At 42.4% G+C, this 144,179-nt stretch overlaps 1 protein-coding gene across 1 annotated transcript; it reads left to right on the forward strand.

Moving 5' to 3' along the window:
- Nucleotides 1–43,956: 43,956 nt before the first annotated feature.
- On the forward strand, nt 43,957–90,683 carry LOC134934612 (uncharacterized). The gene is made up of 15 exons (XM_063930009.1): nt 43,957–44,308; nt 50,532–50,608; nt 59,663–59,753; nt 72,345–72,392; nt 73,691–73,765; nt 74,320–74,391; nt 74,485–74,591; nt 75,204–75,330; nt 79,256–79,312; nt 81,146–81,220; nt 82,254–82,316; nt 83,155–83,178; nt 83,289–83,318; nt 84,836–84,922; nt 90,518–90,683. Exons 1-15 carry the CDS (start codon nt 43,957–43,959, stop codon nt 90,595–90,597), a joined length of 1,365 nt encoding a protein of 454 aa, XP_063786079.1. The 3' UTR covers nt 90,598–90,683.
- Nucleotides 90,684–144,179: the final 53,496 nt, after the last annotated feature.

Raw genomic sequence — 144,179 nt, forward strand, 5'->3', positions numbered from 1 at the left:
GATGTTACTTCAAAGCTGATTGGTTGCCATGGGCAACATCGCCACTCTTTCCACTGCTTCATACATCTCCCCCAATTTGCTTTATCATTTTTGCTATAATTCCTGCATCTCCTGTTGCCAAGTTCAAAACACTGTTGTTATTTTTTTTTAAATAAACAGAAAATATAACAATAGGGATAGAATATAAAATATATATTTTTTTCATAGTTGTGTTTTGATTATCAATCATTTCTCATCAGGAGATATGAAGCATAAACAGTGATTATGCTGTAAACCCAAAACCTTCACAACAAGGGCAAATTGTGTATTTCTGAAATGCAAAATCAAAATACTGTACTGTATGTACAATTGTGGCAACTTCAAATTGCATTTAAACATGCGTGGACAAAGAAAATGGCATCAGATACAGTAATACTCTAATGAGGCATGTATAACAATTAGAGATGAGCAGGCTCGGTTCCCAGAGAACTGAGCCCATTCTAACTTATGATATCCCAGGGGATCCAGGCAGGGACTTGGATCTCCTGGCCTGCCAAAACAAAGCAAAAAGTCTTCCCTTTTTTGAAAAAGCACCCAAGGGTGCGTAACGCGTTATAGGAACGATGCTGCCATCATTCAGAGAAGGACTATGCTTTTTAGGGAGCCAATACTATCACATTCTGACATTCTGTTTGGAGCTGCGGACGTCACGATTACCCGCATGCCTTAACCATCTATCTGGATCCGCCAGCTGGGTCTCTGCGGTGTGAGACATGGCCACCAGTGGGGCGGCAGGCATAGCATGGCTACAGGTGCACAGTTTGATACACACGACTGCAGCTCTATCCTTAGTATAGACCCGTAGCATTCGGAAACAGCGCGGGCAAATGAGATAACAACTACTTACTGCTGCAAACAATACACACCTGCGCCCGTATCACACACACTGGACTGGTAAGCACCATACTACCAATCACCTTTGTCACCCTCTCAGGTAGACAAGGGGATCATTTCTCAAATTTTTAAGGAACTGTATATGACAGTGGTTTCCAAACTTTTTTGAATCATGGTGCCCTAGAGTATCAGAATTTTTTTCACGGCACCCCTAGGCCAAAAGTTTCTTATTGAGAAATTTAGATAGAAATATTAAATTAGGTAAATTGTATTTATATGTCATCCTTAGGCTCAATTGTGTGCTGAGGGACAAGATTTGCTTCTATTTGTCCCCATATTGTATGACTGACAGCCACAAACAGGGGATGCGGTCAACATCCCGCCGGACGGAATCCCGGCGGTCGAAATACCGACGCCGGAATCCTGACCGACATAATCCCGACATATTCTCCCTCCGTGGGTGTCCATGACAACCATAGAGGGAGAATATAATAGTGTGCCGAGCGTAGCAAGGCACCGTGCCTGCAGCGTGGTGAGCGAAGCGAGCCCGCAAGAGGCTGCATTCTGCTCGCCACCCCTGTCGGGATTGCTTGGTCGGGATTCTGGCGTCTGTATTTCGACCGCCGGGATCCCGTCCAGTGGGATTACGTACTGATCCCACCAGCACTAGTTTTGCCTATTATATTGACCATAAATAATTTGAATTGGTCCTTGACCACCAATCCAAGGCACCCCTGCAAGTGTCCCGATGCACCCCAGGGAGCCACGGCACACAGTTTGGGAACCACTGGTATATGAGAATATGAAGGACGCATTATGGCATTGTCTAGGATAGAACTTCAAAGTCTTTTTTGAACCTTTTTATATCTTTTTATACAGTTACACATTTTTTATGTTTTTTGTACAAAGTGTTATGTGACTCAGTTGATAAATTCGTTACATTGGATGCCATATAATTATGTCTACATATACGTACAAGGGGAATGTTTTATTGAAAATATTTTTATTTTTGTCTATAGATATAGCTTACAAAATAAAATAACAATTTTAACTTCACATGTGTCTTCAGTCAGTACATGCACCTGGTAATTTGTTATAGCACAATTAGCCATCTTTTCCTAAAAAGTAATCTTACCACTGTAGGATCTCGTGGGTGTTGGATTTGAGAGCCAATTTCAAAGTCCCGTCCCTTTAAATTCAATGGGCTGACCGCTGATTGGCTGAGTGAGCCATTCCTATGCCTTTCATCCAATAAGTGCTTTTTTATAGACTTCAATGGACCCAATCATTCCCACTGATGTCTCGCAGCATGCTCCCAGCTGACTTTTTACCCCTGGGAAAGAACAAGCAATACCTCCCACAGAGTTCTGCAAGTTGGTTTGATTGATTATTGCTAATAACATTACTAATTTGCAAAACATTTTTGAACAGAAATAACTGCTCTGTGTTTGTGCCGCTGCTCTGTTGCTTAGTTTAGCCTTTGGCCTACAATGGTGAACAATATTGTGAGCTGTGAGGCGGTCAAAATTGAAGATAATAATACTGTAGGATCAAAAAAGGCCCAAATTATGTGATTTTAGCTGTTCGTATTTATACATATTTGAAAAAAAATAGAGATACAAAACCAAAACACGTGAGGGCAGTTTTGGCAAAACCAACACCAAAACACAAAGTTAATACAGATCCAAAACCAAAACACAGGGGTCGGCACACATCTCTAATAACAATATTATTTACTCATACCTAAATTTAAAATGCATCTTAGAAACATAGAATTTGATGGCTGAAAACCTCTTGGCCCATCTAGTCTGCCCATGTACACACATACACTTACATACTAGGGTTAATTCTTTTGTTTGGAGCCAAATAACCTTTCAGTGTAATTTTGGATTGTGGAAGGAAACTAGAGTACCAAGAGGAAACACACACAAGCATTGGGAAAATGTACAAACGCCACACAGATAGGGCCACAATGGGTATCGAACCCATGACCTCAGTGCTGTGAGGCAGTAATGCTAACCATTACACTATTCGTACTGCCAATTTCAAACCTGAGATCCATACAGATGGCAAAGTATAGAAAGCAGTAGTTTTCAAGACCTCATGGAAATTTGTTTTAAGCAGTGGGGTTTTTTCTATGAAAAAAGGCTACCAGTACTCACCTAATTTGTTTGAGGTTCTGTGGCAGGTATATGTCTCCACAGTCTGTAAAGTAGCTGGAATGGAGGAATCTGGTAATACAAGTTCAAAGCAAGAGGGTTAAAATTAGAGATGAGCGCCTGAAATTTTTCGGGTTTTGTGTTTTGGTTTTGGGTTCGGTTCCGCGGCCGTGTTTTGGGTTCGAACGCGTTTTGGCAAAACCTCACCGAATTATTTTTGTCGGATTCGGGTGTGTTTTGGATTCGGGTGTTTTTTTCCAAAAACACTAAAAAACAGCTTAAATCATAGAATTTGGGGGTCATTTTGATCCCAAAGTATTATTAACCTCAAAAACCATAATTTACACTCATTTTCAGTCTATTCTGAATACCTCACACCTCACAATATTATTTTTAGTCCTAAAATTTGCACCGAGGTCGCTGTGTGAGTAAGATAAGCGACCCTAGTGGCCGACACAAACACCGGGCCCATCTAGGAGTGGCACTGCAGTGTCACGCAGGATGTCCCTTCCAAAAAACCCTCCCCAAACAGCACATGACGCAAAGAAAAAAAGAGGCGCAATGAGGTAGCTGTGTGAGTAAGATTAGCGACCCTAGTGGCCGACACAAACACCGGGCCCATCTAGGAGTGGCACTGCAGTGTCACGCAGGATGGCCCTTCCAAAAAACCCTCCCCAAACAGCACATGACGCAAAGAAAAAAAGAGGCGCAATGAGGTAGCTGACTGTGTGAGTAAGATTAGCGACCCTAGTGGCCGACACAAACACCGGGCACATCTAGGAGTGGCACTGCAGTGTCACGCAGGATGTCCCTTCCAAAAAACCCTCCCCAAACAGCACATGACGCAAAGAAAAAAAGAGGCGCAATGAGGTAGCTGTGTGAGTAAGATTAGCGACCCTAGTGGCCGACACAAACACCGGGCCCATCTAGGAGTGGCACTGCAGTGTCACGCAGGATGTCCCTTCCAAAAAACCCTCCCCAATCAGCACATGATGCAAAGAAAAAGAAAAGAAAAAAGAGGTGCAAGATGGAATTATCCTTGGGCCCTCCCACCCACCCTTATGTTGTATAAACAAAACAGGACATGCACACTTTAACCAACCCATCATTTCAGTGACAGGGTCTGCCACACGACTGTGACTGATATGACGGGTTGGTTTGGACCCCCCCCAAAAAAGAAGCAATTAATCTCTCCTTGCACAAACTGGCTCTACAGAGGCAAGATGTCCACCTCATCTTCACCCTCCGATATATCACCGTGTACATCCCCCTCCTCACAGATTATCAATTCGTCCCCACTGGAATCCACCATCTCAGCTCCCTGTGTACTTTGTGGAGGCAATTGCTGCTGGTCAATGTCTCCACGGAGGAATTGATTATAATTCATTTTAATGAACATCATCTTCTCCACATTTTCTGGATGTAACCTCGTACGCCGATTGCTGACAAGGTGAGCGGCGGCACTGAACACTCTTTCGGAGTACACACTTGTGGGAGGGCAACTTAGGTAGAATAAAGCCAGTTTGTGCAAGGGCCTCCAAATTGCCTCTTTTTCCTGCCAGTATAAGTACGGACTGTGTGACGTGCCTACTTGGATGCGGTCACTCATATAATCCTCCACCATTCTATCAATGTTGAGAGAATCATATGCAGTGACAGTAGACGACATGTCCGTAATCGTTGTCAGGTCCTTCAGTCCGGACCAGATGTCAGCATCAGCAGTCGCTCCAGACTGCCCTGCATCACCGCCAGCGGGTGGGCTCGGAATTCTGAGCCTTTTCCTCGCACCCCCAGTTGCGGGAGAATGTGAAGGAGGAGATGTTGACAGGTCGCGTTCCGCTTGACTTGACAATTTTGTCACCAGCAGGTCTTTCAACCCCAGCAGACCTGTGTCTGCCGGAAAGAGAGATCCAAGGTAGGCTTTAAATCTAGGATCGAGCACGGTGGCCAAAATGTAGTGCTCTGATTTCAACAGATTGACCACCCGTGAATCCTTGTTAAGCGAATTAAGGGCTGCATCCACAAGTCCCACATGCCTAGCGGAATCGCTCCGTGTTAGCTCCTTCTTCAATGCCTCCAGCTTCTTCTGCAAAAGCCTGATGAGGGGAATGACCTGACTCAGGCTGGCAGTGTCTGAACTGACTTCACGTGTGGCAAGTTCAAAGGGCATCAGAACCTTGCACAACGTTGAAATCATTCTCCACTGCACTTGAGACAGGTGCATTCCATCTCCTATATCGTGCTCAATTGTATAGGCTTGAATGGCCTTTTGCTGCTCCTCCAACCTCTGAAGCATATAGAGGGTTGAATTCCACCTCGTTACCACTTCTTGCTTCAGATGATGGCAGGGCAGGTTCAGTAGTTTTTGGTGGTGCTCCAGTCTTCTGTACGTGGTGCCTGTACGCCGAAAGTGTCCCGCAATTTTTCTGGCCACCGACAGCATCTCTTGCACGCCCCTGTCGTTTTTTAAAAAATTCTGCACCACCAAATTCAAGGTATGTGCAAAACATGGGACGTGCTGGAATTTGCCCATATTTAATGCACACACAATATTGCTGGCGTTGTCCGATGCCACAAATCCACAGGAGAGTCCAATTGGGGTAAGCCATTCCGCGATGATCTTCCTCAGTTGCCGTAAGAGGTTTTCAGCTGTGTGCGTATTCTGGAAAGCGGTGATACAAAGCGTAGCCTGCCTAGGAAAGAGTTGGCGTTTGCGAGATGCTGCTACTGGTGCCGCCGCTGCTGTTCTTGCGGCGGGAGTCCATACATCTACCCAGTGGGCTGTCACAGTCATATAGTCCTGACCCTGCCCTGCTCCACTTGTCCACATGTCCGTGGTTAAGTGGACATTGGGTACAACTGCATTTTTTAGGACACTGGTGAGTCTTTTTCTGACGTCCGTGTACATTCTCGGTATCGCCTGCCTAGAGAAGTGGAACCTAGATGGTATTTGGTAACGGGGGCACACTGCCTCAATAAATTGTCTAGTTCCCTGTGAACTAACGGCGGATACCGGACGCACGTCTAACACCAACATAGTTGTCAAGGACTCAGTTATCCGCTTTGCAGTAGGATGACTGCTGTGATATTTCATCTTCCTCGCAAAGGACTGTTGAACAGTCAATTGCTTACTGGAAGTAGTACAAGTGGGCTTACGACTTCCCCTCTGTGATGACCATCGACTCCCAGCGGCAACAACAGCAGCGCCAGCAGCAGTAGGCGTTACACGCAAGGATGCATCGGAGGAATCCCAGGCAGGAGAGGACTCGTCAGACTTGCCAGTGACATGGCCTGCAGGACTATTGGCATTCCTGGGGAAGGAGGAAATTGACACTGAGGGAGTTGGTGGGGTGGTTTGCGTGAGCTTGGTTACAAGAGGAAGGGATTTACTGGTCAGTGGACTGCTTCCGCTGTCACCCAAAGTTTTTGAACTTGTCACTGACTTATTATGAATGCGCTGCAGGTGACGTATAAGGGAGGATGTTCCGAAGTGATTAACGTCCTTACCCCTACTTATTACAGCTTGACAAAGGGAACACACGGCTTGACACCTGTTGTCCGCATTTCTGGTGAAATACCTCCACACCGAAGAGCTGATTTTTTTGGTATTTTCACCTGGCATGTCAACGGCCATATTCCTCCCACGGACAACAGGTGTCTCCCCGGGTGCCTGACTTAAACAAACCACCTCACCATCAGGATCCTTCTGGTCAATTTCCTCCCCAGCGCCAGCAACACCCATATCCTCCTCATCCTGGTGTACTTCAACACTGACATCTTCAATCTGACTATCAGGAACTGGACTGCGGGTGCTCCTTCCAGCACTTGCAGGGGGCATGCAAATAGTGGAAGGCGCATGCTCTTCACGTCCAGTGTTGGGAAGGTCAGGCATCGCAACCGACACAATTGGACTCTCCTTGTGGATTTGGGATTTCAAAGAACGCACAGTTCTTTGCGGTGCTTTTGCCAGCTTGAGTCTTTTCAGTTTTCTAGCGAGAGGCTGAGTGCTTCCATCCTCATGTGAAGCTGAACCACTAGCCATGAACATAGGCCAGGGCCTCAGCCGTTCCTTGCCACTCCGTGTGGTAAATGGCATATTGGCAAGTTTACGCTTCTCCTCCGACAATTTTATTTTAGGTTTTGGAGTCCTTTTTTTTCTGATATTTGGTGTTTTGGATTTGACATGCTCTGTACTATGACATTGGGCATCGGCCTTGGCAGACGACGTTGCTGGCATTTCATCGTCTCGGCCATGACTAGTGGCAGCAGCTTCAGCACGAGGTGGAAGTGGATCTTGATCTTTCCCTAATTTTGGAACCTCAACTTTTTTGTTCTCCATATTTTATAGGCAGAACTAAAAGGCACCTCAGGTAAACAATGGAGATGGATGGATTGGATACTAGTATACAATTATGGACGGACTGCCACGGTTAGGTGGTATAAAAAAACCACGGTTAGGTGGTATATATTGTAATACAATTATGGATGGACGGACTGCCTGCCGAGTGCCGACACAGAGGTAGCCACAGCCGTGAACTACCGCACTGTACACTGGTTGATAAAGAGATAGTAGTATACTCGTAACAACTAGTATGACTGACTATGACGGTATAAAGAATGAAAAAAAAAACACGGTTAGGTGGTATATATTGTAATACAATTATGGATGGACGGACTGCCTGCCGAGTTCCGACACAGAGGTAGCCACAGCCGTGAACTACCGCACTGTACACTGGTTGATAAAGAGATAGTAGTATACTCGTAACAACTAGTATGACTGACTATGACGGTATAAAGAATGAAAAAAAAACCACGGTTAGGTGGTATATATTATAATACAATTATGGATGGACGGACTGCCTGCCGACTGCCGACACAGAGGTAGCCACAGCCGTGAACTACCGCACTGTACACTGGTTGATAAAGAGATAGTAGTATACTCGTAACAACTAGTATGACACTATGACGGTATAAAGAATGAAAAAAAAACCACGGTTAGGTGGTATATATTATAATACAATTATGGATGGACGGACTGCCTGCCGACTGCCGACACAGAGGTAGCCACAGCCGTGAACTACCGCACTGTACACTGGTTGATAAAGAGATAGTAGTATACTCGTAACAACTAGTATGACACTATGACGGTATAAAGAATGAAAAAAAAACCACGGTTAGGTGGTATATATTATAATACAATTATGGATGGACGGACTGCCTGCCGAGTGCCGACACAGAGGTAGCCACAGCCGTGAACTACCGCACTGTACACTGGTTGATAAAGAGATAGTAGTATACTCGTAACAACTAGTATGACTGACTATGACGGTATAAAGAATGAAAAAAAAACCACGGTTAGGTGGTATATATTATAATACAATTATGGATGGACGGACTGCCTGCCGACTGCCGACACAGAGGTAGCCACAGCCGTGAACTACCGCACTGTACACTGGTTGATAAAGAGATAGTAGTATACTCGTAACAACTAGTATGACACTATGACGGTATAAAGAATGAAAAAAAAACCACGGTTAGGTGGTATATATTATAATACAATTATGGATGGACGGACTGCCTGCCGACTGCCGACACAGAGGTAGCCACAGCCGTGAACTACCGCACTGTACACTGGTTGATAAAGAGATAGTAGTATACTCGTAACAACTAGTATGACACTATGACGGTATAAAGAATGAAAAAAAAACCACGGTTAGGTGGTATATATTATAATAATACAATTATGGATGGACGGACTGCCTGCCGACTGCCGACACAGAGGTAGCCACAGCCGTGAACTACCGCACTGTACACTGGTTGATAAAGAGATAGTAGTATACTCGTAACAACTAGTATGACTATGACGACGGTATAAAGAAAGAAAAAAAAATACCACGGTTAGGTGGTATATAATTATACAATTATGGATGGACGGACTGCCTGCCGAGTGCCGACTGCCGACACAGAGGTAGCCACAGCCGTGAACTACCGCACTGTACTGTGTCTGCTGCTAATATAGACTGGTTGATAAAGAGATAGTATACAACAATATACTACTATACTGGTGGTCAGGCACTGGTCACCACTAGTCACACTGGCAGTGGCACTCCTGCAGCAAAAGTGTGCACTGTTTAATTTTAAATTAATATAATATTATGTACTCCTGGCTCCTGCTATAACAACCTGCAGTGCTCCCCAGTCTCCCCCACAATTATTATAAGCTTTTATACATTGATGTGCAGCACACTGGGCTGAGCTGAGTGCACACAGACTGAGTCACACTGTGTGACTGCTGTGTATCGTTTTTTTCAGGCAGAGAACGGATATAGCAGAGAACGGATATATTAAATAAAAGTTAACTTAACAACAACTGCACTGGTCACTGTGGTAAACTCTGTCTGCACAATCTCTCTCTCTCTCTCTCTATTCTAATCTATTCTAATGGAGAGGACGCCAGCCACGTCCTCTCCCTATCAATCTCAATGCACGTGTGAAAATGGCGGCGACGCGCGGCTCCTTATATAGAATCCGAGTCTCGCGAGAATCCGACAGCGTCATGATGACGTTCGGGCGCGCTCGGGTTAACCGAGCAAGGCGGGAAGATCCGAGTCGCTCGGACCCGTGAAAAAAAAAGTGAAGTTCGTGCGGGTTCGGATTCAAAGAAACCGAACCCGCTCATCTCTAGTTAAAATACACCAGTGATGAAGTTAGAAGAACTTCCTGTTTTAGATGCTGGTACTTGGTAATAGCAATGATGTGCATGCATGCACCACATCTGAGATTATATAATCACACAAACGTGCATGATGAGCTATTTTTAAAAGGCTCCAATTTTTTTAACAACAGATAACACATTACAGTGTAAAATGTTTATCAGGAAGTAGGAGAGCTGAATAAACACATCCATTTACTAATATACTGTATGTAAGAAAGTTTTCCATTTTTTCTTATGAATTAACTGATGATGTGTGCTATAGAACATTATAGAACATTTTGCATCTAATTTACCAAACTATATGCCTCATTTAGACTTGTACACAAACCCAATGGATTTGGTCTTCAGAGATCTTCATAAGCAGCACTTGAATCTGTGATGCTGTCAGGAGGTATATTTTGCCTTCAGATGCCTCCTGCAGTACCAGAATATTTTCTCATCATTGCTGCATCCATAGACGCAGCAGCGATGAGAAAAGTGTCCATCTCTGAATCAGGCCCTATTTTACCAGAAGTCCACTGATTATTGTTGTTGTTCGAGATGATGGTTGATCACTAGGTCACTTTAAAAGATGAAGATCTTAATTTATAATTATTTGCTCTTGCACTGACCATGGCATTACTTTATAACATACTTTATTACATGAATATAAAAGTATAAAGTAGTAATACATAGGGGGTAATTCATATCTGATCGTAGATGTGCTAAATTTAGCACATCTACAATCTGTTTTTCTGACATGCTAGTCCGCCCTGCATGTCTGGACCTACCCCCACTCACAAGGGTACAAAAGCATCTCACAGTGGCGATGCTTTTACACCTGCTGAGTAGATCCCTGCCTGTGCAGCTCCTGCTCACTGGCATGCCACTACTCACCAGTTCCCGGGTCGCAGCGGCTACGTGTGACATCATGCAGCCGATGCGGCCCGCCCCTGCAATGGTCCGGACACACCTCCGTTGTCCGGACCTTGCCCCACCACCGGCATTCTAACGCTGCTGGCACGCCCGCGACCGCCTCTGCCTGTCAATCAGGCAGAGGCGATCGCAGCCCAGATATGCTGTTAGCATCTAACTGGGCAACCAGGGTGCACACGCGCAGTGCGGCCACTGCGCATGTGCACTCCTGCAGGGGCTTCAGACTGCAATCGCTGCCTCAGCAGCGATCCAGTCTGCATTAGGCCCTTGGATATAAAAGTGAGTTTAACATTATAAAATTAATAATAGGTATGGTATGATTAATGACTATAGGAATTATAAATAGTCTTCCATGTACTTTCATGTTAGACTAATGTCTTCACAAAACATCCCTCATTTCCTGACTGCAAAATCTGCAACAGAAGAGAGATAGTCTCAGGAGACTGTTTGGTAAACCATGAATGTCATAATTAGTCATTAGTGCACATTAAAGTAAATGGTTATTCTTTGATATACAGTAGGATCTTAGCATTGGGAAAAAAAAAAAAAAAAAAAAAAAATATATATATATATATATATATCAAACTCAGAAGGATCCCTGGCACTCCGGACTTACATACACCTTGCTCCGGTGCCCTCCCTGTGGCACAATGTCCATCAATATTTCCCTTTGAACGGGCGGCACTCAGAGACTTGCAAGTCTCTGAGTGCCGCCGTTCAAAGGGAAATATATATATATATATATATATATATATATATATATACTGTATAATTTATTCTTAAGTGCAACTGAGTGATATCATTTTAATTATACAGGTTGAGTATCCCATATCCAAATATTCCGAAATACGGAATATTCCGAAATACGGACTTTTTTGAGTGAGAGTGAGATAGTGAAACCTTTGTTTTTTGATGACTCAATGTACACAAACTTTGTTTAATACACAAAGTTATTAAAAATATTGTATTAAATGACCTTCAGTCTGTGTGTATAAGGTGTATATGAAACATAAATGAATTGTGTGAATGTACACACACTTTGTTTAATGTACAAAGTTATAAAAAATATTGGGTAAAATGACCTTCAGGCTGTGTGTATAAGGTGTATATGAAACATAAATGCATCCTGTGCTTAGATTTAGGCCCCATCACCATGATATCTCATGGTATGCAATTATTCCAAAATACGGAAAAATCCGATATACAAAATACCTCTGGTCCCAAGCATTTTGGATAAGGGATACTCAACCTGTAGTTATTTTCTATTTCACTGTTCCACCTCACTGTTACTGAGTTGTAGTCAGTGCATTAATTCAGTGAGTTCATTATTTTATATGTACACTATGGGTAATACGTTTTGTATACAATTTTTAATAACTTGAATTATATTTCAATCAAATCTATATAGTTAATTATGTCAAGGTTAAGTTTCTTCAAAAGATTTAAAAAGTAAAACAAATCTGGGGGTCATTTATGAAAAAGAAGACTTCCACAAATGTGTTTATGTACATATGTGTTTTAGGGATGCAGACAGTCATAATGTTTACACTACAATAATGACAGCTATGATGTCCATAAGGTTAAAATGTCAACAGGCAACATGTCAACATAGGGGAAAAATAGGGGAAGTATACCTACCAGAATGCTGGATGATCAGAGGTCTGACTCGGAAGTGAAGATCTCATGATGTCAGTAGCAGATAAGTGGTTACTGGGCCATCAGTAGTGGACAACCGCCAACTGTATGTTGACATTCTAACATATCGACATTTTATCAGTGTTTACTTGGTGAATGTTGACATGGTCATTGTCAACATTATGACCATGCCGACATTTTCATGACAATCAACATATAATACCACACCTGTTTTAATTTAGGAGTAATCTGCACATTCTTTGGTTATGTTCACGTTAGATGTAAACAGTGTCGGACTGGGGCATGTAGGGCTCACCGGGGGAATGCAGTGGTAGGGGCCCATGTTTAGGGGTGTGGTCAGTCTGCAGAGGGGGCGTGGCCTGCCACCTCATTGGTTTGACTAACCATTATAGAGTGCAACATCTGGGCCCCTTCATAAATATATACAGTAAATTCAGCTGCTGCATGCATGATAATGTACCAGATTAATAACAGCAATGCTCTGTAGAAAATACACCATAGTCCAGTATAAGGTAACATATGTATAATGTATAATTCACGTGCGCAGTCTGGAACCTGATCCTTTGAGCATGAGGTGGGGCCCCAGGCAGTAGGGCCCACCGGTGGTTTCCCCTGTACTCCTGTGGGCCAGTCCAAGCCTGGATGTAAAAGATTATTTCAGTTTTGGAAAAATGTTTTAGAAAAGTTCATACCTACTGGGACTGATTCAAAGGTGGATGTGTGAGGGGTGAGTTATTGATTTATGCAGAGTTGAATACCAATGATTGGTTCTATGAATTTATGTTTTTTTTTATTTGTCATACATTATTTTGTTCATCACTATACGTCTTTAACTATTAAACTATATTTCATTAATGAATACAAATCAATTACAATTCAGGCTGCTAATCAATTAGTCCCGATAATTTTTCTCCCAGAAAAAACAGGCAAATTTTGACTATGGTCACTATTGGGCTATTCAATTAAAGCCTATTTTTTGTCAGGATAAAAATGTTCCCTTTTCATGTGATAACACATGGGATCCGGGATAAGTATCCAGACCTATGTGTTATCGCCAGCTCTGAAGGCTGCTTATTGGGGCATTATAAGTGCCAGGTATTGGGGCTAATTTAATAGACCCAGCAAATTAATTAGCTGCAATAAATTACAGCAGCTTATTGAATATTCCTCTCAGTTGTCAAAATAAATTTGACCTTTAATTTTAAAGCCAACTCTTGCCAGTGTCTTCAGCTTTTGGTTACAGTATTAAGGTGTCTGATAGGGAGTTTGATACATACAATACATAATAACACTGGTTTACAATTTTATCTGATGAAGACCTAGGGAAGATCTAGCAGTAAACTGGAGAATAAACTAGTATCAATGAGTTGGAGAAGATCTTCTAACCTTCAAGGCAAACTAGTTTGCAAACACTATATATGAAGCCACCCACTATTGCTGGCTCATGTCCCTGTGGATTGTGGAAAGCCTGTCAATACATGATCAGGAAGAAATTAGTACCTTACTAATATGGTAACATACAATTCTTAAAATGAAAAACGTTGTTACATGCAAAACATGGATGCTACTTACTATAGTATTAAACAACACATTCAAAAACATGTTAGATCAATGAGAAATATAGAGTTTGACGGCAGATAAGAACCACTTAGCCCATCTAGTCTGCCCTTTTTTACCATATTTTTTTCTCAAACCTTATTTGATCCTTATTTCTTTTTAAGGATATCCTTATGTCTGTCCCATGCATGTTTAAATTGCTCTACTAACTCTGATGATTTATATTGGTATTCCGTCAATTCCAGGAGCCTTTCCCCCTGGAAATGACTTAATAGCTAATTCTGTTTCCTCTACTGTAAACAGAGCCTCCAGAGCTTCTCGTGCTTCTATTGATATGGGAGGTAACCCAATAGCATCTGTCAAAGTCAAAAATATCACATAGAGAAAACATACAAACTCCACACATTATGAGTCGCTATGCTTGCGAATACGCGCAGCGAGCACAGCAATATATGGTAACATAAGCACTCACACAGACATGCCACAAAGATATATTCAACACATACAGTATTTCATACCACACATAAATTAAACATATCAAGCACTAGACATCATAAGGTTTTAAATTATATAATGGAGTATAACGTCATGTATGTGTATTGTTGGAGCAGAGCAAGATGGGCATGTCGTGCTTGGTGTCAAAATGATTGGAGGAATGAGTGGATTGGTTTGGTGCCTGTGGTTGGATTGTAGCACATTGCAATGAGTAGTTATGATTAAATGTAGGAATATGAAGTCACTCTTATTGGAACAAAGAACATTCCATTTGAAGCATGTGTGGGCGGAAACCAGAGGCCAACCCTTTTGATGTCTTCTTCAAGGCTTGCATATGAACTGACCAATGACTCATCATGAATGAGAAAGTTCCCTCCCCTGGACCAATAACAGAAGACATGTACTCCCCCGACATACACAGTGTATAGCTGATTGCAGACTCACAACAAGTTCTGTTTTGCTGTGAGATGGAGCCTAGAGTGCATTGAGGGAGATAGTAATTGTATTTCTGGCTGTAATGGATTCGTTTGTATCTATCTGCTACCTGTGTAATTGTAACATTATGACTGAATGATATATACTGAACATGTGATATATTGTATACATATCCTTTTAATATCAAATATATACATCGATGAGCTTTGGAACTCATAAATGTGTGTGTGTACTTGTTTTCTCTTAAGGGATGTAGTGTTTGCAACGTACAGCGCACTTTTATCGTATATGGTAATAAGATGCGCCTTGCGTTTGCAGCATATATTAGCGCTGGCATTATAAATATTTATTAGAAATATATCGGACTCTTACACATCTACATACTCTGACAATTTGACTCTACTACAGGTCATTCTAGATTTATAGACATCCTGAAAGAATGTTGAAAAAACCTCCACTATTTCAGGGGTATTCGTAACCATCTCTCCTTTAACTGTATTCTTGTTATTATATTAGAATGCATATCAGCCTGTGCTAAATATGCCTAATCTATCAGATTTTAAGTAAATATAGTGGTAAGTGAACATTAACCGACCGTTTGCTCTATCATACAAGTGTTTTGTCCACACTATCTTGGATATCTCCAATCCATCTGCCAAGTATTTTATTTCAAGGACATTAGTCAGTGGCTGTTTTCCTTTATGCCATTTTTAATTCAGCCACCCTTTTTATCAGAGACTGCCTCATATATGCTTTGAGTGCATCTCAGACCAAGGCCATCAATGCCAAGCCTGTATTATCTTTAAGGAAATCCATCAGCAATTTTTCCAACTCTGACCCAGCGCCCATCTGTAACAACCATAAAGGATGACATTTCCAAAAAGATTGCCCCTTTCTATCACCATATCTACTTGCACTATAAGTGCAGAATGGTCCAATATTCCCCTCGTTTTATATTCCACAGTAGTTACCCTTGTTAATATATTTTTAGAAACCAAAGCTAAATATATTATTGAAAAGAAATAAAATCACTGTGAAACATGAATAGTATTTCATCCCACTTATAAAGGATCTATCCAACCTAAATCAGTCACAAATGTTGAAAATCCTCTATCACTTTGAGGTGGGTATGTTGCTGATTTCTGCCACCTATCTAGGAGTGGGTCCAATACATTATTGAAGTCACCTAGACAGATAACAGGTAATTCTGGTGATGTTGCTACAAATTCTACCATTCATTTTAATACCTCATAAGAGAAAAGTGGTGGTATATAAATTGCCAAAAGCATTAGCTGAATCAAATTAACAGTACAATTCAGAAAAACATATCTACCTCCTCGATCTATCTCAACTGTATTACATATGATGGGTAAAACATTTTTTAACACGTTCAGACACTCCCCTTGAAGATGCTGTATATGGTGCATGATATGCCCATCCAACCAGTGGCCTTTTTCAAAGAAAGAAGCTTACCACCAATCAATTGGGTTTCAGTAAGACAGACAATTTCTGCACTATATTGACAAATCTGTTTAAGAACTGGGGAGTGTTTTACTTTGTCATTTATACACCATATATTCCATGTCTAGATTTTAATCATTTAGAAGGGGAAAAAAACTAACAAAAAGTAAACAAACATGATAACCAAGTATATCCAGAAATATCAATTGCCCCAATCATCTCTACCACATCCTTTATAAATTTTCACATAAACTTAAACGACCATGACACGTCACACTGAGGACACTATCAATAACATATACACATCCCTTTATCCGCATCCCTGTATACCAATGCATTTGTGGCATACCTAATTCCCCCACATATAGAAAAAAACAACATATGAACTGTACTACATTGAAAGACATTTTAGAGGCAATAAATCATAATAGCCACCATAGCACAGTGGGCTCTCCAGCAAGTTTAAACATTTTTCAATCACTACAATTCCCATTTGCATCTCTAAAGCAACAGTGTATATAAATATCAGGCCTATATATGTACAACACTATTCATATTTCAGTCCTAATCACAGTGACGGACTGGAGCTCCATTGCGGCCTGGGCACTTGTGAACACACACGCACTTCATGAGGGATGCACCATCACGACGTATGGGGGCATGCCGTGAGTTATGGGGGTGTGGACTCCATGAATGCCCCCATTACCATGGTGATGCTTGCAGGGGGCGAGGGCGCGCCCTCATTTCCATGGAGACTGATGGTGGCGGCTGAACCAGAGAGCCGGAGACTGTGCCACACGCGGCCTTCCCAGCTCCCTGAGGGACCGGACTATCTCACCTGCCCATCGGCCCTTCTGGCATATGCCAGAAGTGCCAGATGGGCAGTCTGGCCCTGCCTACTCATATATTGCTACAGTGCATTAATTACTTGTTTCATCAAAGCCATATTTAAGATTTAATCATTCTACACAAAGCCATATATTTATTTAATCGGGACCTACTTTAAGAATTTTAATCTAGATTTTAATCTGGGGACATTTGTCTAGCGCCAGGACTGTCCATCCAGGTTGCTGCCTCCCTTGGTGTCAGGAAAACTGTTGTCTCTTCATATATCACCACCTTTAACTTGGATTGAAAAATCATTGAATATTATATATTTAATTCTCGTAGTCTCTTTTTTATTGGTAGAAACTTAACTCTGTCCTTTTGCACCTCTATCACAAAATCAGGAAAGACTGACACTTTTACCCCATTGCACTCTAATGGCCACTTGGGACAAGCCAATCTTATCAATATGTCCCGATCCTGGTAATTCAGCAATTTTACAATGAGGGTTCACGGTGGCGTACCCAGAGGTAATGGGCGAAAGGGTATTCGATGATCTCTTTCTACTGTAAATTGCTTTGAAAAGGAGTTGCCCTCAAATATATCACATAGCCATTTTCCCAGAAACTTTTCATGGTTATTACCTTTCTCCAGTTCAGGTAAGCCTACTAATCTCACATTATTACGATGCATTCACCTGTGCTTGTAATTGACCATAAGTGTCCTCTGATGAAGATACTCGCCCTTCCACCTCATTAACCCTTTCACATACTTTTTGCAAATCCTGACGTAGCAGAGAAATATCGGCTTGTATCATACCAATTTTCTCAGCTAAACATTATTCACTTGAATTTACTGCCTAAAGCACCTGTTGCAAAGTAACTTCTGGAGTAATAAAGATCCCAATTGCTTTAGATGGAGTAGTTTGTGTTAAATGGAGTAGTAGGTTATATTTGAAACACTTGTTTGAGAACGAGCCTACTTTTCTAACCGGGCAGAAGCTGCTGCTGCCTGCCCAGTTTCCATCATTGGGGGTCATTCCGAGTTGTTCGCTTGTTATTTTTTTTTTGCAACGGAGCGATTAGTCGCGAATGCGCATGCGCAATGTCCGCAGTGCGACTGCGCCAAGTAAATTTGTTATGCAGTTAGGAATTTTACTCACGGCTGTTTCTTCGTTCTGGTGATCGTAATGTGATTGACAGGAAGTGGGTGTTTCTGGGCGGAAACTGGCCGTTTTATGGGTGTGTGCGAAAAAACGCTACCGTTTCTGGGAAAAACGCGGGAGTGGCTGAAGAAACGGAGGAGTGTCTGGGCGAACGCTGGGTGTGTTTGTGATGTCAAACCAGGAACGACAAGCACTGAACTGATCGCAGATGCCGAGTAAGGTTGAAGCTACTCAGAAACTGCTAAGAGGTGTGTAATCGCAATTTTGAGAATCTTTCGTTCGCAATTTTACTATGCTAAGATTCACTCCCAGTAGGCGGCGGCTTAGCGTGTGCAAAGCTGCTAAAAGCAGCTTGCGAGCGAACAACTCGGAATGAGGGCCATTGTCTTTGCAGCAGTTTATACCGTCCCAAAAGACAAAAATCATAATAGGCTGGTGTTATTATATATTTTCAGCTCCTGAGTAAATTAAGAAAAAATATCTTGAAATTATAATTCTAGAGACTCCAACTTTTGGCAATTAGCCAGTGTCTCTGTTTTTATCAGGAACTCGATTTTATTACTACCCAGCACTTTGCTCTGACCATATCCTCTAGAAGTCATGGATAAAAAAATTCTGTAAAATTCACAGCCAAGTCTTGCCCATGTCCGTATTTTTAGGGCTTATTTCCCCACCTTGGACTGCCACTATTACCTGTCCACTCAGCCGAACAGGATTTTTTAGCTTGTGTCCCCTTTCGTCAGACACCTTCACTACCGCAGCAGCAGCATCAGGTCAGGGAGCCGCTGCTGGGAATTGTCATCCACAGCCACGCACAGCCAGGAATGCCCCAGGTGCAGGATTCACACCCACTGACCTCTGACAGCAGTATCCTCCACCATGTGTCTCCCCATATCCCAGTAAACTGGGAGCCAAGGCACTGCATCCATGTGCCTGGCATTCACAAGCCGGAAGCACAGGGTCTCTTACACCACTGCCGTCCAACTTCCAAATGTTATGGCGGAGAAGCAGTCTGCAACCACCCCAGCATCCGAGACCACCAGCCCGCTGCCAGAACTGCAACCACAGGTGGGTAGTCAGGATGTTTTAGCTGGTACCTGAGAGCCCTTGAGCAACATGCCACCTACTCCGGCCTGCCATGGCCATGCCCCTATCCTAATGGTTTCTTTTCCTGACGAATGTTTTTTTTTTTTTAAATAGCAGAATTACCACATACTGTACCTTAAAGGACCTGGCAACAATCCTCACCAAATATGATTGGTACATATGATCTTTTGAAAGTACTTCAACACTTACCCCATCCATCTGGACAAAGAGACCAGCATTCACTTGCATGCATAAGCATGTAGAAAAATGTATTCAAGAAACAGCAGGGACCATAATAACATGTTGAATTTCAAGAAGGGGGAAAGACCTGAGTACTTGTACAGGGACCTTATTCTGAATGAACAAAGATACGGTAGATTTACTCCATTGTTAACAAAACTGATCTTGAAGGTTTTTCCCAAGAGAGTAATGGAGTATAAAGGTTAAAAAAAAAAGAGAGAAAAAAAAGGTACTCTCTTGTTTGGGTCACTAATCCCCCACAAATAGAGGTAAAATACAAATGAAAACATAACTTTCAGTGGTAGAAGTTAAAAAATCATATTTGAAATAGAGATGAGCGGGTTCTGTTCTCTGTGAACCGAACCCTACTGAAAATCACGTCCCGAGCCCAGATCCGAGTCCGTCTCGAGACTTCCCGCCAGACTCGGAAACCAGAACGAGGCAAAACATCATCATCTTGCTGTCGGATGCTCGTGGGTTTTTGATTCCAAATAAGGAGCCGCACATCGCCGCCATTTTTTCACTCCACTCTTGGAGAGTGTAGCAAGAGGATGTGTCTCCGTCCTCAGTGTCTGTCTGTGTGGGAAAGTGGTTTGTCAACCTGCTCTGTCTTATGTGTGTCATTCCAGTCCTGTCTTGTGCTGCATCAGTCCAGTGGTGGTGTGTTGTGCTGCATCAGTTCAGTCACAGTGGTGGTGTTCTCTGCTGCTGTTATGAACCACAAGCAGTGGTTCATTCCTGTTTGCATTCTGTTTATTAATTTAATGTATTGTAGTTCTGTTTGCATGCCAGGATTTCCACAGTATTTGTTTAGAAGACTCTTGTTGGCCGCCGGTGGTGAGTCTGTGTAATTGCAGCCTGTTTCTATGTGTTTAGCCTCACCTGTCTGATAGTTGATCATTATGTGGTGAGTCTCTGTACTGCAATCTGGCTCTTGTCTGTGTTACTCTCACCTGCAGCTGTTTTGGTCATTATCTTGTGCCTAGCTTCCAGCCATCCTGATTGGGGCGTGTTCCCTTACTACAGCTAGCTCTGCAGTTCTGAGCTGGTGATAGACGTTTTGTTAAGATACCTGTATGTTCCTGATTAGTGTCTTGTCCAGTATTGCATCTATGTCCAGGCCCTGTCGGATACTGGAATCCTGTGTACTCAGCTCTGTCAGAGTCTGGAGCTTCTCGTGAGCTGCTTCCTGCCCTGGAGCGTTCCTGTCCTGGAATGCTGAGTTTTGTCTGCCTTTGATCCTGTAATCCTGAGTCCTGGTGTCCTGTGGCCTGTTGTTGGAATCCTTCCAGCTTTCCATTCCTGTGAGCCTTTGCCTGCGGCCTCGGGGTTCCCGTTCACCTGCCTGTATTAGCACCGGTGTTGTGTGTAGCGGCTTTGTCGCATCTTACGGCCTTGGCCGTAGATTCTTGTTATATTTTCTTTGGATTTTCTGCTGAGGGTTCTGCGTATGCTGTCATCAGCGGTACACAACAGTATTGTGTCGGCGTGTGGTTAGCATTTCCTTTGTTGTAGTTCGTCTTGGTGGCTGAGCCGCACATACTTTTGTTTGAGTTCTGTAGTTGCCCCTAACTCGGGTTTCTGTTTAGGTAGAGGTTCCCCTTGTTCTCGCCCCATCTCAGTTTACGCCTTGTCTCACACTAAGACCGGGGGGGCATCGGAGTTGGGCAGACATAATCTGCCCTTCAAATGCAGCTGCCATGGGCCCAAGCAAACATAGTCTCGCAGGCGTAGACTGACCACGCGTGTGGAACAACGGAGTCAGGAATCTGTAGGGGTTGCTGCTGAACTCCGTTCCCACTCCAGCATTACATTTCGGTACTTGGGGCTCATCCGCCCAGTTTCAGGAGTACCAAGTACAGTTAAAGTAACAGCTGCCATGTGTCCAGTGCTGCTGTATAAGTCCATTCCAGTGGTGCTGTGTTGTGCTGCATCAGTCCAGTCACAGTGGTGGTGTCCTCTGCTGCCATATGTCCAGTGCTGCTGTATAAGTCCAGTCCATTGCAGTGGTGCTGTGTTGTCCTGCATCAGTCTAGTGGTGGTGTCCCTGTGCTACTGTATAAGTCCAGTGGTACTGCCATATAAATTCAGTGATACTGCTATATATGTCCAGTGGTACTGCCGTATAAATCCAGTGATACTGCCGTATATGTTCATTGGTACTGCCGTATAAATCCAGTGATACTGCCGTATATGTTCAGTGGTATTGCCGTATAAATCCAGTGATACTGCCGTATATGTTCAGTGGTATTGCCGTATAAATCCAGTGATACTGCCGTATAATTTCAGTGATACTACCATATCAATCCAGTCCAGTGGTACTGTCATATAAGTCCAGTCCAGTGGTACTGTTGTATATGTCCAGTGATACTGGCCTATATGTCCAGTGGTACTGCCTTTATAAATCCAGTGATACTGCTGTATATGTTCAATGGTACTGCTGCATAAATCCAGTGGTTCTGCCACATAAATCCAGTCCAGTGGTACTGCCGTATATGTCCAGTGGTACTGCCATATAAATGCAGTAATATTGGCGTATATGTCCAGTGAAACTGCCGTATAAATCCAGTGATACTGCCATATAAATCCAGGAGAACTGCCATAAAATTCCAGTCCAGTGGTACTGCCGTATAAATCGAGTGATACTGCCGTATATGTCCAGTGATACTGCCGTATATGTCCAGTGGTACTGTCGTATATGTCCAGTGGTACTGCCATATAAATACAGTGATACTGCTGTATATGTCCAGTGGTACTGCCGTATAAATCCAGTGGTACTGCCGCATAAATCCAGTCCAGTGGTACTGCCATATATGGCCAGAAATACTGCTGTATATGTCCAGTGGTACTACTGTATAAATCCAGTGATACTGCCATATATGTCCAGTGGTACAGCCATATAAGTCCAGCGATACTGCCGTATATGTCCAGTGGTGCTGCCGTATAAAACCAGTTCAGTGGTACTGCCGTATATGTCCAGTGATACTGCTGTATATGTCCAGTGGAACTGCAGTATAAATCCAGTAATACTGTCATATATGTACATTGGTACTGCCGTATAAGTCCAGTGATACTGCCGTATCATTCCAGTGGTACTGCTGTTTAAATCCAGTCCAGTGGTACTGCCGTATAAATCCAGTCCAGTCATACTGCCATATTTAGGGGTCATACAGACCTGATTGCACGCTAGGTAATTTTGCTGTGCTGTGATCAGGTCAGAACTGTGCATGCATATGCAACGCAATGTGCAGGTGCATCGTACAAGTACAAAGCTGATCGTTGCCCAGCTGCTGCTGCTGCTGCTGTTGTTACTGCTGATAGTCGATCGTCATCCCAGAGGGGAAGTCGGAAGACCACTTTAACTACGTCAACTAAGCAAATCACTGTCCAACAGTCCTTTGCGAGAAAGATAGGAACATCCTCCCTTATACGTCACCTGCTGCGCATTCATAAGAAGTCAGTGTCAAGTTGTGAAACTTTGGGTAAGAGCGTAAGTAGTCCACTGACCGCTAAATCCCTTCTTCCTCCTGTACCCAGGCTCCTGCAATTCAGTAGTCCTGCAGGCCATGTCACTGTCAAGACTGAGGAGTCCTCTCCTAACCAGAATTCCTCCGTAGTATCCTTAAGTGGTACACCTGCTGTTGCTGTTGTTGCTGTTGGGGGTCGAATGTCATCTCAGAGGGGAAGTCGGAAGACCACTTGTACTACTTCCAGTAAGCAAATGACTGTCCAACAGTCCTTTGTGAGGAAGATGAAATATGACAGCAGTCATCCTTTTGCAAAGCGGATAACTGAGGCCTTGACAGCTATGTTGGTGTTAGACGTGCATCTGGTATCCACCATTAGTGCCACTCCTAGATGGGCCAGGTGTTTGTGCCGCACACTTATGTTGCTAATCTTAGTCATACTGTTACCTCATTCCACCTCTTTTACTTCTTTACATGATGTGTTGTTTGGGGACTATTTTTTTAAGTGCCATCCTGTTTGCCACTACAGTGCTACTCCTAGATGGGCCAGATGTTTGTGCCGCACACTTGTGTCATTTAGCTTAGTCATACAGCAACCTCATTGCACCTATTTTACTTCTTTGCATGATGTGCTGTTTGGTGCCTAGTTTTTTTAAGTGCCATCCTGTCTGCCACTGCAGTGCCACTCCTAGGTGGGCCAGGTGTTTGTGCCACACACTTGTGTTGCTTAGCTTAGCCATCCAGCAACCTTGGTGCACCTCTTTTTTTGCATCATGTGCTGTTTGGGGACTAGATTTTTAAGTGCCATCCTGTCTGCCACTGCAGTGCCACTCCTAGATGGGCCAGGTGTTTGTGCTGCACACTTGTGTTGCTTAGCTTAGTCATACAGCTACATCATTGTACCTCTTTTACTTCTTTGCATGATGTGCTGTTTGGGGACTAGTTTTTTTACATGCCATCCTGTCTGCCATTGCAGTTCTACTCCTAGATGGGCCAGGGGTTTGTGCTGCACACTTGTGTCCCTTAGCTTAGTCATTCAGCGACTTCGGTGCAACTTTTAGATCTAAAAACAATATTGTAAGGTGTGAAGCGTTCAGAATAGACTGGAAATGAGTGGAAATGAATGTTATTGAGGTTAATAATACCGTAGGATCAAAATTACCTGCAAATCTGTGATTTTAGCTATTTTTATTGTTTTTTTTCTCAAAAATCATCCAGATCCAAAATCAAAAGCAAAACCCGATAGGGTGGTTTTGGCAAAACCTATCCAGGTCCAAATCATGGCCCTCATTCCGAGTTGATCGGTCGCAAGGCGAATTTAGCAGAGTTACACACGCTAAGCCGCCGCCTACTGGGAGTGAATCTTAGCTTCTTAAAATTGCGACCGATGTATTCGCAATATTGCGATTACTAACTACTTAGCAGTTTCAGAGTAGCTTCAGACTTACTCTGCCTGTGCGATCAGTTCAGTGCTTGTCGTTCCTGGTTGACGTCACAAACACACCCAGCGTTCGCCCAGGCACTCCCACCGTTTCTCCGGCCACTCCTGCGTTTTTTCCGGAAACGGTAGCGTTTTCAGCCACACGCCCCTGAAACGCCGTGTTTCCGCCCAGTAACACCCATTTCCTGTCAATCACATTACGTTCGCCGGAGCGATGAAAAAGCCGTGAGTAAAATTACTTTCTACATAGCAAAGTTACTTGGCGCAGTCGCAGTGTGAACATTGCGCATGCGTACTAAGCGGATTTTCATTGCGATGCGATGAAAAATACCGAGCGAACAACTCGGAATGAGGGCCCATGAGCGGAGATCCAAAACCAAAACACGAAAAGTGCCCGCAAGCGCTGATTAGGTTTAGAGTGACAATGCTGTTTTATATGCAGGAATGAAAGCTATTAGCGAACAAAGTCCCGTGCTGTGTACGGACTTAGCGTACAAACGCCGCGCTGACGGTACAAAGTACACACAGCGCGTACACACCCAGAGATACACTGTAAACCCTTAACAGCTAAGCAATGCAATGATAATACACTTTAAACCTTAGCAGGGCAATGAAGACACGACACCAGATTATAATTAAACCGCTGGGTTCTGACACCACAGCGTATTATTGCTGAAAGGGGGTTACAATACAAACAATACAATACAATATACCGTATATACTCGAGTATAAGCCGAGTTTTTCAGCACATTTTTTGTGCTGAAAAAGCTCCCCCTCGCCTTATACTCGAGTGATGCTCCCGGGAGTCGTGTGCAGGAGCAGAGCGCAGGGAGCAGCCATTTGAGGAGGAGGAGGAGGGAGGGAGGGGGACTCGAGAGCCACAGCAGCGCACTGTAATTGGTGCATCCACCAGTGACGCTGCTGCAGCCATCCTTCTCCCTCTCCATGCTCGCTAATGCACCGCCGCGCCGCCCGCCTCCTCAGCCGCATGCCTCCTCAGCCACTGCATTCTGTCCCAAGGCCGGCCACCGCTGCCCGCACCGCCTGCCGCTGCCTGCACTCCCGTGCCCCGTCATTGATGGTGAGTAGAGACGGGCTACGGGCTGGAGCGCGGGTGTGTCGGTGGGGGGGGGTTGTCGCGGGGTAGTTGGGGGCTGGGCATATCTGGCACTATGAGGGCATACGGTATCTGGCACTGTGGGGGCATATGTAGCACTGTGGGGGCATATCTGGCAGTATGAGGGCATATGTGGCACTGTGGGGGATTATCTGGCAGTATGAGGGCATATGTGGCACTGTGGGGAATTATCTGGCAGTATGAGGGCATATGTGGCACTGTGGGGGATTATCTGGCAGTATGAGGGCATATGTGGCACTGTGGGGGATTATCTGGCAGTATGAGGGCATATGTGGCACTGTGGGGGATTATCTGACAGTATGAGGGCATATGTGGCACTGTGGGGGCATATCTGGCACTATGAAGGCATATCTGGCACTGTGGGGGATTATCTGGCAGTATGAGGGCATATCTGGCACTGTGGGGGCATATCTGGCACTGTGGGGGATTATCTGGCAGTATGAGGGCATATGTGGCACTGTGGGGGAATATGTGTATCTGGCAATGTGGGGACATATCTGGCACTATGAGAGCAAATATCTAGCACCATGGGGGCATATTTAGCACTGTGGGGGTATATCTGGCACTGGGGGGCATATCTGGCAGTATGAGGGCTGTGTACGGCTAGAGCTGCATTTCCCACTCTAGGCTTATACTCGAGTCAATACGTTTTCCCAGTTTTTTTGGGGAAAAGTAGGTGCCTCGGCTTATATTCGGGTCGACTTATACTCGAGTATATACGGTAATATAACAGAGTAAATGGCTACAGTCAATGTTACATACGTGAGTGGATTCGCCGCGCTACCCAGTCTGGTCCTCCGTCATCTGATAGATAACGATGTGAGCCTTGTGTCTGACCCGGCCTGCTGCAGGCTCTCTTTATTCACTTCATCCAAAACATAACACAATGGATATTGTAATCTCTTTGTTCATTGGACACAGGGATGGTCATTTACAGTACAGGAGAGGTCATAGGTCTGTTTGAATAGGTGGGCGATGTCTATTTTCACTGCTCTTGTGGGTGGTCTCCCCTGGATTCCCGCCGCATACATAATGTACAGTAAATACAGTTTATATCTATATTCTGATCCTGCACATAACTATCCGCAGGTACATGCGATCTTCCTCAAACCAACACAGGAATGTTTCCCTTAAAATACCCTACAGCTGGATACCAAACACCACCTTTTAACCTTGTTCTGTCCGCTCCTATCCTGTAAAGGTGAATCTCTTTGTTCTGTTACCATTTAAACTGCTGTTACTTTCTGGTGTGGTGCAGGGAGACTATGTGTACATTGTGCACTATTTGGATTAAATATGTAATGTATTTTGATAGCCTTCCATGCGCTCACAAACTCTACCGTAAATACTCATACCACACGCTAATGCGCAGGACCGCGGGAGCGACCATATGCAAATTGCGAATATGCGCACGCACAGCAGAGCAAGTACGCGCATGGAGGCCATCTGTGTGTAGTTTGTACATGATGTGTGTACTGCAATATTTTTCGACTTTGACAAGAGCTATTCAGAAACGGAACACACTGTTTTTGCAGAGCTCGGCTGCACATGCGTTCGCACTTCTGCTAATCTAAAATACACTCCCCAGTGGGGCATATTGTTTGCACGGCTGCTAAAACTGGCTAGCGAGCTATCAACTCGGAATGACCCCCATGATACACAACATAGGGGGTCATTCCGAGTTGATCGCTCGCTGGCTAGTTTTAGCAGCCGTGCAAACGCTATGCCGCCATCCACTGGGGAGTGTATTTTAGCTCAGCAGAATTGAGAACGCATGTGCAGCCGAGCTCTGCAAAAACAGTTTGTGCAGTTTCTGAGTAGCTCTGAACCTACTCAGCGCTTGCGATCACTTCAGCCTATTCGTGTCCGGATTTTATGTCATACACCCGCCCAGCAAACACACAGCCACGCCTGCATTTTTTCAGACACGCCTGCGTTTTTGCAAACACTCCCTGAAAATGGTCAGTTGACACACAGAAACGCTCCCTTCCTGTCAATCTTCTTGCGGCCACCAGTGCAACTGAAAACTTCGCTAGAACCTGTGCACAACCACAACAGGCTTTGTACCCGGACGTCGCGCGTGCGTATTGCGGAGCATACGCATGCGCAGAAATGCAGATTTTTTAGCCTGATCACTGCGCTGCTAACAACGGCAGCTAGCGATCAACTCGGAATGACCCCCATAGAGAACATGTTGCCATGCCTTCAGCAAATGTTTATTATACTGTGCATCTATCTTATATCTGTAATAAAAAGAAAGGTATATACCAGTGCTGGCTTACACAATAACACTTAAGGAAAGTTTGTGATGAAGTAAAGGATACAATTTATTACACTAAAACATCTTTAAAAACACATATAAATCTAAAAAAATTACCACACTGTTCTCAATGAGGTAGAATTGCTACTGTTTAAACTCCTATATCAGTATTAATCAAACCCTGACTAGGACCCTCTCCATATTATGTCCATATTAGGCCCCCATAAGCAGCTGTTGTTACCGGAAGTATGCAGTAATTCCCAATGATGAATATCACCGATATTCATAATTCACCAGTTTAAGCACCAAACATTTTCACTGTCACCTTTAATGATTTGTGGCCATATCTGAACCATCACAGCCACATATTCTATCTAATCTCACCCCAAGATTACCGGATTTTTTTATTGATTCTACTGGATGCTATCCGAGATCCAACACACATATGCACCTTCTTACCCCACATTCATTTGGAGATAAAGGTTATTTCTTATTCTTACATATGGAGTGCATTTCATGTTATTATACACTTTCACATGATTTAATGCAATTTGTTAGCATTTTTTGTTAATTCTATTTTATACCAGAATGCAATACCATTGTTTTCATTTCCATGATACATCAAAGTATATAAAATGCCTGTCTCTACAACCTACTTTACCAGTCTTATACAGTAAGCAACAATAAATAGTCATCTGTCTTTTGTTCCAATGTTGATTATTAGCAATTTTGATTATCATTCTGTCTTAATATTTCCTGGTTTTGATAATCACGTTCACATGCAGCCTCAGAGTCCACAGCAGCTTTCCACAATGCCGATAATTTGTACCACAAGCCCATTGTCAGCACTGATATATGGTTCTTATTTGCTGACACATGTTTCAAGCATCCGGTATTGCCTGCTACTTGTAAACCATTTTAAAACACCCACAATGCATGTACTCTTTTAGGAACGTGGGTGTGACCTTACGCATAATGCCCTCATAAGTTAGCCCTCATAAGATAGCTGTTCACAAATACTGCCCCCAGTAATATCTGTTTCACATAATGCCCCAGTATAGTGCCATTTACACATAATGCCCCAGTATAATGCCAGTTACACATTATGCCCCAGTATAGTGCTAGTTAAACATAATGCCCCAGTATAGTGCCAGTTACACATAATGCCCCAGTATAGTGCCAGCAGGGCACTCCCCACCACTGCAGGACAGGTCCCATCCAGACTACTGCACACCACTGGTCCAGGTCTTGTGTCTGCACCGCACCACAGCATAGGAGATCTCTCTCCAAAGCTGCCTCACAGCACCACCTGGAGCTGTCTCCTATGTACTGCATCATGGGAGATGTAGTTTTCTTACTTTGTACACTGTATACAGTGCACAGTGTGAGAAAACTACATCTCCCATGATGCAGTGCACGGCGGATGGCTCTACACTCTGCAGCTGCCTTGGCTGGACATAATGCTTCTCTAGGCCGTATAAGGCACGTGGGCTGGAGGTTCCCCACCCCTGTTGTAGACTATCCAGTAGAAAGGGACACATTTCACAGGCTGTGATGTGTCCATGCCTTAAAGGCAGAGGCGGAAGTACCAATGGTGCAGCAGGTGCATTGCACCAGGGCCCATGGGGACTAAGGGGCCCACTGCTACACAGACCAGCAATAAGTTATCCCCTGGTCCCCCGAGAGACCATTTTCTGAAATGTTGGATGAATGGCCCAGTGCATAGAACAGGGTGGACCCCACTGCCTGACGGACCTGTCCCTTATCTTAGGTAGGTAGGGATGACCTTGTGTGTGCCGGACTAATAGAGGAGTCCTGTCACCTATCAGCACTGATAATCACAGCCACATACTGCCTCTAAGTAACAAACAGCTGTAGATTTTTCTGAGTCACTGCTGTCTGTGGATTAAAGGCAGCTCACACCTGGTGTAACTGGCACTGTCAGAGTCTGCCTGAGTGCCAAATTGAAGAAAAAAGGGTGCTCCCTGTCACCCACTTCATTCCCCTATAACCCTCTGCCTTCCCCTGCATTTGGCTGTCACCCCCTGCCTACCCTTGCCTTCTGTTGTCACCCCCTGCCTCTCCCACTGTCATGTGGTATATTGTGAACTTGGATTGGAGTAGAGGAGGTGGGGTGTGGGGAAATGATAGTTTGCACCTGGGCTCACCACTCATAAGTTCCACCACTGCTCCAAGGTGAAACATGTTTCATGCTTCCAGGTGTTGCCAATGCTAATAGCACACTGGACCAACACAGGAGTGAATGTGAAACCATGTCTTTATTACTAAAGCTGGGCATTCACTATACAATTATCTGGCAGATCATCTGCCAGATCTGACTGGTTGGAATGAAAAATCTGGTAATGGATGAGAGCAAATGACAATCGACCATTTGCTCTCAAACACAGAAAAACTGCCAAAAACTGCTGTGCATACAAATTGTTTAAATCACGGATTTAACCAATTTGTCTGACCGACAGGTTTTGTCTGTTTTCCAGTGTTTGAGAGCAAGTGGTCTATTTTCGTTTGCTCTCATCCATTACCAGATTTTCACTCCAACCAGCCAGATCTGGCAGATGATCTGCCAAATAATTGTATAGTGTATGCCCAGCTTTACTCTCAGACACTTTAGTCTCTTTCAGAGTGCTACATTGGGCTCCCAATTTCATTTGATACCATGGGGTAAATTTACTAACATGAGAGTTCTATTTAAGATGAGATGTTGCCCATAGCAACCAATCAGATTCCATATATTATCTTCTAGAAGGTGCTAGACAAATGAGAAGTAGACTCTGATTGGTTGCTATGGGCAACATCCCATCTTAAATAGAACTCCCATGTTAGTAAATTTACCCCCATGTTTATACTTTGAGAGAAGTGCTATCTGCTCTACATTATGACCAACAGCCATCTCCTTGTCCACTCATCAATTATTCAAGGTCTCCACCAAATCCTTAGGCAGCAGAGGTAGGGGATTTTCTCTGGCACACTAGTTGTTTGTCCTAGATTCAAAAGATGTGCGCTGACCCCTGGGTTTTGGTTCTAATTCAGCATTGTGTTTTGATTTCATTTTTTGTTTTTGCCAAAGCCACCCTCAAGTGTTTTGGTTTTGAATCGGTTTTTGGTTTGGTTAAAAGAAGCAATTAAGAAATGATAATTATTGCTAAATATGAATAAATATCTATAAAACAGCCCAAATCATGTTATTTTTACAATTCAAAATCTGAAATTCAGATCTGAATTCTGAACCACAGAAAGATCTGCACTGGGACTTGGTTTGGATTGGATCCACAAAATTCAGGTGGATTTGGAGAACCAAACTAACTAGATTTAACACTATATATTTTGTAGCCTGAGAAGTGTGAGTTCTCAATTTATTTCCAGGTGATGTGCTACCTAAGAACATCACCACAATGTTCAGCTGCACATATTTCTGACTCTTAAAACTATCAAATAATATGTTTGGCATATTTAAATGTATTCTATATACAGTAAAATAAACAATATTTGCTAGACTCTCATATGTCAAACTGGCCATTGAGTATATAATGCAGAATTTACTGTATTTTGTTTAATATACACTGGTTTAATGAAAGCAAAATAAATTAAGCAATCACATTTTTTTCTCATTAACATTCCCCCCGTTGTGCAAGTAATATACAGCATTATTTTACATAATGATGAATTTACATATGGATGGCATTAACCTTCTGTCAGTTCATATTTTTATATTGAAAGGTGATTTCCTCTTATTATTCCATATGTGTTATTCATGTTGCATCCCTTGCACATCCTGCTACACTATAATCAGCAGCAGCCAGCGTCGATTACATAGTATAGGGAGAGAGCAGGTTACCATATATGAACATACAAGCAGAGATGTATGTACCATACAGTATGTGCTGGCTGTAGTTCCTGGGGATCTGAAGCACTGTGTATAGACCAGGCACCGTGCTGCACCCTAGACTCAGCATTCATCATAACATAATTTGCTAGGTTTCACTAGAGTCTGGGGGTGGGCTTAATGAGCGAGTAAAGCCGAATACTGCGTCCTGGGGCCAGTGGCGGCTGAGATAGACACAGCGCTGCCAATTCCCAGGTACTGTACATGCAGCCAGCACATATTTTCAGATGTGGAAGCCTGCTCCTTGCCCCTGTAATATGCAGTAGGTGCAAAAAGGTCAATAAGGAAGCTCACTCCTGCTATGGAGAAAGGGCATAGCTCCTGGCGCCCACTGTCCAGTGTTAACAGTGACATGTACCAGATAGCTGCGGAACCCAAAGTGTGATATAGTTGTATCATTAGGGGCCTATTCATCATGTTAATTATCCAGGGTCACCCACCCCTGATAATTAAGAATCCAACTAGCTGCTGCACATTAATAAATATGGAACAGAATGCAATATTGGCATTCTGAGAGACAGAGTATAAAGGATTTAATTAGGAACAATAAAGTACCATAATTACAGTGCCCACCAAACATCTCTAAACAGATGTCCCAGATGCAGCCACAAATAAAGTATTTAATTAGGAACTTTATAGTCCCATCCAACAGTACAGACCAAACATCGTAACAGCCCTGTCCCAGTATGTGTGAGATTTAGTTTTTATCCAATACTGTCCTGTCCTTAGGGTCATAAGTCAAATACAGTATTACAGTAATCATGTTCCAAGTCTTCTGGTGCATCAAAGTAAGCTGCCCTTATCTTTGTGCAATCGCTAACCTGCCTTGTCAGGGCCCTGGAGGTGTATGAGTGAGACAGCAACATCAAAGGCCTGATATAGGCAGTAACCATTATAACATCACAGCATGACCGCACACAGCCCATCAGATAGGCTAAGACTGGTTATTTCTGGTCTCAGGCCCCTGCTTTATTTTGCATGACTGACTTAAGGGAAATTAAAACTTTTGCAATCACATTAGAATATTACTTATTATTTTTATGTTATGGTTTCTCTATTAAACTTTGAATGTGAGGCGTTGATTGAACCCAATTTTCACGGTGGTTACAGTGTTTTGTAATGTTACTGTGTATCAGTGATCACCTCAAATAAAGAAAAAACACAGTTTATGGTACTGACCTCCCACAAAAGTATTGGGACACTTTTAATTAAACATTATGGTGGAAATGTAATAGGGTGTAAGAATCAGAAAGTGAAAAATTTTGTTAAAATTCTCCTGTTTCTTAAAGTGGCAATCATTTACATGGCAAAACCATGTTGATTTTGCCATGTAAATGCTCTCCCCATTTTTAAAAATAACAGAAGAATTTTACCAAAATCTCTCACTTTCTGATTCTAACACCCTAATACATTTCCCCCCCATATTGGCAATTAAACTCACCAGCACATTCTCTTCCCTCCTCATTAGGATCTGCAGACAACTATGGAAAGTGTTATCCAGTTGTCAAGTAGAACTTTGTAAAACAAAAGAAAAGCAAAAATAAATTACACAGGCCTGAAATGGAACAATTGTCTGAAAACAAATAGCTGATTTGTATGGTATTTTGGGTGCTATTTTCAAAAAACATAATAAAGATGTTCCCTCACATACTATTTTTCTGCAAAGTTACATTTTTGCCTTCAATATTTCCAGACTTAGAGGGTTATTCAGTACAGATTGCAGATTCTGCTAAAAAGCAGGATCTGCAATCCTTTCTTTCGTATGCTGGGGGCCGCCAATCACAGGGCAAGGCCTCCTAACATGCAGAATGGCCTGCCCAGCGGCTGTGGCCTCAATTTAATTGCAGTCGCAGCAACTATATACTACCCCTTGCAGGTGCAGCTAGGCTGCGTATACAGGCAGTCAGCCGCCATTTTTCTCATCAGAGTGGCTGTATGTGACATCATGCATCTGCCCCACAACTGCCACAAACCCTCCCCCGTACCGCCTCCGCACCGCCCACGCAATGATCCATTGCCACCCGCCCCACGAATGACTCTGCCTGTCAATATTAGATCACATTGGCTGATTGCGCAAGCGCTGCACGTTACCTAGGTGTGCGCATTAGGGATGTGACCATAATAACCCCCATACTGTATTAAGCTTTAAAACAAAAAAATTCTTATAATACTTTGAGGAAAAAAATTACTATTATTCGATTAAGTTTTGAAGAGGCAGCATTTTCAGAATGAAGATGAGTAATAGAGGGAGGGGTAAGGCTGGTAATGCACTGATTGTAGTAGGTGGCTCAAACAGGAGCAATGAGGTGAAATAAGGAAACAGATTAAAAGGAGGCCTGGGAAGATTCCAAAGAAGTTGTAAAAAAGATTATAGGGAACAAAAATAACCCTGACTTTAAGTGTATTGTGGAAGCCATGCTGATGAATTACATAGACTTGGGTTGCTTGATGAGTTTAACCACTTGTCTGGCATTATCACATTGTATGTGATCACACCAGCAAGTGCCTTATCTCATCTGGACACACACAATGCAACCAGTCAGATACATAGTGTGTGCAAATGCAGAAAGAAAAACCCAGCAGCTTTCACTATCAGATTGACCATCCAGTCCCTCTGCTTCGCAGTACTCTCCCCCAGTGGCTGCTGTGCCTCTGATCACTGCGGATTGGTCAGTCCAGCAGGACCCCCCAGTCATTAGCAGCCACTGAGAAAATGTAAATTAGCCCACCCTCAAGTGTGTACCTGGTGTCTGCTGCTGGGAAAATGAAAGTCACAATGGTTGCGATGTTCCTGATGTTCTGATGGTAATGATCCGATGTTCCGGTGTTTGAAAACCATTTTTTTTTATTTTTTTTTATAAAATCATTTTGGATAAGTGTAAATACATGTTCTTCACCTAATTCACTCATAAAATATAAAAACACCGACAATTTCTTAGGAGTTTTGGGGGAAAAATGTGTTATGTGGTTAAATGTGAACTTCCTGAATTCTCATTTAGGGGTATATTCAATTGAAGTCGAAAACTGGCGTCTGTCGAAAAGAGGGCAGTGTTCGACTTTTTAAGGTTGAATCCTGATTCGACCTATTCAATATATCCCTAAATTTTTCGACAAATCGATGAATTCAACTTGTCGCAAAGCACGTGGATCGGCGGAATAGCAGCCGATCCACGTGCTTGTGTTGAAAATGGGGCCAAAACAGACAGGTTTTGGCCCCCTTTTTGACCATCTCAGTCCGACATCAAAAGATGTCGGACTGAGATGCAGACCCGGAGGAGGAGAGGGGGAAGAGCCACAGGGAGATGGGGGGACACCCGGCGGGCATACAGGGGAGATCAACGCTACAGTAGCGCTGCAGCAGGATGTCACCCAGCTGCCCGACCTCACGGCAGCTTCCACCCGGCTCCAGCACGCTTGAGGTCGGGCGGCTGAGTGACATCCTGCTGCAGCGCCACTGTAGCGCTGATCTCCCCTGTATGCCCGCGGCTGTCCCCCGCTAGTCTCCCCGCGGCTCGCCCCCCCTTCTCCTCCTCTGCGTCCCATCCTAATTCGACTTGAAAAAGTCGAATTAAGATGAGATTGATTAGGGGTTGTCAGATCCATTCCGACAAATACATGTCAGAATGGATCCGACTTTAATTGAATATACCGCTTAGACTATTTACCTAAAAATCTTGGTGCTGTAAGCGAAGAGCATGGGGGAATATTTCATCAAGATATCAAGGAGATGGAATCAGTGTCATTCTGGATCATGAAGGGCTCGCCGAAAATATGCAGTAATAGGGCCCATGCTTATGGGTGTGGCCAGTCACCATAGAGGTTTGGCTAAACATTGTGTGCATTGTCTGGGTCCCTTGATAAATATATATAGTAAATACTGCTATACATGCATGATAATGTACCAGATTAGTAACAGCAATGCACTATGGATAATACACCATAGTCCTCTGCATTATAATGTAGCATATGTAGAATGTATAATTTAGAGATGAGCGGGTTCGGTTTTACTCGGATTTATTTGGATCTCAAAATGTAATCTTATTGGTTCATGGATGTCACATGTTTTGGATAGCCAATAAGAAAAATCTGGATAAAACCGAACTGGTGTTAATTCTGGCGTTACATCCAAACCCACTCATTGCTAGAATAATTAAAGTACACAGGGCCTAATTCAGCAAGGATGGCTACATTGCAGAACACAAATCTGCTGATTATTGGCAGAGTTCGAACGCATTGCAGGTGTGCGAAGACCAAATTGCGATCGCTCTGCAAAGTGAGGAGCAGTTTCAGTGGAGTCATCTTATGTGCCAGCATTCTGGTGAATACAGTCCCCATATTCCTAATTGTAATCCCTAAAGCTAACCCTCCAACTAGTGTCTAAGTCTTACCTGCGCCCCCACTATAGCCTAACCTTAACCTCCTCATAGGTCATAACTCCAGCCCTCCTGTCTCGCAGCCTAACCCTAATGTCAACATTTTGGTGTTGAAATTGTGAACATGTTGACATTCTGATGATGTCAACAAGTTTTCTGTTGACATTTAAATAATGTCTACATCACAACTGTTGACATTGGGATTGTCATCTTCTTGAATGTAGACCTTATCCCATGTCTCACATAAAGAATTTCAATACATTACTCATACATACATACATACATACATACATACATACATACATACAGTGGTACAGCAATAGCCCCTGCAGACCCTACGGTGGCTCGGAGGCACTGGATGGCTTGTGGGTGCTGGAGGTCTGCGGGGGCTATTGCTAAGCCACTGACTGGACCTGGAGATACTTGTCTGCCCCCATTAAAAATGTCCCTCACAAAATGGCCACTGCCTCAGGGGAGACAGTTATTAGGGATGCTAGATGAGGCAACAGCCATATTGGGAGGGACATTTTTAATGGGGGCAGGCATGGCAGGACCGCAGACCTGCAGAGCTGGCTGGAGGGTGGGGGGGGGGTAATCCCCTGACAATGAGTAGAAACCCTGACAATGAGCAAGTTGCATGGGAGGGTGGCTGAAAATTTTTGGGTGGGTGGGGCATATAACTTATAGTTAGGTACTAATAATACAGTATATCACATACAGTTTATACTCTACAAAACACTCTGACTTATTAAAAAAGATGGCTGCAATAGATAATGTTACATACTGTATTATCTGCAACAGATAATAATGTTGCATATTAACCTCTAAAGTGGTTGTGTCTACTGCATTACCCGCTTAGTGGATAATATATCCAAGAGGAACCAACATTAAATTGGGACATAATGAATGTTCTTATTTCGACCGTGTCGGTATTTTGACTGTCGGGATTATGACCATCAGTATTGTGTCCCTCGGTAAATCATACTGAACCACTGTTAATGTATATGTAATATTAGAGGATTTATTATCTTTATAGATACAATTAATGCATTACTAATTCATGAATAATTGAAATGTTTTCCTATGACTAAAGTTACAAAATTTGGGTGGACTGCGCACAGAAATGTACTAACGTTACAGGGAGTGCTGCTAGTGTTAACAAGTTGGTCCTGCTTGTTAGAATAAATGGTGCAAGAGTAGAGATTTTTACACTGCGCACACCCCCGGTTTCTAATTGTGCTTGTGTATGCACTAGTGTAATAATTGGTGAAATGCTTGATTAAGTTTCAAAATTATATTTATTTAAATACAATAGCTGATAGTCCAGAATTCATATAAATGCGTGAGTGAACTCTGTTTGGCTATATTAAGCCTTTTTGCTAATTGTGCAGGAGCACGCTTGCTTCTAGATATAATGAGATGAAGTCCATAAGCAGGATGATAAGTGGATTTATGAAAAAATGAAAATGGTGAAAAAGTCTATTTGTTATATTACAGGCCGCGGCGTCCCGCTGGTCTGTATAAAATGAGTGCACTTGTTTAAAATGACATTCCGTCACTGATGTTCAAGCAGCAGCGGAGAGTGCGTGAGAAAGAAAGGGACTCCGGACTGGTCTACCCTCCCCCTGCTTCAGCCGCCGTCACTGTGACTGTGTTCGGTCACAGGTCGGAGGCTAGTCAGCCTGGGTTCGGTGCCTGTCTTGGGGGGGGAGATGCACGCACTGTGACCGCTCTCAGAGTGGTTCGTTGCCGCACTCCCTCCGCCTACAGAGACTCACCTTAGTTCTCCTTCTCCGCTGCTGGATGTGTCAGTGGCAGGCTGTCTCCTCGATGCTTCTCCGTCGTCCGTGACCCACAGACACTTCCTCGTCTTCAGTCACGTGACCGGGTTCAGTCTCTTGTTCCGTTCCTTCTGCTTGATCGTGCCGCTGTTGTGGATGGTGTCAGGAAAATGCTCCAACGCGTTTCGGCCCTTAGGGGCCTTCCTCTGGGAGAAAAAGTGTAATACCGTGTCGGTATTTTGACTGTCGGGATTATGACCATCAGTATTGTGTCCCTCGGTAAATCATACTGAACCACTGTTAATGTATATGTAATATTAGAGGATTTATTATCTTTTTAGATACAATTAATGCATTACTAATTCATGAATAATTGAAATGTTTTCCTATGACTAGTTTACATCAGACATATGTCAGAGACACATGCCAACTGTGCCCATGTTGGAAATAATTTATTTTATACAGTATGTTACAAATGCATTCACCATAGGCATTATTCAAAGAACAAAAAGATCTCTAATATGCTAATATAGCATAAACAACTCGCCATCTTACATATGCCAAGACTTTAAAAAAAATGCTTAAAAAAAGTATAATCTATGCTTCAGCAAGGAAGAAAGCACTAATGAATGTGACTGTTGACAAATCAGAAATGGTGATAACAACTTCCATCACCATCTTACCCTGTTTGTACCTGCCTTTGATCACGGGCACATTTTGTTCAGCCATATATACATCCTTTTCCAGTTTGCATTTATTTATAAATGCACAATACCCAGATGTTTAATCAGGACATAGATTTCTGCTTATCCTATATAAACTAAATAGAATATTGTTCTTAATACATGCTGTATTATTATGGTACCATGAAGTGACTACTAGCAATTTGAAGTGAATTTTGTGTTGACAGATCTACATGACATGAAATATGCATAATACAGGATGTTATTAAAAATGAAGTTATTTGATTATTAGTTCATTCACGTAATATTTTGTCACCTATCAACACTGTGAATGACATGGATCTAAGTTCTGTTTTGTTTTTAAGGCAACAAGCCATTACATTATTCTTAAAGCATAATTCATTGTAGTGCAAGAGACTTCTCATAAAGTATTGAATGTGTGTTATTAGATCTTATAATCAATAGTATTATGGACAAAATCAATTGTGCTATCAGTCGTCTGCTGTTTTTCTGGTACACTTGTGTACTTTAGAACACAATTACTTTGATATATTGCATTCCTTCTACTGATATACCGGCTTGTACATGATATCATCCATTCTACAACTATAACTAGACTACCAGTGATATGACCATTTCTCTGGTATGAACAGTAATGGTCTTATTGTTTTATGTGTATTAGTTTTCTGTTGTCAGAATGATAAAGGCAGTTCTGCAATTGTAAAGTTCCATCTACTGTGCGAATATCATTAGGGGAATATAAAACAAATGTGAAGTATATGGACATAGGCTGAGACTTCAGCTTTAGGAGAAAACTAAGAGGATTAAATGATCAAGCAAACTAATAGCAACTGAGTGTTCAGAAGCCAACTGGCTTGTGATTCCTCTTTAAAGATAAGTGCTTCTGCATATGAAACAAAGCAACTGTTTGTAACTGCAAGAACCAAGTAAGCTCCTGAAAACAAGATAATGCTTGCTAAATGATGTATTTCATAATTTGCATTATACTTGTAGCAACATGAAAACTAAGTAATCTTTTAAGGTACTTAAATTTCATATATAATTGACTTGCAGGCTATCAGTTTTGTATTAGTTCAGAGGTTTCTCAAGGCACCCCAACGGTCCTGGATTTAAATGTATCCATGCTTGGCCACAGGTGACTTAATCAACCTTAGTCAATTTTATTTAACCATCTGTGCTGAGCCATGGATATACCTAAAACCTGGACTGTTGGGGTGCCTTGAGGACAGCGTTTGGGAACCTCTGTATTAGTAGTTGAGATGAGCAAATTGATCCCAGCAAACAAGACAGTAGAAATGTGCATTTTGGAAATAAGTATTTGTTTCATTCCCAGGTTGACCTCTGGAATAATTAGTGCATGATAGCATATTCCAAATAAGAGTAAGGAGCTTAATGATGGAAATGTTGCAATTATTGATTGAACATGGATGATTACAGGGCTATAACTAGGGGTGTGTGAGCGCCGCTGTTGCACTGAGCATCCTTTCCAGACATGCACACTGCAACCTGTACAGCATCGCGAGGATGCTCCAGGCAGTGCCGTTCTTCCTGGCAGCTGGCAGCACTGCCCTCTCAGCATGACATAATGATGTCATTCTTTCAGAGGGTGTGGCTGGCACAGTAGCCGTAAAGTCCTGTTACAGCACTGCATGGAATTAAAGGACAACATATTTGATCGAAAACCAAAAAGCCTCTTGTGACATTTATGGTTCATCTCTAAAGACCACAACTTATCTGGTACAGCTCATCTAGATATGTGCAATGGTGCAAATGTTTATAGTTCCACTTATATTCACATTACTTGAGCATGTTAAAGGTTACTCTGCATAATGGGCCTAATTCAGATGTGGTTAGAGTTGCTATCACTGCATGGTGATACAGCAGGAGGCATCTATTACATGCAGATGCCTCCTGCTGCAGTAGTGATCCGACTTGCATCTTAGGAGTATCGGATCACTCAGTCACAGTCAGGCGGCTTACAGCACCCATGGTGCTGCACAAGCTGCCCGTCGCAAAGGCCAGGAAATCTCTGACCAGTGGCGCAGGTACTGCACATGTACAAAGTACCAATAATCGTTGCTTTGCATCAAAGGATGCAACTCCAACCACATCTGAATTAGGCCTGTCAAAAGTGGCCCGCAATTTTTCGTCCCACCGATAGCATCTCCTGCACACCCCTGTCATTTCTCAAAAAATTCTGCACCACCAAATTAATTGTTAGTGCAAAATATGGGACATGCTGGAATTTGGACAGATGTAATACCCACACAATAGTGGTGGCACAGGAGAGCATACCCATAAACCACACACATATGGGAAAGCCTGTAAATATTATTTGGTTAATAATAACCCTTTTTTTTGGAGTTATTATAATAATATGCAGCACAGGCAAGCGTACCACTATACCACACATGCAGGGCAAACCCTTTAAAAATTATTTGGGTAATAATAAACATTTTATTTGGAGTTATAATAATATGCAGCACAGGTGAGCGTACCACTACACTACACAGGGCAAACCCTGTAAAAATAATTTGGATAATAATAACCCTTTTATTTGGAGCCATTATTATAATATGCAGCACAGGTGAGTATACCCCTACACCACAAACGGCAAAGCCTGTAAAAATTATTTGGATAATAATAACCCTTTTATTTGGAGTTATTATAATAATATGCAGCACATGCGAGCGTACCCCTAAACCACACACACCAGGCAAACCCTGAAAAAAATATTTGGATAATAATATAAGTATATAACCCTTTTATTTGGAGTAAATAATATACAGCACGAGACACCACCACTGGAATGATGCAGCACAAGACAGCACCACTAGACTGGACTTATATGGCAGTACCACTGGACTTATACGGCAGTACCTCTGGATTTATATGGTAATACCCCTGGACTTATACGGCTGCACCACTGGACTTATGCAGCAGTACCACTGGACTTATACGGCAGTACCCCTGGACTTATAACGGCAGCACAAGGTTGTGATTTTTGTCAGACAGCTGGTCACAAGATAATAGAATGCTTATTATCAGCAATTTCCAATTCAATGATGCTCGCTGTAGTATCTAACATACTTTATAAGATGAATGTGAATCTCACCCCATGATCATACTTGTATCTCAAATAAAGACCAAAGCAATAAAATATACAATTTAATATGTTGAATAAACTTACTGTATATCTGGTGAGTTCTAATGTCATGAGATTACTTTTGTGTTCATAGGGAAAATTGTATTTAAGAAGGAATATTACACACCCTACTATAAATTATTAAAAATAATAGATATCCATTGTTTTTTTTGTTACCTACAGCCCTGTACCCTTATATTGCCAAATAAACCCTAAATAACTATTAACATCAATATACTTTACAGTAGGGAGTACATTATCCCATATATCTTTGCTGTAATTAGGTGCAGCAAAATTACTTACACTCTGACCAGAGGGCAGTCAAACCTGCCTTTTGCTTAATACCACTCCAAAGGAGATCTAAACTTTATTTACTTTATTTACTTTATTCAGTTAGGTGTTAAAATCCCCCTCCCCCAGTGGTGACACTGGATGCTGTTATTAGCCCCTTCAGAAAAGGGTGCATGGCCTCAAGGCAAGGGCAATAGTCTCTTGGAAGTCCCCATTTACATTATTATTATTATTATTACAGGTTGAGTATCCCATATCCAAATATCCGAAATACGGAATATTCCGAAATACGGACTTTTTTGAGCGAGAGTGAGATAGTGAAATTTTTGTTTTCTGATGGCTCAGTGTACACAAACTTTGTTTAATACACACAGTTATTAAAAATATTGTATTAAATGACCTTCAGACTGTGTATATAAGGTGTATATGAAACATAAATGAATTGTGTGAATGTAGACACACTTTGTTTAATGCACAAAGTTATAAAAAATATTGGCTAAAATTACCTTCAGGCTGTGTGTATAAGGTGCATATAAAACATAAATGCATTCTGTGCTTAGATTTAGGTCCCATTGCCATGATATCTCATTATGGTATGCAATTATTCCAAAATACGGAAAAATCCGATATCCAAAATACCTCTGGTCCCAAGCATTTTGGATAAGGGATACTCAACCTGTATTATTATTAACCTACAGGTATATTTTTGGATTGTGGGAGGAAACTGGAGTACCCAGAGGAAACCCACGCACGTACGGGGAGAATATACAAAACTACACACATTGTGGGTCATTCCTAGTTGATCGCAGCCAGCAACTTTCCCCGCCTATGGGGGAGTGTATTTTAGCTTAGCAGGGCTGCGATCGCTTGTGCAGCCCTGCTAAGCAAAAAAAGCTTTCATCAACCTAGGAGTAAGGCTGGAGCTACTTACCCTGTGCGACAGATCCAGCAATGTTCCTCCAGGCTTTGACGTCAGACATCTGCCCTCCGTTTGCCTGGACACACTTGCGTTCAGACGACCACTCCCCGAAAACAGCATCCAACGGTGACTATCCGCTCCTGAACGCCTCTCCGCTGTCAATCTTTATGTGATCGGCACTGCATCTTCTGTTTTCACTGTGCACGTCGTTGTCCGGTGACGGACATCTCCGGGCAATGACATTCGTGCGCAATGTGCAGTTCCGACCTGTTCGTACCGCAGCGAACAACAGCTGCGTTCGAACGGGTTGGAATGACCCCCCTTGTCAGGTTGTTTTGAGAATTGAACACATGACCTCAGTGCTGTGAGGCAGTAATGCTAACCATTACACCATCTGTACTGCCCAATCTGGAGGTGTGGCTTCACAGGAAGGGGGCATGGCCTCATGGAATGATCCCATATTTAGTATCCAGAGTCTTACCTCCGGCGGGGTCTCCCGGTGTTGCCGTCCTGGTGGTTGGCGTGGCCGCGATGGCAGGGAGCTGTGTGCGGCAGGTACTCCAGGACGCGTGTGTGGCTTCCGGAGGCCGGGGGCCAGAGTCTCGTGAGCCGGGCAATGCGGTGGGGAGTTGCTGCAGCAGTGCCCTCTGGCGGTGACACAATCCAGAGCTGGGCTAGCTATGTGCTGGGGGCAGCCATTTTGGAGACCTGAGATCTGCCAATGGAGTTCCCACTCTGTGTCCAGCCAATCCTGGGTAGTCTTCCCTTATAAAAGGGGGCTGGCTCAGAGGGAGAGTGCCAGTGCTTCAGGTTACTTTCTTGTGAAAGGTGCTCTAGCTCTGTGCTCCCAGGTTGCTCCTGGTGCCCTGGTCCTGGTTGCCATCATCTGTGCAATACCTATCACTGCTGCAGTCCTGTTGCTTAAGCTCATCACCACTCATGGAAGCACTCATGGGGACCCAGGTTGCAGAGCAGCTTCGGGTGCTTAACAGTGGTTCCCGCGGATGTCTTCCAAGCCCAAGTCACAGTCTTCATTTCTTTGAAGTCAGAGTTCTTCAGCCTCGTCTTTCAATCATGAACCACAGTCATTCAGGTCTTCAAAACCAGTGTCTTCAGCCTCATCTTCCAGTCACAAACCACAGTCTTTCAGTTCTTCAAAACCAGCGATCTTCAGACTCATCTTCCAATCACAAACCACAGTTTTCAGTTCTTCAGAACCAGAGTTCTTCAGCCTCATTCTTCAAGTCATTAACCATAGACTTCAGTTCTTTATTCAGTGTCTTTCAATCCCTCAAGTATCAGTGTACAGTTTGTTACTCATTAAAACTACAGTTATCCTCCTACAGAGTCCTCCTCCTTTCCTTATGCCCTCCTGCCAACTTTAACATTAGGCCTCCACCCCATAAGGAAGGATTACATTCAGCCACCTTGTCTACTTCAATCACAGGCAGCTGTCCCTTCAGCCAAAGCTCGGTTGTCAGAACCCCAACTTACGCCGAGCGTGACGAGCATTCCTGGAGAAGCTGACGTGCCCCTGGAGACTTTTTTAGTGACATGAGTCAGGCACTGCATGATAATGTCACAATGCAGGACGCAGGTACCAGTCACTGAGGAGGAGCGGCATTTTGGTGTCACTCCCTGGAAGTGTGCGGTCCACACTCCCATAGTGATGCCTTTAAAAAAAAAACACTGTAAGGATTCTAAAAGCAGTCAATACTCTAATCATTGAGTTGCATGGTTCACAAAACTCTGAACATAGTCACTGAATTCTGTATGTTCATATAAAACCAAAACAAGTGTTGTAAACGTCCTTTGCTCACTGCCCTCTGCTATATGCATACCCGAGTAACATAACAACTCACTTTAAACTAGAATTTAGATTGGAGTCTTGATACTCTGTTGAGCCTTGATACTTTGTGCATCATTCTGGTTGAGGTATATGGCAGTTGCTGTTGGCTGAGACATGTGTAGGACGGTATCCGGACTCCAGATCGACAACAAAAAGGTCGACACACCTTAGGTCGACGCCGATTGGTCAACACACCTTAGGTCGACATGAACAAAAGGTCAACAGGAACAAGGTCGACATGGAAAAAGGAAAACATGAGTTTTTCACAATTTTTTTTCTTTTTTGGAACCTTTTCATACTTAACGATCCACGTGGACTACAATTGAAACGGTAATCTGTGCCGAGCGAAGCAGAGCGGAGCGAAGGCACCATGCCCGAAGCATGGCGAGCGAAGCGAGCCATGTAAGGGGACGCGGTGCCCTAATTGGGGTTCCCGGTCACTCTATGAAGAAAATGACACCAAAAACTCATGTCGACCTTTTTCCATGTCGACCTTGTTCCTGTCGACCTTTTGTCCATGCCGACCTACGGTGTGTCGACCAATTGGCGTCGACCTAAGGTGTGTTGACCTTTTTGTTGTCGACCTGGAGTCTCAGACCCGTGTAGGACATGCATAGTTGAAAAAGCAGATGCAGAGGAGCGGAGCTGTGTGCATTGAGTAGTAGATCACCCTGGAGATCTACATGAGTGTGAAAGAAGATTTGGGTGAGTGATAGCACTGAGGTGAAGCCAGAGTGCAGGGTTACAGAGTACTTGCTGCTTTATGTAGTAATGAGTGGGCCACCAAGTCCTAGCATTTGGGAGAGAGACAGTGTTCAGTGCAGCTTTGCAGTGTTTTCACTGTGAAGGATCTATGGAGGCTGGCAAATTAATAAGTAATTCTGTACCACATCTTGCTATTCATATGTGTAAAGTGGACTGAGCTTTGCTAAGTACTGGAAAGAAATATAAAATGCTAAGTGCAGAATATATTTATGCCCTCAGGGCTGAGATATAATTGACAAAGTGTTGAAGATTCTGTTTCGGTGTGTGCAGAACAAACTGCAATATATGATAATTTTTGCCTTTTTGTGAATTACAAATACATACATGTAATGCAATAGGACAGTGGGTTTACTGTGCATCGTTCACCGATGCATGCATCAGTGACGGGACACAAAGAGGGATCCAGAGGATCCATCTCCAGAAACAATCCCTGTTACAGTAGACTGTAACCTACAATGGGCTGACACTATCTTCCGATGTCATTAGCTATTAGTGCTAAACTCCTCAAAAACCTATTGACTGCATTACAGAAAATGGAGGGGGCATGAGAGATATCGGAGATAACTGCTGAGATCTCTTCATGGTACATCTAAGGTGTTCTTAATATATACTTATACTCCCACAAATGGCTGTTTTGTATACTGTGTTATAGTAGTTCAGGAACTGCATTCTCTACCATGTCATAATTGAAGAGGTGCTGCAGCAAATAATGTTAATAAGTATATTTTAAATGACAATAGATTCACAGTTTGCTGGTTATTCACCGTAGAGAATTATTGATAGGAATTTAGTGCATGTTAATATTATTTCATTTGTGCAGAATTGTATGTCATTTGCATGGTAATAATTATTTTTATTCATTTCTATAGTCATAGTAAATTTCATGTCATTTGTATGCTGATAATTTACATACTCTATATTGCATTTTACTACTTGAACTAAAAGTCCTAATTTGCTAATAATACATTTCTCTGATTATTCAGCCTAATCAAAGTTGTCATGTTAATTCAGTGGTTCCCAAACTTTTCTGAATCACGGCGCTTTAGAGTATCAGAATTCTTTTCACGGCACCCCTAGGCCAAAAGTTTCTTATTGGGAAATTTAGAAAAAAATATTAAATTAAGTAAATTGTGTTTATACGTCATCCTTAGGTTCAGTTATGTGGTGAGGGACAATATTTGATTCTGTTTGTCCACATATTTTATGATTGCCAGCCACTAGCATTGGTTTTGACTATAACTTGGCCAAGGCACCTCTGCAAGTACCCTGACGCACCCCAGGGTACCATGGCACGTAGTTTGAGAACATCTGTGTTGTAATTTTACTGTGTACGGGCCTGGCCTCTCTGCTACAGCCTGGTAAGAAAGATCCTATGCATTAGTTGCCAGAAGACAGGAAGATCCACCGGAGCTGACGTCTCTACTGAAAGGTGCCATGTATTCCTGACTGATCTGTGCCCACATTTCTACACCAGTGTACTATATATACACATATATTATTATTACTGGTCTAAGTAACAGGTTATTGGGCCACATTAAAAAAAATTATATAAAATTTACTTCTACATTCTAAAAATTGATTAATAGAGAAATAGAGTAGAACTCTAATACCAAGAAAAGCAGCTAGCTTAGAAATGGGTAATCAAAACAAAGAAACAGTTCCTGAAAATGCAAACTTACTGATCTTTTGTATGACATACAAGCAAATCAGTGTGATTCTGGATGACCAGGACAATATTATATTATGGATAAATATTACAGCTTGTTTTTAGCTGATTAAGAGTTCATCTAAAGCCATTTATGGTAATAGTTGATGTAGTTAATGAAGAATAAAACTACTATGGTATTTCCTTTTTTAATAATCAGTTACACTGAGTTCTTTATGATACTGATTAGTTACTATATATTTCCATAATAATTATATTTATTGGATCACATTAACAAAGCAAAAACACACAGTAATATAATGGAGTCAATATACTAAACTGTGAGAATCCATATTTTCACTACAAAAATCCTTCTCTCTCAATATTTTCTATAGACTTTCAGGCTGCAATATCCCTGCAGGTTACTAAACTGCAATCAATGGTGTTCCTGCAACTGGGAACAATCCACACATTACAGTAAGGTTAGCAATTATGTCTCTTTTTTGACAGTAGACAAAAACATTGTATCATCTGTGAAGGGGTTTTGTTATTTTTATTTGTGACATGTTTATTAAATACTGTATTTTATGTCTCATACATTTACAGTGCCTTGAAAGTGTATTAAACCCCAAACATATTTTGTTATATTATGTTGCTGCAGATATTAACTATTTAGTATTGTGTTCAACCAAATTACCATTTCAAAATATGTTTACCAATTATTAAAAATGAACAAGCAGAATTATCTATAGTAAGAAAATAAATCATACCGCAGTACCTATAGATGTAAGGTCTTTTGGAAATTATTGCAAATCCTTCAATAATTGTAAACCTTTAATATGTTAAAAAGCATGTGATTTTGATATTTAAAATTTTTACAAATATTCTGTAAAAATGTTATGTACTCCATTTTCACAATAATATTACAAATTGCAGCATCTATCTATATCTATCTATCTATCTATCTATCTATCTATCTATCTATCTATATATATTAGGAAAAAAGTGGATGCGAGGGCGCAGAGATGACTTTAAAAAGCTACACAAACTGCACGTGATGAGTGGTATAATATTATAAAAGTTAAAAATATTAAAAGAATGCTTAAGTGTTTATAAATTGACACTCCTCCATATAGTAATGAGTGGCGGCAACCTTAATCAGTGTGATATGTGCTTAGAAACACATATAGAATGTGAATTTAGGAAGTGAAGAAAAGGGCGCATTCTAGTGTCTCAAGTATATAGTGTGAAAACCAATATTGATGAATGGACACTACTTATCTGATACAGTCTTTCATCGGTCATATGACCATTATGGGTATGACATAGAAGAAATAAAACAAATATAACATAGCGCGTACAGTTTTTATACCATTGTTGCTCAAAGAACTAGTTGTATACATTGAATTAAAAAACCTTTTAAGGGCAAATGTGTCCCTAAATTTGTGTAATCCACAGCCAGGGATTTAAAGATTTTTCACAATTTTAATACAACAAATAAATACAAATGGTAGAAATGCAAGCATACAAGATAAAAGAGAAATTTTAGCTTATCTGTCCACATAAAAGATCGGATACATCCTGTCTCCAATATTTCTTGAAATAGTGATAAAAATACAAACATACAAGATTAATAAATTTAAGAAGCTTATCTGTCCATATAGAGGTTCAGGTACAGCAGTCCCAATGCGTTTCGTCAGTGATTTGACTTCATCGTGGGGATCCCCATGATGAAGTCAAATCACTGACGAAATGCGATGGGTATGAATTGTATACTGGAAGATGTTTATATCTGGGGACCTGCAACAGACAACCCCTCACCAGATAGTCACCAAACAAGAGGCCCAAGGCCAATTAGTAAAATATTAGTTTAATATCACAAATTTGAACAAATAGATGTTACAAATAGTTCATTACATAATATTTGCATATAAAATTGTATAAAATAAATGTGCCAGTAAGTTATATCCAGTATGTTCAATATATGATGTTACTCCCAGATACTCCCTCACCTTTTTCAAGGTGTGAGCTCAAAGGGAGTATCTTCACAAACTGGGTTGATAGCTTTTGACTGACAGACCCAACGTGTTTCATCTAAACAACTTCATCAGGGGTAGCTATATAAAAATCAGACCTATTTGATACTAGTAGGTTTATATGCAAAAGATCACAACCTTAGAAATGAATACATTCATCTCTTATGTGGCTCCTAATAAGAGCTTTAATTGTAGCTGTTCTTGAAAATGCAGACAATCATATCCCAGTGTTTTATAAAAACCACCTGAATAAATTACTTAAATCTTGTAACCAAAACTGTTCTTGTTCAGGTTCTGGCACAAAGATATATGAGTCAAGATAGTATGGCTGATTTAACAATCGCAAGGGTATGTGCACTGAAACTTCCTCAATAAAGTCCACAAATGGATCCTAGTGGGTTCATCAGCAACCATATGTGTGGAAGTAGCAGAATATATATATATATATATATATATATATATATATATGTTGTGTATCCCATATCCAAATTTTCCGTAGTATAGAATATTCCGAAATACGGAATTCTTTGAGTGAGAGTGAAATAGTGAAACCTTTGTTTTCTGATGGCGCAATGTACACAAACTTTGTTTAATACACAAAGTTATTCAAAATATTGTATTAAATGACCTTCAAGCTGTGTGTATAAGTTGTATATGAAACATAAATGAATTGTGTGAATGTACACACACTTTGTTTAATGCACAAGATTATTAAAAAATATTGGCTAAAATTACCTTCAGGCTGTGTGTATAAGGTGTATATGAAACATAAATGCATTCTGTGCTTAGACTTAGGTCTCATCACCATGATATCTCATTATGGAATGCAATTATTCCAAAATACGGAAAAATCCAATATCCAAAATACTTCTGGTCCCAAGCATTTTGGATAAGGGATACTCAACCTGTATATTATATATATATATATATATATATATATATATATATATAAATTAAAAACTACAGTATAGAAAGCACAAATAAAAAATAAAAGTAAATAAAATAGTCAAATGTTTATTTTGTATAGAAATACGATCTACATTAAGCAGTGTGTAATATGAACCAGTTTTAGAATATCCTTTAGGATATAAACTGTTTAAGGAAGCGTTAATTAGGCTAGTTAATAATGAATAGAAAGACATATTTAAGAACGTTAATGGAGCAGTTAATTGCATTCTTTGCTGAATAAGAATTGAACATGTTTAATAGAGTTGTTGTACTTCTCTTACAGCTGCCTTTAGCACATTTATGTTAGAACTTCACCAGAGATTATGGATTGATGTAATGAACAGTACATACACTCCAATGGTAATCAAACTATTGAGTGTCCAATGTCTATTATCAACAAACAGAAGCAACGCATATTAATAAAATGGCAATTTCATTCTCTTTTACATGTTGCTAAGGACGTTACATTAAAACCTCAATATCCTAAAAAATAAGGCAATGTTATTAGTATGTCTACATTATCAAGTCATATTATTATGAGCAGCTCCTACATTAGACGTTGGCATGAAGTATATCATGTGTTGTGTGATGGCTTGGTGGGTAAGGTGCACAATAGGCCATCTGCACACATATCGCTCATTGCTGTCATGGGTAAAAGAGGCGATTTATCCAAGTTGCAAATAGGGATGATAATCGTCTTTTGGGCCAAGGATGGCAGTACTTCTGAAACAGTGCAGTTTGTGAACTGTTCATGTGCTGCTGTAGGGAAAGTGTATCATGACTGGACAAATGTCACCATTGCAAATAACCGACATGGAAACCGTGGAGCACCACGTGCCATTGATGTGAGAGGTGAACGTCGGCTACTAAGGTGCATCAGGGGTGACCGACACGCTACAGTGGAGCAACTCTCCATCAAAGTGAACCTGGGGGCTACCAGATATGTGTCTAAAATGTCAGTTCAGCACATCTACCTGCTGTCCTTGCTGCACACGGCAGTTGCTCTAGATATAAGCTGGTGGTCATAATAATGTGACTTAACTGTGTAAGAAAACAAATGCAGAAATCAAGTAAAGAAAAGGAAATATGAAAATAATTTTATTTATTGATGGGTGGGATTTTTTTGGTGATGGGATAAGATGATAATTATATGAAGAGTTGTTTAACATTACTTTCAGTATGGTAATAATATAAACTGATTAGAACACAGATTTTTTATAACAATAAACAATAAAGCTACAGTTAATAATAAGAATGAGCATAACCCATAAAACATTATTAAACAAGGAACAAATACCTAGTAATATTTCTTTTTAGAGAGCTAACATCAAATGATATAGAACAGCTTTGGACTTACAGGTAGTACCCAAACTCCTCTATGCAGCAAAATACTGTACTTTAACACCGTTATGAACAACAAGAAATAAAAGCCTGCACTACATTGTTATTTGCACAAAGGCATCTAAAATATGCATGCATTAATCAGGTTCTATTGCAGAGAAAAATGCTGTGTACTTTCCTGATCAGCTGGAAAATCCCCATTCCACCTAAATATGCTGTGTCAACTCCTGTTTCTCATTTAAATAACATTATTGCTCAATACAAAATCCATATTTTACATGTGCTTGGATAAAAGGATGTATTTCTGCACTGTGTGGTTGATTCAGACCTGGACGCAGCCTTGCGTTTGCACGCAGTAGTCACATGCAGCGGCTGCATCCAGATGGCCTGCGCATGCACAGCAGCTATCTCAGAAAGGATGCAATCACATAGTGATAGACAGTGGTGGCTGTCGAGGGGGCATTGACACAGCATTTTTGTGGGGGGTGGGGGGGGAATGCAGGTGTGTCTAGAGCATTTTTGGAGGCGGCTGCATGATGTCACACACAGCCCCTGTGAAACAAAAGATGGTGCCGGACAGTCTACCTGCACAGCCAAGAGTTGTCATCTACTCAATGCATTTGCAATTAAATTATGAATGCATCGCACTGCAACGCTGCATTTTCAGGCAGGGGAGGGGGGCGAATGCAGGTCTGTCTAGAGCATCTTTGGCGGCAGCTGCATGATGCCACATAAAGCCCCTGTGAAATAAAAGATGGTGCAGGACAGCCTACCGCCAAGAGTTGTCATCTATTCAATGCATTTGCAATTAAATTGCGAATGCATCACGGTGTGTCGCAACATACATGCTGGGCAGCCTTACCCTGTGCTGGGCAGCCCCCGGCATTTAAGTATATGGATGCAGATTTGCTGTAGAAGCAAGATCTGTGTCCATCTCTGAATTGCCCGCCATGCCCGTATTCCCCCACTCAACACAAAGTCCAAGGAAGATCTTAATCTGCCCACCTCCTCCACTGAGAAGGTGCTCATTTTTTAACCTCTACAGATGCGGCCCTCTTGGCCACAAATATGATAACCTGCAAAAATAGACAAGTAAAAAAAAACAAAAGTGAGCGCATCATTGTCTGGTGTTTGTGAGAGAATTGTGGATATACAGTCAATAAAGTAAAATGCAGAAATGTAAAATTCGTTTAAAAGATTTAAACTTTGAAAAAAAAATCTATTTAACATGACAACAAGCAAGTGTATGATATAAACTCATCATCATTTCTAAGTAAAAAAACCAAACATTTAATACAGCAGGAGTGTTTAAGAGCCAAGAGTCCATGTGCTGCAGGCAGAAGAAAACAAATACTCTGGCACAGTGTCAGAGACTTTACTAGCTTCTGTGCAGAGCCAACTTTCCAAATATATCAGTGGAAAGAAGGATACATCAGATGAGTATAGGGTGGGGTGGCAGTGCATGGGTGGCCATAGTGGTAAATTGATCAGTCTTGGGTGCAAGGTGTGTGGCATTGGGGGGAAGGCGGGTGCACTATACATTCTGCACATATGAGAGATATGCCACTCATTCCAGAATTTGTCATTCTAAAATGAATCTAATCACAGTAGAGGTTGAGATCCTTAGTAATATGCACTGTATAAAAATTAATATGCAGTGTTTCAAGAAATTGTAAGGCATATATACAAAAACAATGGCATTGTAGATACAAGTGTGCATTCTCAGAACGATGATGACATTGGTCTATATGCTCAGGAACAAGAATCATTCATAGCTTTATCAAGGTGGTGTGGCTCCATACTGTAGGTCATAAGGTTGCTATTTGTAGGTTCCTTTTAATCAGGGACACATATGAATTGATAGGTTTCACCTGATTTTAATCAGCCACGGGACCTGTGTAATTCATATGTGTCCCTCATTAAATGCCTCTTTTAGCAAATCTACCACAGGAACAACATGCATGGTCTAGAGAACAGAACAGAACTTTCTTTTCATACAAATTTAATATATGCATTAAAATAATTTAAGATTGACTTACGGGAAAGGAGTCTTTAGCCACATGTATAGTTCTTCATTAGATTTTGACAGTCCTCGGAAAGATCTATACCAAGCACAAAATCCTGAAAGGAGTTAAAACATATATTGAAATCTGGCCTTATCCCTAAATAAATTTCCTGGTCTTAGCCAGAATATGGTTTGCTCAAGGGGTCAAGTAGTTTTCTATATAATATAATATAATATAATCAGAGTCCTGTGGCAACCAGTAATTTGCCCATTTCTTCTGTGCAAGATAATGGAATAATGGGTGTCAAGTAAAGACAGGCATAAAATTTAGCATAAAACATGGGGGGGTTATTCAGATTTGATTGCGCATCTGTGAATTTGCAGAGGTCTGTGATCAGATAGCCGCTGCCCAGATAGAGTGAAACCCACCCTGTGCAAGTCTGCATACGACTTGCGAAAATCTCAATGATCGCCGGTCAGCTGCAAATCCGTTTGCAACCCCACCATTGAATGATTTTTCGAGTCTGTGCTGTCTGTGCGTAGCCCAGGACCTACTCCTACAGTGCAATACAGAGCCGGCCCTAACCAATATGATGCCCTAGGCAAGATTTTGGCTGGTGCCCCCTAGCACCACCGCTGGTTCTGCCTCTGACCTTGCACCTCTTTCCCAGCACCATCACCCCTCACCCATAGCAGTCCTTGTACCCCCTATATTTTAAATAGGAACAGTTCGCACATTTGACGCACAGCCCAAAAAGGGGCATTTTCTTGTTGGGAAGGGACATGGCCACACAATAGTAACCCCAATTCCAATTACACCACACAGTACTGCAACTTTATTCACATTTTATCTTGCGATAGTGTCCATAATTCATATTACATCCCACAGTAGTATCATTTTACCTTATAAACGTTACTCCTCACAGTAGAGCCCCTTATTCACATTACATCACACTGAATTGCTCCTTATTCACATTACACCATACCTTATTGCTCTTTATTCACATTAGACGACACAGTAGTGCCCTTTCTATTTGCAACGCCACATAGTAGAGCACCTTATACACATAATGCCACACATTAGTAATGCATTTATACACAATTCCACACAGTAATGCCCCTTACACATATGAGACACATTAATGTCCTTATAAACATAATGCGCCTTACACATTATGACAACCTTTATTAATGCCCTTTTACACATAATGTCCCTTACACATATGCCGCACATTATTAATGCCCTTATACACATAATGACACACATAGTGCCCCCTACACATTTGCTGCACATTATTAGTGCCCCTATACACATAATGACACACATACAGTAGTACCCTGTTACACATATGCCGCACATTATTAATGCCCTTATACACAATGACACATATAGTGGCCCTTTACACATATGCATATGTTGCACATTATTAATGCATTTTTACATGACACACATAATGCTCCTTACACATATTCTGAACACTACTGCACAACCAACCCACTCACATGCACACAGCACTCACACTTCCACTAACACTGTGACCTCTGCCTCTGCTTGGATACAGATGTGTCCTCACAAATATTGCATCAATGCTAACGTCGGGCACCTTTTTTTTTAATGAAAATGCATCTTATTTGCATTGCTATGTGGCTAGGATACACAAACAGCTTCTGCTGATTAAACTGATATGCAGCATGCCAATATACTGTGTGAGACTGTGGCTGTATCTGCATATGAAATGCTACATACAGAATATAGGCATGTCGCATATCATTTTAATCAGCAGAAGCTGATGATGCCCCTAGGCATATCAAATGCCCTAGGCAATTGCCTAGTTTGCCTATGCCTATGGCCAGCTCTGGTGCAATAGAATCAGTCTGATCAGGGCCAGAGCTGACGTCACACACCATCCTTGAAAATGTTTGTCAACGCCTGTGTTTTTACTGACACTTCCAAAAAACGGTCAGTTACCACCTTCAAAAGCCGGCTTCCTGTCAATCCACTTGCATATGGCTAGTGATCAAAAAACTTGCTGGATTTTTTCACCGTTTGGCTTCTCGCACACTACGATCCGTATGCATGCGCAGTCAATCGATAATTGTCCAGCTTGCAAATTCACACAACAGCGATTAGGTCTGAATAACCCCCATAACTCATTGCATTTTAATGGATAATCAGAAAGTATTTCTATTTATTACACCAAAAAATAGTAATTGTTAAATGTGTAGTAAAAAAAGCAAATATATTTTTTTTTATACAAGATTATCTTTTTTTAATTTAAATTATATTTTATGACATTTTTGCTTGAAAATGTTATTGTAGTGCAGTGACATGTCTATGTTACTATAGTGCACTGATGGGTAACCTGAAATAGTTCAATGGTCATCCTCCAATCTCCCAAACCCTAACAGATTACTATTAATTTCAGCAATGATAAACAACCCCAAATTGATCTTGGCACCTCCACATCCCTACTATACATGGCCCTCACTTTTCAACATTCTACCACATGTCGCTTATTCCAACATTCTACCACATGTCGCTGATTCCAAAATGTCACCACATGCCCCCAAAACCCTTCTTGCCACAAATATGGACATGTCCCTTATATGGACATGTCATAAATTATTCACACATGCTCTCAGATCCCTAGAAGCCTTCATATCCTACAGTATGTACTAAAAAAAATCCCCTACATTTCATTATGACCTCCCCACGTCTCCCACATACCACTTAGACCTCCCCATACACCTGTCACATGCTACTCTGACCACCTCATATGCTACTCAGATTTCCTTACATGTCACTTTGATCTCCATACATGTCAATTACACCTCTACACATGTCTCTTGTAAGCCGCTCATACTTCCTCACATCTATTCACACTACTTCTCATATTCTCATCCGCTTCTTAATTTACAGCCTATAAATACCTTCACAGCCGGAGCATGTAGATGGAGGAAGAATAAAGAACACATAGTGTAAAATAGTAAAAAACAAAGAAGCGCTGTCATTGAAAGTATTATACAATTTATTAAAAATATATATATATGATAATCACAAAAATAAAACCTGGTATCCTGTAATTTGATAACACAGCATATATAGTATAGCAAGCATCAATACTTATTAGTAGCAGCAAATGATGGACATATTAACAAAATCCCCTAAAACGATATAACCACCTGTGCTTCAGATGGTAATATAGCACTTGTAATTTAAAAAAGGGCTCCTTGCTGGGAGCTCCACATGTGGGTTAATTAGACGTATAGGCTCATAAGATGATTTTATGGATTTAAAAGTCCATCCGTGGTGTAAATATAAACAGTTCACCTTTGTTTTGTCCACTTTATAATATCTGCTCCCAATACTTATTCCGTATTTTAGAAAAGGCTTTTTACGGGTGATTTTAATTAGCACAATTCCGTGCACAGCACAATGACATTTAAGCATGGAACGCTATTTTGACAGTCTCGTATTGTGCTTACCCCAGCCTCTGCTGATTGCAATTATTCGGTATTTCCTTTGAAAATGTTGGGCGCCGGCTGCCCACGCCACTTGACTGCGGCACCGAAGGGATGAAATAAAGCAGAATGTATTGGTGAACTGAACGCTCGGAACCGCTCACTTGCAGTGATATAGCGGGAGCCGTCAGAGACGTGCCTGTAGCTGGAGCCGTTCGAAGACGTGCTTGTAGTCTCTGGTGGTGGAGAGAAGCAGGATACCAGACAGGATACTGGGAGGAATGCTTTAGTGTAAAATGCACTGTATTACCTACATACCCGACCCCCCCCACCCCACCCCACCCACACAAACACACACACACACACACATACATATATCTCTTTTGTATGTGCACCATGCCCCCCTTGTGTGGTGCAGAGTAGTTTACATGTCACAAATGCTACTTTCCAGGCTCATTCTCAATTGGATTACGCAAAACTTTATCAGATGCTTTGGATTAGAAAATGTATCTGTTGTAATTAATGGAGATATTGATTGAAGTCCTCTTGTAACACCATTGCAGTCCAGCTATTTTCTTTTTTTCTTTTGTTTTTGGAAAGCCACAAATGGGCATAATATATACAATGCACATATATCTTGGGTGCTGTGTTCAAAATCCCAACAGTCTGGACAGTCAGAAGATCCTGATGGATCCAAGAGGTAAGTGCTAGGGTTACGCACTAGGTGGAGTTTTAGGGTTAGGCTATGGGAGTGGGTGAGTTTAGGGTTAGGATGTGGGAGGGGACTTTTAGGGTTATGCTGCAGGAGGGGTGGGTTGGGATTGGGGGTATGGTGAAAATACTTACTAAGAACAGTCGGTATTCTGGCCATCGGAATTCCACTGTCAGTCTTCTTACAGGTGACTGATGCAGTTACATACAGTTGTTGCACTACTTCACCAATGCCACCCCTAACCTGCATGTTCACTTTACATCCACCCATGGTAAATATTTTTTCCTCTGGTCCCATACTATTCCCCATCTCCCACCACATATACATAAAATGTCATGCTCGGCGTAAGTTGGGGCTCCGACAACTGGTTTTTGGCTGAAGGGACAGCTACCTGTGAGGAGAGTTAACGAGGTGGCTGAATGTAATTCCTACTCATGGGGTGGAAGCCAAACTAAGTATTAACGTTGGCCGGAGGGCATAAAGAAAAGGAGGACTTCGTAGGAAGATCACTGTAGTTTTAATGAATAATCAGGCTGTACACGAATATTGGAGCAATTGAAGAAACTGGAAGAATTAGAGTCTATGGTTAAATGAGAGTGAAGCTGAAGAACTCCGGTAAAGAAGAACTGAAGACTGTGTTTTATGATTAAAAGATGAGACTAAAGAACTTGGACTTTGAAGAAATGAAGACTGTGGTTTGTAATTGAAAGATGAGGCTGAAGAACTTGGACTTTGAAGAAATGAGTACTGTGGTTTGTGATTGAAAGATGAGGCTGAAGAACTTGGACTTTGAAGAAATGAAGACTGTGGTTTGTGCTTGAAAGATGAGGCTGAAGAACTTGTGAGTTTGAAGAAATGAAGACTGTGGTTTGTGCTTGAAATATGAGGCTGAAGAACTTGGATTTTGAAGAAATGAAGACTGTGGTTTGTGATTGAAAGACAAGGCTGAAGAACATGGACTTTGAAGAAATGAAGACGTCTGTGGGAACTGCCATTAGCACCTGGAGCTCCTCTATGACCTGGGACCCCGTGAGCGCTTCCACGAGTGGCAACGGACTTAGACAGCAGGACTGCAGCAGAGTTTAGGTAACCGATGGATGAGAGCAACCAGGACCAGGAAACCAGAAGTAACCTGGGAGCACAGTGCTGAAGAACCTTTCACAAGGAGGTAACATGAAGCACTGGCACTCTCCCTCTGAGCCAGCCCCCTTTTGTAAAGGGAGAACACATAGGATTGGCTGGACACAGATTGGGAACTTCATTGGTAATACTCTGGTCTCCAACATGGCTGCCCCCAGCACAGGAGACATACTTAGCTGTTAGCACACAGCTTTAGCCAGCGTCTAGCTCTGACACACTATACTGTGTCACCACTAGAGGACCTTACCGCAGTGACCCCCGCCGCAGCACCTGGCTCTCCAGACCCTCTGCCCCCGGGCCCTTGGCAGCCGCACATCCGTCGAGAAGGACCCACCGTCAACAGCTCCCTGCCACCACAGCCGCGCCAACCAGCGGGATGGTAACCCGTGGGAGCACCCACCGGAGGTAAGGCTCCAGAACCTGACAGAAAAGACCTAATCGTCAGTTGTGATACTCAGACAGCAGTGTCTATTTATTTATTATCTATTTATTAACAGTTTCTTATATAGAGCAGAGCCTGCAATTTGTTGGCAGTGACATGTCTTTTACATAAAGTAATGGCAGCAAATCAGATATTCTGTCAATCTTCCTCTCCTTGTGGCTCGATCATGGCCAAATTAAGGGTTACATGGGCCTGGGCTGAAAATGATCAAGAGCTCCAGCAATCCAACTCAGCAGTGAGCAGTGATAGGCACAGGAAGGAGCTGGGGCATGCATCAGAGTAAATGGTCTGACCCATTTGTTTCTGATCTAGGTTATGCTTAACCACTTGTCTGGCATGGTCGCATCAGATGCGACCACACCAGGCAGTGTTAAATCTGACCTGGTCGCACAGGATGAGACCAGTTAGATAAACAGTGTTAGCAGCAGCAGGGAAGAGAAACTTCCCTCTGCTGCTGCTGTCAGAGGGACCGGAAGGTCCCTCTGCCTCCCTGCACCCTCGCCCCAGTGTTGCCGTGCTGCCGATCATTGCTGATCGGTCAGCATGGCAGGACCTCCCACCCAGCGGCTGCAGACAATGGCAGCCGCTGGGAAATGGTTAAAACAACCCCAGCTCCCAAGCCACCTCCAGACCCCCCCTGTGTACCTGGCAGATGTCTTGGGGGTAAAAAGTAATTTTTTGATGGTCGCAATGTTACCGATGTTCCAATGTTACTGATCTTCATGACTGATGTACTGATGTTTGAGAAAAAAATGTAAAAAAAATTCAAACTTTTTTTTCCTTTTTTTTTTTTAACTAAAATAATTTTTAATAAGGTTAAATTCATGTTCTTCACCTATATCACTCATAAAAAACCCGACAATTTTGGAGCGCTTTTGGAGGAAAAAATCATCAGTTAAGTTGTTAAAAGCTGCTGGTTGGCTGTGTATGCAGAGGACTGCCTTAAGGGAGTGTCTCTGAGTGATATGCAGGACAGACCCAGGTTCAGTTTAAATGGGGCGATCCAGGAATAACTTGGGTCGGAGTTATGTAAAAGGAGTCTAAACTAGGTCTCACCTGGCTTCTTCCAGTGTTTAAAATCCCTAGTCGGACCCAGGATTTTGGTGTAAAAGGATTAGTATTCAGTTTCTCCTGCAGGAAATATGTAATATCAAACATATGAAAAAAGCTGCCCACAGTTTATCTATATGTTTTATTTGTTCTAAGTAAGATATATGTACACTGTATAATGCCTGGTTATTGGGCATTTAAACATGTGCAGCTTTTAAAGAGAACCAGTTTATATATTAGCTTGAAATTTTTACTTTATGCAAGCTGATTATTTTTACGATTACTCTGGTTACCAACTGCCAAATTTTATTATTGAATTAGTACGAAGAAATACTTTCACGTATATTTCCTAAAATAAAAATAAAGGACAGGGCTGAAAATTGCCAGCATCCAATAACTCACTGCAGAGCTGTTTTCATTATACTGTATTTTTATTTGTGGCACATGACCAAAACATTATGCATATTTACAACATGTAAATTATATGTACTGTATTATACATTTTTAAACAAGTAAAATTTTACCACAGCTCCTTCATCGTGTACTAAATCCCAATGTGGGCCCTCTGACTAAAAAAGTTTGTGTGTCTCTTGTAAATAAATAGTGCTACTCAAGGCTTCTCTGAGATAAACGTACTGTACCTGCCACATTAGACCTACTCTGTCCTATCACCTTCTGACTGAGGCACAGCTAGATAGTCAGGTTTGGTTAGAGGGGTCTGCTCCATTTCTTTAAACAAAATATTTTTAAAATTGTATAACCAGTATATATCATTATTAATTTTTTGTGTAGTATTATAATTATTATTATTACAATGGTTGGGATGCAGTTAAGTTCCCAAAGGACGGGATCCCGGCACTCAATATACAGACTCTGGGATCCGGAAGGACAGTACAAGCCCAGCATCTAGATACCAACGTCACTCGGGATACCGGCGTCAAAATACCGACAGCCGGAATCTCGAATGTCCTTCCAGAGGAATGTGTTGGCGTCCTGCTGCGGGGAGGGGGGGAGGTTAGGTTTAGGCATGTGAAGGAGGGTTAGGGTGCAGGGACAGGAAGGCTAGGGTTAGGTACCGGGGAGGGAGGGTTAGGTTTAAGCACTTACAAGGGGAGGTTATGGTTAGGTACCAAGCGGAGTGGGTTAGGTTTAGGCAGCAGGGAAGGGAGGGTTAGGTTTAGGCATGACTGGGGAGGGTTAGGTTTAGGCACCCACAAGGGAGGGTTAGGGTAGGGGCAGGGGAGGATTAGGGTACTTTCCAGGGGGCTGTCGGGATTCTGATGGTCAGGATGCTGCTGTTGAGATTCTGACCATCGGCTTCCCATCCATCGGGAAATGATACTGAACCCCGATGGAAACATACTGTTTGCAGTTCAGACTACCTACATCACAGGATACTGTATATCATCTCCAACACACTGTACTTTATCCAAACTTCTTTTTTACTTAGTTAATACCAAACAACATTCTAGTCCGTGCTAATTAGGCCATATATTTATAGAATACCAACTTCACACATGACTCCAAATTATGTATATTGGGGGTAATTCCAAGTTGATCGCAGCAGGAATTTTGTTAGCAGTTGGGCAAAACCATGTGCACTGCAGATGAGGCAGATATAACATGTGCAGATAGAGTTAAATTTGGGTGGGTTATTTTGTTTCTGTGCAGGGTAAATACTGGCTGCTTTATTTTTACACTGCAAATTAGATTGCAGATTGAACACACCCCACCCAAATCTAACTCTCTCTGCACATGTTAAATCTGCCTCCCCTGCAGTGCACATGGGTGGTCATTCCGAGTTGTTCGCTCGTTGCCGATTTTCGCTATATTGCGATTAGTCGCTTAATGTGCATGCGCAAGGTTCGCAGAGCGCATGCGCTTAGTTATTTTACACAAAAGTTAGGTATTTTACTCACGGCATAACGAGGAATTTTCATCGTTCTAGTGATCGTACTGTGATTGACAGGAAGTGGGTGTTTCTGAGCGGAAACTGGACATTTTCTGGGAGTGTGTGAAAAAACGCTGGCGTTTCTGGGGAAAACGCGGGAGTGTCTGAAGAAACGGGGGAGTGTCTGGGCGAACGCTGGGTGTGTTTGTGACGTCAAACCAGGAACGAAACTGACTGAACTGATCGTAATGTCTGAGTAAGTCTGGAGCTACTCAGAAACTGCTAAGAAATTTCTATTCGCAATTGTGCTAATCTTTCGTTCGCAATTCTGCTAAGCTAAGATACACTCCCAGAGGGCGGCGGCTTAGCATGTGCAATGCTGCTAAAAGCAGCTAGCGAACGAACAACTCGGAATGAGGGCCATGGTTTTGCCCAACTGCTAACAAAATTCCTGCTGCGATCAACTTGGAATTATCCCCATTGACTGATTCATGGATGAACATATTGTTTTAAAAGTTTGAAATAAGATGATAACTTTTAATCTGATTTAAGCAGATAATGTAAACGAAAATTCCTAGTTTCTTTTCAGTATACTGTATACATTCTGCCCATCTGCGTAGCCTGCACAAACACCAAACCCCTCACCTTTTAACTCCGTTTTAGAATCCTACCCTCCAGGACAGCAATGATTATACAAATAAAATATAGTGTTCTGACATTTAAACTTCAAATTTCAGATTCATCTATCATTCAGAAGGGCTCAGAGGCACTCTTCCAAATAATGTTTCATTTACAAATAGCTTACTCAGCAACAAACTACAGCAGCATAACAGACTTTAGTGATTTGATAGAATATATAAACAATTGGACATGTTTCTGCATTCTAAATCTTGTAGCTGTCAAGAGAGAAGAGAAGTGGGTTATTAAATAACAAAAAAAAAAACAAATAATTAAAGTAAATGTACCATCTTATTAATATTGGTTTAATTGCACATTAAATTGGGATGTGGTAAATTTAGAGGTGATTAAAAGTCTCTACAGCAGAGTCTATGGAATGAATTCAGCTCTGCTTGGAAATGTTGGTATTTGTGTCCCAAAAATCATAATCATTGCCTCATTTTAGTTAGAAAAATTTCATTTAATTCTGTTTCATTATATAACAACTTTTAATACTATCAAACATCACAAACCATGTCTGATTGCCCTTTGTGGGGGTATTGCTGCCCCATTGAAAGTTAAGTTTGTTGTTCAAAATTGTTTAAAAAAAAAAAGATCTAATATATAGTTTTCTACCTTATTACTTGGGCTAATAATGATTACAATGATGTTTTATTTATGTTTTACAGTGTATGATATAAAAATAGTAAAAATACTTATGCTAATTTGTATAAGTTATGAATGCCAAATTTTCAGATATCATCTCATTCAGTGGAGAGACTAAGCGCAGTTAGGACTATCCTCTTATTAGCTCTATATACCTGTATTGGAACCACATATCTGTATTGTAACCAGTGGTGGCTCCAGTGGTATGACTGCAGCACAGTCCAAAATTCAAATAGGGGGGGGTCACACAAACTGCCGCCCCAAACAATGACAAACATCACTGGACGGGACTCACTGACAGATTGTGTGGCTCCCCTATTTTAGTTTTAGACTGTGTGCAGCCCCACCTCTGGAACCACCACTGATTGTAACCACATACCTACATTACCACCAACCATGTTTTTATCAGATTCCCATAATTACATTGGCTACACATAGCAGCAATATTACAGTAACATACCCATCATGATCTCATTGACCCACTTATTGTAGGCTGTATATCAAAATGCAAAGTTGTCAAGCATATTATAATGCCTCGTGCACATCATATACAGCTAAGTTTCTAGGACCCAGGCTAATGCCAATCACATATGATACCATGTTCATGGAAGGATCACAGCAACATTAATTTCATATAAATATCAATACCAATTGTATGAGTTTCACCAGGAAAGTCCTTGTAATATCTCCATGTGTCTAGCATACTGTATAAATCTGTAACTGAACATGAGTAGTATGAAAGAAGCACACTCACATCAGTCTTCACTGCATACCTGGTCAAATATCCACAGAAAAGGACATACAGTGGGAGTGTTTACTCATAGGGTCACTGCATGTGCTGCACTGCTTGTTTTACACTCACAGTCTTTACTTATTGGAGCACATGGTCAGTACATCTATGTATTTTGTGTTCACTAGGGATGAGCGGGTTCGGTTCTTAAAGAACCGAAACACCCTCCCCCCTGAACTTTGAGATACAAGCCCGATTCAGTCAGGCTCGTTTTTCATGCCTAAATCGTATCTCAAAATGAGGCAAAACATCATTATCCCACTGTTGGATCTCGTGGGTTTTGGATTCTTTATAAGTCCCCGGTGATTGGCGCCATCTTCACTCCAGACTTGGAGAGTGCACAGGACGTGTTCCTTCTGTGCTGCTGTAGTTAGGGAAAGGACAGGAGAGAGTAAAGGGGGGCAGGAGAGAACAGAGGGGGGCCGGAGAGAGCAGTGCTGCTTGTATAGGTGTGCTTTGTCAGTCACTATGTAGTGCTCTGCACAGTAGAGTAGTACTCTGCACTAGCATACTGTGGCTGTGTATAGGATGGACCAGGTGTTGTTCTCTGTCTCTAAGGGTCTGTGTACTGCTGTATACTACTGCTATATATCTCTGTGTGATCCAAAGCCAAAAATATATTTAATTTAATTGGTGCAACACTCTGTACTGCAGCTGCCATACACTAACACTACTGCTATATATGTGTGTGTAATCCAAGGTCAAAAATATATTTAATTGGTGCATCACTCTGATTACTAGTGCTGCGGCTGCCATATACTCCTGCAATATGTCCTGTGTGTGTGTGATCCAGAGCAAAAAATATATTTCTATTGGTGCATCACTCAGTGATGATTACCAGTACTGCCATACACTGCTGCTATATACCCTCTGTGTGATTCAAAGCAATAAATATATTTCTACTGGTGCATCACTCTAACTACTAGTACTGTGGCTTCTGTACACTACTGCTATAAATCCTCTGTGTGTGATCCAGAGCAAAAATATATTTCTATTGGTGCATCACTATAACTACTAGTACAGCGGTACTGATATAGTAGTGTCTGTGTGATTCAAAGCAAAAATATATATTTAATTTAATTTGTGCGTAACTCAGTACTGTGGCTGCCGTACACTAACACTACTGCTATATCTGTGTGTGATCCAAAGCCAAAAATATATTTAATTGGTGCTTCACTCAGTCACTCAGTGGGTGAGAAATGCAGGCAAAATAAGTGAAAGATCAGGTACCACCTACTACTATCAGTCCTGAAGCTGCTGCCACTAGTCATGACAACAATGCAATTCCGTCAACGTCATCGGCTAAGGCCGATGACCAATGTCATACAGGGCATGTAAAGTCAAAGAAAAAATATTTGAAAGTGCAAAAAAAAAAAAAAAAATTAAAGTTAGCTGAAGAGAAACGTAAAATTGGCAACATGCCATTCACTACACAAAGTGGCAAGGAAAGGCTAAGGCCTTGGCCTTTGTTTTTGACTGGTGGTTCTGCAGCTCATAATGATAATGTAAGCCCTTCTCCCTGTATAAGAGTTAAAAAAGGAAACTTGTAAAGGCACAAGAACTAAATGTGCCTCCAAAAATATCACAAATTCCCAAGGAGAGTCCAAGTGGGTCCACGGTTACCATGTCTAACCGTACTGTACTGGAAGAGGAGGCTCCTTCCTCCATTTTACATGGCCCTTGCAAGTGCTGAGAGGAGCAGTGCCGTCCATGTGCTGATATTGAGATTGAGGATGTCATTGTAGAAATACACCAGGATGAGGAGGATATTGGTGTAGTTGGCACTGAAAAGGAAGTTGACAATGAGGATTCTGATGGTGATATGGTTTGTTTGAATAAGGCACCAGTGGAGACAGTTGTTGGCCATGGGATGAAAAGGCCCATTGTCATGCCTTGGTAAAATACAGATGTAGCCACCTTTATCTTGACCGATTCTCCGCCTAGACGGACGTTTAGTCATGCTAAGGCGATAGCTGAGTTTAATCACAGGCTGGCGCGTTGAGGCGGTTCTAGATACTCAGCATGCATTACACATCTCCACCACTGGATGGCTAATGCTCCACTAATCAAGTACTTTCGATCGTACAGTATAGCGGCGGATTGATCTATAAACACCGTGCTTTTAAAATACATGTACAGTACATGAGCGTCTGAGTTGCCTAAAGCATAATGGGAATGGTGGGCTAGCGGGAGGCGGTGGAAAATATTGTGCTTTACAAATGCGAGCGTCCGAGTCCCCTAAGGCATAAACCAACACCAATGGAGAGGGGGGCGGGTGCTGTTTGCTGTACTTTTACACATGAAATTGGGAATCTCTCATGAGGCGTCGTGGGCTAGCGATGAAGGCTCCCACCTCCCATGCTGGGGGTCCAGGGTTCGAGACCTGATGTGCCTTCTTTTTTTTTTTTTTATTGTAATAATATACTGTATTGTATTATTTTCATTGTAAGACAGTCAATGGAAAGGTGCACACAAGTTACATATAAATCAGAGTACATCTGCAGGAGCGATTCTTTACGCTAAATGCAACTACACAGCGGCAATGAGTAGAAATGAGTGTATTCTGATGTAATGACTTGAGCAAAACAGTACTGTAGATCTTCGGCGTTTGTGTATTGCACAGGACCTGAATTCCCTCCCTGTCTACTGCATGATCTGTGCAGGCTCCCAGGGGGGAAGGGCGATGGGGGTAGGGGGAGACGATGGAAAATACTGTGCCTTTGAAATGCAATTATATGAGCGTCCGAGTCCCCTACGGCATAAACCAACACCAATGGGAAGGAAGTGCCAACCTTTTTTTTTAATGTGTTCCCGTGACATTCACTTTAATATTTTTTTTTTCTTTCTAATACATCCAATGGAAGGATGCACACAAGTTTCACATAAATCATAGTAGATCTGCAGGAGCAATTCTTTGCGCTAAATGCATCTACACAGCGGTAATGAGTAGAAATGAGTGTATTCTGAGTGAGCAAAACAGTACTGTAGATCTTCGGCGTTTGTGTATTGCACAGGACCTGAATTCCCTCCCTGTCCACTGCATGATCTGTGCAGGCTCCCAGGGGGGAAGGGCGATGGGCAAGCAGGAGGCGGTGGAAAATACTGTGCTTTACAAATGCGAGCGTCCGAGTGCCCTAAGGCATAAACCAACACCAATGGGGAGGGGGCCGGGTGCTGTTTGCTGTACTTTTACACATGAAATTGGGAATCTCTCATGAGGTGTCGTGGGCTAGCGATGAAGGCTCCCACCTCCCACGCTGGGGGTCCAGGGTTCGAGACCTGATGTGCCTTCTTTTTTTATTTTTTTATTGTAATAATCTACTGTATTATTTTATTTTCATTGTAAGACAGTCAATGGAAGGGTGCACACAAGTTTCACATAAATCAGAGTAGATCTGCAGGAGCGATTTTTTACGCAAAATGCAACTACACAGTGGCAATGAGTAGAAATTAGTGTATTCTGACGCAACTAACTGAGCAAAACAGTACTGTAGATCTTCGGCGTTTGTGTATTGCACAGGACCTGAATTCCCTCCCTGTCTACTACATGACCTGTACAGGCTCCCAGGGGGGAAGGGCGGTGGGGGTAGGGGGAGATGATGAAAAATACCATGCCTTTGAAATGCAATTACATGAGCGTCCGAGTCCCCTACGGCATAAACCAACACCAATGGGAAGGAAGTGCCAACCTTTTTTTTTTATGTGTTCCCGTGACATTCACTTTAATATTTTTTTTTCTCTCTAATACATCCAATGGAAGGATGCACACAAGTTTCACATAAATCATAGTAGATCTGCAGGAGCGATTCTTTACGCTAAATGCATCTACACAGCGGTAATGAGTAGAAATGAGTGTATTCTGAGTGAGCAAAACAGTACTGTAGATCTTAGGCATTTGTGTATTGCACAGGACCTGAATTCCCTCCCTGTCCACTGCATGATCTGTGCAGGCTCCCAGGGGGGAAGGGCGATGGGCTAGCAGGAGGCGGTGGAAAATACTGTGCTTTACAAATGCGAGCGTCCGAGTCCCCTAAGGCATAAACCAACACCAATGTGGAGGGGGCCGGGCGCTGTTTGCTGTACTTTTACACATGAAATTGGGCATCTCTCATGAGGCATCGTGGGCTAGCGATGAAGGCTCCCACCTCCCACGCTGGGGGTCCAGGGTTCGAGACCTGATGTGCCTTCTTTTTTTTTTTATTGTAATAATCTACTGTATTATTTTATTTTCATTGAAAGACAGTCAATGGAAAGGTGCACACAAGTTTCACATAAATCAGAGTAGATCTGCAGGAGCGATTCTTTACGCTAAATGCAACTACACAGCGGTAATGAGTAGAAATGAGTGTATTCTGACGCAACTAACTGAGCAAAACAGTACTGTAGATCTTCGGCATTTGTGTATTGCATAGGACCGGTGCAGGCTCCCAGGAGGGAAGGGCGTAGGGCAAGACAGTGGAAAATACCGTGGTCAAAGAAAGGGCATATTCAAAACTAAGGGAAACTGTCACACAGTAACAACGTTGAATACCTGGAACGCACGACGTCTGAGACGCACGACGTCTGAGACGCTCATTGCGCATAAGGACGGTGTCATGGCTGCTGTAAGGGACCGTCCTTATGCGCCCGGAGAGCTCCGTCTCCTCGTTCGCTGGTGGGACAGAAGTCTCGCCAGCAATGAGGAGAAGGTGAGGGCTTACAGGAGGGCCAGCAGGGAGACCCTCCGGACATACAACCGGAGGAGATCCGTGAGGTCACTGCAGAGGAAGTGGAGTGACCTCGTCCGGAGGACTCCAAGGCGCCTGCAGGCCATAAGGGATTGTAAGTACAGTACATTACTGTAGATTACTGTACTTTAAGTTACTGTAGTTACAGGTACAGTACATTATAGCACGGGCTGCTGTAGCAGCAGGTATCCGCTCTATACAGCACTGTATCTGTGGTAAACAAATGGTTAAACAAGGCCCAAACATTAACCCGGGTCAAAAGATCAATTTGTTTTTTTTTACACTTTCCCAATTTTTTTTACATTTACTATCTATGTCAAAAGCGACACCATCTAGGTCGACACACCATGTCATCCTATATCTGGTGTCAACCAATTGGTGTCAACCTAGATGGTGTGGCTTTTGAAATTGGTTGACACCAGTTACAGTATACTGTAGGTTGACATGGCCGTTAAGTTGACATGGAAAAAGATCGACATGAGTTTTACAAAAACAATTATTATTTTTAACTTGTATATATAGTTCTTTACAATCCACGTGGTCTACGATTGTGCAGTGTATCATGCAGTGTACAGTATATCCAATTTGAAAAAACTCTTGCGCTATAGTTATATAATTACAAGATATGGCTGACAAGAATGACAAACTCCTGATAAATTCAAAATATATTTACTATTGTATAAATTATCATATAATAAAACAAGACCGGTCTTTAAAACATCAAAAAATAATAACAAATATGTATACTTTCTAATACATGGAGGTGGACTTAAGCATACTCTGTGCACAGACGTGTAAAAAAACAAGCTCTATAGCTATATGGCTTAATGAGGTCAAAGAATGTTTTGAATCAAGTGTGGCTGCTGGTAAGACCCATATATTAATTGTTCCCAATGGATAGTCACTTTGTATCAAAGATCTTTATGATGTGAAGATCCAACATGTAACAATAGAATGGATATGAGCTTTTTGTAACCGGAAACTTTACGTGAGATGTGAGCAAGTGGTATCAGCACAAATGCATCCAGACGACAACCGCAGTGGCTTGGAGCTGCGGGAAATAAAGGCACCTGCAATGGCGCCCGCTGTGAGGAAGCCCCTGTGGGAGGAGCGAAACGCGTCAGAAGTTGATTCTGTTGGACCCCAGCTGAAGTTAGACCCATATCACGAACTGGCTGCAGCATTCTTCTGCCTGGAATTTGTTTTCATACAAAGAGGAGCCGCTGACCGGTGCCTGCAAACGGCACGTAGAGGTGGATACTCGTGGAGCATCGCGACTGAGCAGGTTAAATCACAGCGGGCGCCATTGCAGGTGCCTTTATTTCCCGCAGCTCCAAGCCACTGCGGTGGTCGTCGGGATGCATTTGTGCTGATACCACTTGCTCACATCTCACGTAAAGTTTCCGGTTACAAAAAGCTCATATCCATTCTATTGTTACATGTTGGATCTTCACATCATAAAGATCTTTGATACAAAGTGACTATCCATTGGGAACAATTAATATATGGGTCTTACCAGCAGCCACACTTGATTCAAAACATTCTTTGACCTCATTAAGCCATATAGCTATAGAGCTTGTTTTTTTACACGTCTGTGCACAGAGTATGCTTAAGTCCACCTCCATGTATTAGAAAGTATACATATTTGTTATTATTTTTTGATGTTTTAAAGACCGGTCTTGTTTTATTATATGATAATTTATACAATAGTAAATATATTTTGAATTTATCAGGAGTTTGTCATTCTTGTCAGCCATATCTTGTAATTATATAACTATAGCGCAAGAGTTTTTTCAAATTGGAGTTTTGTGGTTAATTGCACTTGGGTGGTCCAGTGTAATTTATTTGACCTGTGAACCCCAGGTCATTAACTTTTTGCAGCTGAGTTTTACTATATTCAAAATGTTTTTTAACAGAAAATACTATTAGCGCCCGATATAAAGAGGTTTTTTAGTGTACAGTATATGCAGTGTATCACAGTGTATCGTACTGCGTAATTGCAGCGTGTCATGCAGTGTACATTCAGTATATGGTATTGTGCAGTGAGTGTAATGCATAGTGAATCACATCGTGCAGTGTACTGTATACACATGTGGTAATTGCAGTTTTTTGTGCAGTGTACATTGTATCATATTTTGCAGGGAAATGTGCAGTGTAATGTGCAGTTTGTCGTATCACGCAGTGCATACAGTATGCACTGTCGTGCAGTGCATTGTGTGGTGTAATTGCAGTGTGTCGTGCAGTGAACCTGCAGCGTATTGTGCAGTGTAATGTGCAGTTTGTCGTATTGTGCAGTGTACTGTATCACATAGTGCAGTGCATATGCAGTGTTGTGCAGTGCATTGTGTGGTGTAATTGCAGTGTGTCGTGCAGTGTACCTGCAGCGTATTGTGCAGTGTATCGTACATTATCATTCAGTGTAACGTGCAGCTGTAATTGCAGTCTCCTGCCTACCACGCTGAGAGTCCCGGGTTTTATTCCCAAAGTTCCAGTCACTATTTTTTTGTTAGAAGGGAGATTTGTGTGTCAGATAGTGCAGTGTTCTAAGGGTCGTTACTGTGGCAGAAATTATTCTAACGGATGTTACAGTGGCCTAATGTGTTCTGACGTGCATTACTCTTGCATAATGTGTTATAAGGTTCATGTCTGTGGTAGATCTCTACTTTGTGACGTAATGTGGATATACTACTGCACTACTGTGACGTACAGTACAGTAACGTGAATAAGGTGCTCTACTGTGTGACACAACGTGAATCAAGGACAGTACTGTGACGTGAATAAACTGCACTACTGTGACATGACGTGAATATGATGAATTCAGGTGAGTGCTGCATCATCTGTCATGAAATAAATTTATACTGTAATGAACAGTACTGAGATGGTTAAGGGTGGGAGGGCCGCATGTTGATGTGTGTCATAATGTTTATAAGGGAAATGCTAATGTGTGTTACAATGTCTATAAAGGTAGTGTTCTGTCTAATACCCTGGACCTACTGTACTGTAGCGATACTGTAAGTGTACTGTATGTCACATTTAGAAATGTGCCCCTTAAGTTTTGAAGACAGTACAGTACACTATGCCCTCCTGAGTGATTAGGTGCAGGGTACTAGAATGAACAATTTCATTGATTGTGATGTCATAAAGATGCTGTCAATGTTGAATTTCATTGGCTGTACAGTATGCTGCTATTATACTGTATATATATTTTTACAGGGCTGGTAGCACGACGGCACAGGAGGCAGGACAGGCGCCGCCAAGCTGGTAAGTATTGTCAAATACAGTAGTGTACATACTGTAGTGATTTATACAGTCCAACCCCCTTGTCCTGACCAGCACAGATAACTTACTGCAATCCGGATGGGAGAGAGGGTGGGACACTTCCTGTGAGATCTGGTGGCCCGTGATGTTAAGAATGTCTGTTTACAAAACTAAATGTAAATATTAAACACACAGTATAAATAACATTGTAGATAGCTGAATACCCGTGCTGTGCTTCACTACGGGATGAGGATGGTAAATTACAGTGATACAGTAGTTGTTTATTAATTTACATTTGCTGGCGATCTAGTTTACTGTATACTTTAGACATACTGTATCTGGCTTCTCTGATGCAGATTGTGTAGTGGCCGGACCCCTTTTTGGTCCCCTCGCTCTTCCTACTATACAACTCTCAGTCTGTGGCTACTTTCTGCCTCCAATTCCCATCCTCACATCATGTTGGTGCTCCTGTAAAATAATCTTTTTTTTATAGTTTCTTATATAGCGCAGCACATTATCTATCTCCTGATATACTCTGTGCTGCAGGGGAACCATGCTACTGTACTTCAAGTATATAACTCTCAGTGTGTGGGTTTGTTCTACCTGCATTCCCCACCTCACATCATGTCACTGTCCGTGTCACATGCATCCCTGTTATCACTGACATACTGTATCATGCATGTCCTGATATAGTCTGTGCCGCTGGCCCACCCCTAGGAGTACTAGGGGTGTCTTATCCCCACAGTGTTTGTTCCCAGCCTGTAAGTCATACTGTATGTGTACCGAGTGTGTTGTAAATAGGTCCAGGCAGTGGGGAGTTATGCTGTCTGCTGACATATTCTGTGCTGCTGTCTCCCCCCTAGGGGTGCTAGGGATTTCAAATTGTATTAGTTGCGTCCGCTGTGTTTTAATACGCTTGTATGGCAAATTTTACGATCCTCACTTGTAAACTGTGGAATTGTATAGAAAGACAGAAGGACAGACATTCGCTTTTATATACAGTAGTAGATAATTTATACACAACTTCACTTACGGTACTGTAAAAAAAAAATTCACAGTACCACCGCCACCTGCCAGCTCACACCCACCACAGGCCCTGGCTGGTGATGAGGCGCCAGGCACCAGTGCAGCCGGTGAGCACACTACTCTCTGATTACTGCTTTGCTTCCTAGTGATATTGTGTAACGGGGATTCTGGTGCGACTGTCATCGTTACACTACTGTACATGTATCCTGGATACTGTACAGTACATGTTACAAATTGACAGCTTCACTTACAGCATTGTTATTTTTTTTCCACAGTACCACCGCCACCTGCCTGCCCGCACCCACCACAGTCCCTGGCTAGTGATGAGGCGCCAGGCCCCATCTCATCCGGTAAGCACACTACTCTCCGATTTCTGGCTTGCTTCCCAATGGTATTGTGTACCGAAAATTCTGTTGTGACTTTCATGATTTGGGATCACAGCGGTCGGGATCCTGGTGCTGGATTCCACACACCCCTGAAAATGGCGGTGCCGATGTCTCGAATTGGGTGGGAGACCGGCTCCATGATCCCAACAGACAGGATCCTGATTGTAAGGACGCCAGATGCAATGAGTATACAGCCAGGAAAGGGAGTAGATTTAGGGTTATCCTGCGGCCATGGGTGGTTAGGTTTAGGCAACACCAGGGGGGACTTAGGGTTAAGCACCAAGTGGGAGGTTTAGGCTGCTTGAGGGTAGGTTTTTGGTTGGGGGGGGAATATACTTAACAACCCCCTGTGGGGAATTTCCGATTTGATATTCTTGCATTCGGGATGCCATCATCGGGATACTGAGCGCCGGCATACTGTATCTTATGATATTTTGATTTATTTTTATCCATTATTTACTGTACTTTATTTCATTGTACTGTACAGTAGCTTATGTTACAGTGTTATTTTTCAACAGCAGCACGTGCCCCACCCACCCAGGAGCCTACCCCATCTGCCCAGGAGCCGGAGGTAGCGAGCTCCGGAAGTGGTAATCATTTTTTTTGTTACAGACACACTAGTTTCCTACAGTATTAAGGTAATTTTTTTTTATTTTACAATACTTGTTATCTTTTACACATAGATCGCCTAATTATTGACACGGAGGCGGAAGAGGAGGAGATGGGGGAGCCTTCAGGCCTGCCTGGAAAGAATTGTAATCTACTGTACTGTACTCTACTATACTGTATTGTACATTTCTTTTTTATGGATTTATTAACAGTTTCTTACCATATATAGTGCAGCATACAGTATTCCGTTGCGCTTTACAATTAGAATAACAGTCGTAGAACAAAACTGTGTAAAAACAGACAGACCTACAGTACAGTAGAGGTAGGAAGGCCCTGCTCGCAAGGTTACAATCTATATGTAAATAGGTGAGGTTGTGTGTTCTGTACAGAGAGTATGTAATTGGATAAGGAAGCATTGAAGGTTATGTGGGTGGGTCTGGAATATGATACAGTAGGCTTGTCTGAAGAGGTGAGTTTTCCAATTGTGTACCAATGGGTTGGGTTCACATGACCAGTGGTCAGGATTCCAGCAGTCGAGTGACCGACAGCGGCATCCTGATTGCAGAAATCCCATCAAGTTGAGGTACGGTATCCTCCCCCTAACCCTCCATTCATACTCTGATTCCGGCCTCTTCATTCTGAATGCCGGGGTCCGGACAGCTGGTATTTTAGATACAGATACAGTACATCCCCTACCAATGGACGGTCATTCCACACTCCGGCTAAGAATGTCTCTCTGCCTCTCTACTTCCTGTAGCACTGTACTACTGTAAAGTATTGGATAATACTTTAGTACAGTAGTATTGGAAATAACAATGTCAAATTTGACTTTTATTTTCTGGCTTATAATTTTTTTTTTATATTCAACACAGATGTCGCTTACGTGGAGTTGGGGGAGGAGGAGGAAGAGCCACAGTATAGTAAGTACAGTAGGATTTTCTCAAGCCCATTCTTAAAAGTATTAAGCGAGTCCACTTTTATTACTTTTCATGCAGGGAATTCCAAACATGTACAATATTACCCTCACTGTGAAGAACCCTTTTCGCCTATGTGTGCGAAATCGCCTCTCCTCCAACACGAGTGACTGTGCACGTGTCCTCTGTGTCGATCTTATCAAAAACAGGTCCTGTGTATTGTCCCCTTACTGTACTGTATATATTTGTAAAGGTTAATCATGTCCCCTCTTAATCTCCTCTTTTCCAATGTATACATGCCTAGCCTAGCAAGCCTTTCCTCGTATTCCAGCTTCTCAATCCACTTGATCACATTGGTCGCCCACCTCTAAACCTTTTCTAGTTCCACGATATCCATTTTGTAGTATGGTGCCCAAAATTGTGCATCCTACCCACCCAGGGCCGGCTCTAGGCATGTTCGAATAGAGCGGCCGCGCAGGGCGCCACCCTTAATGGGCGCCACGCGCTGGCGCCGCCATATTCGATGCTGGAGCCGGCCCTGTGTGTGTGCTGCTGCAGCATTTGGCGGTCGCGCTGTGTATGCGCGCTGCGCGGCGCCGGTATCTAACGTCAGACGCCGGCGCCGCGCATAGCCCGCCTGCACAAGTGGCCGCCCGCCCGCCCGCCAGCCCGGACCCAGGCTCAGGCTCACTCGCCCGGCCTCCCGCCCGCCAGCGCTCCCACACAGGCGGACAGCAGTACTCCTCCCCAGCGCCGCAGGTATTTTTTTTTTTTGGGGGGGGGAGAACCGCACTGTGGGGGCATTTCTGGCACACAGGGGGCATTTTTGGTTATGTGGGGGCATTTCTGGCACTGTGGGGGCATTTCTGGCTCTGTGGGGGGCATTTCTGGCACTGTGGGGGCATTTCTGGCACTGTGGGGGCATTGCATATCTGGCTCTGTGGGGGCATATTTGGCACTGTGGGGGCATATCAGGCACTGTGGGGACATATCTGGCCCTGTGGGGGCATATCAGGCACTGTGGGGGCATATCTGGCACTGTGGGGACATATCTGGCACTGTGGGGGCATTTCTGGCACTGTGGGGGCATTTATCTGGCTCTGTGGGGGCATTTATCTGGCACTGTGGGGGCATTTCTGGCACTGTGGGGGCATATCAGGCACTGTGGGGACATATCTGGCACTGTGGGGGCATATCTGGCACTGTGGGGACATATCTGGCACTGTGGGGGCATTTCTGGCACTGTGGGGGCATTTATCTGGCTCTGTGGGGGCATTTATCTGGCACTGTGGGGGCATTTATCTGGCACTGTGGGGGCATTTATCTGGCACTGTGGGGACATATCTGGCACTGTGGGGGCATATCTGGCACTGTGGGGGCATATCTGGCACTGTGGGGACATATCTGGCACTGTGGGGGCATATCTGGCACTGTGGGGGCATATCTGGCACTGTGGGGGCATTTCTGGCACTGTGGGGGCATTTATCTGGCTCTGTGGGGGCATTTATCTGGCTCTGTGGGGGCATTTATCTGGCACTGTGGGGGCATTTCTGGCACTGTGGGGGCATTTCTGGCACTGTGGGGGCATTTCTGGCACTGTGGGGGCATATCAGGCACTGTGGGGGCATATCTGGCACTGTGGGGGCATATCTGGCACTGTGGGGGCATTTCTGGCACTGTGGGGGCATTTCTGGCACTGTGGGGGCATTTATCTGGCTCTGTGGGGGCATTTATCTGGCACTGTGGGGGCATTTATGTATCAGGCACCGTGGGGGCATTTATGTATCCTGCACCATGGGGGCATTTATGTATCAGGCACCGTGGGGGCATTTATGTATCAGGCACCGTGGGGGCATTTATGTATCTGGCACTGTGGGGGCATTTATGTATCTGGCACCGTGGGGGCATTTATGTATCTGGCACCGTGGGGGCATTTATGTATCTGGCACCGTGGGGGCATTTATGTATCTGGCACCGTGGGGGCATTTCTTGCACTGTGGGGACATTTCTTGCACTGTGGGGGCATATCTTGCACTGTGAGGGCATTAATGTATGTGGCACTGTGGGGGCATATCTGCGCTGTGGGGGCATTTATCCATCTGGAACTGTGTGGCCATTTATGTAGCTGGCACTGCTGGGGGGCATGTCACGTGTAGCTGGCACTGCTGGGGGGCATGTCATGTGTAGCTGGCACTGCTGGGGGGCATATCATGTAGTGTTCCCGCTAGGCGTCTGTGGCTGGGCAGTGTGTCTCAGTGCTCTACCTGGCGCAATGTGTCTAACGTGCTCTTATAGGAGGTTCTACCTGGTGCAATGTGTATTAGCTGCACTACTGTGTGGTGTAATGTGAATTGCCACTATAATGTGGCTACGCACCTTCCCCACGAAGTAACTCCCCTAAATTTTTGCTGCGCGCCTTCGGCGCGCACTGTCCATGCTTTAGCGTGTGGAAATGGGAACAACAAGCATTACAGTATGTACATCATTTTGCCCACCTAACTTAAAAATGTGCCCTCCCTGTGATCAGCAACCTGCCCTAAAAAGTGAACACTAGCACGTGTAGCTGGCACTGCTGGAGGGCATGTCATGTGTAGCTGGCACTGCTGGGGGACGAGACCACGCCCACTTTTTCAGGAGGCCACGCCCACTTTTCCAAGAGCGCGCGCGCCTTCGGCGCGCGCATGGGGGGGGGGCACTTTTACATTTTCTCGCTCAGGGTGCTAGTAGGCCTGGAGCCGGCCCTGTACCCACCCTCCACTAGCCTAACCCTCCAATCATACTCTGAATCCAGACTCTGCATTCTGAATGTCAGTATCCCGACAGCCGGTATTTTAAAGACGGGTACAGTATAGTACAGTACTATACTGTACATCCCCTACCACTGGACAGTCATTCTTTTCCTATTTTTCATTTTTGCTTTATAATATATATTTATATGATTTTTATTATTTATTTATATATATATATATATATATATATATATATATATTTGTTTTATATTCAACACAGACATTATTTGCATGGAGCTGGAGGAGGAGGAGACACAGTGTAGTAAGAACAGTAGGAATTTATCTCGCACATTCCAAAAAGTATTGACCAAGTCTGCCTTTACTACTCTATCTCAGGCAGGGAATTCCAAACATGTACAGCAGGCATTCCCAACCGCGGTCCTCAAGGCACACCAACAGTGCAGGTTTTAGTGATATCCAGGCTGCAGCACAGATGGTTAAATCAAAATAACTGAGCTAATAATTAAGTCACCTGTGCTGAAGCCTGGATATCACTAAAACATGCACTGTTGGTGTACCTTGAGGACCGTGGTTGGGAATGCCTGATGTACAGTATTGTCCTCACTGTGAAGAAGCCTTTTTCACCTCTGTGTGCGAAATCTCCTTTCCTCCAACCTGAGCAGATCTTATAAAAAACAGACCCTCCACAAGCTCCGTGTATTGTCCTCTTATATTTTGTAAATTTTAATCATGTCCCCTCTTAATCTCCTCTTTTTCAATGTAAACATGCCTAGCCTAGCAAGCCTTTCCTCGTATTCCAGCTACTCAATCCACTTGATCAGTTTGGTAGCCCGCCTCTGAACCTTTTCCAGTTTCACAATATCCATTTTGTAGTATGGTGCCCAAAATTGTGCATCCTACCCACCCTCCACTAGCCTAACCCTCCAATCATACTCTGATTCCGGACTCGGCATTCTGAATGTCGGGATCCAGACAGCAGGTGTTTTCAATACAGGTACAGTACAGTACAGTACAGTACTGTATGTCCCCTACCACTGGACAGTCATTCTGCTCCTACTGTATTATGAATATTTATCTACCTCCTGTAGCACTGTACGACTGTAGACTACTGTGCAATTTTGTACAGTAGTACTGTAACTGTACTCTACTGTATTTTGTTTATATATTTTTTTTCCACTCAGTAATTATTGACAGTGAGGAGGAGGAAGAGGAGGAGGAGAAGCCCTCTCCCCAACTTGGTAAGTAAACTGCAGTATTGTACTGTACTGTACATTGTGTTAAACTAATTGGTTGGGTTTGAAAGATATAGGATTTGGGTGGACTGCGCACAGAAATGTGCTAACGTTACGGGGAGTGCTGCTGGTGTTTAACAAGTTGGTCCTACTTGTTAGAATATTGGTGCAAAAGTGGAAATTTTTCACACTGCGCTCATCCCCGGTTTTGGGTTTGCATGTGTCTACACTAGTGTAATAAATGGTGAAAATGCTTGTTTGAGTTTCAAAGTGATGTTTATTTATAAATAAAAAGCAGAAATAGATAGTCCTGAATTAATTGCACTCTATTTGGCTGTAATTAGCCTTCTTGCTAATTGTGCATGAATACGCTTGAATCTAAAAGTATTTTGATGAAGTCCAAATGTAGTGAAAAAAATGAATGAAAAAAATGATGAAAAAAGGAAAAAATAAAAATGAATGAATTATTGAAAAACGAAGAAAAATTGAAAAAGGAGAGAAAATGTCTATTTGATTGAAAATCGGGCCGCGGCGTCCCGCTGGTATTAACTGAGTGCACTTTGTTTAAAAAGTATTCTGCTACTGACAGACAAACAGCAGTGGAGAGTGCGTGAGGAAGAAAGGGACTCCGGACTGGTCTGCCTCCCCCTGCTTCTGCCTCCGTCACTGACAGTTGCAAAACCAATCAAAAAGGACCATGAAAGACTGAGCACATGCCTTTCATTGGTTACACAATGTGACTGACAAGAACAACTGCCTCTCATAACATGAAGCACGACATCCAATCAGAACGAAGGAACCACAGATCAGCCTATTTATTCCTTCACCACAGGAGAAATCATATACACTTCTTCTCCCAGAGGAAGGCCCCCAAGGGCCGAAACGCGTTGGAGCATTTTCCCCACACTATCTACAACAGCTGCACGATCGAGCAGAAGGAGCGGAACAAGACAGAGAACCCGGTCACGTGACTGAAAACCAGGAAGTGTCTGCAGATCACGGACGACGGCCGAACAGCGAGGAAACAACTTGCCGCTGACACATCCAGCAGAGGAGGAGGAGATCAAAGGTGAGTCTCTGTAGGTGGGGGAAGTGCGGCAACGAACCACTCTGAGAGTGGTCGCAGTGCGTGCATCTCCCCCTCCAAGACAGGCACCAAACCCAGGCTGACAAGCCTCCGACCTGTGACAGAACACAGTCACAGTGACGGAGGCAGAAGCAGGGGGAGGCAGACCAGTCCGGAGTCCCTTTCTTCCTCACGCACTCTCCACTGCTGTTTGTCTGTCAGTAGCAGAATACTTTTTAAACAAAGTGCACTCAGTTAATACCAGCGGGACGCCGCGGCCCGATTTTCAATCAAATAGACATTTTCTCTCCTTTTTCAATTTTTCTTCGTTTTTCAATAATTCATTCATTTTTATTTTTTCCTTTTTTCATCATTTTTTTCATTCATTTTTTTCACTACATTTGGACTTCATCAAAATACTTTTAGATTCAAGCGTATTCATGCACAATTAGCAAGAAGGCTAATTACAGCCAAATAGAGTGCAATTAATTCAGGACTATCTATTTCTGCTTTTTATTTATAATTGGTTGGGTTTGCGTGACCAGCAGTCAGGATTCCAGCGGTCAGTGACCGACAGCAGCATCATGATTGCAGCAATCCCAACAGGGTGAGGTACGGTATCCTAGACCTCCTCCACTACCCACTGATTCTGGCCTCGACATTCTCGTCTCTGTGTGCGAAATCTACTCTCCTCCAACCTGACTGAATTTTTGTTATACTGTATTCAACACAGAATACTAAAAGTATATCTCATGGAATTTTTGTTTTCACAGGCCCTACACTGTCAAAGGCCGTGGCGGAAGAGGAGGACCAGCACCCTCTGTCCCCCACCACACTGCACCCATCAAGTAAGTCCAGTCTGGTACATCTTGCCTCTGTAGAGCCAGTTTGAGCAAGGAGAGATTGATTGGTTTGGACCCCCACCAAAAAAAGAAGCAATCAGTCATTTCAGTCACAGTCGTGTGGCAGACCCTGTCGCTGAAATGATGGGTTTGTTAAAGTGTGCATGTCCTGTTTATACCACATAAGGGTGGGTGGGAGGGCCCAAGGACAATTCCATCTTGTACCTCCTTTTTTTATTTATTTATCTTTGCATCATGTGATGTTTGGGGCAAATTTTTATACGTGCCATCCTGTCTGCCACTGCAGTGCCACTCCTAGATGGGCCAGGTGTTTGTGCCGGCCACTTGGGTCTCTTAGCTTAGTCATCCAGCGACCTTGGTGCAAATTTTAGGACAAAAAATAATATTGTGAGGTGTTCAGAATAGACTGGAAATGAGTGGAAATTATGGTTATTGAGGTTAATAATACTATAGGGTCAAAATTATCCCCAAATTCTATGATTTAAGCTGTTTTTGAGGGGGTTTTTAGAAAAAAAACACCAGAATCCTAAACACGCCCAAATCCAAAACCAAAACACAAAACCCGAAAAATTTCCACATCTCTAATTTTAATAAAGTCCAGGAGGGAAACATTCTCCTAATGAAGATACTGCAAGCAATAGGACACGAGGACGTGCACTGAGACTGGAGGGGGGTGGGGGGTTCATTGGGAATTTTAAGAAAAATTACTTCACAGAAAGTGCAGTGGACAAGTGGAATAGCCTCCCATCAGAGGTGGTAGAGCCTAAAGCAGTAGAGCTACAGTATTTAAACATGCATGGAAGAGACATAAGGATATCCTTACAAAGAAATAAGGCTCAAATAAGGTTTGATGTAAAAAAAATGGTAAAAAAAAGAAGGAGATTAGATGGGCAAAGTGGTTATTACAGTATTTGTCGTCAAATTATATGTTTCTGTATGTGCAACATTGTGTTGAAAATAGTACAGTAGTGTATTTCCTGTAATGCACCTTTTTTTCTCATTAATGTTTTTTTCACAGGCCCTACACTGGAACAGGCCGTCGAGGAGGAGGAGGATGAAGATAAGGAGGCGCAATTTAGTGGTAAGAATTATTACTGACATTGATCAGATGCCATCAGAGTAGCACTTTTGATCAGTTTTTTCTGGAAAATGCGTAGAAATCAGATGAAAATTGCACAAATCGGAATAGTGGATGGGGGACTTTAGATGAGCGTTTTAGTTTGAACTGGTGATGCTGCCCATACAGTAGCAAACTATCACATTCCACATTAACATTTATCTAGCTACACTTACAGACGATGATGCAGTACAGTAGGTAATATTTGATTGGTTGCTACTGTATGGACAACATCACCTGTTCTAAATAAAAATCCCATCTTGACTAAATTTACCTCTCTCTCTCTCTCTCTCTCTCTCTCTCTCTCTCTCTCTCCTTGCCACTGTCTCTCCATTCATCTCTCTCTCTAGCTACTGACAGTGATGAATTTCCCATTAGGCACGAGAGGCACGTACTGTACCTAGGAGCGGCATCTGTTTGGGGGCCGCAGTTGGATACTTACAGTATGCTGATACTGTCATCCCAAAAATTACCACTACAGTAACTGCTAAATATTTTAAATGTACTGCACAATATGCCATCATTGCATGGAGTGTAAATAGGTAGCACATACAGTACAGTACAGTACAGTATACATAATTCAAAACAAAAAAAAGTTGCTACCTTAGTCTAGTCATAATCACCGGCATACAGGCCACTCACAAATTTTCTGATGGTCTTGGTGGGGCCCCTTGGAATCACCATGCCTGTCACAAGCATTCCTTTTTTTACCCACCTGTCACCGGGCCTGGACACTAGTGTACTATTATTATACTTTTTACTGTATACTGTATCTTATAATATTCTTCTCTTTTACCCACAGACGACCAGCCAGAATACATGTTTGGTAAATATACTGTACAGTAGCAATAGTTGGTACTGTAATTACAGTATTTTTTTCTCCAACATTATTTTAAGTCAAACTGATATGACTAACTGTATTTTATCTTTTTACAGTCCGTCACCAACCAGTGGAGGAGACACCAGGTAATAGGAGAGAAATACATAATGCACTGTACTGTACTCTAACTTACTGTAACATGTATAACACTGAGCTGATCATCTCTGACATAACCTTACAGTACATACTGTACATTCTCTCCTTTTTCACCCTCTTCACTCCACAAATGCATGCTGCGTTTCCTGACTACTGATTTCTTCCTTAAACTGCCACCTCCAATATTTTGCAGAGGCTGCTCTCTACAGTACTGTATCTCTGGAATTCTCCAAGTCTAAAGTACTGTACAGTATATTAAACTTGTTTGTAAGACAGGCTCTCAATGCCCACTTCTTCATCACACCCAGCCATCTTTCATCCTACCCCTCTCTTCCATACTGACAGTCTATCCATTTCTGTCTTTCTGCTCATTGCAGTTAAATGCCAGCTGTCGGGTTAACAGTGACAATGCCGATAGGTGTAATACCTACGCTACATATGTTCCCACTTGTGGGTGTCCACGACACCCATAGAGGGAGAATAGATCCTGTGTGGAGTTATGCGAGTCACAAGTCTGCTGCATTGTGAGAGCAACAAGGCTGCAAGGAGACTTGGAGCACTCATCCCACTGCCGGCGTTCTGGCAGGAGGGATGCAGCTGTTGGTACAGTATATACTGTAAACTGTATATACTGGTGATTAACATGATATGCAGCATGCCTACAGTATATTGTGTGTGACTGCGTCTCTATCTGCATACAAAATGCATGACTAATGTGCAGTATTATGTGTATAAGGGGTACTACAGTACTTTGTTGTGTAACATATACTGTAGCAAGGGCACTACTGTGTGGTCTAATGTGAACAAAGAGCAATATGATGTGATGCAATGTGAATAAGTGGGAATACTTTGAGGAGTAATGTGGGGCTATCATATGATGTAATGAGAATAAGAAACACTATTGCATGATATAATGTGAATAAAGTTGCAGTACTGTGTGGCGTAATTTCAACTTGGGGAATTACTGTGTGGCCATGCCCCTTCCCAGCAAGAACATGCACCATTTTGGGATGCACACCGAATGTGCACACTGTTCCTATTTTAACCATACAGTAGGTTGGAGGAGCACCAAAATGAGGACTGCTATGGTTGAGGGGTGATGGTTCTGGGAAAGGGGTACAGGGTCAGAGGCGGAAATAGCGTCTGTGCAAGGGGGCAGCATCCAAAAACTTGTCTAGGGAATCATATTGGTTATGGCTGGCTCTGAGTACAGTCCACTGTTATTGATAGTACTCCCTACAACACCACCTACAGTACTGTAACCCTCTTTTTTTGCCACACTGAAGCTGTCATCAAATGCCATGACTGCTAATACATAAATGTCTACAGTATTTGTACTGTGGTGTTTTATTCCTTTGACAATTTGTTTATGACCTGTTGAAGCTAAACTCTTGTACAATACTTTATATTTTGAATGCCGCAATACAGTATAATACTGTACCTACAGTATACAGTAGTAATTGTATAGTATTGGAATGTGACTAATGTTTTCTTTTCTCCAATATAGTGCCAATGATTTATGGGGGCCCTAGACAGGGGCAAGAACGGTGGGTTGGCCCAGAAGCGGGCAGGCAGCAGCCCACTTATACAAGAGGTAAACTAAAGCAATGTTTAAATTACCTCGACAGCATACAGTAGTGTTCGATTTACTGTACTGACAATACAGTACTGTACATTGTAAATAACAAGATTGTCTAATATAGAGTAAAGTACTGTATTGCCATTACTACACTGTAAAGTATTCAGTATTTGTGTTGTAATACTGTCCTTTTTTCCCACAGAACAGTTGCAGCATGCTCTACAGCTACTGCGGGTGGTGGTCCACCTTTTAGTGGACCAGTTTTTTAATTTTTTATTAAGGTTAATTTAATTTTAATTTTGTTTAATAAATATTTTTGTTATATTGTACTCCATTGTATAGTATCTTTTTCTACTGTATAGGCTAGGCATACTGTACACCATACAATTATCTGGCAGATAATCTGCCAGATCTGGCTGTTTGGAATGAAATTCTGGTAATGGATGCGAGCAAATGACAATCATCCATTACCAGAATTTCATTCCTAACAGCCAAACAATCTATGTACAGGCAGCAGTTGATTGATACTGTATGCACACTTCTCCGTCTTCTTACTGTTTCATACTGTATATCTACCCCAAGTGTGCTTTACAAGGAATGCAGAAAGATGCATCAAGGGACATGGCAGCAGTACAATGCAAGGGACTAGGACACTATCTCATAGTAGATTGAGCATACTGTACATTGTAGCAATAGCATACAGTAAGTGTGACATGTACAGTATAATACAGTGGGTGGCATGTACTGTATCACTGGGAAACTGATTAGGATCAACTGGTAATGTACAGTACCAATGGTGACCTACTGTACTGTATATACAAAGTTGTATGTACTACAAAGTGCTAGTACAGTAACAGTTTGACCCTGCCTGGATGAAGCCATCAGAAGCCATAGACTCATGCCCAGTAACAGGGGGATAAAATGGGGGACACTTCTACCATGCCCTGAAATGCCCAAGGATTCTGCCCCTCAGCAAGCTTGTACAGTGCATACAGTACAACCCCTTCTCTTGAGTAACAGTGCTCCCCAGGCCGCCATAGACACCAGTGAAGCAAGATGCCTAACAAAGTTGTTTTACATACAGTATACCACTCTTAATTGAATTCCCATCATACAGTAGTACTAATTTATACAGTATAGTATATGAGGAAGTTGGGAATACAAAAATTGGAAACCACGTCATGTTTATTTGAAGAAATAAACATGTAACATCACACATATTGTAATAAGAAAGCCAACATCACACATACTGTACGGTACTTTAATCAAAAGGTAACAGCACAAATACAGTAACAATATCAACTAACTTTTTTTTTTGGTGGGGGGTGCGGGGTAATTTTTTTGTAATTTTTTTGTTTTTGTTTTTTTTGTATTATTTTTCGTTTTTGTCTTTTGATTTTTTAACACGGTCGCATACAGACACCAGAACGGAGAACAGAAACAGACAACAGCAGCCCCTGGATGGACACAGCACAATGGACTCAGACGCTTGGGGATTGAAACACTTTATTTACAGCATGGACGTGGGGCAAAATCAGTAGGAACATGTAACATCACACATATTGCAATAAGAAAGCCAACATCACACATACTGTACGGTACTTTAATCAAAAGGTAACAGCACAAATACATTAACAATATTAACTTTAACATTTTTTTATATTTTTTTAGTGGTGGGGGGGTGCGGGGTAATGGTTTTTGTACTTTTTTTTTGTAATTATTTTTAGGTTTTGCTTTTTTGTATTATTTTTAGTTATTGTCTTTTGATTTTTAACACGGTCGCATACGGACACCAGAACAGAGGACGGACAACAGCAGCCCCTGGATGGAAACACAGCACAAGGCCCCAGATGGACACAGCACAATGGACTCTGCTGCTACTGGATAGATACAACAGCACCAAAAAAAATCAACTGGTGCCAGGGGAATAAAAGGGGCAACTTGTACCAGGCCCTTACATTACCAGGGCCAGACACTCCCATCAGGAATGTGGTGAGCCAAGTTCATGCACTCCCCTTTGAGTAACCGTGCTGCTCCAAGTGGATTCAGCACAGTGCATGCAGGCCCAGAAAATTTACAGGTCATACAGGTACAGTGCCACAATTTTTTAGCTCCAGCTGTGTCAAGCTGATGTGCTGAAGCTAGGAGGATCATTAGGTAATGATCTGGTTTCATCAAAGTTGATCTTCCAAGGCATTTTCCTCTTCATTCTCAGCACAGCGTTTATGGTATCCCTTATCTTCCTCTTTTCTGGAGCACCAATCCTCACGCCGCGTTCACACCTAGCCATGATGTCATGTACCAGATTTTTGGGCAGCGGAAATTTGCCCTTGGCACCATCAAAGTTCACACGATTGGCCCACGTCAAGTATTTGTCGTATTGTACATGGTACTGGAACAGAGAATGTGCATATTTTTGAATATGTCCATTTGAAGCTCTGTACAGATGGTCGTCAAGGGCAGTGGAGATGACAGCCAGGTGAATATCGGTCAGAGTGCCTCTGAATGTATTGAGAAGTGGCCTGTGAGCAGGTGTGCTTGTCATCATTGGTGTTCCTGGCAACAGCACACTTGAATCCAGGCCGCTGCGGTCGTCCAGGCTGCTGACTTCGTCCAGGCTGCTGACTTGAACTGCTTGGTGGTGTGTTGTCATTATGGTGCGGCCAACTCCAACTTGCCATTCTTCCCTTGTTTGTTCGATGACTTTCTTCATGGCTTCTACCATCTGTTCCTTTATGCCTTCTTTAAGGCCAGCCACATCTGTCTGCAGCTGATTGACCTGTCCCCCAAGGTTACTTACCTGTCCACCAAGTTCTGCCTCCATATTGGTCAACTTGCTGAGTAGCTCCTTTACTAAACAGCACAGGTACACTGGCAGTCCTGCACTTTGGTGTTCACATCTGGGAAATCCAACCTTCTTCGTGGTGAATGTGACATGTCTTCTTGTCCAGGGGTGGCTACATGGTCCAAAAAAGAAGCTTCATGATGCAGCGTGTTTGTCACGTCCTCTAGCACCGGTATTTCCAGATTCATTGGCTGAACACCGTGATCTGCAAGAGATGGAACAATGACATCATTTGGAAAACCACATATCTGCCCCAAACTATTATTCTTTGCCTTGGCATTTTTTCGTGGTTTCACCACATTTTCTTTCTGAGCCACCTTTGCAGTTTTCTTCTTCTTTTGTGGGACTAATGTAGCAAGTTTCTGTGCCACTGATGGGCGGGTTTTGGCACTCCCATAAAATCTGGTAGTCTGCATTCTTTGTCTTTTGTCTAAAAATATAAAAACCACAATAAGAAAACATGAAAAGCACAATATGATAAAAATAGCAAACAACTTTACATTTTCAAATAAAGTGCACAGCAGTAAAGTGCAGATACAGTATTATACTTTTTTCCCTGTGCCTCCCAACATGATCCTCTCCAGGAGGGACAGAATGCTCTGTTATGGACTTCAGTTTAAATGTACAGTATGATTGCCATCACCTGTGCGAACAACTATACTGTACAGTAGTTACTGCATTTGATAAGATAGGTGTTTCACCACAAGTGATAGCAATCATACAGTACTGCACATTAAAATACTGTAGCAGTCCAAGAACCAGACCATGCAGACCGTCTTTGAGAGTCATTTTGGGAGGCACATTCATAAGTTTTGCAGGCTGCAGGAGCGTCAAAATCCCCTAACTAACATACACAGGGGCGATAGGGATGAGCGAGGTCTAAGCATATTACGGTACACCGGACACGATCGCATAGCAAACTAAACTGACAAAATGGCCGCCGACCGTGAGCCCCCACCACGTGGCAGGCAGCGCTCGGATATGGAGTGAGAGATGGCATAAGTTTTGCAGGCTACAGGGCAATGCTGAAGGAGCGTCACAATCCCCTAACTAACATACACAGGGGCGATAGGGATGAGCGAGGTCTAAGCATATTACGGTACACCGGACACGATCGCATAGCAAACTAAACTGACAAAATACACAGGGACATTACAGTAAAGATATTCATGCAAGTATATAAATAATTGTAAACAGTAAATGAGAATTACCTATCAAATACTGTATGAAGAAACTGTGTCAATGAGCTGGAACACGTGAGGCTAGCAGAAGTTTTCACTGCAGAAACAGAGAGCAAATTATCAGGAGATTTCTCAAAAGGTCGGAGATGATCCACACAGCAAGTCTGATTACGAGGAAACAGCTTTGCAAAGTGGGTAGCGGGCAGTGACTGAGACACTCTTTTATCCAGATTCAAACAAAGGGAATTCTTCCCGCTGAAAGCATGCTTTGTGATTGGTGTAAGGATGAATGCGCCTATACTGGCATCAATCACAGAGCATACTTTCAGCTGGAAGAATTCCCTTTGTTTGAATCTGAATAAAAGAGCGTCTCAGTCACTGCCCGCTATCCACTTGGCAAAGCTGTTTCCTCGTAATCAGACTTGCTGTGTGGATCGTCTCCGACCTTTGAGAAATCTCCTGATAATTTGCTCTCTGTTTCTGCAGTTGAAAACTTCTGTTAGCCTCACGTGTTCCAGCTCATTGACTCAGTTTCTTCATACAGTATTTGATCGGTAATTCTTTTTTTTACTGTTTACAATTATTTATATACTTACATGAATATCCTTACTGTAATGTCCCTGTGTATTTTAGCTAGGGGATTGTGACGCTCCTTCAGCATTGCCCCTTGGCCTGCAAAACATATGCCATCTCTCACTCCATATCCGAGCGCTGCCACGTGCTGGGGGTTCACGGTCGGTGGCCATTTTGTCATGTTGCTATGCGATCGAGCTCGGTGTAACGTAATGTGCATAGACCTTGCTTATCCCTGTGTATTTTAGCTAGGGGATTGTGCCGCTCCTTCAGCATTGCCACTTGGCCTGTAAAACGTATGCCATCTCTCACTTCATATCCGAGCGCTGCCACGTTCTGGGGGTTCACGGTCCACGGCCATTTTGTCAGGTTGGTATGCGTTCGTGCTCGGTGTAACATAATGTGCATAGACCTCGCTTATCCCTGTGTATTTTAGCTAGGGGATTGTGACGCTCCTTCAGTATTGCCCCTTGGCCTGTAAAATGTATGCCATCTCTCACTCCATATCCGAGCACTGCCACGTGCTCGGGGTTCACGGTCGGTGGCCATTTTTAATGTGCATAGAACTCGCTTATCCCCATAGGCCCCTGTGTTTTTTAACTACCATATTGAGATGCACATTTCTAGGCCTACAGTATTTAATATACAGTAAACAGCATTGTTGTTAGGCAATAATTGAAGAATTTACATACAGTATTGACATGTACTGTATGTAATGCTTGTACATCATGTCAGTCGCCCCTTATGCTGTACACTACTGTAAGTCTCACAGGTCCCATGCACTTCCAAGGAGGGTTATTTACTGTATCTGTTTTATACAGGAAACTAATTGCAGTCCATAACACTGATGTGGTATTTTCAGTACTGTACAGTATACAGTACTAAAATTTGAACATCAGGTACTATATAGTAAACATGTACAGTATTAACTTTTATCATAAAACTCTTACAAATTTTCAGATGTGTAAATTTTAGACTACAGTATTCACAAACGTTTTTTTCTCCATACAGGAATTACAGTTGGACAACATGCCAGTAACTATCAACAAAACTATGAGCAAGATAATCGCCAACATGAAAAAAGAAAATAAAACCATCAAAGAGATCCATGCATGGCTCAAGGAAAGTGGCATTATAGTCACTTTAGAAACGGTGCGCTATCATGCTTTCGAGAGAACAACGCACAGATTTGTATTTCCTACAAAATGCACATGGTACATACTGTTCAGTACTGTAATGTTTAAATGACTTGCTGTATACAATAGATGAAGTTTTTTTTTTCCAAAAAATTATCTAACTGTGATGTTAATTCATATTTTTCATACTGTATTGTACTGTAGGAGAGTGCAACAAATTGTGGAGGAACTAACTCGTGAGGATGATGAGCGTAGTGCTTTGCAAATAAAACAAATTCTCCATTCCAAGTATGACCTGGACATAGCGGCCACCAGCGTCAGAAGGATGCAACGGAAAATGGGATGGACCTTTGGTGCAACAAGGTAAAATACTGAAAGCAGTATAAACCATACAGTAAATGCACACTTATTCACTGTTAATAATCCCTTGATAAGTGATATAACAATGCCATAAATCATTTTACAGAGTGTGTACTTTATACTATATACAGTATGTGTGTGTATGTGTGTATGTATATATATATATATATATATATATATATATAAAATCTATCCCAAAAGACATACCTACTGTATAGGCACTCAGACAGCAATGAAGCATTGCTGGCTTATTGTGATGATTACATACTGTATACTGTGTTTGTGTGTATGTATGTGTGTGTATATACAGTATATATATATATATATATATTACTCTGTATATAGTGTAATGTATGTACAGTTTAATGTATACAGTAGGTATATAATACAGTATACTGCACATACAGTCTACTGTATATACAGTAATCTCTTTCATTACTGTATCGGATTCATTATTTTTGTCTCTTCACAGGATATCTCCCATGATAAGAGATGTGAATAAAGAAAAGAGACTGGAACAGGCACGGCGATGGATTGAGAGTGGTGAAACATTTCATGATGTCATTTTCACAGATGAATCGTCTGTTGCCCTTGAGCGGTTCTCCAGAATGTCATTCCGGAAACGTAACCATATCTCATTAAAACAACGCCCAAAGCATCCATTGAAAGTCCATGTATGGGGAGGCATAACACGATTAGGAGCTGGTCCCCTATTATTTTTTGAAGGTACAGTACTATACTTTATTCTGTGCCTGTGTTCTGTAAAAATACATGCTGTACTGTACAGTACATGTAACTGCACAATAAAATGAGTTGCTTATTAATGAACAATTTTTTTTTATTTCTATAGGGATCATGGATAAGAAATTTTTCCAAGAAACAATAGTAGAGGGATGTATGGTGCCATTTGTGAATAAATATTACCCAACTCACCATAGGATATTCCAAGACAATGATCCTAAACACTCTGCCTCAGCCAAATTTATGGAAGAGAAAGGTATGAATTGGGAACGCACATCACCAGAGTGAGTATTCATTCAACAGTGTACAAGAAAATTTTTGGATAGCACTCTAGTACTGTAAATTTATTTTTTGGTTTAATAAACAGTACAATACTGCATGTTTAATTTTCTCTATTTAATGTCAATAATTGACTAACTTTTTTTCTATACTTTTTTTTTTTTTTATAGATCACCAGACATGAATCCAATTGAATTGAAGAGGTACATTAGGAGTGTTGCGAAGCCAACAACAAAACAGCAGCTGTTGGATGGGATAAAGAAATTTTGGCTAGAAGTACTCACACCTGAACATTGTAATAATTATATAAATCACCTGTACAAAGTATTACCTGTTATAGTCGAAAGAAATGGTCAAGCCACAAATATGTAGTTCTGTACTGTATTTTCTGTTTAAAATTTAAAATTGGTGCATTATTAAAAATGTGTATAAAATTGCCTTTGTCTGATTATTGCATAAACTAATGTAGAATATTATACAGTAGTATTGTTATTGATGTGTATGAACAGTTATTTTCTGTTTTATAAGTCCTGAATAAGAGTACTGTACATTTTGATTAGTACAGTACATGCAATTGGATTTTATAATAAATACTTTTTTTTACATTAATATTGATGCTTTTCCAATAAATATTCCATTATACAGTATGGTACAGTACAGTACATGGGGGTTACTGTACAGTATGATGTGCCATTATGTGGGAGAAATACTATATCCACTAAATGTACAGTAAAATGTTTTTTTTCTTATTACAAACACACAAATGCATCCCAGATGGAAATCTGCTATACACAGCAGACAGCTTATGGTGACAGAACTTACCTACTGTATCCCCACCCATAGTCGTGGTATATTTTAGATTGCCTAATGAGACACTCCTGCAGCATTGCCAATGATTCATGGAAAACCTGTTTGTGAATATCATCTCTATTGAATGCAAAGTACAGTAAGAGTACAGTATACAGTATTATCAGAGCCATACCTGACCAACATGATGCTCTAGGCTAGATTCTGGCTGATGCCCTCTTGCACAGATGCTAGTTCCGCCTCTAACCCTGCACCATCACCCATTTTGGCGCTCCTACCCCCTATAATTTAAATAAGAACAATGTGCACATTTAGTGCCAGCCCAAAACAGTGCATGTTCTTGCTGGGAAGGGGCATGGTAACACAATAATACCCCAAGATGAAATGACACAACACAGTACTGCAACTTTATTCACATTATATCATGCAGTAGTGTCTCTTATTCTCGTTACATCATATGATAGTACCACATTACTCCTAACAATATTTCCCCTTATTTACATTACACCCCACCACATTGATCTTTATTTACATTAGACCACAGGTTCTCAAACTCAGTCCTCAGGACCCCACACAGTGCATGTTTTGCAGGTCTCACAGAATCACAAGTGAAATAATTAGCTCCACCTACTGTATGGACCTTTTAAAATGTGTCAGTGAGTATTAATACACCTGTGCACTTGCTGGTTTACCTGCAAAACATGCACTGTGTGGGGTCCTGAGGACCGAGTTTGAGAACCACTGCATTAGACCATGCAGTAGTGCCCTTTCCTTGTGTAACGCCAGAAAATATTGTAGTACACCTTATACACATAATGCCGCACATTAGTAATGCATTTCATATTTAAATTTTCAGATTTCATTTCATAGAGCCGCAGTCACACACAGAATATAGGCATGTACTGTAGCATCTCATTTTATTCAGCAGAAGCTGATTATTCCCGTTTGGCTAGTTTGCCGCCTCTGTATATTACAATAGAAAAAAATAATAGTGTCAGTGAAAAAAAACACCTCATGACAGATACTGTACACAAGCTCATGTCTAAATATACTGTAAGCAGTGATATTAAGCCTTAATGGCTAGGGGACTTGGCCGCTGACTTACAGTACTGTACTGTACCACATCCCTGACTTTCATGAACCACACTGTTGCTTAAGCTCCTTGTTTTGGGTCTGTATACTGTACATTAAACAGCATTTATTATTTGATCATTATACGGGTCCTCATTGCCTCTGTGTACTGTTATTTTAGCGAGGGGATTGTGATGCTTCTTCAGCATTGCCCCGTAGCCTTCAAGACTTCTGCTATCTCTCACTCAATCTCTGAGCACTGCCTGCCACGTGGTGGGGGTTCAGGGGCGACGGCCATTTTGACAGTGTGCTATGCGATCGAGTCCGGTGTACCGTAATGTGCATAGACATCGCTTATCCCTATCGCCCCTATGTATTTTAGCGAGGGGTTTGTGATGCTCCTTCAGCATTGCTCCGTAGCCTTTGATGCCCTTGTGTGTTAATTGTGACGCACCTTCAGCACTGCCCCGCTGTCAGCAAAATCTATGTCGTCACTCGCTCCATAGCTGAGGGCCTCCATGGGGCAAGGAGTCACAGGCGGTAGCCATTTCGATTGAGTCTGCCCTGCTACAGAATTGTATGTGTACCGTATGGTGCATAGAACCTTAACAGTACATCCGCTCCTGCAGCTTTGCCCTGGTTTATGTGAATAAAATTTTTTATAAAGCGTCTGGAAAAAACTAACATGCATTCGTACTGTACAGTACTTTAGGAATCGAACACGGGACTCTGAGTATAGGAAGCGAAACACTTCACCACTTCACCGCAGACAGATGAATAAATCCATTAGTTTTGATTAAGCCATAGTGGCTACGGGATTAGGATGCTAACATACTGTACAATATTCCTAATATCATTAGGCAATAATGAACTTCTAACACGTCCATTTGCGTCAGTGTACACTACTGGGTTTATGTTGCTTTGTCTGCGGGATTCAGCGTAACGAGACGCACTAGTAAAGTAGTCCTTACTATACAGTATACAGTATTTCAGTATTGTATTTTACGGGAGCCCACACGCATGCGCAGTGCTGATTGTAAAAAGCGACATCTGGTGGATGATCGCAGGTATTACACATAAAGGAAACGCCAAACGTCTGTCTCCGTGCGATTAGATAGCCTCTCTGTGACTAGGCGCGCCTCCCTACGCCCCAGTACGCGGCGTATGCTCGATCGGGACAAACGCCTCAGCCACTCAAGATAAAGGTGGCTACATCTGTACTATTATTTTATTATTAACAGTTTCTTATATAGCTCAGCATATTCAGTTGTGCTTTACAATTAGAACAACAGTAATAGAACAAAACTGGGCAAAAACAGAAAGACATAGATGTAGGGAGGCCTTGCTCGCAAGCTTACAATCTATAGGGAAATAGGCATTGATATACAAGGATAGATGCTACCTATTGCATAATGGTCCACCAGATTGCCAGGTTCTTAATGGGTTGTATGATATTATCACCCAGCAATGTTGCAAGACAACATATGTGAGGTTGTGTATACTGTACAGAGAGAATGTAATTATATAGGGAAGCATTGAAGGTTATGTGGGTGGGTCTGGAATTTGATAGGCTTGTCTGAAGAGGTGAGTTTTCAGGGAACGTTTAAAGGTTTGGAGACTAGAGGTGAGTCTTATTGTGTGTGGGAGGGCATTCCACAGAGTGGAAGAAGCCAAGATAAATACCAAAAAATCTACCCCTTCATTGTGGAATTATTTCTCCATAAATATGGACAAGTGTCAAGCCATGTGTTGCTTTTGTCAATCCATAATAAGTAGGGGTATGGACGTTAACCACCTAGGAACATCCTCCCTTATACGTTACTTGCAGTGCATTCATCAAGTCATTGTCAAGTTCAGAAACTTTGGTAAGGAGTGTGCCCAGTCCAGTGATACCTAGCTCCCTATCTTCTGTTGTTTCCAAGTACCTGCAAACCACACCACCAACACGCTTATCGTCAATTTCCTCCTCAATCAGGATCGGAGGTAGTCCTGTAGGCCATGTCATAGGTATGACTGACTCCTGTCTTATCCAGGATTCCTCTGAAAGATCCTTGAGTGCTACGCCTACTGATGCTGCTAGTGCTGTTGTTGCTGCTGGGAGTTGATCTTCATCCTAGAAGGGGAGCAGGAAGACAACTTTTATTACTGTAACAAAGCAATATCTGTTCAACAGTCCTTTGTGAGGAAGATGAATTATGAGAGGTGTCACCCAGTTGCAAAGCAGATTACGGAGGCCATAACAACTATGCTGGTGTGAGACGTGTATCCAGTATCCGCCATTAGTGCAGTGGGATTTAGACAGATGATGGACATACTGTGTCCCTGGTACCAAATCTCATCTAGATTCCACTTCACTAGACAAGCAATTCCCAGACTGTACAAGGACATTACAAAAAGTGTCATTAGTGTCCTCAGAAATGCCGTTGTACCCACTCTCCACTTAACAATGGACATGTGGACAAGTGAAACAGGGCAAACTAAGGACTACATGACTGACAGCCCACTGGGTAGATGTATTACCTTCCGCAGCAACAACAGCAGCAGCAGCAGCAGCACCAGCAGCATTCCAATACCCCAACTTATTCCTAAGCAGGCTATGCTGTGTATCACCGGTTTCAGTGAGAGGCCCACCGCTTAGAACCCCTAGAGAAACAGAAGGATATCATCGCACAAAGACTTACCCCACTTGGACTCTCCCCAGGATATGTGAAATCTGACAATGCCACCAATATTGTGAAAGCTGGGCGAAGTCCAACACGTCCTATGTTTTGCTAAAACAATTACTTTGGTGGTGCAAAATTTTTTGAAAAATGACAGGGGTGTGCAGGAGATGCTGTAGGTGGAAAATTTATGGCCATTTTCAAAATTCAGCGATTGCGTGTTGAAGACTGCAGCACCAGCAACCACTCTTGAACTTGCCCTGCCATCACCTGTAGCAAGAGGTAGTAATGAGGTGGAATTCTACTCTCTATATGCTTCAGAGGATGGAGGAGAAGTAAAAGGCTATTTAAGCCTACACATCCACCTGACATAGGGAAAAGAGCGGGAATGCACCTAATTCAAGCACAGTGGAGAATGATTTTCGTGTTGTGCAAGGTTCTCCAACCCTTTGAATTTGCCACACGGGAAATTAGTTGAGACACTGCCAGCTTGAGTCAGGTCATTCCCCTCATCTGGCTTTTGCAAAAACAGCTGCAGAAAGTGAAGGAGGAACTAAGACAGAGCGATTCTGCTAAGTATGTGGGACTTGTGGATGGAGCCCTTCAATTGCATTGCCAGGAGTCAAGGGTGCTTAATCTGTTGAAATCAGAGCACTACATTTTGTCCACGTGCTCGATCCTAGGTTTAAAGCCCCTACGTTGTATCTCTCTATCCAGCAGTAACAAGTCTGCAGAGGTGCAAAAACCTGCTGGTGGGAAAATTGTCAACTCAAGCAGAACATGGCCAGTCAACAGCTCCTCCTTCATTTTCTTCCGCAACTGGGGCTGCGAGGAAAAGTATAACATTTCCTTGCCCACCAGCTGGCGGTGATGCATGGCAGTCAGGAGCAAGTGTTGTCATCTGGTCCGGACTGACAGAGCTGTCTACAATTACTGACATGTCTACTGTCACTGCATATGATGTTGTCAGCATTGAAAGAATGGTTGATGATTATTTCACTGATAGCATCCAAGTAGGCATGTCAGACAGTCCATTTCAGTACTGGCAGGAAAAAGAGGCAATTTGGATGCCCTTGCACAAACTGGCTTTGTTTTACTTAAGTTGCCCACCCTCCAGCGTGTATTTAGAAAGAGATTTTAGCGCAGCCGGGAACCTTGTCAGCGATCAGCGTAGGCAGTTACTTCCCCAAAATGTGGAAAAGATGATGTTCATCAAAATGAATTACAAATTCCACCAGGAAGACCTTCACTAGTAATTACCTCCACAAAGTACTGAGGGACCTGTGATGGTGGATTCCAGTGGGGACAAATATTTGGTCTTTGAAGACGAGGATGTACACACTGATGGGGGTAAGGAATTGGAGGATAATGACATCTTGCTTCTGTAGAGCCAGTTTGTACAAGGAGAGATCAATTGCTTCTTTTTTTGTGAGGGCCCAAACAAACAAAACATTTCAGCCACAGTCATGTGGCAGTCCCTGCCACTAAAATGATTGGTTGGATAAAGTGTGCATGTCCTGTTTATACAACATAAGGGTGGGTGGGCCGGCCCAAGGACAATTCCATCTTGCACCTCTTTTCTTTGCATTATGTGCTCTTGGAGCATTTTTTGAGCATAGATTATAAAACTGCCATCCTGTCTGCCACTGCAATGTTACTCCTAGATGTGCCAGGTGTTTGTGCCGGACACTGCTATCGCTTAGTTTAGTCATCCAGCTACCTCGGTGCAACCTTTTGACCTAAAAACAATATTGTGAGCTGTGAGGTGTTCAGAATAGACTGGAAATGAGTGGAAATGAATGTTATTGAGGTTAATAATACTGTAGGAACAAAGACACCCCCAAATTCTGTTATTTTAGCTGTTTTGATGATTTTTGTGAAAAAAATCTAGATCCAAAACTAAAACCCGCAAGGGTAGTTTTGGCAAAACCAATCCAGATCTAAAATACGAAGGAGATCCAGATCTAAAACCATAACACAAAACCCGAAAAATGGCCCGGTGCACACCCCTAGCGTTCACACAGAGCATTTGCACTAAAGTACCATTCAAACCAGGAAGTGGATGTGAATTTACAGTATGTGCAGCTTTTTAGCTGCTACGTGGATAAATAGATGCACATCCCATATTCTGCATTTAGCAAAAGAACCTTAGGCCTCATCTGAGGATTCACTAGTATGGAAGAGCATAGTAGTTTCTTCTGTGTACATACTAGAACAGAAGAATGGAATAGTGGTATCGTCTGGGTATGCACTAGTATAGACGATTAGTGTCTACTGCATTAGTACAGAAGAGCAAATGGTGGACTCTTCTGGGAATACATTTGAATTGAAAGTAGAGTGGTGGCCTCTTCTAAGTATATAATAGTATGGAAGAGCAGAGTAGTGGCCACTTCTAGCTATACATTAGTACAGAAGAGCAGAATTGTGACCTCTTCTGGGTATACACTTGTGCTGAAAAGCAGAAAGGTAGCCATATATACAGTACTAATATGGAAAGCAGAATGGTTGTCTTGTCTCTTCTGTACATACATTAGATATACATAGAATGGAATACAAAATGTATACATAGAATAAAATGGTCTCATGGGGGTAAATTTACTAAAATTCGTATTTTTCCGAATGAGGTTAAAGTTCAAACACGAATGACATCGAAAGTGTAAAATTGCAACTTTTTGAATTTATTACAACTAATTTACTAAACTGTCGTATTCTGCATTTTCGAATTTTCCGATGTCGATGTCATTCGTATTTTTTGGCAGTGTTTTACGGGAGTGAATTGTAAAACACTGCCGACATTAACACAATGAATCTCGGCCGGATCTGTGAGATCCGTGCTGGGCTTCATTGTGCACCTTTCGTAAAAAAAAAGAACATTGTTAAAAATAAAAATAAAAATGCGTGGGATCCCCCATATTTCATAAACCAGCACCGGGCTCTGCGCCTGGTCCTGGTTCCAAAAATACGGGGGGCAAAAAGCGTAGGGGTCCCCCGTATTTTTGAAACCAGCACTGGGCTCCACTAGTCAGGTACATAATGCCACAGCCGGGGGACACTTTTATATTGGTCCCTGCGGCCCTGGCATTACATACCCAACTAGTCACCCCTTGCCGGGATACCCTGGAGAAGTAGGAACCCCTTAAATCAAGGGGTCCCCCCCCTCCAGCCACCCAAGGGCCAGGGGTGTAGCCCGAGGCTGTCCCCCCCCATCCAAGGGCGGTGGATGGGGGGCTGATAGCCTTTTGTGAAAATGAGAATATTGTTTTTAGTAGCAGTACTACAAGTCCCAGCAAGCCTCCCCCGCAAGCTGGTACTTGGAGAACCACAAGTACCAGCATGCGGTGGAAAACTGGGCCCGCTGGTACCTGTAGTACTACTACTAAAAATATACCCCCCCCAAAAAAAAAACAGGACACACACACCGTGAAAGTAAAGTTTTATTACATACATGCACACCACCATACATACATACCTACCTATGTTCACACGTGGCTAGGTCCTCTTCTCCATGTAGAATCCTAGGGGTACCTGTGAAAAAAATTATACTCACATAATCTAGGGTATCTTCTTTCCTTTGTATAATCCACGTACTTGGCATAAAAATAAAACGGAAACCCGACCACGCACTGAAAGGGGTCCCATGTTTACACATGGGACCCCTTTCTCTGACTGCCAGGACCCCCCTGACTCCTGTCAAAGAGAGTCCCTTCAGCCAATCAGGGAGCGCAACGTCATAGCACTCTCCTGATTGGCTGTGTGCTCCTGTAGTGTCTGTCAGGCTGCACGCGGCACAGATACAATGTAGCGCCTATGCGCTCCATTGTAGCCAATGGTGGGAACTTTGCGGTCAGCGGTGAGGTTACTTTCGGTCAACCGCTTTCGACCCCTACGCTTTTTGTCCCCGTATTTTTGGAACCAGGACCAGGCGCAGAGCCCGGTGCTGGTTTATGAAATATGGGGATACCCCGGTAATTTTTCCCCCCATATTTTGTGAACCAGGACCGTCTCAAAGAGCCAGAGGCTGGTTTTGTTTAGTGGGGGGACCCCACGCATTTTTTTCCTGCAAATTTAACACAATCCAACCCCTTCCCACTGATAAACATGCATGGATCCATGAGATCCGTGCATGCCTATCAGAACACGGTAAAAAAAAGCAGGTCTGTTTTATTTTAGCTTTTTTTTACGAATTGTATTTTTTCACGGCAGTGTTTGGCTATTGCCGGCAGTGTTTGTAAATTACACTTTTCAGTAAATTACCGAGTTCTACCAAATAACAGGCGTATTTGACCGATGGTGTATTCATTTGTAATTTTTTTCTTTGACTTCCAAAAAAATACGAATGCCCTCATCACTGCCGAGATTTGAGATTAATAAATTCCCGAGATGACACTTTGAAGAAAAAACACCATCTCGGTCAAAGTCGGGAGCTTAGTAAATATACCCCATGGTCTCTTCTGAGTAGCCAGACAACTAACATTCTTCCATACTAGTGTATACTCAGAAGAGACCACCATTCTGCTTTCCATGGTAAATTACTGTATACCCAGAAGAGACCACAATTTTGCTCTTGCATACTATTGTATAATTAGAAGAGGCATCATTCCCTCTGCTCTCCCATACTATTGTATGCTCAGAAGAGGCCACCAGTCTACTCTCTCATTCTATTGTATACTCAGAAAAGGCCACCATTCTGCTTTCATTTCAAATGTACACACAGAAGAGACAACCATTTTGCTCTTCTGTACTAGTGTATACTTAGAATAGGCCATCATTCTGCTTTCCATTCTAAGTACATTATAGTATATTCTCAGAAAAGGCTACCTTTCTGCTTTTTGGTTCAAGTGTATACTCAGAAGAAGCCACCATTCTGCTCTTCTGCACTAATGTATTTATTTATTAACAGTTTCTTATATAGCGCAGCATATTCCATTGCGCTTTACAATTAGAACAACAGTAACAGAACAAAACTGGGTAAAAACAGACAGACACAGAGGTAGGATAGTAGGAAGTGGTAAATACTCTGCTCTTCCATACCGTCATAAACCTGACTTAAATCTCCTTTGTTGTAGGTCATCAAGCCTGTGACTTACCTCAGCCTTCTGTCCTACAGGCCAGGATATCCTGCAGTAATCCCAGAGTTCACTCAGCCTTGCTTCAGAATTCCATATTGACTTTTGTTTAATTCTCTCACTCCAGTATCTGCTGTGCATTCAGTGTAAGACTGTGTAGCTGCTGCAGCACTTTCTGCTGCGGGGTACACTGGGCTCCACAAGGAATAACATTGGGGTATAGTAGGATCTTGATCTGAGGCACCAACAGGCTCAAAGCTTTGATCTTCTTCCCAAGATGCATAGTGCCGCCTCCTATGTCACCCCGCCTCCGTGCACAGGTGCTCAGTTTTGTAGTTGGTGCCATGCAGTAAGCAGGCACATAACAGGGGGGCTGCTCCAGCAGCCCTGAGAGAAGCATTTAAAGAATATTGAAGACTTCAAGGTCTGCAGCAGAGACACTGACTGTGTTAGTTGTCAGTCAGACATCTCCTGCTGCAGCTCCATAACTTCCCCCAGCGGCGCTGTACACTCCCGCGCCCTGGTTGCCGGGTACCTACAGCGGAGGCTCCGGTTTTCTTCCAAGTTAGTCACACACACGACTGCTGCTCTCCCGGATCACGTGGCCGCACTATGGGAGGAGATCAATGGGACCCGCTGTAAATCGCGATCCCGCACGGCCGGTGGGAGGCGGGTTGCGAGCACTGGCATGGACACTGTGGTAGTACAGGGACCCCACTAGACCACCAGGGCATGGGCACAGGTCAGTTTTCTCTCATAAAACCATTTTATTAAGCCCCCAGTACCCGGTGGTGAAGTCCAGTAGGGGGATAAAGCTTTGACCTGTAGCCTCTCCCCCAGCCCCAGGGCACTATTTAGAGTAAATGTTCCCGCCCTGGAGCTGCATCTCTCTCCCTCACTCCCTGTCAGTGTTTGGGCGCCATTATAGCAAGCAGAGCTGATCCTGGGCCTGTTTGGGCAAATCCTCCTCTGTAAAGCCACCTGCCTGTCAGCACTGTGCATTTTACAGGACACTTAAGTATTCTACATGTCTGCTGACAGTGTTAGTTTAGAAAAAGTGCATTTAGTCAGGGTTATTTAGTACAAGTACCCTGTGATATACATCTAGTCTTTACTGTGCATTGTTATATCTATTAAGTGTATAGCTATACATAGTACTACTCTGTATTGCTAGTCCAGTGCATTGTACAAACTGTGACTCTGTGTGTGTGCATATAGCTGCTGTGTGACCTCCATTTCGTGTATCTAACTCAGATTGCTATCCCTATATTCTATAACCTGAGGGGGCTAAGTGTGTCAGGTTTATCATAATATAGGCAGTTCACAGGATATACTCAGTGTGTATTTTTCTCTGTGATTTTTAGTCACCATATACCTCTTGAATTCCCTGTTTGTGCTGATACACTGCACAGGGGGTTCTTGTCAGGTAGTTTGCAGCTGATATTGTACTGTGCTGCCTTGCATTGAGCTTTTGATTGTGTCAGCTATAAAGGGCAACGGAGCTGGGGCTTATCCCACATTGCGTGGTGTTGATGCTGCAAACACATTTGAGGGTAATATAGCAGCTGAGGTTTTAGGTTCTGGGGGTTCCTTACACCACAGTGGGACTGTAGCAACGGGGGTGCAAAATGACCCACCTTGGGCTACCTTCTCCACGCTATTGAATACGCTGGTAACTAGACTAACGCCCCCTCTGGGACCTCCTGTGCCGGTACAACTGCTTATGGTCCCCGCGGTTAATCCGGCGTGGGCAGATTAACTGTCCAATCAGTTACAGCAATTGAACCAATCGAAGCTTCAGGACAGGATTCGATACTTCCTATCTCGTCCGCAAGTGTCGATACATTCTGCAATGCAAGTGCTAGGTCTCATTGTGTCGGCTTTCGACATGGTGGAGTACGCTCAATTCCATTCCCGCCCTCTCCAGAGGCTGATTCTTGCTAAGTGGGACAGCCCGCCTCACCGGATCAGGTCTCAAATGATCTCATTGTCTCCGGAGGTCCGTCTGTCACAGGTGGTGGCTTCAGGACCAACGTCCCTCCTGGATCTCCAACTGGGTCCTTCTGATGACAGACGCCAGTCTAAGGTGTTGGGGCGCAGTGTTGGAGCAACACTCCCTTCAGGGTCGGTGGACCAAGGAGGAGTCTCTCCTCCCGATAAACATTCTGGAATTGTGGGCGGTCTTCAACTCATTGAACTTGGTCCAGCGTTTAATACAGAACAGACCTGTTCAAGTACAGTCGGACAATGCCACCACGGTGGCATACATCAATCATCAAGGCGGCACTCAAAGCCGCATGGCAATGAGGGAAATATCACGGATTCTTCAGTGGGCAGAACGCCATCTGCCAGCCATATTGGCAGTGTTCATTCCGGGGGTCCTAAACTGGGAAGCGGACTATCTCAGTCATCAGGATGTACACGCCGGGGAGTGGAGCCTCCATCCAGAAGTGTTTCAACTCCTCGTGGACAAGTGGGGCCTTCCAGATGTGGACCTGAAGGTGTCTTGACACAACCAGAAGATTCCGGTCTACGGAGCAAGGACAAGGGATCCTCGTGGATGCACTGACAACTCCATGGAACTACTGGCTGCCATACGTGTTACCTTTGGTGTCACTCCTGCCCAGAGTAATAAGGAAGTTCAAGGAAGAAGGAGGAATCCTTCTTCTGATCGCTCCAGCGTGGCCCAGACGGCATTGGTTCTCAGACCTTCAGGGTCTCTCGATAAAGCGTCCCCTTCTACTTCCGCAGTGCCCAGATCTCCTCGTTCAGGGCCCTTGTGTATATCAGGATTTAGCCCGATTGGCTTTGATGGTGTGGCTTTTGAAGCTTCCGTCTTAGGGGCCAAAGGATTTTCTGAGGCGGTCATTCAAACCATGTTGAAGGCCTGGAAACCGGCTTCTGCTCGGATTTATAATAGAGTCTGGAATTCTTACTTTGCTTGGTGCGCATCTAACAATCATGATGCGTACAAGTTTAGTACGGCCAAACTTTTGGCCTTTCTACAACAAGGCCTGGACTTGGGCCTTTGTCTGGCCTCCATCAAGGTTCATATTTCTGAAATGGTCAGTTTGGTTTCAGAGAAAAATTGCAACCTTACCTGATGTGCATATGTTCACTCAGGGTGTGTTGCGGTTTCAACCTCCTTATGTCCCGCCGGTGGCTCCTTGGGATTTGTCGTTGGTTCTAGAGGCATTGCAAGGGTCTCCGTTTGAGCCTCTTGAATCTGCAGACCTTAAGTGGCTTTCGCTTAAGGTATTGTTTCTGCTGGCTATTGCCTCTGCTAGATGGGTGTCGGATTTGGGTGCCTTGTCTTGTAGGTCACCATATCTGATTTTTCACCATGATCAGGTGGTTCTTAGAACACATCCCGGGTATTTACCTAAGGTGGTGTCTTCTTTCCACCTTAATCAGGAGATTTTGGTTCCGGCCTTTGCCTCTCCTGATTTGTCTTCCAAAGAATGGTCTTTGGATGTGGTACGGGCTCGCCGTATCTACGTGAAGAGAACTGCCTCCATCAGAAAGTCAGATTCTCGCTTTGGTTTTCACAAACGTGGCTGGCCTGCTCACAATCAGAATCTGGCCAGATGGATTAGAATGGTGATTGCACATGCTTATGTACAGGCTGGCCTCCAGCTCCTGCTACCATCAAGGCCCTGTCACGATCCGGGTATCTGGACGCCATTACTTACCCTTCAGATGCCTCCTGAGGCTGGCTCAGCGTTCCAGAACCGGATCCCATCCGTTACACTGATGTCCACATTCCTGCCTCCTCTCCTGTCACTCTGAGACGCGGTCACCGCGGCGCCATGTAACATCTGGAATGGCGTTCCCCGCGGCCTCCACCGCTGTCCCTGAGTTCCTGCATGCGGAGTGTCAGAGTGGCGATTACGTCAGCCGCGGCCTCCGCTGTGCCCGCGTGGTTTAGATGTGCAATCATCAGTCTGGCGTCTCCTGTCTCCTGTGGCCGGCGCCGGCATTGCTGTTTCAATCCTCACATGGATTACAAACCAAACTTCCCTCCAAGTGTCTGCATGGGCGCAGCCATCTTGGATTTTGTCATCTGATCATTTCCACCAATCTGCTGTCTGTATTGTTAATCTGCATAATTGCCTAGCCAACCCCTTCCTTGCTGCAGGTATAAATATGCTGTGCCTGAGCAAGGAAGGCGTCAGTGCTTTGGTTGTCTAACCTAGTTCCAGTTTGTCTCTCTCCTGTGGTTGTCTTCCAGGTTCCAGCTCCTGTCTCCAGACTTCTGCTATAGAGACCCGCACCAGCATTCCATCTGCGGTGTAGCCTGACTCTCCGATCCATTCTGGACTCACCTGTTTCCAGCTACAACAATCACCTGCTTCCAGCCCAGCTTCCAGCAGTGTACAGCTTCTCTTAAAGGGCCGGTGTCCTTTCTGCAGTTTACCACTCTCCACCGGTATTATTATTTCACCGCTCTCAAACAATCACCTGCTTCCAGCCTAGCTTCCAGCAGTGTACAGCTTCTCTTAAAGGGCCGGTGTCCTTTTCTGCAGTTTACCACTCTCCACCGGTATTATTATTTCACCGCTCTCAAACAATCACCTGCTTCCAGCCTAGCTTCCAGCAGTGTACAGCTTCTCTTAAAGGGCCGGTGTCCTTTTCTGCAGTTTACCACTCTCCACCGGTATTATTATTTCACCGCTCTCAAACTCCAAACTTCATTATTATTTAATCGCTCTCAAGTTCGTTTATTATTTAACTGGTTCCAGCCAGTATCCACTCCGTACCAACAACAGTCTGGTTCCAGCCAGTATCCACAGCAGCCGTTTTACCTTCAGCAGCCCAGCCTTTCCTGGAACATCAGCTGGTACGATCCTGGGTTCTCTCCATTGCTACAGTCAGGCCTGGTAAGGACTTTCCAACTAGAAGATTATAAGAACTGTCTCACACTACCAGTGCCTGTGGCCCTTGCCACCCTGTAGTACCCAGGAATTGTATTTATCCTCTGTTGACTTTTATGTTTCCTTTTACTGCTGCTGTGTTACGGAGTTTGTCATAATAAACATCATTGACTTTTATCCTGGTTGTCGTGGTCACGCCTTCGGGCAGTTATTCTACATATTACTTACATGTCTAGGGGTCTGATACAACCTCCCAGGTTCCGTTACATCTCAGCCCCTACAACTGATGCTGCCTCCCGTCAGCTCAGGCCCTCAGTTGTGACAGTAAGCACTGACCTAATGAATCCAGCCGGAGACCAGGATCACGCGACCAGGCCGATGCAAGAACTGGCAGCCCGACTTGAACATCAGGAGGCTGCACAGGGCCACATCATCCGCTGTCTCCAGGATCTCTCTACACGGCTGGATGGGATTCAAACGACCCTCCGTGGACCTGGCACGTCTGTTGCGTCCACTACAGTGACACCAGCTGTAACCCCACCCACCTTACCCATTTCCAGTCCACATCTTCATCTTCCAACGCCAGCAAAATTTGATGGATCTCCAAGGTTCTGCAGGGGATTTCTCAATCAATGTGAAATCCACTTTGAGCTTCTACCTGGCAATTTCTTCAGTGACCGTACCAAAATTGCCTATATCATCTCCCTTCTCAGTGGCTCAGCCCTTGACTGGGCATCACCTTTGTGGGAGAAGTCTGATCCCCTGCTATCCTCCTATACTGACTTTGTAGCTACATTCAGGCGCATCTTCGACGAGCCAGGCCGGATAACATCTGCTTCATCTGAGATTCTCCGTTTACGCCAGGGAACACGTACTGTGGGACAGTATCTTATACAGTTTAAAATCCTGGCATCCGAACTGGCATGGAACGACGAGGCCCTGTATGCTGCATTCTGGCATGGCTTATCAGAACGCATCAAGGATGAGTTAGCTACCAGAGACTTGCCCTCTAAGTTGGATGAGCTAATTTCTCTTTGCACGAAGGTTGATCTACGTTTCAGAGAGAGAGCAACCGAGCGAGGAAGATCATCTACTCCTAAATCTTCTGCTCCTCCTCCTCGTCAACCATCTCCATCCAAGGATGAGCCTATGCAAATTAGTCGTTCCCGTCTATCTCCCGCTGAGCGCCGAAGACGTCTCTCTGAGTCTCTCTGTCTCTACTGTGCAGCTCCGTCGCACACTATCAATGCCTGTCCCAAACGTCCGGGAAACTCCAGATCCTAGCTCGCCAAGGAGAGGGCCGGCTAGGAGTAATGATCTCCTCTCCATCTCCTCATGACTGTAACCTCCCAGTGTCGCTCCAAATTGCTCAACGTTACAGGAACGTCATTGCCCTCCTTGATTCCGGAGCAGCTGGGAATTTCATAACCGAAGCTTATGTTAAACGGTGGTCCCTACCCACCGAGAGACTGTCCTCGTCCATCTCTTTGACTGCCGTGGATGGCAGCAAGATTTTTGACGCAGTCATTTCCTTAAGGACTCTTCCAGTTCGTCTGAGAGTGGGAGTTCTTCATTCTGAGTATATTTCTTTTTTAGTGATTCCAAGAGCCACACATCCAGTGGTTTTAGGCCTTCCATGGCTCCGTCTCCACAACCCATCAATTGACTGGACGACTACGCAAATACTGGCATGGGGTCCCTCCTGTGCTGAGACTTGTTTAGCCAAAGTTCTTCCTGTTTGTTCTTCCTTCCCCAGGTCATCTGATGTTCCGCCTCCTCCATATCAAGACTTCACGGACGTGTTCAGTAAAGCCTCTGCTGATATCCTTCCTCCTCATAGAGAATGGGACTGCCCAATCGACCTCATTCCAGGGAAGGTTCCACCGCGAGGCCGAACTTATCCGTTGTCTCTGCCTGAGACACACTCCATGGAAGAGTACATCAAAGAGAACCTGGCGAAGGGTTTCATCCGACCATCTTCTTCTCCAGCTGGCGCAGGCTTCTTCTTCGTTAAGAAGAAAGACGGTGGTCTGCGTCCGTGCATCGACTACAGAGGTCTGAACGACATTACCGTCAAGAACCGATACCCTTTACCCCTGATTACCGAGCTCTTTGATAGAGTTAGTGGTGCAACTATTTTCACAAAGCTGGACTTGAGGGGTGCCTACAATCTCATCCGAATCCGTGAGGGTGACGAGTGGAAGACCGCCTTTAACACCCGTGACGGACATTATGAGTACCTCGTCATGCCCTTCGGATTGAGCAACGCTCCAGCAGTCTTCCAGCACTTCGTGAATGAGATTTTCAGGGACATCTTGTACCGCCATGTCGTGGTTTATCTAGACGACATCCTCATCTTTGCTAATAATCTCGAAGATCATCGTTTCTGGGTAAAAGAGGTTCTTTCCCGTCTCCGTGTCAATCACCTCTATTGTAAATTGGAGAAGTGTGTGTTTGAAGTTAAAACCATTCCGTTTCTAGGTTACATTGTGTCCGGTTCCGGACTAGAGATGGATCCTGAGAAACTCCAAGCAATCCAGAATTGGCCTATACCCTTAAGCCTCAAAGGGGTCCAGAGGTTCTTAGGGTTCGCCAATTATTATAGAAAATTTATACGAGACTTTTCCACCATTGTGGCGCCTATCACTGCATTAACCAAGAAAGGTGCTAATCCGTCCAAGTGGTCCGAGGAAGCTACACAGGCCTTTCACCTTCTGAAGCAACGGTTCATCTCTGCACCAGTTCTGAAACAGCCCGACACCGACTCTCCTTTTATCTTAGAGGTAGATGCCTCCTCCGTTGGAGTAGGAGCAGTGTTATCCCAGAGGGCCAAAGATAGACATCTACATCCTTGCAGTTTCTTCTCCCGGAAGTTCTCCCCAGCTGAGCGCAACTATGCCATTGGCGATCAGGAGTTGCTAGCCATCAAGCTCGATCTGGAGGAGTGGAGATACCTGTTGGAGGGAGCTTCCCACTCAATCACCATACTTACCGACCACAAAAATCTTTTATATCTCAAAGGCGCACAATGTCTGAATCCTCGTCAGGCCAGATGGGCACTTTTCTTCTCTAGGTTTGACTTTAAACTCCAGTTCTGTCCGGGTTCTCAGAATCGTAAGGCCGATGCCCTTTCCCGCTCATGGGAGCAAGAAAATGAGTCCGAGTCTGCAGACAAGCATCCTATTATTAATCCGTTGGCATTCTCCACGGTAGGGATGGACTCTACGCCTCCACCAGGGAAAAGTTTTGTTAAGCCAGTTCTAAGGAAGAAGCTCATGCATTGGGCCCATGCTTCCCGTTTTTCTGGACATACAGGCATTCAGAAAACCCTTGAATTTATTTCTAGGTCCTACTGGTGGCCAACTCTGAAGAAGGACGTTATGGAATTTATTGCCTCCTGCCCAAAGTGTGCCCAACACAAAGTCTCCCGCCAGTCGCCTGCGGGGCAACTGGTTCCATTATCTGTTCCCCGTCGACCTTGGACCCATTTGTCGATGGACTTTGTTTCCGATCTACCTATCTGCAACAAGTTTAATACCATCTGGGTGGTAGTTGACCGGTTCACCAAGATGGCACATTTCATCCCTCTCACCGGTCTTCCGTCAGCTTCCAAGTTGGCTCAAGTGTTTATACAAGAGATCTTCCGACTTCACGGTCTTCCTGAAGAGATCATCTCAGATCGTGTAGTACAATTTGTAGCCAAATTTTGGCGAAGTTTGTGTCAAGCCCTCCAAGTCAAGTTAAAGTTTTCCACGGCTTACCATCCTCAGACCAATGGTCAAACCGAGAGGGTGAATCAGGACTTGGAGGCCTTCCTCCGTATATATGTGTCTTCCTCTCAAGATGACTGGGTTCAACTCCTTCCTTGGGCCGAGTTCAGCCACAACAATCAATACCATTCCTCATCTTCTTCTACAGCATTCTTCATTAATTATGGATTCCACCCTAAAGTCCCAGAATTCCAACCGCTTCCCGCAACTTCTGTTCCAGCAGTGGATGTCACCTTGCGTCAGTTTTCAAATAACTGGAGGAACGTCCGCGCAGCCCTGCTTAAAGCCTCATTCAGGTATAAGAAGTTTGCCGATAGGAAGCGTAGAGCGGTTCCTGCTCTCAAGGTGGGTGATCGTGTGTGGCTGTCCACGAAGAATTTGAGGTTGAGAGTTCCCAGCATGAAATTTGCACCTCGCTACATCGGACCCTTCAAGATTGAACAAGTCATCAATCCTGTTGCCTACAGGTTACAGTTACCATCCTTCTTGAAAATACCCAGGACATTTCATGTTTCTTTGTTGAAACCGCTGATCCTGAATCGGTTTCATTCCGCACTTCCTCCAGCTCCCAAAGTTCAGACTCAACAGGGAGTCGAGTACGAGGTGGCCAAGATTTTGGACTCACGTTTCCGTTACGGTCAGTTACAATACCTCATTGACTGGAAGGGCTATGGTCCTGAAGAACGCTCTTGGACCAATGCCTCAGACGTCCATGCTCCTGCCTTGGTCCGAAATTTCCACGCAAAGTTTCCTTTAAAGCCTAAGAAGTGTCCTGGGGCCACTCCTAAAGGGGGGGGTGCTGTCACGATCCGGGTATCTGGACGCCATTACTTACCCTTCAGATGCCTCCTGAGGCTGGCTCAGCGTTCCAGGACCGGATCCCATCCGTTACACTGATGTCCACATTCCTGCCTCCTCTCCTGTCACTCTGAGACGCGGTCACCGCGGCGCCATGTAACATCTGGAATGGCGTTCCCCGCGGCCTCCACCGCTGTCCCTGAGTTCCTGCATGCGGAGTGTCAGAGTGGCGATTACGTCAGCCGCGGCCTCCGCTGTGCCCGCGTGGTTTAGATGTGCAATCATCAGTCTGGCGTCTCCTGTCTCCTGTGGCCGGCGCCGCCATTGCTGTTTCAATTCTCACATGGATTACAAACCAAACTTCCCTCCAAGTGTCTGCATGGGCGCAGCCATCTTGGATTTTGTCATCTGATCATTTCCACCAATCTGCTGTCTGTATTGTTAATCTGCATAATTGCCTAGCCAACCCCTTCCTTGCTGCAGGTATAAATATGCTGTGCCTGAGCAAGGAAGGCGTCAGTGCTTTGGTTGTCTAACCTAGTTCCAGTTTGTCTCTCTCCTGTGGTTGTCTTCCAGGTTCCAGCTCCTGTCTCCAGACTTCTGCTATAGAGACCCGCACCAGCATTCCATCTGCGGTGTAGCCTGACTCTCCGATCCATTCTGGACTCACCTGTTTCCAGCTACAACAATCACCTGCTTCCAGCCCAGCTTCCAGCAGTGTACAGCTTCTCTTAAAGGGCCGGTGTCCTTTCTGCAGTTTACCACTCTCCACCGGTATTATTATTTCACCGCTCTCAAACAATCACCTGCTTCCAGCCTAGCTTCCAGCAGTGTACAGCTTCTCTTAAAGGGCCGGTGTCCTTTTCTGCAGTTTACCACTCTCCACCGGTATTATTATTTCACCGCTCTCAAACAATCACCTGCTTCCAGCCTAGCTTCCAGCAGTGTACAGCTTCTCTTAAAGGGCCGGTGTCCTTTTCTGCAGTTTACCACTCTCCACCGGTATTATTATTTCACCGCTCTCAAACTCCAAACTTCATTATTATTTCATCGCTCTCAAGTTCGTTTATTATTTAACTGGTTCCAGCCAGTATCCACTCCGTACCAACAACAGTCCGGTTCCAGCCAGTATCCACAGCAGCCGTTTTACCTTCAGCAGCCCAGCCTTTCCTGGAACATCAGCTGGTACGATCCTGGGTTCTCTCCATTGCTACAGTCAGGCCTGGTAAGGACTTTCCAACTAGAAGATTATAAGAACTGTCTCACACTACCAGTGCCTGTGGCCCTTGCCACCCTGTAGTACCCAGGAATTGTATTTATCCTCTGTTGACTTTTATGTTTCCTTTTACTGCTGCTGTGTTACGGAGTTTGTCATAATAAACATCATTGACTTTTATCCTGGTTGTCGTGGTCACGCCTTCGGGCAGTTATTCTACATATTACTTACATGTCTAGGGGTCTGATACAACCTCCCAGGTTCCGTTACATCTCAGCCCCTACAACTGAGGCTGCCTCCCGTCAGCTCAGGCCCTCAGTTGTGACAGGCCCATTCTACTGGATCGGTTGGACCTTCTTGGGCGGCCCGCCATGGTGCGATCCTTGAACAATTGTGCAAGGCGGCTACGTGGTCCTCAGTGAACACGTTCATAAGGTTCTATGCCTTCGATACTGCCGCTTCCCAGGATGCTTCCTTTGGACGCCGGGTTCTTGTGCCCGCTACAGTGCATCCCCTCCCATAAGGAACTGCTTTAGGACATCCCCAATGTTATTCCTTGTGCAGCCCAGTGTACCCCGCAGCAGAAAACGAGATTTATGGTAAGAACTTACGGTTGTTAAATCTCTTTCTGTGAGGTACACTGGGCTCCACAAGGTGCCCACCCTGACGCACTTGGCTTCTTTGGGTTGGTATGGCATTAGCCGCTGACAACCTCTTCTGTGGTGAGTGTGTGGTGTATGTGGCTACAAACGATTGTCGACTCTTTTACCTGCTACTGCATTGGGCTGGATAACAAAACTGAGCTCCTGTGCACGGAGGCGGGGTGATATAGGAGGCGGCGCTATGCATCTTGGGAAGAAGGTCAAAGCTTTGAGCCTGTTGGTGCCTCGGATCAAGATCCTACTACACCCCAGTGTTATTCCTTGTGGATCCCAGTGTACCTCTCAGAAAGAGATTTAACAATGGTAAGTTCTTACCATAAATCTAATTTTTCCCAGGCTGATATAGCACCTGTGCTGACTCCAGATTGCAGCAGTGATCTCAGATCAGCTGGTAACTATTTGTGTGCCTGAGGTTATGCAAGCTCCTGTGTGCAGTACTGTGATATTCTCTGTCATTGCTGCATTTCATGATTTCTAGCTGATCTCCATGTCACCAACTGCAGGCCTCAGTCCAATCCAGGCTTGCCTACCCTCCTGCATTTAGTGGGAGGCTCCCAATATTTAAATGAGCCTCCCGCTGCTCTGCAACCCTTGTCAGCCCTTCTGGATTATTGTGTTCCCTTCATTAAGCTACGCATTGGCAAGAGAGAGCCGGAAATGTTGGAGGGGCGGGGCCTGCATGGGTACGCGGTAGCCATCCTACTGAGTGGAAGAGCAGTGCAGTGTGAGCAGAGCCAGTGTCAGGGGAATAACCAGCGGAAAAGCTGTATGTTATATACTGAAGCACATGTCCAGCAGCTGGGGCTTTGCTTAACTGTGGCTGGCCCAGCACACCACACTCAGAGTGGGCTGAGTGGATCAGCCCAGCCTAGCTCTCCCTGCTGCTCGTTTATCACTGGATGTGGCTTCCCTGGGCTGCCTACCCCCACTACACTAAGACGGGGCCGGCTTCCTGCTTTTCCCAAGAAGGATCAGCAAAGCTACAGTAAGTGGGTAAAGTATGTACTGGGGGTAATATGGGGGAGGAGGGCTGTGTATTAAGTAGAGATGAGCGGGTTCGGTTCGCCGAGAACTGAATCCTACCGAACTCCACGTGTCAAACACGGTTCCGAGCCCGGCTCGGTTATTGCCGCCTGACTCGGAAAACCAGAACGAGCAAAACGTCATCATCCCGCTGTCGGATTCTCGCGGGATTCGGATTCCATAAAAAGAGCCGCGCGTCGCCACCATTTTCACTCGGGCATTGTAGAGAGTACAAAGAGGACATGGCTACGTTCTCTCAGTGTCAATTCTCAGTATCAGTGCTCATTGTCTTGTGCTGCATCGTGCTGCTCAGTAATACTAGTACAGTGTCTTGTGCTGCATCTTGCTGCTGTAGGGTGCTGTGGTAGTAGTGTCCTGTGACTGTGCATCGGTCATCATCATTCCAGTCACAGGGGTATCTGGGGGGTGACAATTCCAGAGTGCTTTTGTGCTGCTCACTAATACTAATACTAGTACAGTGTCTTGTGCTGCATCGTGCTGCTCAGTGTCAGTTCTCAGTAGTATCCTCAGTGCTCAGTATCACTGCTCAGTAGTATCATCAGTGCTCAGAATCACTGGTCAGTGCTCAGTGTCAGTGCACCTCTTTTTCTCTTTTCTTTGCATCATGTGCTGTTTGGGGACTATTTTTTTTAAAAGTGCCATCCTGTCTGATACTTCCGTATATGTCCAGTGGTAGCCATTTGATATAATTCCCGACATTACTGCCATTTAATTCCAGTGATTTTGTCATTTTCTTCCAGTGATTTGGACCAATAATACCATTGATTAGAATGAATAATTACTGTGATACTGGCTTTTAATTCTAGTGATTTTGTCATTTTCTTCCAGTGATTTGGACCAATAATTCCATTGATTATAACAAATAATTCCAGTGATATTGCCTTATAATTCAGATGATACTGGAGTCTAATTCTAGATGGGCCAGGTGTTTGTGTCGCTTAGCTCAGCCATCCAGCGACCTTAGTGCACCTCTTTTTTTCTTTGCATCATGTGCTGTTTGCTGACTATTTTTTTAAGTGCCATCTTGTCTGACACTGCAGTGCAACTCCTAAATGGGCCAGGTATTTGTGCCGGCCACTTGGGTCACTTAGCTTAGTCATCCAGCGACCTCGGTGGAAATTAATGTTATTGAGGTTAATAATGCTATAGGATCAAAATTACCCTCAAATTCTATGATTTTAGCTGTTTGTGTTTTTTTTTTAAAAATCACCCAAATCCAAAACACATCCGAATCCAAAACCCGAAAGGGTGGTTTTGCCAAAACGTGTCCGAATCCAAAACACGACCGTGGACCCGAATCCAAAACCAAAACACGAAAAATGCCCACTGCACATCTCTAGTATTAAGTAATTTATTGTGGTGCTGTGTGTAATATGAGGGGAGGGGGGGAGTTGTGTATAAAATAATATATGTAGTGCTATGTTTACTGGATGTATTATAGAGGAGGCGGGATGTGTAATAAGTAATTTAATGTGGTGCTGAGTGTAATATGAGGGGAGGGGGGTTGTGTATAAAACAATATTTATAGTGCTATGTTCACTGGATGTATTATGGAGGATGGGGCTTGTATTATGTAATATGGTGCTGTGTGTACTGGAAGTATTATGGGGGAGGGGGCTTGTCTATGTGATATGGTGCTGTGGGTAATATGGGGGGTTGTGTATAATACAATATATACAGTATGGTGCTGGGTGTAATATGAGGGGGGTTATGTATAATACAATATATATGGCACTGTGTGTACAGGGTGTAATATGAGGGGGGGTTATGTATAATACAATATATACAGATGTGTCCTCTTACATCTTTGCTTTTTTACAAATTTGGCACAACATGCAAAACATGGCTCAGCTGTTTTTCACGAGTAGCGAGTGGATGCATTTTAAAAATGTTGTTTGCCATAATAGAATATGTATAAAGTAACATATTAAAGAAGCAAATTAAGAAAAATCACATGGCATGGCTAAATCTCTGAGTCTATGTCATGCAAAACTGTGCCATACATGGCGGGATATAGCAAAGATGTATGTGGACACATCTGTATGAATATATGACTGTGTACTGGGTGTACTATGAGGGGAGGGTGATTTGTGTATAACACTATACTGTATTTGGCGCTGTGTGTACTGGCAGTAATATGAGGAGGGGTTTTGTATAATTCAATATATATGACTAGGTGTACTGGGTGTAATATGAGGGGAGGGAGGGGGGCTGTATTTTATGTAATATATATATACATATATATAACAAATACTCTACTCCTGCTCTATTCAATAGATAAAATAAAAGACCTCTGGGGCAGTTCTAAAGAATGGCTGCCTGATTCCGCTAAGTTCCCTGTTAGGAGGAACTAGGTATAGAAAAATAGGAAAATAATAGAGTAATTGGCGCCCTGGGATTGTATTGACCCCAGAAGTTAGAGAAAGCCCCTTTTAAGGTTGCACAATTGTGTATCCACAGGTTTAAAACATAGTAGTCAACTGTTCCTTCATAAAAATGTATTTAAAACAATACGTTAGAAAAATGAATGTCCATAACATGTCATCAATAGTATAATACGAATCTCCCACATTGACCAGTTTATGGAAACAGAGAAAAGTATAGATGAATCTCTACTGTTCTTCTTTATCAAAGAACTCGGGAGTGACGTCAGATACAACAGAATGATAACCCATCGCGTTTCGCCTTGCACCAAGACATCATCAGGGGTGTATCTAAAACTGTAGGACAGCTAATCAATAAATAAAAATTTGTACAAACAATAATATGTGATTACATTAGGAACAAACCACAAAAGGAAAGAAATATGCAAGACATGATATAACTAAATGCGACACATTTGAGGTGGTAATCAGGATCACCAAAAAAGGAGAATGAATAAATAAATGAATGAAGGAGGAGAGAGAATGGAAAATTAGCAGGAATCACACTACTTCATGAAACATACCTCTGATTGTAGCCAATTATGATCAACAGACTATAATGGACCGGGTACTCAATTGGAAATATTTGAAAGGAGAATACCACTAATGGCTACTATAGCGATATCAATCCAACCTGATAGGAGATTGATTAATTTAAACTATCATATTATGTATTATACATTAGTGTCCAATTCATAGAGGTTCGTATGGCACTACATACCTAGTAGATCAAATCCTCATGTAAAAAGCGCTCCCATGTTGGAGATATTCAAATGGACAAAGGACTCCACAAGCTCATAACGAACCCGATGGACCAATTTATTAACATTAATTGATGTTAATTAATATATAATGGACCATAATAAGGAAAAAATACAGAAAAAAATACAGGGAGCTCCTATTACTAATACCCATGGACCGTATATTAAAATGTATGTCCATAAACATGATCCAATCAATTCTAAATGATCATTGTCACAGATCAAAATCCGTAAACAAGAGAATAATCGAAAGAACTAGGGGATAAATTACCTCCTTTACTGAGATTTATATAGAAGTTATATAGATACCATCCTTTAGATATAATAAAAACCTATTAGACAAGATTAGAATTACAGCTTCACCCTTTAAGACAAGCCCAACATACCTTATAAATCAACTACAGATGTATGATTCAGAGCAGTGAGAAATAATCCTCGCTAGTTCACATAGATGTGGAACCTAATGGGTTAACAAATTGCTATTAATGAGTGACCCATTGTATGATATAAAAGCCCTTACAGAGCATATTGTGAAAATATGCAATACTCACAGATGAGTAGAGATTTAACAATAAACAGCATTAATAAAATTCACAATATACAATGGAATGCATATTAGCAGGTAAACCAATGTTTTTTTTGTTTTTTTGTTTTTGTGACACACCACCATGTATGCAATAACAAAGCATGAACATTTATAATTCATTAAATGGAGCCCTATTCAAAATGATATGTGAACAGGTCCTTACCTTCCAAAGGAGAAAATCAGTGATGGCCCAGCATCAATTCAATGAAGCCTATAAGCCGTGGCCCTCCTAATATAGTGAAATGGGAGTGACATTACTTCCTTGGGCTCAGTGATTGGTGCAACTATTTCTTAATTATTACCTTAGAACAACATACAGTTTATAATTTGAATTAGTGTAATTTTATGAACCAAGTGCTTGAAAATTAATATAGGAATTTTCTACTCATTATAAGGGTGTAATATGTGCAAAAAAACCTTAATTATTCATATTACCCATAAGACCCCACTGTAACACACAAGATTGACAGTGTTACATAACCAATGAAAAGAATGCAGGGCGGAACTTACATCTTGTTTACTAGCCAATAGGTATAACAAAGGATGAACAAAGACTTTAAGCTTATAACAAGTAGTGGGGATACTAGTATACCCCACCCTTGTCTATTGCCACCAGTGATTCCCTTTTAATTGCCTCTAATAGGCAGGTGCTGAAGCCATACACTATGTGTTCCAGCTCCATGCGTATCTGCGCTCCACAGAGCGGGAAGACAGACTCATGTGACATCAGTCACATGATGTACTGTCAGAGCGCCGTGGCTTGCGCTCCGGCTCCATGGCAACGTGCGGCTCAATGGGGCCGGAGAAGCGTTCCCGCAGGTTGTGACAGGAAGAACTGTTATCTTTCTGTGACACGCAGCGTCGTCAGTGAAATCAATGCTGAAATGAGGCTTTTTGCGCCTCAGCATCATAGCCACCTACATTTAACATTATCAGATGGTTCTTCCTATTAAAGACTAACATATTAATATATAGTAGCCTTAAATGAAATGAAATTGAGCACCTATTAGACAATATATAATAAATTCTAAGGTAAGAATATAAATCTTAATCTAATCTATTTGGCTATTAGTGACAAGAAGAGGCCCATGTGGTAACACCATCTAAACGATTGCCTAGTAATCCAATAATGCTATAAATCTCTGTATTATCATTAATAATTATTAATAATATATATCTATATGGAAGTGAATATGAAAAATATATAAAAAATATATGAAAATATATATAAAAATATATAAATATAAAGATGAATATACCTAAAAAAATGGAAAGTATACATACAATATAATTATGACTATGGTAACACATCATAATGAAAGGAGCTCCATTTGTACAGAGTATAAATTACAAAAATATCCTTCATAATGTATACCTTCTTAAGCATATTATAATTGTCTACTGATGTCAGGGGTCCACTCCCTTAATATTCAGAATGCCCCAAGGGATGAAAGAAAAAATGGGAAAGGAAGGGAAGATAAATATAGAGAGCTGAACCTACACAGTACACATATGTTGTAACCCACCTATTAAAAGGACTATAAGTGTGCCTTTAATATGGGTACCCCCTTCCTAATACACTATACTGACAGGTGACGGACCTCGCATCCCCTGTATGACCTACAGGAAGGAAGCTATGTCGATGTTTTCATTGAGCTCATTGGGAATAAGGGTGTTCAAAGTGTATATCCAATAGGATTCTCGTTGAGCAAAACATAGATCTCTGTCACCTCCTCTTTTATTTTCCAATATATGATCCAAGACTGTAAAATTGAGACCCAGGACTTCTGAATTATGCTTGTCCTGGAAGTGTCTGGGAAGTCTTTGATTTTGAAATTATTTTTGATGTTGCGCAGATGTTCTTGTATCCTGGTTTTAAGGCTCCTTTTAGTTTTACCTATATATGAGAGCTTACACTCACAATCTATTTTGTAAACAACATAGTTTGTATTGCACGTGAAAACAGTCTTCAACTGATAAGTTCTCATATTCTTGCCTTTCCAGCGGCAACACTTTTTGTCCACATGTCGGCAACATATGCACTTACTGCAGGGAAAAAGTTCAGTTTTCTTCATCAGGGGGTGCTCGGTTGTAGTGCTCCTACTAGGTTGCTGAGGTTGCAGTGAACTTGAGGCCAACATATTCTTTAGATTTTTTGACTTCCTGAACACTATATTGGGCCTATCTGGCAGATGGGGTCCCAATATAGGGTCTTTAAGTAAGAGGTGCCGGTGTTGATTCAAAATGCGTCTTATTTTCATATTCTCCTGATTAAATTGTGTGATGAACGGTCTCTCAACTTTCCATTTCTCATTAGGAGTTTCTCTAGGTACAAGTAAACTATCCCTATCAAGCTCTGATGCCCGAATCTGTTCACTACGAAGCTCTGTCTCTTTATAGCCCCTGTCAATAAACTGTTCTACCAGCAAGGATGATTTTTCCCAATAGTTCGTCAAGTTACTGTAGTTCTTTCTCATCCTTACAAATTGGGAAAAAGGTACATTTGTCTTCCACCTTGACAGGTGGCAGCTATTAGATGGTATAAAGCTGTTGGCATATGTTTCTTTGAAGAAAGTTCTAGTGTTGAGAAAACCTTCATCATCAGTATCAAGAAGAATATCCAAATAATCAATAGTTGAGGGATGTTGTTTGTACATGAACTTTAAATTGAAGATGTTAATCTGGATAGATGAAACAAAACTGGCTAGTGTCTCAGGTTCGCCGTCCCAACTGAAAATAAGATCATCTATATATCTTTTGTAGAATTTGATGTTAGAATTCTGAAATCTTCCTTCAAATAAATAGTTTCGTTCTCCCATCGGTCCATGTAGATGTTAGCATACGATAGGGCAAACTTGGTCCCCATCGCAGTACCTTGTTTCTGTAGGTACCATTTCCCTTCAAACTCAAAGTAATTATGGCTTACAACAAAGCAGATACTCTCCAGTATGAAGTTCCTCTCTTCTTTACAGACCTTATCATCTGCAAGTAGAATTCTCTCCACAGCTTCCATCCCCTTGGTATGTGGAATGGAAGTGTAGAGAGCTTGGATGTCGACCGTAACCCATCGATATAAAGATGACCACTGGAACTCTCTTAGATTATTTAATAGACTGGTTGAGTCTTTCAAGTATGATCGCTGCATCTTAACATAATACTGAAGCTTAATATCGAGGAAGTGAGACAAATTAGAGGTTAAGGAGTCTACTCCTGCCACTTTAGGTCTCCCAGGGGATGGGATTACTCCCTTATGGAACTTAGGCAAATGGTAAAAGATTGGAACCTTAGGTTTTTTATTAAATATGTAGTCATATTCCTCTTTACAAATCACTTCCTTATTTTTAGCATCAAATAGTAAGATACAAAGTTCTTCCCTAAATTTCTCTGTTGGATCATTCATGAGTTGTTCATAGGTCATATTATCGTTGATCTGTTTCAAGGCTTCTTCTATGTACAATGTTTTTTCCTGGATAACCACAGCTCCTCCCTTATCCACCATTTTGATTACTATATCATTGTTATTTTTAAGTTGTTTTACAGCTAATCTTTCTTGAGGTGTAAGGTTATCACAATACCTATCCTTATGAATCTTAAGTTTCCTAAAATCCTCCTTAACCGAGTCGAAGAAGAAATCAATGTGATTGCCTCTAGATTCGACAGGACAATTCCTCGAAGGAGGCCTTATCAAGGGCTCCACTTTAGGTTCCCAGGACACATTCCGTATGGGATTTTTCAAAAAGTGCCTTTTCAAAGTTAGACTACGTACATATTTATTTAAGTCCACAAACAGGTTGAATTTATCTACATGTTGGTTAGGTTCGAATTTGAGACCTTTTCTTAATACTGATGTCTGTGAGATTGAAAGTTCCTTTTGAGTAAAGTTGATGATGCCTGATTTGGGGGTTCCTCTTTGTTTTAAGCCATAATTACTTTGAGTATGAAGGGAAATGGTACCTACAGAAACTAGGTACTGCGATGGGGACCAAGTTTGCCCCATCGTATGCTAACATCTACACGGACCGATGGGAGAACGAAACTTTTATTTGAAGGAAGATTTCAGGCATTCTAACATCAAATTCTACAAAAGATATATAGTTGATCTTATTTTCATTTGGGACGGCGAACCTGAGACACTAGCCAGTTATTGTTTCATCTATCCAGATTAACATCTTCAATTTAAAGTTCATGTACAAACAACATCCCTCAACTATTGATTATTTGGATATTCTTCTTGATACTGATGATGAAGGTTTTCTCAACACTAGAACTTTCTTCAAAGAAATAGATGCCAACAGCTTTATACCATCTAATAGCTGCCACCTATCAAGGTGGAAGACAAATGTACCTTTTTCCCAATTTGTAAGGATGAGGAAGAACTGCAGTAACTTGATAAACTATTGGGAACAATCATCCTTGTAAAGAGGCAGAGCTTCATAGTGAAAAGATTCGGGCATCAGAGCTTGATAGGGATAGTTTACTTGTACCTAGAGCAACTCCTAATGAGAAACGGAAAGTTGAGACACCGTTCATCACACAATTTAATCAGGAGAATATGAAAATAAGACGCATTTTAAATCAACACTGGCACCTCTTACTTAAAGACCCTACATTGGGACCTCATCTGCCAGATAGGCCCAATATAGTGTTCAGGAAGTCAAAAAATCTAAAGAATATGTTGGCCTCAAGTTCACTGCAACCTCAGCAACCTAGTAGGAGCACTACAACCGAGCACCCCCTGATGAACAGAACTGGACTATTTCCCTGCAATAAGTGCATATGTTGCCAACATGTGGACAAAAAGTGTTTCCGCTGGAAAGGCAAGAATATGAGAACTTATCAGTTGAAGACCATTGTCACGTGCAATACAAACTATGTTGTTTACAAAATAGATTGTGAGTGTAAGCTCTCATATATAGGTAAAACTAAAAGGAGCCTTAAAACCAGGATACAAGAACATCTGCGCAACATCAAAAAAAGAGTTAAAAATCACAGCCTTCCCAGACACTTCCAGGAAAAGAATAATTTAGAAGTCCTGGGTCTCACTTTTACAGTCTTGGATCATATATTGGAAAATAAAAGAGGAGGTGACAGAGATTTACCTTTAGCTCAACGAGAATCCTATTGTATATACACTTTGAACACAATTATTTCCAATGGGCTCAATGAAAACATTGAAAAAGCTTCCTTCCTGTAGGTCATACATGGGATGCGAGGTCCGTCACCGGTCAGTATAGTGTATTAGGAAGGGGGTACCCATATTAAAGGTACACTTATAGTCCTTTTAATAGGGGGGTTACAACATATGTGTACTGTGTAGGTTCAGCTCTCTATATTTATCTTCCCTTCCTCTCCCATTTTTTCTTTCATCCCTTGGGGCATTCTGAATATTAAGGGAGTGGACCCCTGTCATCAGTAGACAATTATAATATGCTTAAGAAGGTCTACATTATTAAGGATATTTTTGTAATTTATACTCTGTACAAATGGAGCTCCTTTCATTATGATGTGTTACCATAGTCATAATTATATTGTATGTATACTTTCCATTTTTTAGGTATATTAATCTTTATATTTATATATTTTTATATATATATTTTCATTTTTTTAAATATATTTTTCATATTCACTTCCATTTAGATATATATTATTAATAATTATTAATGATAATACAGAGATTAATAGCATTATTGGATTACTAGGCAATCGTTTAGATGGTATTACCACATGGGCCTCTTCTTGTCACTAATAGCCAAATAGATTAGAATAAGATTTATATTCTTACCTTAGAACTTATTATATATTGTCTAATAGGTGCTCAATTTCATTTCATTTAAGGCTACTATATGTTAATATGTTAGTCTTTAATAGGAAGAACCATCTGATAATGTTAAATGTAGGTGGCTATGATGCTGAGGCGCAAACAGCCTCATTTCAGCATTGATTTCACTGATGACGCTGCGTGTCACAGAAAGATAACAGTTCTTCCTGTCACAACCTGCGGGAACGCTTCTCCGGCCCCATTGAGCCGCACGTTGCCATGGAGCCGGAGCGAAAGCCACGGCGCTCTGACAGTACATCATGTGACTGATGTCACATGAGTCTGTCTTCCCGCTCTGTGGAGCGCAGATATGCATGGAGCTGGAACACATAGTGTACGGCTCCAGCGCCTGCCTATTAGAGGCAATTAAAAGGGAATCACTGGTGGCAATAGACAAGGGTGGGGTATACTAGTATCTCCACTACTTGTTATAAGCTTAAATTCTTTGTTCATCCTTTGTTATACCCATAGGCTAGTAAACCAGTTGTAAGTTCCACCCTGCATTCTTTTCATTGGTTATGTAACACTGTCAATCTTGTGTGTTACAGTGGGGTCTTATGGGTAATATGAATAATTAAGGTTTTTTGCACATATTACACCCTTATAATGAGTAGAAAATTCCTATAATAATTTTCAAGCACTAGGATAATAAAATTACACTAATTCAAATTATAAACTGTATGTTGTTCTAAGCTAATAATTAAGATATACTTGCACCAATCACTGAGCCCAAGGAAGTGATGTCACTCCCATTTCACTATATTAGGAGGGCCACATCTTATATGCTTCATTGCATTGATGCTGGGCCATCACTGATTTTCTCCTTTGGAAGGTAAGGATCTGTTCACATATCATTTTGAATAGGGCTCCATTTAATGAAAAATGTTCATGCTTTGTTATTGCATACATTGTGGTGTGTCACAAAAAAAATTGTTTACCTGCTAATATGCATTCCATTGTATATTGTGAATTTTATTAATGCTGTTTATTGTTAAATCTCTACTCATCTGTGAGTACTGCATATTTTCACAATATGCTCTGTAAGGGCTTTTATATCATACAATGGGTCACTCATTAATAGCAATTAATTAACCCATTAGGTTCCACATCTATGTGAACTAGCGAGGATTATTTCTCACTGCTCTGAATCATACATCTGTAGTTGATTTATAAGGTATGTTGGGCTTGTCTTAAAAAGTGAAGCTGTAATTCTAATCTTGTCTAATAGGTTTTTATTATATCTAAGGGATGGTTTCTATATAACTTCTATATAAATCTCAGTAAAGGAGGTCATTTATCCCCTAGTTCTTTGGATTATTCTCTTGTTTATGGATTTTGATCTGTGACAATGATCATTTAGAATTGACTGGATAATGTTTATGGACATACATTTTAATATACGGTCCATGGGTATTAGTAATAGGAGCTCCCTGTATTTTTTCTGTATTTTTTCTTTATTATGGTCCATTATATATTAATTAACATCAATTAATGTTAATTAATTGGTCCATCTGGTTCATTATGAGCTTGTGGAGTCCTTTGTCCATTTGAATATCTCCAACATGGGAGCGCTTTTTACATGAGGATTTGATCTACTAGGTATGTAGTGCCATACGAAGCATGAATTGGGCACTAATGTATAATACATAATATGATAGTTTAAATTAATCAATCTCCTATTAGGTTGGATTGATATCACTATAGTAGCCATTAGTGGTGTTGGAATTCTCCTTTCAAATATTTCCGATTGAGTACCCGGTCCCTTATAGTCTGTTGATCATAATTGGCTACAATCAGAGGTATGTTTCGTGAAGTAGTGTGATTCCTGCTAAATTTCCATTCTCTCTCCTCCTTCATTCATTTATTTATTAATTCTCCTTTTTTGGTGATCCTGATTACCACTTCAAATGTGTCGCATTTAGTTATATCTTATCTTGCATATTTCTTTCCTTTTGTGGTTTGTTCCTAATGTAATCACATTTTATTGTTTGTACAAATTTTTATGTATTGATTAGCTGTCCTACAGTTTAAGATACACCCCTGATGAAGTCTTGGTGCAAGACGAAACACGTTGGGTTATCATTCTGTTGTATCTGACGTCACTCCTGAGTTCTTTGATAAAGAAGAACAGTAGAGATTCATCTATACTTTTCTCTGCCTTCGATAAACTGGTCAATGTGGGAGATTTTATTATACTATTGATGACATGTTATGGACATTAATTTTGCTAACATATTGTTTTAAATACATTTTTATGAAGGAACAGTTGACCACTATGTTTTAAACCTGTGGATAGGATACACAATTGTGCAACCTTAAAAGGGGCTCTCTCTAACTTCTGGGGTCAATACAATCCCAAGGCGCCAATTCCTCTATTCTTATCATATATATACAGTATATATATACAGTATATATATATATATATATAGAACAGACAGTAGAGGCACTCTCCAGAATTCATAAAGATGCAAAAAGGTGAATTTATTTATACGTTACACAATACACTCGAATGGTATTCCTTGATATGTCCTCAAGCGCTTTCGGCCCACAGAGGGCCTTCCTCAGGAGGCAGTATGTAATAATTCCATCAGAACATAAGACCAAACACAGGGTCTACCCGGATATCCAGCAGTAAGCTGGGTTATGCCTGACAGGCTCTATATACACCAGTGATCAATTAGAATTTGGCGCTAAACACGCCCCTAATATGACCTCATATCAAATGCGACATAATTATACAAACTAACATCTAAAGCAATCAGTACAAAATAAATACCAAAATTTCCCAACCAAGAAGGGGTAATGCAGGACACACTTATACTTAGCGGCCAGGCTCCATGTGACACAAGTGGGCAAAGCCCGTCCGTTGTAAACACTAATAGCGGACATTCCCCGTCCACAGCTGCTGAGTACAGACGGACCGCAGTGACGTGCGTAACTAGGCAACAAGCCGCACTTCCTGTCTGTGAAACGCACGTGTCACAAAGACGGAAGTAAAGCTGGAACGCATATCGGAACTCTCTTAGACAGAATAAAGACATCCAGTCTGTCAAATCCAAGTAAATTCTGAATTAATTCACTCCAATACGGAATCTATATTAAATAACATGGGACCTAGCCAGTTTAGTGTGTACCTCATTCCCCGGTGTAAAGAGCCAATCAGCTGCAGTTAAAAACCCCAAAGTTAAAGATAATAAACACACAATATACAAACCATAAGGGAATATACAAAAAATACACAAAAGAATTTAGTATTGATCAGACCATACAATGGGTACCCACTATTGCTGTATTATCTCTATGCAAAACTTGATATATAAATAAATAAATAGGATACCTCTTCATACAAAGATGAAGAAAATCTTATGATCCAATTAGTGGGTAACCCCAGTCGACCAATATTAAATCAAAAAAAACAAAAGAAACAGCCTTAGCTATAAAATATCATAATCACCACATATCCAGACAATAAAAATTCCTACATATGTATATACATATACCTATAGGTGTCGGTCAGAGCATATCACTACCCCTAATCAAAGATATTTTTTTAAAACAAACATCTATACGGGAAGATATGTATCAAAAGTGCTATTGCACAATCTATATCCACCATAGTCAACGTAGAAAAAAATTAAGAGGGTTAGATTCATTAAGTCCATAGGGGGACACTGAACCCAGTCTGTGGATCCACCTCGCTTCCAACTTCTTTAATAGGAGTGATCGATCCCCACCCCTCTTAGGAACCGGAACCCAGTCAATGATCCGGCACTTCAAGGACGCCACTTGATGTCCTAATGTTAGGAAATGTTGGGCCACCGGTTTGTCAGTCTGTCCTGTCAACAATGCCTTGTGAATTGAACTCCGATGGTTCGCCATCCTCTCCCTAAAGGTGCATGTGGTCATTCCCACATAGGGGAGGCCACAAGGGCAGAGGAGCATGTAAATTACATGATCGAGTCGGCAATGCAGCCGAAATCTAATATTAATCATTTTCCCACTTCGGGGATGCGGAAATTTATCTCCAGCCAACATGGAACGACATGTCACGCATCCAAGACATTTTACACAACCCTTCTTTTGTGGTTGCAGCCAACCACTTTCTTCCTTGGTGAGTCGCTTCGCTGGGTGCATGAGGAGCTGTTTCAGACTACGGCCACGTCTGTATGCCATCATGGGCGGTTGTTCAAACAGTCCCTTTAATTTAGGGTCAGACTTCAATATTGGCCAATGTCGTCTTAATGATGATCCAATGTTGGTGGATTTACCATCAAATTGTGTAACGTATATCATACGTGCCTCCTTCGGTGGTGCAGACCTTATGCATTTTGTTCGTGCCCTCATCAAGCAGGTATCAATAGTACTCTTTTTGTACCCCCTTTCCAAAAAGCGGCTCTTCATCTCCAGAATCTGTGTTTCAGCTTTTACTGGATCAGTATTGTTCCTCAATACCCGCATGAACTGGGAGATGGGTAAGCTTGATTTTAATGCCGGTGGGTGGTTACTTGTTGCGTGTAAGATCGTATTCCGATCCGTCTCCTTTCTGAATAGGGTGGTTCCTAATTTATTCCCCTTACGAAAGATTGTGAGGTCCAAAAAATTGATAGAATCCCCACTAATCTGACCAGTGAAGCGTACTGTGGATTCTAAACTGTTTAAGTGTTCCAACATACAGTTAAATTCAAACTCAGTGCCGTCCCATAGCATAAATATATCGTCTATAAAACGCTTATAATAAATGATTTTACTGCCATATGTAGGTAAGATATTAATCATCTCATATTGATGCATAAAAATGCCTGCATAGATAGGGGCCACATTGGAACCCATAGCAGTTCCTGAGCACTGTATGAAATAATCATTTTGGTACATGAAATGATTATTCAGCAAAATCAATTCCAAGAATTCCAATAACCCCTCAATGGGGATTGACAAAGTCCCTACTGTAATAAGTAGCTCCCTTACTGCTTCAAGACCCAGATCATGGGGAATTATAGTATATAATGATGACACATCAAGTGTCGCCAACAGAGTTCCTTCGTCTAGGTCACCAAGTTCCATGATTTTAATAAGGAAATCCCCAGTGTCTTTTAAGTAGCTAGGGATAAATGGGGTCAGTTCCTGTAAAAAAGAGTCTACAAACATCGCTAATGGTTGTAAGAGAGACCCTCTGGCTGATATAATCGGCCTTCCCGGGGGGCTGATCAAGGACTTATGAATCTTGGGTAGAGTGTATAGTATAGGACAGATGGGCTGTTCAACCTTCAAAAAAAGGGATATCTGTTCAGTCAGCCACCCCTGGCTGACCGATCTATCAACCAGAGAGTCAACCTTCTTTTTAATAAATGGCATCGGATTGGTATCACATTTAGTATAAGTATTCACATCGGATAACTGGCGCCTGACCTCAGCATCATAGCTCTGAAAATTCTGAATGACTACGGCCCCACCTTTATCGGCGGGCCTGATGACGATACTATCATTGTTACGTAGATCATTCAGAGCCTTGCGTTGCTCAGGCGTCAGATTCCCAAATGTTCTATCAGGCATGTTATTGAAATCGTTCTCAGTCATTCTCAGGAACGTCCGTATGCTAGCGCTACAGGTCGGTGGATCAAAGCTACTAGGTTTCTTCAGAACAGCAGATCTAGTTGTCCCTATCTCAAGATTCCCTGTTTTGTCACTGAAAAACTCTCTCAACCTTAGCTTCCGGCCAAATTTATATTGGTCGACTGCCAGGTTAAAGTCATCATGTCTGGCTGTTGGCACAAAAGATAAACCGAGAGCCAAGAGGGAGGTCTCATTAGTAGTGAGATTATAATCAGAGAGATTAAAAATATTGGTTAAACTTTCTTCCTTCTCCCGCTTCTCTTTAAAACCGCCTCTTCTTGGGTGGGGTCTTCTATTTCTACTCGGTTTTTTGCTGCCGCCACCGGTCTGCCTCTGCCTAAAAAACCACTTGGAGGTCTAGATCCCAGGGAATCTGAATCTGAAGCTGAGTGGGATGTCGATGAGTCTGCACCCGGTTGGTATCTATTACGGAAAGGTCTATTTTGTCTAAACCGTCTAGAATTACCTGTTCCACCCGTTAACCATCTGTATACCTGATGGGTAGCATAGTCATGATTCACCGCCTGTAGCTTTTTCCTTTTAAATGTTACCAATTCGTCTTTAAACGTATCAACCTGTGTTTGAATCTTTTCACACCAGGTATCGGTTTTATCCGATTTCAAAGTCTGGTGATGGGTTTTTTCAAATTTGACAATTTCTTCACGAATTTTCACCAACTCCAAACCAACCTCTTCAATAACTAATAAGATGAGATCGAGTGAGCACTTATTTAATACTCCACACCATTTGGTGCAAAAAGCAGCGTTGGTTCTACCAATGGTGGGAGTATTGCTCACCCGAAATCCTCGTGGTATTTTTTTGGAGCGGTGATATTCTGAAAGGAACTGGCCATGGAGCGTAAGCTCAACCTCCCGACGTTTCAAACGAGTAATTCTATGGAATAAATCAATGGACTTCTCAGCAGGTAATGATTTAAATTCAAGGTGATCAAAATACACTTTTTCTGCGTCATCATCTGTTAATGAAACTACTTGATTTTCAGCTGCTAAGAGGAGGCCTTCATCAAAAGAAGGAGTACCTGATTGGGTCATTCTCAATAACCTAACAACATATGGTGGCTAAGGGGACTAGACTCTGAAGTATAGCCCCAAAACACCTAGATCTTTTACAGACAAAATACAATCACATATCTCAAAGCAAAGAGCCTGAGCATACTATGGGACGACACTGAATCTTCTGACCGACACCTACAAAAAAAGTGTATATAAATACACAAAACATCAAAAAAAGCAAAATTAGACCATAAACATAATTAAAATTGTTAAAATTGGGGAAAGAGATAACTGCCGTAGAGCCCACTCATACGGCTCAAGATATCCCAACAGGTAAACTTGAAAATGAGAAAAAAATCAGGTGATGGGTGTCCAACCAGAAACCAGTTTTATAGAAAAAACCGAATCCATATATATCCAAAAAATGGTCGCACTCACATCTTCAAAGGAGACAACGACTGGGGTGATCACTCCAGAATGCAAAGGCATTCAAATTATAGAACAGACAGTAGAGGCACTCTCCAGAATTCATAAAGATGCAAAAAGGTGAATTTATTTATACGTTACACAATACACTCGAATGGTATTCCTTGATATGTCCTCAAGCGCTTTCGGCCCACAGAGGGCCTTCCTCAGGAGGCAGTATGTAATAATTCCATCAGAACATAAGACCAAACACAGGGTCTACCCGGATATCCAGCAGTAAGCTGGGTTATGCCTGACAGGCTCTATATACACCAGTGATCAATTAGAATTTGGCGCTAAACACGCCCCTAATATGACCTCATATCAAATGCGACATAATTATACAAACTAACATCTAAAGCAATCAGTACAAAATAAATACCAAAATTTCCCAACCAAGAAGGGGTAATGCAGGACACACTTATACTTAGCGGCCAGGCTCCATGTGACACAAGTGGGCAAAGCCCGTCCGTTGTAAACACTAATAGCGGACATTCCCCGTCCACAGCTGCTGAGTACAGACGGACCGCAGTGACGTGCGTAACTAGGCAACAAGCCGCACTTCCTGTCTGTGAAACGCACGTGTCACAAAGACGGAAGTAAAGCTGGAACGCATATCGGAACTCTCTTAGACAGAATAAAGACATCCAGTCTGTCAAATCCAAGTAAATTCTGAATTAATTCACTCCAATACGGAATCTATATTAAATAACATGGGACCTAGCCAGTTTAGTGTGTACCTCATTCCCCGGTGTAAAGAGCCAATCAGCTGCAGTTAAAAACCCCAAAGTTAAAGATAATAAACACACAATATACAAACCATAAGGGAATATACAAAAAATACACAAAAGAATTTAGTATTGATCAGACCATACAATGGGTACCCACTATTGCTGTATTATATAATTATGTCGCATTTGATATGAGGTCATATTAGGGGCGTGTTTAGCGCCAAATTCTAATTGATCACTGGTGTATATAGAGCCTGTCAGGCATAACCCAGCTTACTGCTGGATATCCGGGTAGACCCTGTGTTTGGTCTTATGTTCTGATGGAATTATTACATACTGCCTCCTGAGGAAGGCCCTCTGTGGGCCGAAAGCGCTTGAGGACATATCAAGGAATACCATTCGAGTGTATTGTGTAACGTATAAATAAATTCACCTTTTTGCATCTTTATGAATTCTGGAGAGTGCCTCTACTGTCTGTTCTATAATTTGAATGCCTTTGCATTCTGGAGTGATCACCCCAGTCGTTGTCTCCTTTGAAGATGTGAGTGCGACCATTTTTTGGATATATATGGATTCGGTTTTTTCTATAAAACTGGTTTCTGGTTGGACACCCATCACCTGATTTTTTTCTCATTTTCAAGTTTACCTGTTGGGATATCTTGAGCCGTATGAGTGGGCTCTACGGCAGTTATCTCTTTCCCCAATTTTAACAATTTTAATTATGTTTATGGTCTAATTTTGCTTTTTTTGATGTTTTGTGTATTTATATACACTTTTTTTGTAGGTGTCGGTCAGAAGATTCAGTGTCGTCCCATAGTATGCTCAGGCTCTTTGCTTTGAGATATGTGATTGTATTTTGTCTGTAAAAGATCTAGGTGTTTTGGGGCTATACTTCAGAGTCTAGTCCCCTTAGCCACCATATGTTGTTAGGTTATTGAGAATGACCCAATCAGGTACTCCTTCTTTTGATGAAGGCCTCCTCTTAGCAGCTGAAAATCAAGTAGTTTCATTAACAGATGATGACGCAGAAAAAGTGTATTTTGATCACCTTGAATTTAAATCATTACCTGCTGAGAAGTCCATTGATTTATTCCATAGAATTACTCGTTTGAAACGTCGGGAGGTTGAGCTTACGCTCCATGGCCAGTTCCTTTCAGAATATCACCGCTCCAAAAAAATACCACGAGGATTTCGGGTGAGCAATACTCCCACCATTGGTAGAACCAACGCTGCTTTTTGCACCAAATGGTGTGGAGTATTAAATAAGTGCTCACTCGATCTCATCTTATTAGTTATTGAAGAGGTTGGTTTGGAGTTGGTGAAAATTCGTGAAGAAATTGTCAAATTTGAAAAAACCCATCACCAGACTTTGAAATCGGATAAAACCGATACCTGGTGTGAAAAGATTCAAACACAGGTTGATACGTTTAAAGACGAATTGGTAACATTTAAAAGGAAAAAGCTACAGGCGGTGAATCATGACTATGCTACCCATCAGGTATACAGATGGTTAACGGGTGGAACAGGTAATTCTAGACGGTTTAGACAAAATAGACCTTTCCGTAATAGATACCAACCGGGTGCAGACTCATCGACATCCCACTCAGCTTCAGATTCAGATTCCCTGGGATCTAGACCTCCAAGTGGTTTTTTAGGCAGAGGCAGACCGGTGGCGGCAGCAAAAAACCGAGTAGAAATAGAAGACCCCACCCAAGAAGAGGCGGTTTTAAAGAGAAGCGGGAGAAGGAAGAAAGTTTAACCAATATTTTTAATCTCTCTGATTATAATCTCACTACTAATGAGACCTCCCTCTTGGCTCTCGGTTTATCTTTTGTGCCAACAGCCAGACATGATGACTTTAACCTGGCAGTCGACCAATATAAATTTGGCCGGAAGCTAAGGTTGAGAGAGTTTTTCAGTGACAAAACAGGGAATCTTGAGATAGGGACAACTAGATCTGCTGTTCTGAAGAAACCTAGTAGCTTTGATCCACCGACCTGTAGCGCTAGCATACGGACGTTCCTGAGAATGACTGAGAACGATTTCAATAACATGCCTGATAGAACATTTGGGAATCTGACGCCTGAGCAACGCAAGGCTCTGAATGATCTACGTAACAATGATAGTATCGTCATCAGGCCCGCCGATAAAGGTGGGGCCGTAGTCATTCAGAATTTTCAGAGCTATGATGCTGAGGTCAGGCGCCAGTTATCCGATGTGAATACTTATACTAAATGTGATACCAATCCGATGCCATTTATTAAAAAGAAGGTTGACTCTCTGGTTGATAGATCGGTCAGCCAGGGGTGGCTGACTGAACAGATATCCCTTTTTTTGAAGGTTGAACAGCCCATCTGTCCTATACTATACACTCTACCCAAGATTCATAAGTCCTTGATCAGCCCCCCGGGAAGGCCGATTATATCAGCCAGAGGGTCTCTCTTACAACCATTAGCGATGTTTGTAGACTCTTTTTTACAGGAACTGACCCCATTTATCCCTAGCTACTTAAAAGACACTGGGGATTTCCTTATTAAAATCATGGAACTTGGTGACCTAGACGAAGGAACTCTGTTGGCGACACTTGATGTGTCATCATTATATACTATAATTCCCCATGATCTGGGTCTTGAAGCAGTAAGGGAGCTACTTATTACAGTAGGGACTTTGTCAATCCCCATTGAGGGGTTATTGGAATTCTTGGAATTGATTTTGCTGAATAATCATTTCATGTACCAAAATGATTATTTCATACAGTGCTCAGGAACTGCTATGGGTTCCAATGTGGCCCCTATCTATGCAGGCATTTTTATGCATCAATATGAGATGATTAATATCTTACCTACATATGGCAGTAAAATCATTTATTATAAGCGTTTTATAGACGATATATTTATGCTATGGGACGGCACTGAGTTTGAATTTAACTGTATGTTGGAACACTTAAACAGTTTAGAATCCACAGTACGCTTCACTGGTCAGATTAGTGGGGATTCTATCAATTTTTTGGACCTCACAATCTTTCGTAAGGGGAATAAATTAGGAACCACCCTATTCAGAAAGGAGACGGATCGGAATACGATCTTACACGCAACAAGTAACCACCCACCGGCATTAAAATCAAGCTTACCCATCTCCCAGTTCATGCGGGTATTGAGGAACAATACTGATCCAGTAAAAGCTGAAACACAGATTCTGGAGATGAAGAGCCGCTTTTTGGAAAGGGGGTACAAAAAGAGTACTATTGATACCTGCTTGATGAGGGCACGAACAAAATGCATAAGGTCTGCACCACCGAAGGAGGCACGTATGATATACGTTACACAATTTGATGGTAAATCCACCAACATTGGATCATCATTAAGACGACATTGGCCAATATTGAAGTCTGACCCTAAATTAAAGGGACTGTTTGAACAACCGCCCATGATGGCATACAGACGTGGCCGTAGTCTGAAACAGCTCCTCATGCACCCAGCGAAGCGACTCACCAAGGAAGAAAGTGGTTGGCTGCAACCACAAAAGAAGGGTTGTGTAAAATGTCTTGGATGCGTGACATGTCGTTCCATGTTGGCTGGAGATAAATTTCCGCATCCCCGAAGTGGGAAAATGATTAATATTAGATTTCGGCTGCATTGCCGACTCGATCATGTAATTTACATGCTCCTCTGCCCTTGTGGCCTCCCCTATGTGGGAATGACCACATGCACCTTTAGGGAGAGGATGGCGAACCATCGGAGTTCAATTCACAAGGCATTGTTGACAGGACAGACTGACAAACCGGTGGCCCAACATTTCCTAACATTAGGACATCAAGTGGCGTCCTTGAAGTGCCGGATCATTGACTGGGTTCCGGTTCCTAAGAGGGGTGGGGATCGATCACTCCTATTAAAGAAGTTGGAAGCGAGGTGGATCCACAGACTGGGTTCAGTGTCCCCCTATGGACTTAATGAATCTAACCCTCTTAATTTTTTTCTACGTTGACTATGGTGGATATAGATTGTGCAATAGCACTTTTGATACATATCTTCCCGTATAGATGTTTGTTTTAAAAAAATATCTTTGATTAGGGGTAGTGATATGCTCTGACCGACACCTATAGGTATATGTATATACATATGTAGGAATTTTTATTGTCTGGATATGTGGTGATTATGATATTTTATAGCTAAGGCTGTTTCTTTTGTTTTTTTTGATTTAATATTGGTCGACTGGGGTTACCCACTAATTGGATCATAAGATTTTCTTCATCTTTGTATGAAGAGGTATCCTATTTATTTATTTATATATCAAGTTTTGCATAGAGATAATACAGCAATAGTGGGTACCCATTGTATGGTCTGATCAATACTAAATTCTTTTGTGTATTTTTTGTATATTCCCTTATGGTTTGTATATTGTGTGTTTATTATCTTTAACTTTGGGGTTTTTAACTGCAGCTGATTGGCTCTTTACACCGGGGAATGAGGTACACACTAAACTGGCTAGGTCCCATGTTATTTAATATAGATTCCGTATTGGAGTGAATTAATTCAGAATTTACTTGGATTTGACAGACTGGATGTCTTTATTCTGTCTAAGAGAGTTCCGATATGCGTTCCAGCTTTACTTCCGTCTTTGTGACACGTGCGTTTCACAGACAGGAAGTGCGGCTTGTTGCCTAGTTACGCACGTCACTGCGGTCCGTCTGTACTCAGCAGCTGTGGACGGGGAATGTCCGCTATTAGTGTTTACAACGGACGGGCTTTGCCCACTTGTGTCACATGGAGCCTGGCCGCTAAGTATAAGTGTGTCCTGCATTACCCCTTCTTGGTTGGGAAATTTTGGTATTTATTTTGTACTGATTGCTTTAGATGTTAGTTTGTATAATTATGTCGCATTTGATATGAGGTCATATTAGGGGCGTGTTTAGCGCCAAATTCTAATTGATCACTGGTGTATATAGAGCCTGTCAGGCATAACCCAGCTTACTGCTGGATATCCGGGTAGACCCTGTGTTTGGTCTTATGTTCTGATGGAATTATTACATACTGCCTCCTGAGGAAGGCCCTCTGTGGGCCGAAAGCGCTTGAGGACATATCAAGGAATACCATTCGAGTGTATTGTGTAACGTATAAATAAATTCACCTTTTTGCATCTTTATGAATTCTGGAGAGTGCCTCTACTGTCTGTTCTATAATTTGAATGCCTTTGCATTCTGGAGTGATCACCCCAGTCGTTGTCTCCTTTGAAGATGTGAGTGCGACCATTTTTTGGATATATATATATATATATATATATATATATATATATATATAATATGATCAGTAGGTGACTGGCACTCCCATAATCGAAAATCAACTGTTCTGGGTGCCCTCTGATGAAATAGTAGGAGAAAGATTGGCAGCGGCACTCTCAGGACTTCCAGGGTCAACTCATATAGTCAGCGCCACTCACTGTACTCTGGTCAATGCTTCAATTTATTTTATACATAGATGGAGCTAGACACAGCTTTTGGGCGGAGCATGGCACACCCTCAATGGCACGCCGCGCAAAGCATTCTGGTACCACCTGCAATCTCCCTGAAACTAGTTTTCAAAAGTAGGCAAGTATGGTCCAGTCAGCGGACTCCACTTATCTATTGCTGCACAAAAAGGGGTATAAGAGGATCTTCACTGGTACTAGTAAATGGTCTGAACAACGTCGCTGATCCTAGCTGCATTTTCTGGCTTCAGTTCCATGCGCAAAAGCTCTTGTGCCTTGGTGTCTGGTCCTGAGTTTGTGGAACTACAGATCCCAGCCCACTTCAATAATAGCCTTTTTCAACTATGCCTTTGTTCTTGCAGTCTGCAGATTCCACACAGTTGTTGCCACTCTGCTGATGGCTACAGTACAGATTACCTGATTTCAGCTAGCAAACCTGCACACTTCTGCTAAGCACCACTCCCTGTGTGTTTACATTATCTACACAGATATCACAGCTTACAGCTCTGCTCAGTACTGCTGTTACCATGCAAATTGTGGACTGTATTCAGAATCTTTTACTCTGGAACTATCCCATGTATACTCTGGGCCAGTCATGTCCAAAGTGCGGCCCTCCAGCTGTTGAGAAACTACACATCCCAGCATGCCCTGACAGAGCTTTAGCATTCTATGACACCAAAACTGTGTCAGGGCATGCTGGGATATGTAGTTTCACAACAGCTGGAGGGCCGCAGTTTGGACATGCCTGCTTTAGGCTAAGTTCACCGGCTCTAGCCCGATCCATCAAATCCAGTCAGGTTCAAGTATTCTATAGTCCTGTTCCAAGTTCCACAGAAGATACCACCATTTCAATCTTCTGTGCTAGCATGTACACAGAAGAGGCCACTACTCAGCTCCTCCACACTAGTGTATACCCAGAAGAGACCACCATTCTGCTTTTCCATACTAATGTATACTTAGTAGAGGCAACCACTCTCTTCTTCCATACTATTGTATACTCAGTAGAGGCCACCACGCTATTCTTCCGTACAATTGTATACTCAGAAGAAGCTGCCATTCTGCTCTTTCCTATTCTGTTCTTTTGAACATGTGCAGTGGTATGTGCACGCACAGGAATTGGGAAGTGGCAACATGCCTAAGGTATAACAAGCTACAGTATATTTACAATTTAACAATGAGATTTCTTCTACAGTGCCTGGCACTTATGTCCTCACTATATTATCTTTTTCGTTTTTAGCTATATCCTTACAGCGACTGTCATTCTGTTATGCCTTTTTGTATGCTATTACCAACATATCCCAATTGTTAATCATTATGTTGATTTTTTGTGTCTTTCTGTAGTATGCTATAATGTACACTTACACAACAAGAAGGTAGAAAAATGTATTTTTTTGTAGACATCACTTATATATTTTCTAACACTTATATGTGTTTATATCCAATATGTGATGACAAATATTTATATAATCTTCTCAGTTATAGTTCATGTTTTCACCATCAATAGCATATATATGGTGTGTTTCCCATGAGAATGACTTCAGGAATATAGAAATATGTATTGAATTGCTTGGTAAATCCAAGAAAATGTATTTTCAATCTGTCTTACTTGTAGTGACCCAAGAAACTATGAATACATCACTCTGTGCTACTAAACTTTTGACTCCAAGCTATCCTATTTCATCAGCTGGGTTGTGAATACATGTCCCCTGAATAATAGCTGCAGAACTGAACTATTGTTAGCAGTGTTAGGCTGATACTGATCTGGCTGGAAATATAGTAAATCTCTTTGTGTTTTAATAGATTGTTGGCACTGTGTAGCCACCAAGTTGCCTAGTCTAGCTTGTGCTTCTCTTAGAAATGCTTGCTGAAAGTGGCATATTATTACTGATCAGCTGGAGAATAAATAAATCTCTCTGCATTTGATTTGAATGTACAGTTCATGTAGATAGTAGTGCTGTGTTGATCGGTTTACAAATAAAACTACAGAAGCTCACTGTTTGTCTTAATTACAACCATTTGGTTCTGTACTGATGCTACAGTGACTGGAAATAAATCTCTTTAAATCTGTGCAAAGAGACAAAACCATTTCAGGCTGGATAAAACTATCTATGATCATTTATAAAATCTGCAGTAGAACAACATGTACCTTGCAACACATGATAGTCACTTCTGGACACAAAGAAAAAATGATACTAACTGCACTAACAAAAAGTGACAATGATACCCAGCTGTAATGCAAAGACATTCTGAAAATGTACGCAATTGTCATCATAGTCTGGTGCTGGAGATCAGACCATTGGATCATAAGAAAGAGGATAAGACAAATGAGTTAAGGTGGTGCATATGTTCCACATACACTCTCTGTTTATTGACTTCTGCAGGGGTGTAGCCAGAACTTTGTGGGCCCCATAGCAACATTTTGAAGGGGCCCCCATCCCATTGCTTCTAGAGAGACACTTTTCTGCAGTATCGGTATGAAATACCTACAATCAAAATCCCGACGGTCGAAATCCCAACAGCAATTTACAGACGGTCAAAATCCCGATAAGGTCAAAATCCCGACATGGACAAAATAATGACATTTAAAATACCGACATGGTCAAAATACCGACATAAAAAAAGTTGACAGGTCAAAATGCTGACATGAGTTTATCAGTTTTTGTGTGTATGTCGACATAGGTCGACATGGACACCATATAAGTGTACCACGTCCCCTCGCATGGCTCGCTGCGCTCACCATGCTTTGGGCCTGGTGCCTCACTGCGCTTGGCACACTATTATATTCCCCCTCCAGGTCCACTGGGATGGTAAAGTATGAACAAGTCGGTTTCAATGAAAAAATCATGAAAAACTCATGTTGGTATTTTGACCTGTCGACATTTTACATGTCGGTATTTTGACGTTGTCTGTATTTTAAATGTCGGTATTTTGACCTTGTCTGTATTTTGACCATCGGGATTTTGATTGTCAGTAAATTGACTGCATCCCTTCTCTGCAGCAGTTGTTAATATTATGCCCTATTTTAGTGCCCTAGTTCATTTTCTGAACCACAGTAGAGCCTTATCTAATGTTATGCACCATAGTAGTGCCCTAGTTTCTTTTATGAATCGTAGTAGTGCTTAAGTTCACCCTATGTCACATTTCAGAGCTGCCAGTACACATTATGCCGCACAGTGCCCCCAATTCACATTATGATGTATAGTGCTCCCCATTCATATTGTGCCTCATTACAGTGCCCCAGTTAATATTATATAACATTAAAATGCCCTCCAGTTCATTTTTTACCACACTACAATAAGCAAGTCCATTGGCATCCCTAGATATATTGCAGGCCCCAATGAAAAAGATTGAAAGGACCCCCTACATACCATCTAATGGCAAAAAATGTATATAACACATGTAACTTTGACAGGGAAGGTGGGCACCTCTCAGGTCTGGGCCCCATAGCAGCTGCACTGCCTGCACCTATGGTAGCTACACCCTTGGGCTTCTGACAAAAGTTGAAATGAGCCATGAGGGTTGTGCTGGTGGATACATAATTACCAAAGGAATTCAGTATTGCTACTGTGCTGGGGCAGTGGCTCTGAAAAGCAGCTGTACTCATAAGACACTTAAACTGCTAATTCAGTAGCAGTATTACTTGCCAAACTGTGCCATCCTTCTGAGGTCATGCATGCGCACAGCTAAAGGTCGGGCTGTGTGGCAGCAGCATTGGGATCCGCTTGAACTCATTCCTATAAGAGCCCCTAATAATGAATGGGTCTGTTATATAAAACATGAGGAAATGCTAGTAATAGGCCCGTTGGTGATTAGTAATACTGTATATTAAAAACAATATTAGGTGATTAATTTAGAGTAGGACATACAACCAAAGTTCAAGCGCAGAATTCTTCTTTGGTTTACTGTGCATGCTCAGTAAGTCAGAGCCCACTATGCCTGCAGACAGGCGGATCCCTTCCCTTTCCTTCCCTCCTTGTGTGTATATACAAACACAAAAATATGACTGATTGTGGTCACCCATCATGACTGTACTTAAATTCAAATATTATTGCAAATTGCAAAGGCACTGAAAATAGTGGTCTCCATACGAAGTAGGTTATATTGTTTTTTAGGGTGTGGTATTGAAGGTCGACCACACTTAGGTCGACAGTGTCTTGGTCGACCACTATTGGTTGACAGTAACTAGGTCGACAGGGATTCTAGGTTGACAGGTCAAAAGGTCGACATGCATTTTTAAATCTGTTTTGGTGTCATTTTTGGCGGACAGTGATTGGAGACCCCAATAAGTGCACCGTGTCCTCTCGCATGGCTCGCTTCGCTCGGCACAGGTTGCCGTTCCCAATCGTAGTCCATGTGGATCGTAAAGTATGAAAAAGTTCAAAACAAGAAAAAAATTTGAAAAACTCATGTTGACCTTTTGACCTGCTGACCTAGAACTTGTCAACCTAGAGACCCTGTTGACCTAATTACTGTCGACAAATAGTGGTCATCCTAGACACTGTTGACCTAAGTCTTGTCGACCTAGAGACCGGATACCGTATTTTAAAAGGCAGGTACAAAAGCTATAATAATAATAAAATGTAGACCACATGAAAACGAAAAAAACAAACAAAAAAATGTTTTTTTAAATTAATGATAATAATAGTAATAATAATAATATTTCAGTTACTTCTATTATGAAAAAATGGCAATTAATGTGGCAAAATAAAAAAGAATAGCAAATAAGAGAATTTATCATATGACAATTAATAGAACAAGGTTGTATTGAAACTAAATACTGTATGTAGCAAAACATTTTAAAAAGTCAGATAGATTTGTGAACAAAAATAATAACATCCAAAGCATTTCATACAATTTCTCAAAAAGCAAAATAATAAGACAGATATTTGCCCAATAATACAGTGTATGAAGAACCAGGGAGAATACTGTAGAAGACAAAAAGACAGCACACCTTTAAACAGGATTTTATTTTAGGTGCATTCAAAGAAGAAGAAAAGATTAAAACAATGAGATGAATGTGAGAGCTAATATTATAGTGTTAGGACCACCTTAGCAAAGGTACCTTGATGGGGCAAGGTGCTTACTACTGTATATACTGTATTTGCAAATGTGTATAATTAAGTCTCCAGCACTTTATTATCTTGTTGAATGTAAGCCCCGTTTATGCCTTACTGCACTAGGGCCCTCATTCCGAGTTGATCGCTCGCAAGGCGATTTTAGCAGAGTTACACACGCTAAGCCGCCGCCTACTGGGAGTGAATCTTAGCTTCTTAAAATTGCGACAGATGTATTCGCAATATTGCGATTACAAACTACTTAGCAGTTTCAGAGTAGCTTCAGACTTACTCGGCATCTGCGATCAGTTCAGTGCTTATCGTTCCTGGTTTGACGTCATAAACACACCCAGCGTTCGCCCAGACACTCCTCCGTTTCTCCGGCCACTCCTGCGTTTTTTCCGGAAACGGTAGCGTTTTTAACCACACGCCCCTGAAACGCCGTGTTTCCGCCCAGTAACACCCATTTCCTGTCAATCACATTACGATCGCCGGAGCGAAGAAAAAGCCGTGAGTAAAAATACTATCTTCATTGTTAAATTACTTGGCGCAGTCGCAGTGCGAATATTGCGCATGCGTACTAAGCGGAATTTCACTGCGATGCGATGAAATATACCGAGCGAACGACTCGGAATGAGGGCCCATATTGGGTGAATATTTGTACTTTTGTTCTTGTCTAGAATAACTCCTCGCTTATATGCATTGGCGTATCAATAATAGTTGCAGTATGTGCGTTGTGCACATGGGCCCTTGGGTTCAGGGAGGCCCACATAGCATACACTGCACCCATGTTTAATTACTTACTTTCCGGAGTCCCATGTTGTACTGCAGCCACTGAGAAAATGACCACCGCCCATTCCCAGTAGTGGCACAATGTTTCCAGAGACCTGCGCATGCACTGTAGACTCTGGCTCAATGCCAGATCTACTGCACCGTAGAGAGGAGGGGGCCCACCTGGAGTCTGCACATGGGCACCCTCCTCTGTCAAACCACACCTGTTTACACACACTTAATAAACTGATTCAAAAACTTGAATTTTGTATATTACAGTTATAAAATAGGCATTATATTGATACTGAGATGGTTAGGTACACTAATACAGATTTTTATAATTCAATTTATTTTCAAGTAAATCAGATCTTGTTAATATGTGTTTATAGTTTACCCTCCATGGTGTGTATTTTATAACAGCCAAGCTACAGTAGCAATTAGAATTAGAAGTTCCTGTTCGCAGCTCACTATTAAAATATATTAATATAAACAATAAAATGTATTGGTTCAATTATGTTCAAGCCAGTCTGAACAGGAGGGAGCTAGGATGTATATATTTTATAGATTTTTTACCTTTTGTTAATTTCAGTACCTAACATTCAGAGTATATTTTTAAAGTTCAAATTCTCCACTTTCATGGGAAAACATTAAGGAGCCTATTTATCAATATTTTTTTGCAGGATATCCCCTGAAACACACACAAAAAATATGTATCAGCTGAATGTATCTACAGGGGACCACTGAATATCACAGATATCGACTGCAAAAGCAACCCCCAGAGATACTGTTTGGGGCTGCTTTCTTGACAAATTTCCAAGTTCTGAAATGCAGAGCATTCCGGAGCATAGCACCAGTAGATAACACTATCTGAAGATGATGCCAGCCACTGTAGCCTATAGAGTTTAGATAGAAAAAGTGCCAAGAGAAAGATTCGTAGGATCCCTCCCATGCACTCTCCACTTACACATCCATTGTCAGTAGACCACACATGTGCAGTAGAGTGTCGGCCCCAGTTAATGTAATGACTTTACTTTTACATATCACAGGGACAGCCCCCCAAACATGCTACACATTGTAGCCAAAAAAGCACATACAAGATTAAACATTGTGAAAATACTTTGCTGCCTTCATTCTTTGTGAAATTTTTTCAGTCTAACGTTGGAGTATTAATGTCATATTTTCAGAATGTAGAAAAGATATTGGGGGTAATTCAAACCTGATTGCTCCTCTGTGAATTTGCAGACTTCTGCGATCAGATAGTCATCGCCCAGACAGAGTGAAAATCCACTCCGTGCAAGTCTGCGTACGCCTTGCAAAAATCTCTGCAAGCGCCGGTCAACTGCAAATCCGTTCGCAACTCACTCACCATCTAATGATTTTTCCATTCTGTGCGTAGGCCAGGACTTACTCCAACAGTGCAATAGAATCAGGCTGATATGGGCCGGAGCTGACGTCACACACTCTCCCTGAAAACACTTGGACACGTCTTTTTTT

The sequence above is a fragment of the Pseudophryne corroboree genome, chromosome 6 (genome assembly GCF_028390025.1).
Source record: "Pseudophryne corroboree isolate aPseCor3 chromosome 6, aPseCor3.hap2, whole genome shotgun sequence".
NCBI classification, from domain to species: Eukaryota; Metazoa; Chordata; class Amphibia; order Anura; family Myobatrachidae; genus Pseudophryne; species Pseudophryne corroboree.

Excerpts from the sequence above, each read along its gene's own strand:
- LOC134934612 (XM_063930009.1), top strand. The coding sequence starts at position 43,957 with ATGGGGACCCAGGTTGCAGAGCAGCTTCGGGTGCTTAACAGTGGTTCC. Across the intron at positions 59,754-72,344 it reads GGTCGCACAGGATGAGACCA|GGCTGGTAGCACGACGGCAC; the intron begins GTTAGATAAACA and ends ATATTTTTACAG. Across the intron at positions 73,766-74,319 it reads GCCAGGCCCCATCTCATCCG|CAGCACGTGCCCCACCCACC; the intron begins GTAAGCACACTA and ends ATTTTTCAACAG.